The sequence below is a fragment of the Dicentrarchus labrax genome, unplaced genomic scaffold, assembly GCF_905237075.1.
Source record: "Dicentrarchus labrax unplaced genomic scaffold, dlabrax2021, whole genome shotgun sequence".
In the NCBI taxonomy this organism is placed as follows: domain Eukaryota; kingdom Metazoa; phylum Chordata; class Actinopteri; family Moronidae; genus Dicentrarchus; species Dicentrarchus labrax.
This window is the reverse complement of record NW_026136707.1, coordinates 819,293-939,796: the sequence shown is the minus strand read 5'-3', so window position 1 is coordinate 939,796 and position 120,504 is coordinate 819,293. Positions and strand designations below refer to the sequence as shown.

Below are 120,504 nucleotides of genomic sequence, written 5' to 3'. Positions count from 1 at the left end.
TTTCCTTTAGGGTTTTCATTGAGGAAGGCTGTGTTTGTGTGTATTTGTGCGTGCCTGGACTTGGCGACATCCCAGCCTCACTGACCTAAAAGCAGGCAAGCTAACAAAGCAGCACCGGGGGCCTGCACAAGCGAGCAGCCATCCCATGAGACTGCCAAGGAAAAAAGTACGAAAGAGGAAACAATGCGTGACCTCACCTCCCCTCCTTCCCACCGCCCTCCCAACTCCCTCCCCCTGTCGTTCGTCACTTTACTGAACAATGAAGGCTATTTTAGCAAGTGCTCGCCTCCTCGCTGCCCAAATCTGCCCAATGAGAGATTCAGTGAGGAAGGAAACCACAGACGCTCGTATTCACTGTGAGAAGGCTTGAGTGCTGGAATGGTATTACGGCAACTGTCTGGCATGCTCCTATTCTCTGCCTATCAATAGAGCTGTCCTACCCAAGACACCCACCATACAATCACTAACTGTGATAGGAACTGGAGAAGAGAGCAGTAACACATAAAAACAGAACAGAATTCATTTAATATTATAATTTCCAAAAGCAATTTTCAGTGGTTCTCTCAGAGGATCAATATGTCCTCCCTGTACTCTGCTAGTAATAATAAAATACTATGTTGTTTCATTTCTGAATGCATATTGAAATGTATTTCAAACTTAAATCCAAGTGTACAGAGTACATGTGCAGTGAGTTGAAGTTTTTCTTAAGGCTTTGAAGGACTTTTTAGTTTGTGTATATCGAAACTGTTTGCTTTTGTCTGGCCTTATGTCACATCCTCCCTTGGACAACAGCTCTGGTTCTTTACTATCTCATCAGGAATATTTTATAAATTGACATCTGTTTGCTAATAAAACAAACTGAATCAAATTACAAATTTACTACAGATTTAAAATCCTTATAGTGTGATTTTACAGCTTGTTTCAAAAAGCAAATCAGATAATTTCCTTCCTAAATCCCGCCCCTTTTTTCTCTGTGGTTTAATAACAGTTGAGCAACTCTTGGTCAGAAACTGTTAACTTTCTGCTTTCCTAGATGTGCTTGACTCTTTTGTGTTGAAAAGAATATTTTTATGTCACTTTTATCTTCAACCATCTTCAAAATGTAGTTGTCTTTTCAACATAAACTGGCCTAGCACATAGTATAAGTGCCTTTTAATATATTTAATTTAATAAATGAACAAAATCTGATTAGGAAAGGCAATTTTTTGCTTTTTTAAAACCTTTTTCTAACCTTTACCTGTGCACAATAGCACAAAAATGTTTTATGTTTCAGTCAAGAATTAATTAAAGGAGTTTGGCTTTAACTAATAAGACTACATTTAAAGCAGAGCCAATGAACACCAAGGGAATCTGCTATTCTTGAAATATTCAAGCATAGTTAAAAAGTTAAGTCTGGCACAGTGCTCAAATTTAAAGACATTTGGCACAAATTAGTGGTTACCATTAAATCATTCTAGAGGTGGGATGTATCTTTTAATGGCTGCATGAATCATGTTATTCCTTGGCAACCTAAAGCAGTAAAACCCTGTTACTGAGGGTCAAACCAACCGTCAACAACACGTGTTTGCTGTGTGCCAAGTTTTCACTAACAAGCTCCCTGGTTACCACAAAACTTGGCATAGCTGCAAATAAAGTATTGTTGTGTTCGAGGTAACTTATCAGCACAGTGAGATCATGTTTTGGCCCAATTACAACCAGTTAGGAACACTTAGAAATATCTAAACATGAGCACCAGACCAGACTTTGTTTTGTTCTGCCAGTTCAAATTATGTTCTAATTTCTTCCAAACTGCAACACTGGCACATCTTCAGGTCTTGGTGCCATAATTCTGTGCTACTAAAGGCATTAGTCTCACTCAAATAAACACAATTTCAGTTGAAAATGCTGCAAACGTTGACTTAAGACACGCTGGGTATCAACACGCTCGCTTGGTCCAGCGGCACCATGACCAATGGCCACTAGATTAACATGGGGGGAGGTGTGTTTGTACAAGTCCATTAGGAGAGACGTAAACCTCTTTTAGCTCTTTGTAGTGGTGTGTGTGTACATGTGTGCTCTGGTAGCCATCTGCCATCCGTCATCCCGTCTCCATTGATTTACTCTTGATGTTATTGGTGTCAGTGATGGAGGAGCTGTAGAGCTGGACTGAGGGGGTGTCTCCACTCGGTTCTCCCACTTTAGATCCCCATTGTATCAGGAAAGGCAAGAAAGCACATGTAAGCTGTGAGAGAATAGCACAACTGATCATATGGTGCCTAGAGGTTCACTTACTTCCAACAAACAATGTGTAGTTTTACTAGAAGCGGGACTAAAATATAGCTTTGCACCATTTGTTTTTGTAGAAGAAAAAACATTGTGTCAATAAAACCAAAGTATCCATCGCCTTGGGAACAAAGCAAATGTTACCAAATATGTATATCATCCTCTGGGGACCTTAAATATCCACAGTAAAATCTATTAAATGTGGCTAATTAGGATGTCTCTCTCTGTCTGTAGGTTCATCCTCAATAAATAATCACAATGTGGAAGCCATGGTTCTGTGCATAGCAGTCAAGACACTAACACTCTGACCTTTGACCTTTTCACTATTGCTTTATTTTTAACAGTAATGTAGGAACTGAAGCTTATATCCCTGCTATCTGTCAAAACATACTTAATGCATGCTCAATATGTAAATCCACGCACGTCTTTGACAACTTGTAAAGTGATGACAACTGAGCGAGCGCTAAAGTCATGAGACCATCTGGAGAGATCAGGTCCTACAAGAGCTGCCCGTGAATTAATTGTATGTCAATCAACATCACACGTTGAGTTAGACAGCGTGGAAGTAGAATAATATTTTATTAGTCTGTGGCTTTTATGTGATATCTTTGTTTTTTTTTTAGAAGCCTTGATCACAGTTTAATACCTCACCACATTTAGACTCACATCTGTTACAATGTACAAATGTTACTCTTCTCTATAAATAAATAATAACACAAACTGCCTGGTCATGCACCAGTAACCATACCCCACATTGAGGTTGCTGTACTGATACCCACACTTGTACATCACTGCATCCTGAGAAGTTGAACCACCTGAAATTAGGAAGAAAAACAAGATTTTCACTGGGTTTTCTAAAGTTAAATTGAAGATGTCAGACAAACGTTTCGCTGTGTCATAGCACCCCTCCGCCTCGCCTAAACACTAGTTTAGAGCTGACCAGTGTCTATCTCTGTGTGAACACAACTTAAGGCATGTGACAGTACCACAAATCTTGCCTATCAAGTCATCAGTCATCAGTGGCCTGTATCAAAATAGAGCAGAAGTTGCACTGTGACTTGCAATCTGCTGCTGACAGCTGCAGGTTGGGTTTGTGATCCAGGATGAGCGAGACTGACTCGTGAATAGAAACTCTAATCCTGCACAATATTCGCTAAAGGTTATGACCTGGATGTATGAGCTCACAGTCTGTTTTAATACTGACAAGCTGCTGTCTCACCCTTATTGATATGACTCGTTTACCCCCATTTACTTTCTACTCCTTGCATTTTAAAAACAGGCTCATTACTTTAATTCAATGCATTTGAGAGGAATTATCAATTCCCCCCTACCCAACATCAAAATAAACACAGATCATGCACAACAGATATAACGTGAAACCAACCATACAGGGAGACTAGACCCAGTTAGCTTTGCACAGCAACTTCTTTCATTACCGGAGTCTTTTTTCACACATACACACAGTATCTGTACTTGAGTAAAGAATTTGTGTACTTTGGCCACCTCTGATTGTGCTGTGGGAACAGTCTCTGACAAACACTGACTGCTGGTTTAAACATTGAGAAGGTTCTGGGAGATAAATAGAGCGTCCATTACATTTATTACTTTTAAATAAATAACTTCATTTAGAATTAGTCGTTTTCAGTGGTCAATAGAAAAGCTTAAAACAAGGGATGTAGTGTTGAGTTATTCCTACGAGGTTTTTAGTTTTATTACCTTGCATATGATCATGACATCATTCAAAGCGGACAGAAACAAAATAAAATGGCTGTTTCAGTCGTTCTCCTCAGTTGTACGCAGAGGGACTCACACATACTAACATGCATGTGTGGCCAGACCAGCTCTGTAAACAAACCCCAGAGAGGCTGCGATAGCAACACAAGCAGAGGGAGTGTGACGTTGTTCTCTGCTCAGCAGGCCACGACTCCACTATACACGAATCCAGAATGTGTTCCACCATCTAGCAGCACCACCATTATTGCAGTGGCAAGTCGTATTGACAGGAGCGTGCCTATGTTCCCACAGCCCTATGTTCCCACAGCCCTATGTTCCCACAGCCTAATGTTCCCACAGCCCTATGTTCCCACAGCCCTATGTGCCCACAGCCCTATGTTCCAACATTTCTAAGATTTTTTTCAAAATTAGGCCCTATGTTCCCACAGTTCCTTTTTCATAAATTTGGATTTTCTCCCCCTTTCTCCCCCTAACACTAACCCTAACCCTAACCCCTAACCCTAACCACATAGGGCTGTGGGAACATAGGGCCTAATTTTCAGTGAAAAAAAGAATTCTTAGAAATGTGGGAACATAGGGCTGTGGGAACATTAGGCTGTGGGAACATAGGTCTGTGGGAACATAGGGCTGACCCCGTACTGACTCTGTGACAGCAGCATGGGTAGTTGGACCCCCAGTTACTGATTGAGGTAAGTTATATGGATGGTTATTTTAGCCTTATTTAGATTTGACAGATTAGTGAGACATTTGTTACAACATTCGCCAGTCATTGTGTTACATTTAAGTTACATTTAATCACCAAAGACCGATTATACTATTATAAATGTTCATTAATCAATTAATCGCTTGGCATGTGAACATCTCGGTTCTCTACACGCGCAGTTAATCTGTGTAAAGTGTTTGATCTGAAATAGGGACACTCTTCATTAAGGGCTGCATGTTTCACATCCAGTTGAAGTTTACCACTAATGTTGGATCAGCGGATAACTGCAAAGGTTCTTCCTGATTTTCCTAGACATCGTTGTTAACGTAAATAAAGAGAAAAGTAGAAATTTGTTCTTTTCTTAGGACAGCTTGCATTCAAACGCATGCATATTGAGACACTACAGTAATGGCGACTTGTTTACTTCCAGTATCTTTATATAGCAAATAGTTGTTTGCTGCCATATTAATGTTTTAAATCTCACATATATAACCGTATAAACAGTTGTAAATTACATTACCTGAAACCCTCAGAGAGGTTTTCACCATCCTAAAACAGGAATTCAAAGAGCCTTTCTGGTATGATGATGACCCAGAAAAAAAAACCCCTGTGGAGAACCCTGGTGAGAATGGGTTCAACTTTAAAGACAAAGAGTTCCCATGAATTCTAATAACTAATAATATAATTACTGTCACTGAAGTCAGCAATGCATGACTCTCTCTCTCTCACCCCAACTGGTCGAGACAGACGACCACCCACCTAGAGCCGAAGGATCTGTCCTAGGTTTCTACCTTTTAACAGGCAGTTTTTCCTTGCCCTTGTCGCCAAGGTCTTGCTCATGGTGGTACTGTTGGGTCTCTGTAAATAATGTTATAAAGAGTTCGGTCTAGACCTGCTCTATTTGAAAAGTGTCCTGAGATAACTTCTGTTACGAATTGGCGCTATACAAATAAAATTGAATTGAATTGAATTGAATGACAAATTCTGTTTTTAAATGTGGTGTAGGCTGAGCCGAGGGGGAGTTAGTTCCTCTGTTGGTGTGTGTCTGGTAGCAGATGCCCACACAGTAATGTAATCAGTGTCTGGAAATGAAGTTAGATGTGCACTGGCAGACAAGCCACACCCATGAACACAGGAAAAGAGGAAGAGGATGACTCACACCCAGCCCACTTCTCTGTTTCTCAGCAACTACACACCATATTCACTAGAAATAAACTAATGTCAAAGCTACAAAATCTATTCAATCACATGTACGTTTCCTTTAGGTACATTCACACCAACCCTGCAACCTGAGGCCAATTCTAAACTTCTGAATAAATAATACACTTTGAGTCATTGTGCAGACATTTTAACCCCTGAAGTGCTGACATATAAGATCACCCTCTGACAAATGGCTGCCTTCATCGCTCTGTGGCAGGAAAAATGGGTGACTGTTGGACAGACAATGCCCGGACGGAGCCGCCTTAGATTGTGTGTGGTTTATTATTAGCGGCCTGTTGAGTGTGTGTGAGTGTGTATGTCTGTCTGAGACGTGAGTCCAACGGCTGCTGTGGACAAACCAGCTGACTGTGGCAGCTGACGGCCTGCGGTCAGCTCAGTCAGCCCCGGGTGGGTTGGGCTAAGAATTGCATGGATGTCCCTTCTTTGCCAACCAACTTTATTTCCTTCTCTGTCTTGTCTCTGAAGTTCAACCCTTTGGAATAGATAAATAAAAAGTCAAATGATGTGAGAACGTAAATCTCTCTGGAAACAACATTTTATATGTAATGTACTTTTGGTATTTTCTCTACCAATTAAAGGTCCAGTGTGTAACATTTAGGAGGAACTATTGGCAGAAATGGAATATAATATTCATACCCATGTTTTTATTTGTGTATAATCACCTGAATATAGAAAACATTATGTTTTTGTTACCTTAGGAGGAGCCTTTTATAAGGTGTGCCTTTCACTCCCACCATCTCTCCTTCCTGTTTGGTTAGCAGAGAGTGAAGTGAGGAAGTTGCAGCCTGCAGCTACACCGTCACTAAATCCTTTTAAAAAAAATCATTTAGCAGTATACGTTTTACTGACTCTTCCATTAGCGTGAATTATTTACAACTGAACATGGGAAGCTTCGCCCTTAGGTAGCCTACTCTGCTCTTATAGCTGTGAAATAAATGAAGTGTAAAAAGTACAACATTTCCCTCTGAAATGTAGAAATATAAAGTAGGTTCAATCTGAAAACTCCAGTACCTCAAAATTGTTTTAGTAGATTAAGTAGATTTACTCAGGGGCGTGTCCATAGGGGGGGCCTGGGATCGCACTGGCCACCCCTGAAATGTGATTATCCACCCCAATTGCCACCTCATTATCTTTCTGCTCTGTTTTAAAACTATAGTGAAAATATTCTATCATATGAAACATGCCAGCATGTTGGGAAGGGGCCCTCTGCCCTCAGGATATAGGAATGAAAACGATTCCATGGGTACCCAATAATCTCCCCTTTGCAGACACGCCCACTTTATGCCAATCCCACACAGTTTTTTACTTACAGTATAAATGTGTTTCCCCTAGTGTGTTTGAATATTTCTGCATCCTGGGGTCCATAAACAGTCTTGGACTTGCATAAACTGTGAATGACTAGAGAAGCTGCAGACACATACTTCATGCCACCCCTGCATAAGTCAGTGCCCCACTTGTGCCACGCCAGTCAAAAAAGTCTGGAAACGCCCCTGGATTTACTCAAGTACAAATCAAATAGATGAAACAGACTTTAACACACTGACACAGATAAAAAGCACTAGAATTATGTCTCCTGTTTCATTTGAAGAAGACCATTAACGTTGACGTACACCGTTTTTTCCTGTGATCACAATAAGTTGTCACTTACTGTAAAGCTGTTTATTATCACACAATAATTATTCTTTGATTTAGAGTTTTGACACCTTATGTTGAGATGAATTGCTTGTTATGTTGAGATAATAAGACAAACTGTTTTCTTGTGATTAATCTCAAGGAAATAATATATTCAAATGTTTTTTAAAAGATGCTATTTTAATCATACTTTTAAACCCTTTGTAACATTGTCTCTAGGTTTAGTGTGTGCACTGTATGTAGTCTCTCCAGCTTAATGATTGTGCCTTTGAAATCACTTTTGTCATAGCTTCTTTATTTTAGCTTCTTGGAGGCAGAGTGACTTCACGTCAACCACGCGACTCGTGCTCTGCAAGCTCCAAGCTAAAACTTCATTAATATATCCAAAAATCATCGATTTTGCTTCAAAACATTAACGAAATATCTCATCCTTAGACCTTTACCCGTTTCTGTCCCTGACCTTTGACCTCCTCTGTGGAAAAAACAGGGAGGAGGAGGGAAAGAACAGCTTATTTCTCTATTGGAGATCAATTAAGTATCACATTTCATTGATCTGCTCTTAAAGTGGCTCAATGAACGAGATTACACACACACACACACACACACACACAGTGTTCTGAATCATGACGTGTGGTTATTCTGCATGAGAATATGTTTTTTTTTTTTATCTGGGTCCTTTGAATGGGTTGCATTGTGCTCACCATTTGTAATCCAACTATAAATTGCACTATAGTTACATAAAATACTCAAATATCAAAATATAAAATTTAAAATAAAAGTACTATAAAGTTGAAAATAATGAACATACCGAGGAGAAGCTCTCCTTTTCTTTTAGTTTTGGGTCTTAAGAATGAAGCATTTACTACAAAACAAGTGATTTCACATCTTAAACAACATAAAGATACTTATAAAAAAAGCAGATTTCCTAAAAAAAAACGAGTCAACATTTTGGAAACATGAGCATCTTGACCCAGTAGCAGCTTCCTCTGCGTCTCTGCAGTTTGGGTCCTGCAATACCAAACATTAGACTGCCATCTAGTGGTGCCAACATGGTACTGCTGTCACACTCAGAATAACACACACTCACAAAGAAATGACACGAACTCAAACTTTTCTGTAGGTCAACTTGTCTATTTAATATATAAAATACGGTAAAACATACGCAAAAAGGGGAGGAGGGTAAGAGGGGACCAATGGATACTTTGGTACAATAACAAACACTTTTTTTTGTAAAAGCAGTATAGAATTTGTAATAACATATCAGTGCATACTTTATTTATGAAAATATACACAAATTGTATATCATTCTCCAAAAACAACAAAAAAATTATCTTTACAACAAAAAAGCAGACTAGCCGAACACAATATATTAGCTATAATTTATTTTAAACTTTTTTCTTCAATTTTTTTTTCTTAAATGTATTTCTGTGTGATGTATATTTGTGTCGATATTACATTTTATTTCCTATAACATGATTCACTCTTCGCTTGTTTTTAAAACGCCCATGCATTGACATCATTGTGTCTGGTCAGAAATAAGTTAGACGTGTCACGCTGCCCCCCCCCACCCACCCACCCACCCCATGTTAGCATGTGTGGACTGAGAGGTTTGTACATTGGACTCAAAGTTGCAGCATTGAAGCGGTTTGTCGCAGTCGACTCGTTCGGCGCCTCCGTCCACAGCCACGCGTGTACTAATATCACTACGCTTGTGTTGTTTGTTTCATGTCATAAAAATCGTGCAACATTAGTAACACCCTTTTTTTGAAGAAGAAAGGAAAACAAATCCCGAAAAAGAGAAAACAAAAAATATATTTATAGAATATTTTTCATATAATAAAATAAAATCAAATTCCAAATAAAACAAGATGCCTAACCTACACAAAAGAAAACGCAGATTTCTATATCATCACGACAGCTACCATCAGTGTAAGCTGTGGTAATGATGATAATAATAATAATATCAATTCTCAGAGAACAATTAAAAACAGACTGTCACCAGCACAAATTAACACTGGAAAGTGAGTGAGACTTCTAAACATCATTATACAGGAGCAAGTATCGCTTTTTTCTGTGTGTGGGAGGGGGGATGCAGGTTCTTTAAACTATTTCTCAGCACGATTGTCTTTCGGTTTTGTGATTACAGCGACCCCTAGTGTTGCTCTATAGAACGTGCCAGGGCTTCACGCGACCGCTGACGAAACTCCCGTCGCAAAAAGGAAGCCATTTTGTTTCGTTTTTTTGACAAACCTATGGCTTGCGGCCTCAATACGTGGGGTCGAGTTTTGTTTCTGTTTTTTTGTTCGGAGCTCAGAGTACAACAGTCTTAACAGTCAAAGTGTTTACACTCTTGGGGGGGGATTTATGTTCACTCTGCCACGCGCTCAGAAAAGCAATATTAACACTCAGACTTGTCACAGAGTGGATGAGTGTGTGTGAGTGACAGACGGAGAGAAAAAAACCAGAGATGAAGTGAGGAGAGGATGATGGGAGTAGTGTGTGATGAGGCTGGGGTGTCGGGTTGGGGTGGGGTGGGGGGGTTTGTGTTACTCATGGAAATGACCCCCCAAAATAATTTGACTTGTCATTTCAGCGCTGACACCCGCTGTCTGGACGGAGTAAACAGAAAAGTAGTGTGTGATGAAAACTGTATGTGTGTGTGTGTGTGTGTGTGGTTTTGAGATTAAACTTCCAGAGGGGAGAAAAAAAGCCCCGACTGAGTGAGTGAGTGAGTGAGTGACAGGGGTGAGAGGGAGGTGAAGAGGGCCTGCCCGTGAGAAGGATGTGGTGGCTGGATGTAGTAAAACCCAAAGTCGACAAGTCTGCGTTGGATTTGGGAGGTAGTCATTAAAAGATCAAGACTCGTTCTGAAACCTCCGGCTTAACGACGAAACGATACCCAGACTGCCTCCAAAGCTTTTAACAAGCAAATGGACGGAGGCTGAGAGTGCTTTTAGGAAAAAAAATAAATAGATGAATTTGCACTCTTGACCTCTAAATCTACCCACTAAACCCTAAATCACCCATTGCCACTTTTACGCAGTACAAAAATGACATCCTTCACATTTCTTTTACCTTCATAGTCGTTTTTACCTCTCCGTAATATAAAACCACAGCCAACCAGTGACAGGCGAAGGAGAGATCCTTTAAATATACACACATGGCTTCTAACAGGAGGAAATGGGGAAACCTCGAAAACAAAGGGCGGACAGGGGACATCCATCGCTTAATCGTACGCTGTCTGTGTGTCTGCTAGAGTTCGACTGATATGTTTGTGACAGATGATGCTGGCATGGACGCTGCAAATACTTTGATATGCCAAAACATTACTTAACAATAAGTAAGGATTATATCTGCAAACGTATTTTTTGGGAGGGAGTTTAGACCCTCATGGGACACTCAACTCTAAATGTAGGCAGAAAGGGGTTTTGTGCATGCTGCTGATGCCTTTAAAAGATGAAACTACTAAATTTAGGATTATTTTCTGTGGTTAATTAGTTGCTTAATTGATATTAAACTATCATGATTATTGGGTTTACAATTGCTGCAATTAGCAATAAACTAAATAAAATGAGCGTGCAAATTCTTTCTGCCGTTATTCATGTTTTAAATAAAATTGAAAAAATATATATAAATAAAAATATCTTTTAAATAGCCTTTTAGGTTGTACTTTGATATTTTTACTAATTTCTCTCCCCTCATATTGTCTTAAAGTGAATTCAATGAATGAATTATACTAACTGCAAACAGGCAGCCACTGATAAATATTTAAGGTGGTCCAGCTCAGAGTTGTAAAGGGAGCTCTGGTTCATTGATGTACAGTAATAAATTATTTAAATTAAATTACAACAAAACAGATTTTTTTTAGGATTAAATAAAAAGTGCACACATTTATTTGTATCTGCTGAATATTAGATTTTGAACAAACCAGCCAGTAATATCAGTCTAACCCTAGTGTGTATGTACAGGACGTGTGTGTGTGTGTGTGTGTGTGTGTGTGTGTGGATCAGGTGTGTTAAGGTGTCAGGGGCGGGGGTTAAAAGGTAAAGTGCGCTCCATCAGTCCTAACCATTGCTCACTCAAAACAGTCCGAGTCACCACGGCTACGTCTTCCCTTTCTGCCTCTACAGCACCCTCTCTTGGCTCGTCGACATATTACACTTTATATACACGCATAAATAATAATAAAAAAGAGACCGATCCACTGAGAATCAATGTGTTTGCTTTTTTTCTGTTTCGTTGAGGGATATCCTGCCGAATATATAGTTAATATATACAATCCCTGTCGTCTATCGTCGTCGCCCCAGATGCAGAGCTGCCCTCGCTACCGCCTGAAGCTGTTTAAATATATACTTGTATATGATTTTTTTTTTACCTTCAAAACACCTTATCCCTGTCACACAAAAGCCACAAAGGTTACAGATTGCTTATATACATGGTACCTCACGAATCTCCCCTTTGAACATCAGCTATCTATTCAAAACATGAGTCGCTTCACAAAAATAATTTCAGCTGTGTGCATTGCAGGTGTGTGTTCAAGGATGAAATTGAGAATGAACATTTGCCCAAATCACTTTGTTAAAAAACGACCAGTTGAGGTAACAAACCCGTATACACACACACACACACACACACACACACACACATCAAACACACACACACACACACATGCCTTTCTCAGCATCTGGAGTTGACAAGATGTGGGCAAAACTAGGAGTATCTGCGTCATGTGTCATTGAGCTCTTGCAGCTCGTCCCTGATTCAAAGAAAAGCAGTCTTTTACGTCGGCAACAAATCGTGTTCCTCGTTTGACAGCTAGTCTGCATGTTTCAGATTAAACGAAGACCCGGGGGTCGTCAGTCTTGTACAGGGCCAAAGTGCCGGGCCTGTTGTTGACGCGGCCACCGGCTCGGCTGGGGAGGGAGTTTTTCTTTTTAGTGTCTTCATATTCAAAAACTGAAGCGAATCCAAACTCTAAAGATCAACAGTCGAGACAGAAGGACAAAACTCCACGCTTTAAAAAGAGCAAAATGGCCCGAGGCTCTTAGAAAAGAAACAAGACTCTAGAGCGACAGCGATACAACCGTGGTCGGGCCGATGTGTACAAACATGTGGACTCATTTGGTGGCACTGGCTCAATGCAGTGCAGTTTGTGGTTGACCAAAACCTACTGATGAACAGTAAGGACGAGAAAGCGGGAGCATACCACCAGCCGCTAAGCTAATGCAGGGCATGCTGGGAAACCAGGTTTGTCTGCTCTGCCAGCGGCTCGGGTGAAATAGGCCTGATTAAAAACGTACTCATTCACTTCCACTCAAATACAGCTGAATAAAGTCCAACACTGGAACTGTTTTGAATAATCCCTGGTTTGGTGGCTCAACCCCTCGGGGTTCTGTGTATGTGTGTGAGTGAAAGTACATTAGAGTTCAAATGTGTATGCACATTGGCGTACAGGTGCGTGTCAGTGTCCATACGTGCGACATGAGTGTGTCAGCATGCTTGTTGTGTGTGTGTGTGTGTGTGTGTGTGTGTGTGTGTGTGTGTGTGTGAGGTCAGTGTTTCCTGTGTGGACAGCAGGTTACTGGGTCGATGGCGGGGATATATATTTATATGTTGTGTGTGTGTGTGTGTGTGTGTGTGTATGCATGGGGAAGGAGATCAGGGGCATCAGGGCTGGTGGGGGCATGTACACAAGCCACAAGTACACATCTCCATCTCCATCCTCCATCTGTCCGTCCGTCCATCCATCCCTCTCCGCTCATCTCTTCATGTGACCCAGGTATCCAGTCTCATTCTCTTGACGTTGGTCCCGTCCTGCTCCTGGGGCTCGGCCGAAGAGGGCCGCAGGAGGACCATGGTGGGCTGCTGGGCCCCGGCGCTGGCCTGGTGGTGGAAGTCCAGACCCCCGCCTCGTCCCTGGGTGCCGTCGTCCCGGTCGCTGCCCTCATATGAGCTGCCGTTGCTGCTGAGGCTGTCGACTGGCGAGCGGCCTTGACCTCCCGCTTCCAGGCGCAGGGTACCCGGGTAGGCGACCGTCACCAGACCTTGTCCCTGGACTTGACCCTGGCCTCCTCCGCCTCCACCGCCGCCGCAGGTGGAGCTGGGGGTGCTGCGGTCGCGGTTTGGTGAGACGGGTTCGGACTTGATGTTGACGTTGGGGTTTGTGTTGACTGTCAGTGCGGCGCCCTGAGTTATGTGGCTCACCGGCCTGGAGAGATGGAGAGGGGACAGAAAGAAGAGAACAGAAGACAAACAAAACAACGTGAGACTACAGACAGGATCAAGAACATAATTAAAGAACCACCTGAGTTATCCTTGAACATCACATGAGAGCAGACCTTCACCAGACAACAGTTTGCAGGGATGTCGCCGTCACTGATGCAGATAAACAGAAACTGGGCTTTTACGGATAAGCTAGCCATTTGCAAAGACAAACACCCAAGACATTCTGCAGCAATGCTAGAAACCGGGCACACGTAGGCTTGGTTGGACGTCAGCACATGGAGAACAAGGACACACGAAACAAAGAGGCCACATTAAAGCACAGTCCATAAGCCATGCAGCCCCGACATCCCTGCCTTTTAGATACGGTCCGTTATGGTTCACGCTGCACACCTGACCCTTCCAAAGCCCCGCCCCTTTTTTGCTCTGCGCTCCAATAACAGTTGAGCACACCACAACATTTTGTTGATGGTTAAAAGATAAAAGGCACCATAGATATGGTCACATTTTAAGTTAGCTAATGTTAGCAAAAAATCGAATGTTTTATTTACGATTAATGTAGATTAAATAGCTACTTAGCTTACGTTGTTACTAAATAAAGAACTTATGCATAAAGGCTTTTATGTTTTAACCATTTTCAAAATGTAGTGATCTTTTCAATATAGACGAGGCTGGCACAGGATATCGAAGTACACATCTGATCTGAGCTACAATACGTCATCAGGATCACAGGTAAGATGCCTTCCAGATGAGAGGTTTGTGTAGCATTCCTCATCAGAGCACAACTCTTTGCTGCAAGTCACATTCTCTGATATGAATTCCACAACAGATGTAGAAACAGTTGAATATGAGCATCAGTCCAGACTACATTTCTGTTCTGTTCGGCTTCCACAGCATGACAATCTGCAGGCTATCAGATATCAACATCTGTCCGTCCACCTGCAATAACCTTGTGCATCTGTGTATTCGGCACCACTGCTCGAACTGGAAGGGGATCAAAAGTCAGACCTTTAGGCAACTGTGGCAACATTTAGTGGCACCTTTTTTCTGCTGTGATTAAGAAGTCGAGGGATACAAGACACAATTAAAAAACATGTCTAATTAGTATCAGCCAGCTAATCTGAATATAAAAATGAGCATGAGAGTTAGTGATTCCTCTGCTTTTCCTCTCAAAGAGGACGGCCACTCTGAGGCAATGTGGATTTGATAATAGAAGATCCATGAACCAACTGTTGGATGCTGCTCTTCTCATATGTTTGTGATTCTGTCATTGTATTTCAGACGGACTATTGCGCAACACATCATCACCAGAACTGTCAGATTGTTCCGGGAGATTCAGAGGGTCCATGTTCCACCTATTGGCAGCGTTCAGACGTGATGTGGTTACAGATACCGGCCAGACTATGAAATACGAGACAGGAATGCCAGTTTGAGAAATACATCCATGGGTTTTAAGGATTAACAGACGCTGAAAGACTGCACAGAGGTTTATACTACGATGAGGAACTTAACTTCACAACAACAAAAAAATCATATCCCCTGACTCCACGATCGTAAACAGTAGAATTGACCCCTCCTATGTCCCGCCCCTTCAATCTTTGGCTAGATAGTTACAGCTCAAAGCTCCAAACGAGTCTAGAACATAGCATATCTACAGGAAAGGAAAGGAGAACGTTTGCTTGCTCAACTGTTATTGGAGCACAGAGCAAAAAGGGGCGGGGTTTAGGGTGGGTCAATTATGTTGTTCATGTTACAAATAATCTAGCTGGGATGTGTGCTTTCACCTGTTTGATTGCTCAAAGCAGTGCATTGCTGGATGAGATTTGGTTATGGCTAGCAGATACAATGTTTTAGCATTGTTTGGATGACTGTTCTGACTTTATGCCACGTAACCAGTCAGTCCCTCCAGCTGGTTCTGATGTTACAATCACAACAATTAATGTCAATTCTACCAATCACTGTGAATTCTCTGTGACCTTGCAATTTTCTCCAATCACTGCAACTTTTCTCCAAATTTGACTGATCATAGTTTCCTGCATGAAACGCTAATAATAATTTACAAATGTGAGACGTTTGCGTGACTCTGCCTGGAAAAAGTTCCCTTATATTTTTAATGAAATATACAAACATGCATTACAATTTTTTAGAAAAACTGCTGAGAAATCAGATATTTTAGGCTACAACAATCCTAAAAAAAGCCTGTAAAATCTTGGAGGGTCTGACCAGTGCGTCAACAGAGTAGTCTCATTGAAATGAATGAGTGGGCAGTGTCTGACATGGACTTACTCAGCCACCACCAACATCTAGACTTTCTAGTCACATCTTTCTAGTCATATCTGTCTTTTAATTTAAAGAAATAGCTTCACATTAATGGAGTTTAATCACCAAAGTCTGTTACTATCTCACAAAATAGTGTTAAACATGTCGAGTTGTTCACATCTCTCTCATTTTTAGTTTTAAAAGTATGATCATCGTCTGAAGAACACGCTCCAGCATTTCATTAGGCTGCACTAAACTTCTGTTCACGTGCCTTAAGATGCTCGGGACAAAGTGCCAAACAGCTGACATCTGTGTCAGTGTCTCTACCTGCCACGACTCTTTGATCAGCCCCCCCACCCTCACACTCAGCCTCCCTCCTCCTCCTCCTCCTCCTCCTCCGCTGGCTGGAGGCTGAGTCGAACCTGTCACCGGGTCTGACACCGGCTGTTGACGCTGCACTGTGGCTCGCTTCTTTGACGGTGTCGACAGGATTTTTCGGATGGTGCTCGTTTTCTCTCTCTCTCTCCCCCAGCTTGACACGGTCGATCTGAATTTGAGGCTCCCAATTACTGCGTTTCGCCCCTCGGGTGTGTTCTAATATGTCATATCATGAGCCATCTGCAGCTCTGTATCTCTAATATTCCCTCAATTACTGGCAGACTGAGAGGGGAATTTAAGATAGCACTCCTTCAGGCGATCTGGGTCTGCGGCACTCAAATGTGCTCGCTGTCTTGCTCCTCTACTTTAACTCATGCACTCTTGCTGTCTTACATACAAATGCTTCTTCCCTCCTACTCTCACACACACACACAAATCCCTCGGTGGTGGCGAGGCTCACTCCGTCTCTCGCCGTGCCCACTTCATCAAACCTGCGCGTCGTGGCTCAGGCCGGCACAGGTAGATGGATGGCGGTGCCACGGGGGGGCCGTTGCTATGGCGGGTGAAAACGGCAGAGTCAGCGGGCCGGTGACAGTGATGAAGGCGAGAGCGGCAGGCTACCCCCGAGCACTAACAACACAGCGAGCACAGCCAGAAGCAGACACTTGGTTACAGTGTGGTGTGATTAGATGCAGCCGTGTTTCCCAAAATGCTCTGCTTTTCTCAGGACCAACAAGCTGCAACATGACTCTTCTTTAATTAAATTCAAATCAGACAGATCAGTCATTTCCACAACTGTGTGTTGTGCATAATTAACAGTTTGTTACTTAGTTTGACAAATGACAGTCAGTGTAGCAGACTGTATTCTAGTTACATTAGTTTTTTATTTATATCGTTTGATATTTAAAGGGGAACTCATGGGGAGTGCTAGTCCCCATAACAAACCGGGTTATTAAGTTAAAAAATGTTTACCAGGGAGAGAGTGTAACAAAAAGATGCCATGACTGCATCGTAGGAAATGTAGGATTCAGTATGTTGCGATCTTGGCCCATACTAGGGACTATAAGGTGAAATATCTCAGCCTCTGCTTTGATTCTGACTATTTATTTAAAATCTGTCACTTGTGAGTCCCCCAACTTAAAATGGTAAGACTAAATTGCTAGAATACTTTAAATTATGTTTATTCCTTTTGTTCCTTATCAAAATACCTAGATTTAACCTTTCTTAAATGCTACTCTCACATAATAAATAAATTATGAAGAGTTCTCTAAATAGTCACTCAGTATTTTGGCCAGGACAGGATTAAGTACTGGAATTGATTGTAGGTGCCTTTTGACATTTAAATAGTTACTCTTCCACCCATAGGACACTAGCACTATGAAGCATTTTCAATGCTAATACTATGAAAAGGAATATGACAATGTCATACACGTACCAATAGATCAGAGCTGATTAGCCCTGTTGTTAAAGTAATCCAGGAATATTTCATGAAACTTATAAATGCTTGAAAGCTGTTGAAGAGATGTCAAAGTTTTGTTTTTAACTGGTTCTCAAACAGCCTAAATGTAACACTGATGCCTCTATATGAGCTACATACACAAAGGAGACCATCAGCGGGAAGACTGGCCGTTTCTATATCGTTATTCTTAATGTCTGAAACGAGGCAGTGGGAACGCTACCGATTTTGTCCACAGGGGCCGCCAGAATCAACACAAATTTTCCCAGTTGCTGCTTTACATTTAAAAGTAAATGTCGCCAAATATCACATTATTTAGCATATTCACTCAGTGCCGTGATACATTAGTACTTTCAGTCAATGCAGTTCACTATAACATATTTAGTTATGTTCTCTTTCAATTTATTCCTAAGTAAATTTTCGTTTGTTGTACATCCTACAACTAATTACTTCTGTGTTTGCCTCATAAGAACCCTTCCTGTGTTATCTGTTTTTACACAGTGACAGTCTCTCCATTGCAAACTGTGTAGTCTGTGCTGATGTCCCTTCATGCAGCAGATATTTTGGGAAAGTGGCATGCTGTAGCTGTGTGGCTGAAGTGTAAAGAGTACAGTACCAGCAGAGGCCGTCCTCCCTGCCAAAGAGCAAGTTGGACTGAGAGGCCAAGCTGTGGAGGGAGGTGGAAAAAAGAGACAAAGCAAGTTTAAAAAAGCTAAAACAGCAGGGAAACAGTGGGACGGAGGCCAGTCACGGTCAGTCACATGGTTACTACAAGAAAAAAAAAAGGCTCAACAGCTGCTTCAGTCACACTGAGATGATGTTAGAGGCAGAGCTGTACGGCAGGAAGTGTTAAAGCCTGCGCTGACACAAATTTGACAGTCGTCCACACGCAATGCATTTACAACAGTCAGCTCTAATAAACTTGAAATCATTGGCTTCTCCTGAGCTGGGATCAGGCCAATGGGAATCCTCAACGGAGACTGCAATTAAAGGAATATACGGTGAATTCTCAAACAGTGTATTTCTAGGGATGCACCGATACCAGTACTGGTGGCTCTGATACTGCACCTGATACCGCTTTACGGCAGTGTGATGTTGCGTAAGCTCTCATTAGTTGAGCAGGTAGACTGAGGTTATTTTAAGCATTAACAGCATTAGCAACATTTCATTATGTACTCATATTGGTATTTGGTTTCAGCAAGTACCCAAATATAAGTATTTTTACTTGTATTTGGTCTGAAATTTGGTGTTGGTGCATCCCTGAATATATTAGAAACATCCCTGTATTTTAATCTGCTGCCATTTTACTGGTCCCTTTGGGTTAAAAAAGGCTACATATGCTAAGGTTTTCCCACTTTTGTTTCCCTCTCAGCCTCTATTTTTCCAAACATTTAAATTCCTTTTAGTCTTTTATTTGAGAATTGATGGTAAATTTTGTAAGAACCCAACATGTTGGGAGCAGCTGATCTGAAGCCACCTCGGTACTGGTAAGTAGAGGTTTTTGATACACAGCTCAGATTGCTGTGGAACAAAGTAACCTGTGACCATCCTAACGACTAAACTAGACTATACTGTATGTTTGGTGCTAAATAAAACAGAAGCATTATCTTCCAGGTAGCAGGAAGCCAAATGAAGCCGCTGCTAGTTTTTACACTGTGGTCTGGGAAAACACTGATTCCTCTGGGGAGGTTTTGCTGAACAGCCTCTGATAGCATGTGTGCATTATGCCCGGCCGACAAACAGTGTGTCCTGTAAGCAATTTAGCAATGTGTGCACTGTCTGCAAGTGTTTTTTTTCTCTTCTAAACCTCAGCTGAGAGAGGGAGGGAAGAGACAGGGTGAAAGAGACAGACTGAGAAAGACAAAGTGTGTTTTTGTGGACGAAAAAAACAAGAACAAAGTGAGAAGAGCACCAGGCAGAAACTTCAGCCACTAATAAAACATTTTATCCACTGTGTTAGCTCCGTACATGGATGGATCAAATGGACAAAACAACACTGATGCACTAGCAGACAACGTCCCTACAAGCAGTTCTGTTTATTTCCTGCAAAAGTGTCCCAAATGGAAGCCCCGTCTGCCGATAACACATCGACTCAGTGAGGAAACAAACAACAAATGGCATCCGGAGAGCAATTCATAAACAGGCAAACCAGCTGAACGCCAGGCTCTGCAGGGAGGTGGATCAGGGGGCAGCCGTGACATTAACATTTAGATTGTGGAGTGAGGAGGAAGATGGGAGTCAACAGGTGTACGCCGAATTAAACCGAGTCCGACAAAAGAGCAGGAAATAAGCGGGAAGACGGAAGTAGCGGAAGCGGAATGATTAAAAAGAGGGATGGGAGAGGGCAAGATGACAGAAATCATTTCCTCGTGGAGCCTGTGGCGAGGAAAAGTGTGGACGACAGCGAAGGCGAGGCTCACAGCCAAACCGTCATTCACTGTTTGATTGGAAGGGCTTGTTTGCTCGCTGTGAGGCCGCGCTGTGATGAAACCAAAAACAAACCGGAGCGGTCTGGGCTGCAGAAGTGCACACGTCTGCCCATGCTGTCCTAGGACGGCACGATTTTTCCGTTCTGCCGAGAGAACAGTTTGGTGTGCTGGGAAAGCTTCCCACATTTCTGTGGCGCTCGCTTGTTTTCAGTGACAGTGAATCTGCCATTCGGAGCACACACACACACACACACACACACACACACACACACACACACACACACACACACAGACACGACTCACGACTACGCATACACAGACATCCGCATCACACACATACACCACACACACATACACACACAACACACACACACACACACACACACACACACACACACACACACACACACACACACACACACACACACACACACACACACACACACAGTAAACCTGCCTGGTGTTCACTCTATTGTCAAACCTGAGAGTGGATGAAATTCAAATGCTGCTTATTCAGTGAAATCATGACTATTGTTTCCAATGTTTTAAGGAATGTCTTGACTGCTTTAAAGCACACTGACACTCTGGAAGCAAAATATTTTAATACTTACAAACTAGGGCTGCAACTAACGATTTCTTTTAATCATTGACTGATTTCCTAAATATTTTCTTCAAACGTTTTTGGTCAATACAAATAAGGGAATAAGCTGATCACAAGTTCCCATAGACCAATGGGAAGTCTTCAGATGTTTTGTTTTATCCAATCAACAGTCCAAACCCCGAAGAGTTTACTATCACAGAGGACAAAGAAAAAAACAGAAATCATTCACATTTAGGAAGCTGGAAACAGTGAGTATTTGTTTAAATAAATTCCTATTAATATAGCTGCAGATTAACTTTGATAAATACATTCACCCATCCTTTCAGCTCTACATAGAACATATAAAAGAACCTGCAATCCTGCACACTTCTACTCACTTTTATGTGTGCAAGAACATTGTTTTATTACAACTGGGAATATGGAAAGGAAGGCTGTAATGAATATTGCACACTGACATTCTAGTCTGTAATATAAGTCTATTACCAAATGACTTAAAGTAGTAACTCAATTCCTTTTACAATAAAATTATCCTAAGAGTCTAACATCTTAATGCTAACATCCTCAGAATGACAATATTAACACGCTGATATTGAGCAGGTATCATTTTTACCATGTTCACCAATGTAGTTTAGTGTGTTAGCATGCTAATATTAGCTAATTAGTACCAAACACAAAGTACAGCTTGCAGGTATCTGGTCACAAACCAAAGTACTGCACAAAATCAAATGTTGACCTGAAGATGGCGCTAGAGGTGGTGTCACCATCACCGAAGTGGATTGAGTTCATCCTAAAAGGGGAACATCCGAACCATCCGATAGCTGTTCAAATATTTTAATCAAAACGGCAAATGTCAGACCAAAGTGGTGGAGCGACAGACGGACAGCATGGCTGAAAAATTCACTCGTTCCAGCTTCCTAAATTTAAAGATGAGTTTTTCTCAGTTCCATAAAGTTGTGAATGGAGTGTTGAGCTGCTGGTTGGAGAAAATGTTCAAAAGATGCTTTTTTTTCACTACTTTTGAAAGTTTATAGCTTAAATGATGAATAGATGAATTGATAATAATAAGACTAAGTCTAAGTAGTAGACAGTGGTAAATTAAAGATAGAGGTGACTCTTTATGGCCCTCGGCAGAGAAGCAGTAGTTGGATTGCTTCGGCTGATACTCTTTGGGGAAAGTGAGAGCTGGCTGTCTCTGAGAGGTTGGACAGATCTGTTTGCTGAACGATTTGATACAATCTGGACAGCCATTTGTTAACATTTGCGAGGCGATATGAAGAGCTCTGCTGTGTATGAGCTGGTGAGTGTTAACTATGTACTGCTTTTTCAAAGATGCTCAACCCCCTGGAGTCACAGCTGTTGTATACAATAACAAACAACCTATTATCATATTTTCATGGACAATTTTCAGCTTGTCAGACAGAGAAACAAATACCAGTCTCACTCCTGACAGCTGGCATTATTTTTACTGTCTCTTTTTAACACATTTCCGTTATCTTTAATTGTCTCCTTTGTGTTTGAGCTGCGCAGTCTCTTAAATTAACTTCATGACAAGATATGTGTCTAGCTGAGATTGCTCTGAACAAAGGGACTTCAACAGCGCTGTCGAATGCTAAATGCTTATTTTGTATACCAAAAACTACCAAACTAAGATCAGACCTAAGAGTGTTTCAGGATATTAACTGATTATCAAACTCCATCAAATTCCAAACGGCATCTAATTTAATGTTATCTGTAGAAATAACTGGCTTTGACAGCTAAGCTACATCTAAATTATTCTTTTTAGTCATGCTACTGTAGGCATTTGAGGACTACATGTATCTGAGGAATTGAAACTTATTTCTGACTGTCAGCTGACATTGACAGCTAAATGGTGGAAAAGTTAAATTTTAATGCAGTAAGCATGTCAGTGGCGCAGAGCTGTGCGCTGGGACAGTGTTTGGGACTGGAAGCAGCATCCAGAGACTCCTTTCATTCGAGAAGCTTGCGAGGCGCTGCTGCTGTCACACTGCAGCATCTTCCTCTTTGTTCATGACACTTCCAAAGAGCTTCAGATCTTAGCTTTAGGTGGCATGAGAACTCTTTTAACCACACTAGTAAAGTGATAATCTGGGGGAAAAGAAAGTGCCTTGACGGAAGTGAAAGAGCGATGAAGTACAGACAGAGCAAAGCAACAACAGGCATCACGTTCAACAAACAAATGGAGAGAAAAGATGGTTTAATATCAAGTTTGTCATGTAATTGCATCTCTTCTGTAATTTCTTTGGGTTATTTTGTTATTTTGGCTCATAACTGAGCCTGTGAGCAGTGTAATAACGTCACAGATAAAAAGGCATGGCAGAGCTGCGTAGCACTACGATGCTATCATGTCATTCACCTCAGGTTAGCAGCAAAATTGGAGATGCAGTTAACCATCTCCGCATTCTGTTTCTCTGCACCCCACATGCTGTGGAGAAAAAGGGGGGAGGGAGGACAAAACAAGAGGCAGTTATAAGCTGCTCCCCCATCCACAGGTTAGCCTAGCACAGCCAGACTGGTCACACAAAGACTTAGCACTAATGGCTAAACTGCTACAACATAAATGTGCCTGATGGGGCTCAGGCCAGGTTAGCTCTGAAGACACTGAAATCATTTGGAAACATTTCAACTTATACAGATGTGAGACTTTTACTGAAGACAGCTCCCACCGACCTGTAATGTGCTAACGGAGAGTAGACAAAATACTGTGAACACCTCAATGGCAAGGACTTAATCTCTGAAGTAACTTAATCACAAAAGCACAGATACAAGTCAGTCACATTAGCAATTATCAGAATTTCAGAAAGTTGTTTTAAAAGCAACCTGAGACGTCTAAACTGCAAACAAATCTCTTAAAAAACTGTCAAAGGAAACTCTCACAGATCATGAAGACATTTAACAGAAAATGTGCATTGATATAACGCAGTAAAGGAACCGTGGTCACAAATAAAGCTGTCAAATGCTGCTTAAATGACATCATTACTAACAAAAGTTTACATCATTTTTCATGTTTATTTCTGTTTATTATTTCATCTATTCCGTGTAGGTTATGGGCTGGTAAGATAAGATAAGAGAAGAGAAGATTGGTCGTTTCTATATCGTTATTCTTAAGCTTCTATTGTCTCTTAAAGACAAGAGAAGCTGTGCAGACTGACTCCAGTTTCATGTAAACAGATAATCAACAAAAAAAGCTGAGTCTTGAGGTGGAATTCAAAGCACTTCAAAAATCTTAACCATAGTGACTTCAGTTGTTGGATCCCCGCAGGCTAAACTGGGTGTTTATGGCCCTGCACAGCCACAGGTGGTTTCAGTTCTTATGAATCTTAAAAACACATCTAAAAACTCTCACTCTGCCTGTTTTATCAAGGATGCTTTGACAACTAACTTGGGATAGTATCCCAGCATGCATTCTGCATCAACTAGAGGTGACGACGTAGAGTTTGTGCCAGGCTCACATCTGTTGTTGTGATGAAGTTTTAACAAGGTTCACCATTAAGATTTCTAATATGTGATCAATTTATCAAAATTATGACTATTTGATTACATTTTCCATCATCACTCGAAGGAGAACAATCTTTTCTCAGAGAGCCCTTCAGTAATTTACTCTGGCTCTGATGTCTCCATACTGTTTCCAATGTTAAACGTAGATCTCAGAGTCTATATATCCAATATTTGTTAATGCCAACTTGGTTCTTCTGAAGGTTCACGTCATTCTATCATTATTTTTCATCATTTTAACATTGTGAAATATTGCCCTGCATCCTGAAGTTCGGAGGAGAGAACTAACCAGCCAAAACTACTGAAAACACCTGTGTGGGTGGGCCAAAGGAGCAGTAGTGTTCCCAGACTCTGAGTGGCAGGGGGGCGAAAAACTAAAAGGGACACGTATATCACAAGTAGGGGTTAGGCTTCATTTAGCTTTAAGGTAACAGTGGAAGAAGTGCACTTTGGGGGGGGCTCAGATCGACTAGAGGGATGGGAGTGAGTCCTGTAGGGTAAATTTGTTCTGACATCACATCATCTCCATTATTTACTAGCTGGCCAAACGAGAAGAGCGCTGAAGTTAGAACTTTGAGCCGGGCCAGCTTTTACAGTTTCAAACCCTGTGTGCCGGATAACACAGCTAGCAGCTTAGCCTCACTACCAGAAGCTAAATGAGAGTGGGACTCCAGTGGGAGTCGGAGCTGAGTGTGGGGTGGGTGGGGGGTGGGGGGGGGTATCTAGGTCACCACAAAGATGAATCAACCGCAGCTGGGGTGATGCTACAGCTTTGTACGGGAGAGGTGCTTCAAGTGTTTTATGCATTACGGTATACTGAATCAGCTGACATGCGTGACACTTGTAAAAAGTCTACCGGTCGGATGTTTAAGGGGAAGGTCAAAGGTCAGGAAACAGCGAATCCATCTCATTTACGAGTTGCTTAAATGAAGGAAAAGGGAGCTTACACCAAGTTACTGAGCGACGCCAAGCTCAGCTGCTGCGACTGTTGCTGTTGTTGCTGCTGCTGCTGTTGTTGCTGGGAGACTGCTGGTTGCTGTTGCCAGGCAGCCATGTTGCCAGGCACCAGCCCTGGTGGTGTGAACGTCTGGAGCGCTGTGAGATCTGCACTCGTCAGCTGGTACTCTGAGATTAAGGGATGGAGGGGGAGACGCACAGGGAGAAAGAAAGAGAAAGGAGGTGGAGAGGAGGGGTGAGGGGGGGATTGTTTTACATCATACAACTTTTCTGGTGCATCAATATTAATCAGGGCTAATCCATATTAATGGAGACCTTTGAAGTGGAATCATTCCAGAAGCCCTCACACAATGAACAAAGTGAATATTCATAGTGGTTTGTGGCATCACACTGCGAGGTTTTCACGTTTCTCTACATGACGCTCAAGATTTCCCATGACATAATGCAGACTATATCTCTTACTTGGCTTTATGTTTTATCTTTTTCCAATTTTTTAAAGTCTTTCCTGCGCTGATGTAAACAGACAGTTTCCGTGTGAGCTGCTAAAATGTCCCGTCTTGCTGTGAGGGGGGCAGTGGTGCCTTCACTGTCTTACCGGTGTTGTAGGCCGTCTGCATGCCGGAGAAGGGCGCTAGGAGACTGGGTGTTGCCACGGAGACCACTGGTGTGGTGAGCGACTGGGAGCCACCTAGCCGCTGAGCATTCTGGGAAGACAGAAAGATGGATGGAGGAAGTTAAGAGACTGGAGGCAGAAGAGGGGATTACTGCTACAGTGCTTCTAAAAATGGGGGTCTGGGGGTCCTTCAGGGGGCCAGATGGTGGTTCTACGGGATCTCCAGCTAAGTGAAGAGTAGTCTGATTTCTTAAAAATGTTATCTATAAAAACTTAATGTAATGATGAATAAAACTCTTAATCTGCATCTCCTCTGCATACAGTGTAGATAATTCCAGCAAAAACTCTTGTTTAGCAGTCTTCCAATGGAAGTCTGGCACCGGTGTGCTTGTATCTGAACATTTTGGTGTCAAAACTTTAAGGCATTGTGGTTTTACATATACCAAGAGTCATGTCAGAGATGCTTAAACATCAGCCTAAGATTTACAACCAAACACTTTCTTTCTCGGATCGGTTCCACAACGAATCGTGCCTTTTTCTCCTTATATGGGCTGAGTGTAGGAGTTCACGGCACATGACTTCATCCATTTTCAACAGCAATAATGATAATGGTTAGCATGTGCTTTCCACTGTACAGCAGAGTGGATGCAGAGACCTTGTAATGTGACTGAGAACAATTTAATTACACTGTTACTACTGAAATATTTCACTATAAACACAGCTTGTTCTACTTCTAGTTGAACTAAAAAACAAATGCATTATCCTGTGATTTATTTGTACTCTGTGCTTTACGAAGCTGAAGTGCAGCAACTCTAATTAACTTTCAATCCTCAGTTTCATTGGCAGACTAAATAAAGAAAAAAATTCTAAAACAAATCCAAACAGAGCACTAATAACTAAAGTCTGACATAATAAAGAGTTACATGACTGTGCAGGGCAGTGGAAGATGTTTTATTCATCGTGCCACAGACAGAAGCGTTTCTGCTCCCTGTGAGGAAATCCAAGGCCCTCAGTTCTCTCTGAGGCGTCTAACTTTTTCGGTGACAATTTAACATCTCCGTGGAAGATGAGAAGTGTCTCGCATCTCGAGGTGGCGTTGGCACGGCAACGCTGTCGCCAGGGCCGGGCCGCCCGTGTTATGTAGCGTCACGGTGGAAGGTGTTATGAGAGGCATCGCTGTGCTGGAGAATCATGCTGACAGGAACGCATGCATCGACAAGGCTGACAGAGGAGAGATGAACGGGGATGTAAGAATGTGTTTGTGTTGAAAAAGGATGTGTGTAAATGTGTGCGGGGAGGTATGCGAAGAATTAAAACACAACGTGAGGTGTGTGTGTGTGTGTCTATATTTAGGTAGAGAAATATGCATGAACACATGTTAGCATGCATGTGCGTGTAGGACTGAAGGGGTCAGCGAGTCGGACTCCAACATGTCCGTCTGTGTTCCAGGTGGGAGACTTTGTGATCTTTCTTCACTCTGATCCTCAGAGCATCGACACTCAGATGAAACCAAACATGCACATGCTGAGCAGCTTTCACACAGAGCGGAGAGTCAGCTGGTTGCTCCGGTTCCCTCAATACTCCCTCTATAGACTGTTTGTACAGAGCAAATGTCACTTTAAGCTTTACTGTACCATCACATTTAGCACAATATAAGCACACACGTTTTAGTTTTGCTGCTTTGCTTTTTATAAAAGTAATTTCTGAAATGTTTTATGTCACAAATTGCAACATTTTTATGTATATTTTGCTTCTTAAACAAGAAACTGGATGTTTGGGTCAGGATTATTATTTTTTGCTGATGTTGGGGGGTAAAAATAGGTACATTGTTTAAATTCAGTATACTCCAGTCTAACGGTAAGTTTGCAAAAGGAAACAATTTATCTGCCTACAGCACAAAGTCAGCACTGATTTGTACTATTATACAAATAAAACTACTGGAATTTAGATATAAAAACCAGCAGATTCAAATAAATACATATTGTTACATAAAAATGGAATATTGGCTAAACACAACATAAGTCATAGGTCTGGCTCTTCCGTTCATTCGCACTCATTACCACTCATGTATAAAATGTATTTCTGGTAAGAGCTGTTTTAAAGTTCCCCTCCACTGAAAAATCTGTTTCCCTACTTGTTCCTGCAGTTGGATGTTTGAGCTTCTCTGTGCAGAATGATCTCTGTGCAGAGTTTGACACTAGAAGGATGTTTTCACATTCATCTGCTGAAAGTGGAAAGTTTCTCTGAGCTCATTGAAAATCTGATTTTGATTATTTGTGACATCACAAATCATTTGGAAATCAATCCTGGTCCAGAATGCAACTTATGAGAATGGAAGTGAAGTAGGAGACATCTTGTGCCCAGCAGGAAAACTTTAAAACGTTATAGATTCTGTCATTTTTAATGAGGTAGAAAGAGAAGATGACTTTTTATGAGGAAATTATACTTTTTCTGCATCAGACAGACATTATCGCTCCAAGCAGACTAATGTATATACTGTATGTCTTAATACATGTCTGGAGGGAATCTGTAAGTAATTACATTTTGGGAAATGTGCTAATGTGCTTTCTTGCCAAGAGTTATATGAGAAGATCGATATCACTCATGTCTGTATGCTAAGTATGAAGCTTAGCCAAGAAACAGTTTGGCACCTAACCCGCCGTAAAAAGGCAAACTGTGGTTTTAACACTTGCACAGATTAAACAAACGAGACACAAAGTGTTAATTAGTGAGCTTTAGAGGTATTTTTAGGCAGATTTTGTTTCCGTCAGACGGAGCAAGGCTAGCTGTTCTCTCCTGTTTCCCGTCTCCATGCTACGCTTAGTTAGCCGGCTGCTGGTGGTAGCTTTATATTTACAGAGTGGAGTTTCTGTCTATCTGAGTTCTCATGTTTGTGACTTGACTCCGTGGGAAACCTAATAGAGCCCAGCCTGAAGTGAAGGCTGAGATGTTCGAGGAAGCAGTGCAACCAGCTGATCTGTCCACTGTGCGTCTGTTGCTCTGATGCTCTGAGTTCACCGGGTGCTCTGACGCTCTAACTGCTCTTCTTCTACTCTCGTCATTGCACCGGTGCCACTGAGTCAACCCCGATGGGATGCGTTTGCTGACGGTGTCACACTCATGCTCGGTGAGATCACACAGAGTTCGACACCACATCCACGAGGCTAGAAGTCTAGAAGTCTATTCACCTCACTCACCAACTCCAGCTCTTCCTCTGTCTGCACGGCGGGCGGAGGAGGAGGAGGGGGTAGAAAACAGAGGACGGTTACGTTTCTACAACAACTAACTGCAGTAAAATATGAACATATGAACTTAATCTCAAGTGTAGTCAGGACGCATTATAACAACTACCTACAGGGATACTTTTACATGTGTTCGACTGAAAGCAGGGCCTCTAGTCTTTAAGCAGTGTTGCAGAGTCGAGTCTGAAGTTGAACTTCTCAACCACAAACTGATCGATGGCTGACTGAAGGAGACCTCTGGATCCAGATGTTGAAATGCACAACAGGAAGGATGAATATTCACAACATCTAGATGTGTTTCTTAAAACATCTCCAAGAAGTCTGTCTTGGATTTTGTCTATGGTTGGTGGACTTTTAACTCAACATCCTTTTGTTTGAAAATGCTGTTGAAATCTAAGGAAGGAAACTATTGGAGAAAGATTTAGAGACACTGGAGAAAATGCTCATCTTTCATTCTTAAACATGAGCTCATTATATTCATTACTTCTAATGACCATTAGGTTGGATGAGTCGAGCCAAAAATAGGGAAACTAATGTAAATTCGACATGCAGTTTCTGACAATAAACAGCTTCTATGAGGCCCATTATCCTCACACAAAAACATTCACCAAACCCTACCTGCACAAACTCGTCTAACTTGCTCGTTTCAATGTGATGAATGCCAGCTGTTAATTAATAGGTGTGCTTTTGTGACATTTCATTTTTAGCGCAATCAACGCCCTTAAACTGCCACATAAGGTGAGCAGTTGTGGGCTCATTTTGTGGGAAAGTTTAATAAAAAAAAACGTACATGTTCTACATTAGACTCGGAATCATGTCAGTTGTTTCCAGCTTAGCAGTGTCAGTCTACCCAAAACGATTCGAAAATATTACTACAGCTGTCAACACTGTCATCACAATACTGTGACAGAAATAAAGAGGGAATGGCTTGGCATGAAGTTGGACACCAAAACCCATCTTGCAAAAGCAAAGATAGAAGCGAGGCTAAAATGGGAGGCGGCCAAAGGGACGAGACAGTAATGGGAAATAGATTCCATGATGTTGCACTGTCGGGTGCAACAGAGGATGTTCCCCTTGAAAACCACCTGCAAGACCCTGAGGCTGAGAATGATCAAACTACACAACGACTGAACTGTTTAAATAAAGCTGAATTTGGACCTCAAATTCGGTCAGATTGAGGCATTCAAATTCTCATGTCAAACAAGTGTTTCTCCCTGTGGAGAGATGTTCTTATTGGAGGTCTTACTTCACAACAAACCAAAACCAACAAGTCAATAATCATTTTCTTTGTTTTTTGTAATGATATTATAATTTACCTCAACTATTAATATGACTATCTGTACATTAGTGTAGTACAACAGGCCCGTAAAAATTCTACATATGAGACAATTCCCTTTAAAGCCACTCAAACATTTAAAAAGATCTCTTCGTATGAACGGTTCTTGCATGAGGCCCATTGTATTAATAGACAATGACAAGTCACCCTTACCATTACAGATTATTGGCTCTAGCCATAACTATCTATTACAGGCCGTGGTTTATAAAGAAGCTACCTGAATAGTTTGCCAGAAACGACCAAACCTTGATCCATTTTGAGCTAAAGTACGATTCATCAGCTCTGACTACATGTTTTGCCCCGTCCCATGTGAGTCTGGACTCATCATTTGTCCCTGTGTGGCTGCCATAGTTCCCCTCACCAGCTGCATGAGGCTCTTGCCGCTCTGCGAGGTGATGACCCTCAGGTCCGGCTTGCGGCTGTTGACCATCTGAGGGCTGGGCGGAGGCGGAGACTTAGCCGGGACTACTTTCCCCAGGCTGTTGCCGTTGGATACGGAGAGGAGGCCCGGGGAGGCCCTGGCACTGATGTAGCCATTAGCTGTAGAGACACAGAAAGAGAGAGGGAGAGATTTAGTGAAGAGGGAGGGATGGAGGAGGTTGTGTGTTTGTCTGTTTTGATGTTTTCAGTATCTGGATCTACCTGTGAACTCTGTCTGTGCTTGTCTGTCTGAGTGTGTATATTCAGCTCTTGTGCGTGTGTGTGTGTGTGTGTGTGTGTGTTGATGTCTGCCCGTGTGTTCTCATTAGCGAGTTGGATCACTCCGTCGCACCACATGCTCCTCATTGTTTCTGCAGCTCAAACAGTGTTTTTTTGGCGGCACTCTGATTTTTCTGCAGCTCCTCCACATCAAAACCATGTCACTCTCCTACAGAACTATTTCATTTCCACTCTCTCTCGACGTCTCTCCTCTTTTGTTTCAGTCGTTACGGCGCTCGGTGAAAAACACACACAAATGTCTCTGGACTCTTTCCATCTTACACTGCAAAAAATATCATCCATGACTTGTTTTCTTATTTCACTGTGCTTCCAATACATCCCAATTATTAGTGCTGTCTCTGTATTGTGGAGTGCATCTCCCATGTGGACCTGAGTAACTGCATGTTATTATAAGCTGTGAGATTAGCTTTTGTCAAACATTTTCCCTGATGAAACTTTAAAGGCTTCTTGAAGAAATACCTGAATTGAACCTACGTCTGCAGAGCCTCTTATTCGAGATTGGATGTTTCTGGCATTCTTGCTGCACTGTGTTTAAATTTAAAAATTAAATTTACCAGAAATGAATGCTGATATTTTGAAACAAGACACAATAGGGAAGAAAAATTACACTTGTTTCTTCAGGAATTCTTGAAACTGTAAATAATTTTAATATTTTTTCCAAGACCAAAACCAACAATGTGTTCTTCTGTCTCTCAATACTGTGTCTCTTTCCTACCCTGTCTGTGGCTCTCAGCCCTAATCCAAATGGTTTCTACTGAACACATACATCTTTAAAAACAGCTCAGAAATATATAATAACATTTCTTAAAAGGCTCAGTAATGTCCTGGAACAGCTGCTCACCGTAGTTTTCATCAAACGTTACTCAAATAGAAGGAAATAGTGCATTTGTTGGGGACTATTTTCACCGGCGGATTAATCCACATTTGGTGCTTTAGTAAGTGTTTGGTGCAGCAGGACAGTGAATGTGGGATTGAGACAGAATAAACTACAGCGTGTTTGTTCATGGTAGAGAAAGAACATGTCACCCAATGCAACAGTGTGGCTCATTGATGTGTTGTGTGTGTGTGTAGCTCTTTGGTACGCACACAATACTTGTTAGTAGGATACAGTCATTGTTGGTTTTGGTCTTTTCATGGGATTTGTAAAGAATATCATCAGACTTATCCTTTAATAATAGTTTTTAAAAAAATACTTTTTTTTGCAGTGTACAGTACTCTTGCTTTTCTGTTTCTTTCTCACGGGCGCATTCCAGCAACATGACAAAACGTCACGACTGTTGAACGCGCCCTCTTCTTAAACTGGTCACATTCCAAACTGCTGCTTTGCAACGCAACAGATTCTCTGAAAGCTGCGGAGCTGCACCTGTGTGTGTGTGTGTGTGTGTGTGTGTGTGTGTGTGTGCATACTTTAACGGTGCTTTTAAGTAATATTACGCAAAACTGTTAGTTTAGTTGTTAGTTTCTTTTTCATATTGATATCTTGTATACTTTTAAACACTAGATGTACTTCTGTATCATAGGTTTTAATTTTTCAGTGTATTGTTACTGATTTCTCAATTAAGCAGTTGGGGGTCCTGGGGGGGTCTGGGTGTCATGACAACAAGACTCCAGCAGACAGCAGCCTGTTCATGCTGCTGAGGTTAAAAGTAGAGCTCGACTCAAATAGTCACAGTCAGACACTGTGTGTATAAAAGGGGGACAGCAGGGACTTTCCCAGCCCTAACACACACACACACACACACACACACACACACACACACACACACACACACACACACACACACACACACACACACACACACACACACACACACACACACACACACACACACAGTATTCCCTTCGGACAGGCAGAGTCAGGGCGTGTGTGTGATAGCAGATAGCAGTTCGCCATGACGCCGCCTCCAGACGACAGCGGCATGTGACTCTGCTTCATCTCAGTCACACACACTCCAGGGAGGCACACGCACACACACGCACACACACACACACACACACACACACACACAACCCATGAGCTAAACCTGACAACAACAACAACAAATGAACACTACCTCTCTAACCGCTCAGTGGGAGGGAGAGAGGGAAGAAAGGCGGCAAGGAGAAAAAACAGTTACAGCGAAAAGAGGGGTGATGGAGGTAGCGGGAGAGAGAGGATGTGGGGGTGTGGCAATGGAGGGGAAAGAAGGGAAGATAAAGATGTAGAAAGGAAAGAGAAGAGAGTGGAGGAGCTCTGCTGAGGAAAGTTCAAGGGAAGGAAGGGTAAAGGGAGGTAGAAAACGGGAGACATGTAGAAAGAGAGAGAGAAAGGTAGGAGGTGGTGAATAACAAAAGGCAGGAATGATGTAGGGAAGGAAGCAGGGAGAGGTGAAGTAGGAGGAAAGAAAAAAGGAGGCAGATAATGAGTTGTGGCTGGAAAGAGGTAGAAAGAGAAGAAAAGAGGTATGACGGAGCTGTCGGATAAGGGAAAGAGAGAAAGGAGGTAGGGGAGGAAAGAGGAGGGAAAGATGGTAGGAAGAAATGAGGTAGAGAATGAAGAGGAGGTATGGAAGGAAGAAAAGGGAGTGAAGTACAGAAGAAGGAAAGACAAGGACAGAGGGGAAAGGAGGAAAGGACGTAGGGATGGAGAGGGGAAGTAAGAAAGGAGGCAAGAAATTAGGTAAAAAAGAAGGAGGGAAGAGGCTAGGAAGGAAGCAAGGAGGTAGGGATTGAGAGAGAATGTACAGAGAAAGTGAAATAGTCCTCAGCAGGCATCTGACCAAAGAGATCACCTGTGTCCTGTTGACGCACAGTGGACCCTCCCTGCACCCGGTGTTTCTGGGAAATCCTATGACCCCCTCTGTGTTTGTGTGTGTGTGTGTGTGTGTGTGTGTGTGTGTGTGTGTGTGTGTGTAATAAGCACATTTGTGCGTCACTGACTGATGGGAATCTGTTGCTGGTTGCGTCGTGTTCATGTTTGTGGGTAAAGGAGGAGGGTGGCGGCTCTATGGTGACCCTGAGTTATGAAAGTTATACACACACACACACACACACACACACACACACACACACACACACACACACACACACACACACACACACACACACACACACACACACACACACACACACACACAGCGTGAAAGGGAGTTAGAGTGTGTGAGTGTGCGACTGAAATGTGTGTTTTTGCAGGTGTCCTCAAGCCAACACCAAATCCCCATACAGACACAGCCCGGGTACTGGGCCTGTGTGTGTGTATGTGTGTGTGTGTGTTTACACTATACTGTACTACTGATAGTTTTACTGGCAGATTTTTTCCTGCATTTTTGTGTGTTTCTATGTTCCCTACAGTCATTTTAACTAGACCCCAGATGCATTCCTGTTTGAAAGTAAGTGAGCAGATTTAGGGGTGCAACTATAAATTGTGGAAAAACATATTGTGACATGAAAATGTGACAGACATGGAGCAAAATATCGTTGCCTAAAAGTGCTGACAGGCATAAAAAGAAGGGCCGGTGCACCAAAATTACAAGAAACCCACTTTCAGTTACCTTGAGTTGTATCTAACAATGTAGATGGTGTTATCTGCTGAGGTTTCTGCCTTCAAATACAATGGAAGTAAATTGATTTTAAATTTGAAAAACAACAACTTATCTGTGCTCACTGTGAACAATTTTCCCTGGAAAACCTTCCTACAGTACAAATAGTCCCTACAATAAACGCTGACAGTAAGTTCTGGGAATTATCTGGAGAAGCTGTTTTTCAGATGTGAGTCTTCATGCTGTGAATACCACAACCACAATCCTGTTTACCTCCAAGTGTGTTGACGTGTGACGACATTATATGAGTGACAAAAATATTGTTTATTCCAGTTATTCCTGGAACAATATATTGCATAATCAAAGAAGTTATCTCGACAGGCCTAATCTCAGAGACAAAATACCTCATATATACGTAATAAAACCATAAGTATCTGCATGGATGGATGCCACTAGTGTGTTTTTTCTGTTGTTGGCTGAACTGACCCTTTAAAAAGAAGGTTCAACCTCAGATATTAAAGACCTTTTTTATTGTAGTATTTGTATTTTACAGTAAAACTAAAAGAATAAGAAGTATTTAACTAAACTTCTAAAAGTAAGAATGGTGAAACTCTGTTTGCACATGTTATGCCTAAAGAGAATTAAAGAAAGTTTGTTTTTGTTGTTTTTTTGTTTATTAAGCTGTGGACCCTGTATTTTGTATCTTGTTGAACTGTGAGATGGCTGTATCATAATACTGTGTGTGTGTGTGTGTGAGTGTGTGTGTGTGTGTGTGTGTGTGTGTGTGTGTGTGTGTGTGTGTGTGTGTGTGTGTTGTGTGTGTGAGTCTGTTGAAGCTTGAATAAATACACTCCTATTCTGAGAGTGTGAGTCACAGAAACATGTTGATGTGTCTGTGGCTTTATCTATGTATGTCCACTGTTTTGTATGTACTTTTCGTTTATACCCTTTACATGTGCGTGAGTGTGTGTGTGTGTGTGTGTGTGTGTGTGTGTGTGTGTGTGTGTGTGAGTGAGAGAGATGTCTCCTATTACGCGAGGCCGGGCGTGGGAATGTGTGGAATGCCGGGTGACGTCAATGGTGACATTCCCGAGCCCCGAGTCCCTGGACAACAGCTGAGAACCTCAAATCCAAGAGAGGAGAACAGGGAGAAAAGAGAGGGGGAGAAGGGAGGAGATAGAGCGGAAGAGTGAAAAAGAGGTGAAGGGAGGGCAGAAGAGAAAAGCAGAAGATGAGAGAAAAAGGTTGAGAAAGAAGGGAAGTGGAAGAGATGAGGGACAGAGAGGAAGAAGAAGTGGGAAGGAGAAGAAAGGAAGGGATGAAAGGAGATAGCTAGAAAAGTGGGACGAACAGCAAAGAGGAGGAAGAATTATGGATCTGAAACTTGAGTGAAAGGAAAAATAGAAAGAAGAGGGGAGTTAGAGTAACGAAGAAAGGTTAGGTGAGAAGGAAAGGAACTGGTAGAAAACGAGAAAGGAAGAGGCAGAGGGAGTGGAGGGAGGAGGGGAGCAGGCTGTCGGGTGGATCGGGTCACCTGAGCTGCGTTCTGGGATGAAGAGGTTTCATGTTTCGACGCACGAAGGAGTCGTGACTTTGTTACAGCGAGTTGCAGGTGATAGTGACAGAAACGCTCAACCACAGCACGAAAAACCACGACAGCAGGGCCAAAGACCCCGCTGCTGACAGAGGATGGAGCAGAATATTAGGTATCAGATAATATTATAATTATATTATAAATATTATAATAACGGATTTGTCAGAGTGGATCTACAGATATATACTGAGATGGAACAAGTCACAAGACATCCCAATACAACACAATGTTTCCAAAAAGTTTGTTTCGACCGATGTGTGGATAGTCCGCAAGTTCACTAGCAACTAACATCATCACTTTTTTTCCACACCTCGGTTCTTTACAGATGTGATATTCAGGAGTTATGGGATTATTCCAGTGCAAAACTTCACAGTAAACTACCGTAACACTTTAAAAGCAGCGTCCCAGTTAGACACAGGTCTCCTTTGCTAGCCTGGTGTGGCTACTGACAACTAAACGTAGATCTCAATCAGAGGCCCGGTCTGGATTTTATAGAACTTCTTTGGATGCATAAAACCAGTCAGGTCGCCTGCTTGAGCGATTTCTAAGCTGCTTAGATCGCCTACACAAATATGAACATTTAAACTTCGACTTTGTCGATATGGATGATCATTAGATCGGTTAGATTCTCCACAATTCAAACGCTCAGTTCATTTTACGGAAACCACGAGCCCCAAAGTATCGAATGACTTGTGATTAATGTTATTCAGTAGCCTTATTTTATACAAGTAATATTCATACTGGTTTAAATTAATAATCTGATAGTATTTCCCATCTTTGCTGTGCAGAGTTTTATGCAAAAGGAATTGAAGGCCTGTCCCAAGGCAGGTTGAGTTCAGTGACTGAAACAAATAAAAGCCCGGGCTATCAATGGACGGTTTACGGTTCAAATTTTTTAAATCCACAAGAATAAATACCTGAACTGATATTTGTTGAATGGCTGCATTTGTTGGGAACATCTACTTGTTGAACACCTGCTGAGGACCTGCAGCAATGTGCCGGTTTAACCTATCAACTAATGCTGAGAGTACCAACTCAAAAGATTCATGATAAGGTTAGGAAACACTGACTCATTAATTAACTGCAGTCATGAATACAACCATTCACTTGCCAAAACGTCGTTAAAGTTTGATTTTAACGGTCTCAACCACAAACACGTCATTGATGCATTTTTCCAATCGTAGACAAGATCAACACAGAAAGCTGGACCACTACCAAGCAACTCTAACAAAACAAATAAACTCTATATTTACTCTTGTATTTATACTTGATTGTGAGGGATATCATGTTCCAAAAGTAGTTTGATGTTGCGATATCTGCACTTCCTCTTTTTGATGAATTATGTGAACACTTGTGCATTGATCGAGGACAACTTTTAAGAACGCTGTTTCATAGAACGTATGTACTCTTTCATCAATAGCCTTCAAACACTAATATCAATATTGAAACTTGGCATATTCCTCTGATACAGTGCATGGAAGTTAATATAAATGTATTGATTTCTTTTGGCCTACCTTACCCCTGAGACAATATGTTTATCAAGTGAATATAGAAAGAAGAAAAAAAAAAAAACACCTTCCCACCATATCTATTACTACGGGCTGGCTGGCAGTATCTGTCCCGGCTAATGGGATTTAAGGGGAGAGCTCTGGCCAGTGTCAAAGTCACCTCTGAGGAGAGTCCTGTGCCAAGACAAGGGACAGTTGGATGAGGGGTGGGGGTGGGGCGGTAGATAATTCCAGAGAGAAGACGAGGGGGAACAGCTGAGAGAGACAGGATGAAAGGGGGAGGGAGAGGGTGTAGATGGAGAGATGAGGGGGGAGGAGCAGTGGGTGAAGACAGGAAAGCTGAGGAGCGTTGAGCAGACTGCTGTCAGGATCCCAGGCGGTTTCAGCGTTAGAGTAAAACTCTCACATTACTGACTCTAATATTTGGCTTCTGGCACTACATCAACCTAAATCAGCTGGTTTCCAGTTCAAGGTGTGACTGTTAAAAGTTTCCAGCCTGCCTGGTTTCAAACCTCTGAATCACCACCCACATCTGTGGTTTCTTCATCGACTTCAATAGGTCCAGTGTTGTGCTCGCTGATGGCTGTTTCCCCTGGTTGGAGAAACAATCAACCGAGAACGGGGACGTCATCTTCCTACATAGACTGGTAGCTACATCCTTGAAAAATGGCAACAAAGATGGGAACAGCTGTACAGGTTGTCCATTTACAGACATAACAACTCTTATATTTCTTTTTTTGTTGTGAAAAATGTTAAAGGCCCAGAAGCGAAGCGATGACTTCCAACTTTTTGCAGTACTGGTTATTTCATGTCAGAGATTTCTGTGTTTTTGTTTTTCTTTGTGCTCTTCTGAAACCAGGTTTCAGATAACTGCTCCTACCAACCACTACTGCAGTACTGGTGTTGACTGAAGAAAGCACTGGGACTGATCCGTCACTCGCTACTGATTGGTTAGGGCAAAACTAAACCAAATAACCCCCTTCCAAAGCCCCCTTCCAATCAACGTGAACATGGAGTCAGCTGTTTGACTGCTGAAATCTGCTCCATTTTTCTCCAGTCTATTTTTCTTTTTCTTTATCTAGTCCCAATTAATGTTTGTCCACAGCGAGGTCTGCAAACATTTGGACAACACAACAATACTGGATGCTTTTCAACGTGTAGAGCAGAACAAATGAAATTCCAGAATAAAAAATGAATTTCTTAAAATCTCAGCACATTAAACCCAAACTGCATGGCTGCATACCAATACGAGTAAATAGGAAGATGTGTTTCTGTATGAGTGCGATTCGGTGGTTCCAACTTGCAGAACTTGTTTAGATTATAGAACTATAACAGAATACAGGAATGAAGTAGTGCTTTAGCAGTCATCTTAGATTCATATTAAAAATATTGGTTATTGAGTGCCACAAGAGTAAAGTCATTTTGACATTATAATTGGAGCCGAAAAGAAAATCGATGACAAATGCTTTAATCAGTCAAGCAAGTCTGGAACTGGGTTTTATGGGTTGGCAATACTGGTGACAGGAACGCAATGTTGAGCTCACATTCAGGCATTTGTACCAGCTGGCACACCGGACTAGGTCAGTAATATTTCCAAATTTTTATTCAACTTAGTTCTGGTTTCCAGGACACATTCATGAAAACAACCCCAAACACAAAAGCAGCTGAGGAGGTTCTTCTGTACTTTTCTATCACTTTCTGTTCCTCTTTTTCGAACCTCTCTCCTCCTCGTTTCTCTCGTACAACCTGAAACCCATTCTGTTCTTTGGACTGTTTACAAGCAGCTTGTGCTGTGACCTTCAGCTGTCGCCAGTCAACAGGTGTTTTCGTGCTTTGTGTGTGTGTGTGTGTGTGTGTGTGACTGTGTTTGAGTTGTAGCACACGTGACTGCCTGTTGCCACACATAAAATATTCTGCGTCGCTCTGCCTGTAAGTCAGACTCAAAAATCATTTCCCTTTTAAAGCTTCCAGTTAAAATACAGAAAGCAGAATGGGGCAGGGTGGATGACATATTAGTGTGTGTGTGTGTGTGTGTGTGTGTGTGTGTGTGTGTGTGCCAGTACAAACTCAACTGTTCTAAAAAGCGTAGCGAATAAAGATACTACTTACGGACTGGACTCGGGCACGCTCCGTTTGAATTCCCCAGATCTCCTCCTAACAGAGCACCTGGGACACAAGAACACACCACGACCATTAAATACAACACCGCTGAGATTATTTCATATTAAACAGTTAATCTGAACAGCACTAATCTAAAAGGCTGCATGTCCCATTCTGAAAAATATCATTAAATCAAGTATGTCATTAAAAAAGCGCTTCTGCTCTCGACACTCACTTCACTCGATGAAGGACCATAATTGGTTTCAATTCTGCATTTCTAGCTAATTTCTGAGTGGCAGTTTCATCCGTTCTGAATGGTACTTGTTTCATATTTGGTGACTCATTTTAAATAGTGAAAAAAAATAAAGATTAGGTTGCCACTTAATGTTATTAAGATACAAATACAAAAGATATTAAAAAAATACAAGATTGTTGAAAATGCATGATCATTATTGGAAGTCTTTTTAAGATCATCGAGATTAAATAATGTCACAGAATTCCCTCTATAATCAGGATTCCCACACATCCTGCAAAACTAAATTCTCATATCTCCCGGCACACAGCTCATTAATGATCACATTTCTTGTTGCTGTGATAAATACATGCACAGTGAGGGTAACTGTATGTTTAATGAACTTTAATCTTCTGTAAAATAATATAAGTTCTACTCAATTTAAACTGTTACTTATGGGCTGTGGCCAAATCAATGTACTCAGTTTGTCAAAAACTGCAGTTTAAATGACCCTCTGTAAGCAAGTGCTGTCCTAGATTGTCAAGAAAAACTCCTGGAAAGTGATAGTGAAAAGAGTGGGAACCCTGTATAATATATGGTGTGTTCTTTGTCGTGTTGGAATTGGTCTGGGTATCGTTTTAAAGATTTAGGTATCAGTGTCTATAGTAGCTGGAGTTGTGAGTATTGCAGTCTGGAGCAATGTGCTCGCTCTGGGGAACTGCCTTTAACCCACAACGCAGCTAACGTTAGTTACGTTACTTGCTGTGCCGTTGTTCGCACTAGATCGTGGTATTTGTCGTGATTTCTCTAGAATCACATACACCACCTTTAAATGTGTCTCAGAAGGCTCCACGCTTTAATAGAGCGCTCAAAGAATCGGAGCAACGGAGATCCTGCAGGGAAAACCAGTCCCACCCCAACACATTAAAGTACACATTCAAAGAAGGCTGTAAACCTTCACAACGCTAGGGCTTAGGAAGACACTGATACCAAAGTGGTGGAGGGAGCAAACGGCAAATGTCAGCTGGTAGCCAATGCTGCATTAATAAGCTGATGATACTGAGAATGAACGAGACAGCTGATGCTGAGCAGCTGACCTGGGTTCACTGGTCTGCCTGAACTAACACTATTCTTCTATCTTTTTATCATTTCAGTAAAACATAAAAAGGTATGAAGTCTAAAAAGTGTTACACTTTAAAGAGAATGAGATTAAAAAGGATTCCATGCCAACTTTACTTGACATTCTTCAATATTCGATGCTTTGGACACATTTAAATAAAAAAAAAAAATTAATGAACAGCCAGTCCGTTTGCAGCTACGGGTGCAAATTAGCTCATGAGCTAACCCCGCTTCATTTACACTGACGTTCTGTAAAGCTGTACTGATCAATATTTTTATAAAAAGAATGGATCACATGACTTTGTGTGATGTGAAAGGGACTGAATGTGGTGATTTATCACCCGACTCTACAGTTCATCTCAGTTCTATTCAGCTCTTCAGCGTCTTCTAGTTCATTGGCATTTTTCACTTTGGCCCACGACTTTACTGTTTTGGTTCAGTCAGTGTTGTGTTTACAGCTTGTTCCACTGAAAATAAAAATCAATTTACAATGTCAATGTAGATGAATGTGCCCTGCTCCTAAACAACAACAAAAAATATTTCTATGCAGTACAATATGTTTTTATACTTCTTTTATCTTCATTCTAGCAAACATTTTTCTTCCAAACAGCAGACAGCATTTTTCTGCTCTGACACTTATTTTCCCTGTTGCGATACAGATTCAGTTTTTGGCTCAAACGCTCTTCAGAAAGGCAGAAACTCGAGGTCATTAAGGGTGACTGAAAAATATCTGGCTGGACGGACGCATGGAAAAACACCAATAAGCAAACATGATGAACCCAATACATCTCTGGTAATGTGGGATGCATAGCAGGGTACAGCGGAGCATTTGCACGGCTGAGGTTATGAGGAGGAGGAGGAGGGGAGGGAGGGGAGGGGGACGCGTCCATTACTGCTATGTGAAACCCTCTTGCCTCGGAGAACGGCATGTTATGAAAGATGCTGTAATGCATTTGTTGCGCGTTACATCACCTAATTCTGACTTACAATGAGATTACGCTGGTCGGAACAAAGCTTGATAAGTAACCTTGTCTGAGACGCAAAAATGGGGCACAAATCCTTTTAGTCAGAGGGTGAAGGATTGGTTTGCCACACAGAGGCAGCGGGTGTACGCAGGAGTGTACCAGCTTCAGCCAAAGAAATGATGGATTTCTGTCATTATAAGGCGGTGTGCACTCACACAGACTGGACATCAATACACTGACACACACTTACTTGTTTGGTCATTTTGCTGTTTCTCAGCTCAGAAAACTCTCTATAAAACAGTTGTTACATAAACTCGACATGAAGAGGACAGCAAAATAACACCTATTACACGTTATGAAAAAAGGTCTTTAAGTAAACTTCATCACCATGACAACCGTGTCTACAAAGGTGGCTCAAATCATTCCAGCTATGAGACAGTCTGCATGTATGGAAGATGCTAAAAGACAATTATCTAATATGCCAAAGGGAACGGATTTGATAAACATGACCACAAACTGTACATAAAGGAAGCCGAACACAGGAAGACTGTACTCACTGAGCAGACACAACTTTAAACAGGGATATGAGTCACGCATATGAATGTGATATGCTATAATCCTCGTTTGCCAACAGTTAATAACTAGCTGATACTGGCTAGCAGGATTAGTAGCTTAATGTTACTGAGTTCTCTATGGAGGAGATGAGGAAAGGAAATCAACAGAGAAGCCAAATTCAAATTAAAGGCCTAACATTGTCCAGTAACACAATACTCACATGCCCATATGTGAATTAAAAGCATTAGTTGTAATTGTTCCTCCTGTCAATACTGGCCGTAAAGACATCTCAATGTAAGTGATTGGGGACAAACTCTTTGATCTCTCTGCGGCCAGTATGGACTGGAGGAACCCTCAGAGTCACAACACTGCGTTCAATATACATATAGGCATGTGAGCCTTGTTTTAAAAAATGATCCTTTAAACACTGAATTTAAATGGAACTCTGAGTTTCTTCATGTTTTGAATATTGTCTCCATTTTGCTGTTTCTCCACTGCAACAGAACACCTGTCAATCAAACAGTGTGGGTGGCACTCTGAAGTCTTTTTCCTTCAGTCTTCTTTTGTAGAAGTTTGGAGTTTTTGTCTTTTTTCTTCTTCAGTTTGTTTCAAACTGCTGTTGCTGCTTTTGCTCATCAGCTGCTGTGCATCAGGGGATTATTGAAGGAGAGAGCTACCAGATCACTTGGCATTTAAAACAAGAAATGGATAAAGCTGCACTTTATACTGGTCGGATCAATCAGCAGCTGAGAGTATTGAAACTGGACATTCATTTCTATGAAAAGCCCACAAATGATTGATTTACGTGACCTCCGGCATGCTGCGGAGCTGCACAGAAACAGTTTTAACCAAAGCAGTCCAGCTGTGTTTCACCCCGTCTCTTACCTGCGCTCGCAGGTCGCTGTGGTAACCCTGGCGACACGGTGTTCCTCTGCAGAGCTGGTTGCTGTGGCGACAGGAGGCGGGGGTCTGTGAGGGTGGAGGTGACAAAGGAGGTGGTGGTGACCAGGGCGCCGCCGGGGTTGTTACTGAACTGGAGGGCTGCCGCCGCTGCTGCGTTCTGATTGGATACTGGCACGGTGACTGGCATGGAGAAGGTGGGCTGTGGGACTGTAGACTGGTGGAGAGACAGGAAGAAGGCGGGGCTCAGATGTGTGCCTCCCCACACGCACATACATCATGTATACAGTAATGGACAGGCGATCAGTTAGTGATCTGCAGCAGCGCAAACGAGCCCGCAGGTGAGAGAAACACACAGTCACACCAACAAGAAGAGTCTTTCCAAAACAGATGAGACTTTATATCATTATATAAGACACCACCTGTCCAACTCCAATGTTCTAATATCATATCCTGTGTTACAACTGCAAAAATAGTAGTTAAAAAGGGAAAAATATGATTAGCACTGCCAAAATCTCCATCCTATCTGGTTAATTTAGTCTCTTAATGTGTCTCATTTTCTTAAAATAAGTGAATATTAAGGATTAAAATAAGTGAAGAAATGAATAGTAATTTCTAGAAAACAAATGTTTTTATTTGTTGGAAATACTGAGTCCAAAATGACTGTTAAAGGCAATTTCTCAGTTTTTTCAGTTATCATTATCAGGATGATATCGTGATATCGCCTCATGCCTAGAAGAGACTTTTTCATGCATACACACATTTTAAGTTTAATTAAAATAAGTGAAGAATTGTATTATTTTAAAATCATTTGAAAACACTAACTAACGCTCAATGACATGAAATCACACTCCCTAAATAAAATAGAATGACTTGAGATCAGTTACATCACATCACATCTGTCACCCTTTGTTTTCCTGTCAGGATTCACGATTGTAGCAGGAAATAAATTCAATCAACAAACAATATATAAGTATCATCATTTGTATTCCATTAATTAAACATATGCAAAAACATTGTAAACAATTAAAGTTATAAAGATTTTCTTCAAACTGTAGAAAGAGTGTTTTGGAAATTAACTCTTCAAGCAAACACACATTGAATGTCTCTCTAACACACACACACACACACACACACACACACACACACACACACACACACACACACACACACACACACACACACACACAGATGCTCAGTTTTAGCATGCAAGGTGGCTTGGTGGAGAGGCCAAAAAGCTGTGTCGCCTTTCACATCTCATGCCAGGTTAAAACTCTTGTCGCAGCAGCGGGTTATTGCATCGTGTTATTGGTGACATTTCATGGCGTGCATGTCACATTCCAGCTACATCCCACCACCCCCACTGAAATGTGCTCATCCACCGGGATCATGAGGACAGACCCTACAGTGTGTGAGATGTTGCTGAACATATTAAATCCGTATGCAGGAGTTTGCTTCATAAAAAAACATCTTGAAGCCTAATGCCTCATCTAACACACACGAGGTTCCTCAAGTAGACTACTTACTACTTTTTATTCTTTACTACTTTAATTTACTATTTTTATTTTAAATGGGCTACTTCGTCACCTGAGTTGACTTCCGAAAGTAGATGACCAGACAGTCCAGGGGCAAAGAAATCAAGGGCAAGGACCTCGGGTTGTCCAGCCATCCGACCCATTTCACCCTGTTCCAACTCAATCTGAGAGAAGGACTTCTATATATAGAATATGGGCCAGTGCTGCACTGTACTGTACTCAAACTGCCTGGGACCCAGTTTAACGCAGAGGAGGACGAGGGCACCTTCCTGCCCTCGATCTCTGCCTCTTTTCCCTCTGCAATGTTTTGTAACTTTTTTTTTTTTTTTGAGGGGGAGAGGAGGGGAAAGAGAACAAAAACATGAAAAGATGACTAAAGCTGAAGCGGATGCTATCTTGTCTTTGGTATCGATTTATTTTAAAGGGTGCAAAATGTCTTAACTGTTTAGTAATCATTTCATAGGAGTTTTATTGAAAGAACTACGCAATTTGAATCTAATTATAGGGAAAATAGGGATTTCCTTGAAAGAAAAGCTTAATTTCAACCCAAATACATATTTATTTATTATTGAACACTTCTCCTAGAATAGTATCCACAGTTACATAGAGCCAGAAAACCTTGTGGAAATTATAACAACACTTTTACTGCTGTAAAATGAAGCACTATACCCTATGTTTTATGATATTTTATTGCTGGAATCTATTCTAAAGTCTGTACTTTCAATCAGTTGCCAAAGAAACTCCTGATTCTTCCAGCTTTCTAGGATTCAAAAGAAAATTCACCCATCGGAGTGTTAAGAGGACGTTTGCAAAGGAGAGCGCACAGACAGAGCTGTAGAGTAAGTGGTGACCAGGGCAGGTGAAGATAGCAGCTAACAGCACTGCACCACTGCACACCGGCCAAGCAGAGAGTAAAGGGAGGGGATGGATAAATGGAGGGATGGATGAGGGGGGTGAAGGGTTAGTGCAGAGGGGACGGAGGTGTGTAAACACGGAGCATACAGCACTAGAGAAGATTTATCCTCACGGGGCTGAGGGGGGACGGGGTTTGTCTACAGCCTGACACATTTCACTATTTAGGTCTTTAGTTCTAAACCAGAGTGGCTTACAAACAGGACGGGCCTCAGTGTCTTTGCTGAACACGAGGGAATCGAACCTGTACATTTACGGTTACATTTAAGACTATCTAAGACTTTTTTAAAGACCATTATGAATGCAATGTAAGACCTATTTTATGACCATACATGAATGATATGAAGGAAAATCAGTATTGGTTCCATGTCAGTTTTGTACACATTTTTTCCAAAAACGAATTTATTGCAATTTAAAATGCATCTTTATACAAGTGATGTAAACTTCATTAATCCAATTATGTTAAAATTATATTAAGGACATTTTTATGGCCTAAAATTCAGATTATTGGACTTCTTAAGACCTTGCAGACTGAATGGTTATGTTGTACAAAATTAAAGAATATTTTGAAAGAAATAAAGACTGTACATCCGCAGATATGTTGGTTATTTGAAATTCAGAATGAATAAAGCATCCAGGCGATAGGGCGATAGCTAAGACAGTGAAGTCATGTGGTTTGTAATTTCTCTGAAATTTAAAAGGTTTATAATGAAAGTTTAAATTTTACAATTATACACAGAATTCAAAGTTTGGGTTTTTCTTAGGGCCAATTCCAACATTATTTAAACTAAATGTGTCTGTTTATAGGAAAAAAACTAGGTTGATAAAATATACCTTAATTATTAGCGTCAGATCATAAAGACTGCATTTACAGAAAGTATATTTGAACGATTAAATTAATGATTTTAAATATTTTAATAGTTTGGTTGGGTGTATTTCCTTGGAGGGACTTGGATTTATGACCTCTATTATTTCTATTTCTGGCCCTGTTAGCATCAGTCTAACTGTATCAGGAATCTAATCATTCTCCCTCTTACCAACTCATTTCTGCATAAGTTTGTATTTGTATGTAAATATTCAGCAGTCATCAGCCAGCATAGATGCTTGTTGATTTGAAAGATATTTCCTGCTGGCTAGTTAGTTACGTAAAGCTTTCTCAAGGCTCGCTGTGCTGACAAGTTCTGATTTAGAGACTCTTTATAGAACTGAAACTGCAGCCATACAGTCCTCTTTAGATACCTCTCTTTTCATCGCCAGTCTGTAATGGTCATAACAAGACCTCCATGATGGTGCCAGCTCCTGGTTGCTAGGAGATTGGTGACATAACTACAAAACCTCTTCACTTCTTCTCTAAATATGAATGTTAAACGTGTCCTCCTCACCCTGCTCTGCACTGTGCTCCACTGAGCATTAATCCCTGTTTTTGGCAAATTACAAGTGAATTTACATCTACCCACTCCAACTTCATTTAACACCCGATGCTCCTAATAGCAGACAGGAGGGTTAATTGGGCCCTGCCCGTCATCCTGCAGGTTTAACACAGGCACAGAACCTGTTAGGTAAATAATTGACTGGGAGCTTTCCCAGAGGCTCGTGTGAGGAAGCTGAAGGCCTCTTCTGTGTGGAGAGAACAAAAAGAGGGGAGAGAAAGCTAACCTATTTTCCCTCAGAGGAGCTCGCTCAACAAGGGTGTGTTTCCTGGATGCAAGGGTAAATCAGAATGAATTTAACTCATGGCCTAGTTTCCCTTTTCCTCCCTCTTGTCCTGGAAGCCTTTGAAAGTTTTTTTTTCAAACTTTAGTATTGTCACATCGGATTTGTTAGCAGCTGTGGATCTGAACACAGAGGCAACATTAGAGAAGTGTTTGGGCGACCTTTAGACGTCACAGCAGATGACCAGTAAATTGGGCTTTTGTTGCGTTCCCTCATGTGTCTCCATCACTTTTATTGCCTTCCAACTGTCCCAATATTTGAATATTTGAAAGAAATTGCCTTCTGAGTCTGATTCAAAACTGTTTCATCTGCAGCTCCGAACACAAATGATTAAACGGTGTGAAATTACAAAATGAGCCTCGCAACACATAAATGCAACGCCTTAGAGAATCAGCTCGATAAATTGTAATATACTGAAGGTTGTTAATGTTTCTAGATGAAAACATATTCCTATACGGCTGCTTTATTCTCCTCACAGGAAAGCACTAAGAGTCTATTAAGACAAATGGTCTCTATATTCTACTGAGGTAACTCACATATACTGTATAGGTATAATGATTATGAATTACATTAATAATGATTCATACATTAATCTCTACAAATTAGGGAATTATTTAAGAAGTTAATTTAACCACAGTTTATATAACAGCTGTTGGGTGGTTAAAATGTCATTTTGTCTCTAACAACTTGACCTGCTGTCAATTAGAATGGACATTTTTATATAGCTATTATTTTACCAAACGTCTTAAATTTGAGAGTATTTTCGAGTATTTTAAATGACATTAAATGCAACAGCACAGAAAATGCCAGAATCTATTGATTATTCAATGTGGAAGCCAAAAATCTGATGTGATTAACTGTGCAGCTCAAGCAGCATTTTTAGTTCCATGTTTCACATTCATACCGAGCCTCTACAGGAGACATACAAGACGTTCGGCTCTTTGCTCAAGGGCACCACGGCGCTAGTTGTTAAAGGAAGAAATCTATTTCTTATTTAATTTCCCGGGCACAGAATCTCAGAGCCAGAAACAGATCAAACAAGAGACCCTCCGGTAAAAAAAAACCTCGCCAACCACAGTGCCAGTGTAACAGGAACAGATACGTTTGCTCGGGGCTCGTCTAGCCAAGTGTCCCTCGCCACTTTCTCCCTACCTCAGGAGGTATTTTAGTACAAGTGGGATTAGGCTTGTATATCCCGGCCCCTAGCTGTCATGCTGGGGATTATGATGCTGAGGGGAGGAGTGGTGGGTGGTGATGTATGCTTCCGTTTGCTGGTGCCCTGTGAAAGGTGTGCTGGGCAAACTGGGCAGGCTGAGATGGCTGAAGGGCATTGTGGTGGTGGGGGTGGGGATGCTACCCGCTAGCGGCGTTCGGCTAGCATCCAAATGTTGGCGCCAAGAGCTGTGGCTCTCCAGGGGCGGTAGATTGAATTCTACTCTTCTGTCGTGGCAGATGACAGAGGGGCTCGTTTTCTCTGTTAGGCCTGCTCTGACGAATGTGAGATGACGGCAATTACTAATAGTAGGAAAATAGGAAAAGTCCAGTTTTGTATTATTATTTATTATTTATGTAGTTTTGGTCCTGATTGATTGACAGTTCTATCCGATGGATGTCTTTAATGGGTGTTCTGGGTGGGTTTACCTCAGTTTCACTGAATAATTATATTTTAACACATTAACACTAATGCCCCCTCGCTCAAAGAGGATTAAGGATCCGGTTGTATGCTCTCTGCCATGTATTGTACTTATTATAATGTTCTTTTAAAATGAGAGTCTAATCTATCAATGCATTTATATGTTCACATTTATATATGTTTTATAGAAGTCACTGAAAGTTGTAGTGCTCGTGTCCCGCAGGCAGAAGAGTGGCCGCCAAAGGTTTTTTTACAACCTGTCTGTCTGACTGTTTCTCCAGATTACAACAATTACATAAAAAAAAACGAATTATCAAAAAAGATGACCAGAACTATGAAAATAAGTAGTATTGTTAAAAAAAGTAGTATTTTTTAAAAAAAAAATGTTTCCGTAACACCCCATGTATGATTTAAAGAATAACCGCTGTCCAACTCTCCTCCAGCGCCTCAACATGACTGTGTCCCATCCCAAGTGACCAATCAGAGGAGCAGGCAGACAGGAAGAGGGGCTGTAAATTGAGTGCTACTCATTAAAGTGACATTAATGGCATTATTGAGCACGGAGGAAAAATGAATCACAGTGAAATTGGCACAGGAGTGGAGCGGTAAAAGGGGTTTGGCAGAGTGCCAGTCAGGAGGCAGAACCTGGATAATGTCAGGAGCACATCCAGTCGCAGGAGCAGGACTACACTGGGACCAAAGTGACCTCAGCAATACTGTGAATGACGAGCAGTTAGCAACTGTACCCTGGCTTTCTTTCTGTTACCTGCCTAATGTCAGGAATAAACTCGGCCCTGGTGCGTACAGCGTGTCTGCAATTGCACACTTGTTTCTTTAGTGTTGCTAAGTATTACACAATTGGTACTTTCAGCCAAGCAATCCGACCGCTCAAAGGCATGCTCCAAACGTGTTGATTATTGCCATAAAGCATTTCCCCCTGTGATATCGGTTGCTATGCCAACTTTTGTGAAAACTGGGGACCTAGTTAGCACTCCTCTCCTTCTGTTGTTTATTCTTGTACATTACTGAACTTGCAGAGGCACCAGAAACAGTGTATTAAAGCCATAATACTCCTGAGGATGCTCTTCACTGTGATGACTGTAACTTCAGATGAATAATCACAGTAAAGCATGCCCTATTTGGTGTTATACTGCTTTTTCTAAGGTTTTCCAACTCACACAAAGTTATATCTGCAGCACTGCAAAAAAATGTTCTTTGTCTTTTTCATTAAACAAGATATGAAATCTGTCAGCACAGCTGGAATGTGTCACCAATGTGCATTTCAAAAATAGCGTAGGAATGGTCTTGAAATAAGACAACCTGTGCCATAAAAATCAAAAATTGACTTTTGAAACTTCTTAAAGAAAGGTAATTTATAGTGAAACTGACAAGGGTTTTAATTAAAGCTTAAACGACTAAACTGACTAATCTGCAACTCTTTTGATATTTGTCATTTTTACACATCACTTAGTTCCAGCTTTTAAAATGTGAGGCTGCTCGTATTTGTCCTGTATGATAGTAAACAGAATATCTTTGGGTTTTGGATTGTTGTTTATAAAAGAATTTAATCTTGGGCTCAGATTTTTTTTTTTAATTTCCTGACATTTTATAGACCAAACTATTAACAAATCAAACAAGAAAATAATGCAGGCTAACTGGTTTTTAAAGTTTGCCCTCAGGTCAGTCAGGCCGGCCTCTCTGCCCTACCTCTCTTGCTCGGGCACACACCATCAGAGGGGGTTGTGGGTAGTGATTTGGTGGGTGGGGGGGAGGTGCTGTTGGTGAGAGGTGAAGTGAAGGAGGTAAAAAGGGTGGGGAATGGTGAAGGCGAGTGCTCTGTGAGTAGTCAGGCCGCCATCAGCAGCCGGAAAAACCTCCGGCAGCGGGGTACCAGCATGAGGAGGGGGCGGGGTTACACAGAGGGGGTGGAGGGGGGCACGGTACTCACTGACAGCCTATAGTTCTGCATCATTTTATCAAACTCCTCGTCAATTTTTTTGTATTTCTCCTCAGTGCGGGGGGTGAGGGAGAAGGGCTCCTCGGGGTCTGGGCTCTCAGAGTCCCGGTGCTCTTTCTTGTTCAGAGCCTTCGTTCCCCAAACAAAAGGAGAAGAGGGCAGACACGGAGAGAAAGAGAGGTAGATAGAGAAAGAGAAGAAGAGAAAGGGTAGGTTAAATAAGGTGACAAAAGTGTGACGGTACTCACGCCGTAGCGTTTGAAGAGGCTGTCCAGGTCCTCGGTCTTGCGGTACTTGTCTTCGTTTAGCGGGCTTTGGTCGATGGAGTCGTCCCCGTCGGGCTCGGGGCTGTTGCAGCCGTTAAAGCCTTTCTTTCGCAACGTCTGAAGCGTTCAGAGAGGGGTAGAGGAGGAGAAGGAGGAGGCACATTTACATTTCATTGTTCATGCACATTTTTGGGGTCACCACTTAGATTTTTAAGACACACTTTGATTTCACACAAACACAAATGACCATCTTAAATTGCACATGTCTGCTGACTCCCACACTGTTCATTGTATGAAAATGAAGCAGTGAAAATCAGATGGAAGTGTTTGACCCTGGTGATAACATGCAAGGATGTTGTGGTTTTTTTTTTCTAGACGCGTCTTCAAGAAGTAGAGAAAGGGCCTCGCAGAAAACACATTCTCAACCTCTGATAATCCTTGATTGATTTGTGAGGTCAATGTTCATAACATCTGCCGCCCACGTGAAAGCAAGTTATTACCACTGAATCCGAACTTGCTCACCCAGCAGGTGCTCTCGGGAAGTCATGGATTAAAAGGGTGAAGAAACTACTGACTAAAATTTCAAATAGAGAAAGCTTTGAAATCAAAGGATGTGGCTTTAGAAAACAAGCACCCCCATCTTTACCGAATGCAGAAGATCTGCTGTAGCTGCCCGAGGCACTTTTACAGGGCGAGAAACTATGTATAAACCCGAGCTGCATGTCAGAAGACATACTGAGGCATCACACCTCTACACACCGGCTAATCAACAGTGTTACTAATTGGTGTGAAGCTTTGCGCTGAGGAAAGTGGTTGAACGAAGCAAAAGGGTAAAGGATGTGTTAGGAAGCACGCGGTGGTGTTAGCGCCATGGCTAACGGCAGTCAGGTTGTGTCAGTGTTAGCACACTTTGGAAAGGGCGAGAGGAGAAAGAGGGAGAGCGGGGGATAGAGCGAGAGAGAGAGATAGAGGCTCTTATTTTGAGAGGATTCTGCTAAACGAGATTTGCCGTTAAGTAGCTTTGCCTGGTGGGCCCTTGACCACACAGCCAAACAGACGGATCCTCGCAGCAAAATGGATCTTAAACTGGAGCTGGAGAGCCGTCTGTGGTCCAAATACAAGCTTTAGCCCTGAGTGGCATAAGATGAAGAAGAAGAAGAAGAAAATCCCTCGGCTTGAAATCTATCAGCAGAAGGAAATAAAGACTGTAGTACGATCAAATCATTTCCATCTGTATTTGAGTCCTGAAAACCTTATTTCCTTAAAACACTTAAAAAATCTGTCAGTGCAGAAGAAGAATATTGCATCAGGACAGACTTCCTCAGCTTTTTTCAAGAATTTTAAACTTGATTTCGAAACAAGTTGATTTGTACTGGAAACAAATTAAAATAATGAGTTTTAGTTATTAATTAACAAAATAAGACTTTCAATGCAAAGTGATTTTACATGTTTAAGCTACAAATCATGTGTTCTTTATATCATGGTTAACCATGTTGTTGCATTTAAAGGACCAGTGTGTAGGTGCAGATCTCCCTCCACATGTGTAGGAGGAACTATGATGGCCCTTTCTGGAGCCAGTGTTTGGTATGCGCTCTGGACTACTGTGGAAACGGCTGTTCAACATGGCTCATTCTAAGTTACCAAAAACATAACGCTTCATATTTTCAGGTGATTATACACTAATGAAAACATAACTATGAATATTATATTCCATTTCCGCCAATAGATCCTCCTAAATGTTACAACCTGGAGCTTTAAGAATTGGCTTTTTTCCTGCTTTTCTTGGCATCCATTGGTTTCTACTCAGTTATGTACATTATGTTAAGCTATTAGCAGACTCTTAACTTAGAGCAGCAAGAATTGATTTTTTTTTTTGGGGGGGGGGGGGACTTAGGGACAATGGAACCAGCTGTAAACCCAATATTGACATATTATGACCTTATGAAGGTGTTATGGCGAACTTGTTGGCAAACAGCTACCTATACTCAATTCATAGTTAAAACTAACAAACTAACACAAAAACACTGGTTTGGTTCTTTAAGGGCTCGATTACAGACAAATACTATACGAATGAGATGTATTAAATCATAGATTATCCATTAGAAACAAAGTACTCTAAGACCATATGCAATACTTCACACACCCTATATTTTCTTTAATTAATTATGCTGTGTCAAGTCTGACTGCAGTCTAGTGGTGGTCTGATTAAAACATAAGCACATGTTCCACGACTCCCACCGCGCACAATCAATGCTAAGTGAGGATGATTCAACTGCATGCAATTCAGCCTCGGAAGTAGAGCTGGCGGTAACGCGTACCTGCAAGAGCGCCCGACAAAACCCAGAGGAGGCAGAGACAGAGATTCTTTTAATTTCGCATGAATTAGTCTTAAATCCTCAAAACAGGTGAGGGCAAGAGGGTAATGATGCCATGTGGATGTCGGGGTAAAGAGACTTGCAGTTTTAATAACAATAGCACTCTTTGATATGAATCTCATTAAAACTCGAAGCCATTATTATTATCGCAGTGTCAAAGCTGCGTTTTATCTACCCACAGAAACGGGTTATTAGACAGATTTGTTCCAACACGGAGACAGTCGCCTGATTCAGCTGTTCAGTCTCCCCAGAACAAGTCAGCGCTCTGATCTGCAACTTAATGCAAATTTAACGCACGGCAGCCGCCACCACATGCTTTGTTGTCCACAGTTCATAGAAAACACACTCTGCAGTGATAGTTGGTGTGCAGATATGTGCGTGTTCTGACCTAAAAACCGAGGGAACAAAAGAACCATAGGGAAAATAAAATAAATATGACTAAAACCACTTCAACATGACAATGACGGCATGTGACACAGGACTGCGTGGAGGATGTGATCGGGGCGTGGACCTCCTGCCCCCGACTGTCAGGACACAAAGAGATAAAGAGCCTGCAAACAAAACTGTGATGACACTGGAGCCATGTTGGTGCATCGTTCACATGTACTGACACACACATGCACACACATTTGTACTTCAAAACTTGTGAGGACATGATGATACAGTGACATAATTCTGGTCTTCTGTAACCCTAATGTTGACCATCGCAACCACATGTCTTACCCCAACCACAACCCAAACCATAACCTAAAAGGATAGTTCCTCTTTATTACTACTCTTCTATTTATGTTTGTCACACTGTGCTCAACAAAAAAGATTGCTGAGACTCTGGAACATGGGAACAATATTGCGAGTCTGATACGGCAAGAAACACGAGCAATCTGATGATCAACAATTTTCCAAAAACACTTTTTTGGAGGTGAATCTGAACGTGAGCACCTCTAAAATGTTGCTAATAATTTTTCATTGAGCTGGAACTCAATGATAAGTATCGTACATCAAAGGGTGTGTCAGGTGTTGTTGGTATAATGGCCACAACCGGTACTGCAGGTCACATGATGCAAACTGCCGCAAAAACACTTCTTACCCATCCACAATCATTATGGAAGAAAATGCTAAGAAATTATGAGTAACGCCTTCCGAGCACAAATTGACTCTTAGGGAGATTTTAACCATTTGGTCCAACAAAATATAAAAATTCATGAAGACTGAAGGGATTCGTGTATGCAGGGAGTCATCAGGAAGTCAATCTCAAAGAAGTTTTCCTAATACATCCATAGTAAACTGTGTTGGATGTGCAAATTGACCTTTTTCCCACACTCTGTCTTCTAAATAAGTTTGTGTAACCTGGTAGGTTCTGATCGTCTGAGTGCTTCTTGACTGGTTAACTGCATTTTAGAAAGGTCGCACTGTTCCCAGAGCTTAGAAATTAACTTGAGTACGATGTTATATTAATCATAAATCCAAGTCTTCTCTCAACTCTATCCCCAGACAAGAACATCAATATTGGATGTTCCTGCAAACCCCCGGATTATGTTCAGTGATGTTTGTTTCATCAAATGCCAGCTTTTTTCAGATTCTTACTTTGTACAATACCCGCACATGGCAACTACTGTATGGTTAAGGCAAGGGAAAATTTGTGGTTATGGCAAACAAACTACGGTTATGGTAGAATTAGGCAACTAAAAACACATGGCTGAGGCCAGGGAAAGATCGTTGTTATGGTTCTTAAATAGGCAAATTAATCATACACCTCTGACTGGAAATGAAGTTGCCCATCTGCCAATCCCGAACTCCACACTTTTACTTTCCACCCACATCCTGCACTGGCACTAGAAGTGGTTACTGGACATAAATCGGTACTGAATCATCCAATATGGACCGAACTCTCCTGGAGACACTGGGCTGACCCTCATGCAGCCTTTCGACGAGGTGAGGACCAGACAAAAAGTCTTCGCATTACGATAATGTCCTCACTCTCAAGGTCTACAGCTGAAATTGCTGTTCCTGTAAACACAGCGCACTTCCTTTTTCGTCTCTATATTCCTTCATTGCACAAACACACACTGGATGTATTTCTTTATCTTCTCTCTTTCTCTCTCTCTCTCTCTCCCTTTTTCTCACGTAAACACAACTGATATTTTGTGAACATTACGGTGCAAACATGGGCATCTTTCCCTTTCTTTCTCTCTCTGTTTCTCTTTGTTTCTCTGCTTGCTCTCTCACACAGTGAACATTTGTGTTACAGTACATTCACATGCTCTCTTTCTCTCGCTCTCTCTCACACACACACACACACACACACACACACACACACACACACACACACACACACACACACACACACACACACACTCTGTAGTCCACTGATCAGCTTGTCTCTCACTCAGTCAGCCATCTGTTCACCTGTCCGTCGTCTCTCTCTCCCTCTCTCTCTCTCTCTCCCTCTATTGTGTTGCCAGGGTAAGATTCACCCTGCAGAGCACCACGCCGGCCTGTGACTGGCTGCGGCTGCTGACAAGCCCCGCCCCCCACCTCCCTCCCTTCCTTCCCCTCTGGCTGGCTTGCTCGCTCGCCCACCCGCCTGTCCGCCCGACCTCTGTTTCCAGCTCTCCATGAAACGCTGCTGCTCTCTCCCTCTTTTTGTCTCTCTCTCTCTCTCGCCTTCTCATCTCTCGGCCTACCACCTTTAACGCAGCTCTCGCTCTCTCACAGAAAAGTGCAAAGTCTCACACTCATCCTTCTGTGTTTTTTGCCCTTAACATCGCTCCCTCTTTCTTGTTATGTCTCCATATGCAAGGCTCCCTGGTCGCCCATTTCCTCTTTCTCCTTCTCTCTCTCTCATCGTCTCTTTCCCACCAGCCTCTCTCTCTCTGTCCTCTTTTGCCCTGCTCTCTCGCTCTCTCTCGACCTGTTCCCAGAGCTTTCCCATCATATTTTCTCTCCCTCTTTCATTCTCGTCCCTGCTCTTGCTGTTCATTCCTAACTCTCTTACTCTTCCTCTTCTTCTTTCTATGGCTGGTTATCAAACCCTATTACATCCTTTTAGTAATGACCGAAATGTGCCTGTAGCACCAAATATCAAACACATTTCAAGAAATGGAAACATATGGAATCTTCTGTTGTCTTTCCAAGCGTTTGTGGTACAGGAGCTGTTTTGTGCACCAAGTTCGACAAAGTGCTTGGCAGCACCTGGAAGTAGCACAATGTCTTCCCTGATTCATATTCTTAATCACTTGATGCACCTTATTTAGTCATTCTGGTTCTCTATATCCAAATGTCCCTTTTGTTTTTTCTGTCTACTCTGAACACACACAAGAGGGACCCTTTCTTTCTTTCTCTTCTTGAGGTTTCTCCTCCACTTTTTCCCCCCAGTTAAAGGGTTTTTTGGTGTTTTTTCTTGATCTAAATCGATGATGTAAGGATAGAGGATGACCTATAATGTTCAGACTGCAAAGCTCTCTGAGGCAGATGTGTGAGTTTGGGCTGTATAAATAAAACTGACATAACTTACTGAAAGTTGGTTCTTATTCTTTGACGAAATAGTTCTTGATTTAAATTAAACTTTCTGACTAATCACACGAGAAATCCATCTTGCCAGGCTTCAAGCTATGCGCTTGTGTCCAACCACAGTTGTTTAGACCAATCAGCCTCCTTTGAGGAACTACTGGCAGCTATGGCATCAGCTACAGACGTGGTTTAATGCTAGGTGTGCGTAAGACGTGACTGCTCGAAGACAACAATGACGGTTGCTAAAGAGGTTCATCAGTTATATCAGAACTGTGGAGTATTTCTTCATTGAAAGAAGAGCAAAGAACAAGACTGAAGGATTTTCTAGATGGAAAAGATCTTGGCTTCGGTAAGAGTTTCACTGCGATATATGGTTTATTGATCTGATTGGCGGAAGTTCGCCCGTAATAGATGGTGATAGACAGATGGTTCATCCAGTCACCTGCCAAGTACTTTTTAAAAGCGCCTGCCCTTTTCCAAAACGTTTCCAACGACAACTTCCAAGACGGTTCCATCTGGTGCAGTCATGTTACCAGTAGGTTCAAACCGTTGCCTTTTTTCAGTCCAATAAAGTTTGGGGAGATTTAATCCAGCGTGTGGATACTCCATTTTTCCCTAAATATGAAAGTTAAACTAAGAGTGTTTGAATCTTTGTGTGTTTGAGTGTTATTGTGGACCCAGAAGAACTGAGGTAGCCGACACTGCCTCTGCTGCCCAGCTCTGGTCGGCACAAAGCACAAAGTAATGTCACGTCCCATTGTAGCGTGTTGCATACAGAACACGCACACATACACACACACACACACAGCTCCCTCCAGTCAGTCATATGGGACACCATGTCCACAGTCTCTCCACAGCGCCGGCTGCTCAGATGTTGTATTATAGATCAGCAGTTGTTGTTTCTTCTGTCGCTAACCTACCGAGCTGTGAGACGAGAGGAAACGGACATTTACTGCTCACTGAACACCGACTCGCTTTGTGAAAAGTCCTAAATATACTTTTTAGGGCACCTTTTGGTTTGCTGCCTATTTTTCAATAAATTAGTCACACTCCCTGTTTTTCATGTACAGAATCAATGATACATTCATTTAAGATATTTAAATACTACATTGAAAAAAAACCCACATTATATCAACATTATATCATCTTTTGTCTATTATTGACTTCTGAAAAGTAAAAACAATCTCCCTTTACGATGAGATTATTTCTTTTCTTTTTTTATATAAACTAATCAGGTCGTCCAGTTAGATTTCAGATACAAACTGTTTTGTGTTGTGTACTTCGGCCCTTTTTTTCTTTAAATTCTGACACTTTCTGTTTGGTAAGCCATCACTACCCAAACAGCCATTACCCCTCCAGCAGCTCTGACTGGAATTACTTATCCATGAGGTTAATGGGCCTCTGCTCTCACTGGCTCCTGGGAGGCTTTGGGACGACTTGCTTGGTTACAGAGGAAGCCGACCGTGTGGGACGTCCCTCCTCGGCTGCAGACGGCCTGTCAGCCAAAACAGATAATGTCTTGGCCCTGATCGGTGTACTCTTGCCTGCACTAATGGAGGCTGAACAAAGGGGTGGGGAGGGGGTTGTTCTGGATAGAAACCAGATTTATTAATGCTCAGAAATGCTATATGTTTGTTTTTGTTAGACTTTTTTGGGGGGGTGGGTGTTTGGTGTTCATTCAGTATCTTTACAATATGTGAGTGAGTCTGGAAATGAATCACTAATTCATCTATCAAGGACTTCCAGTACTTAATATCTTTTTAATGGAGTCTTGGCCCTTTTTCATTGTAGAGCTATTAATCATTTTGCAAAGAGGATCAAGATTTCAGTTCTGAACAGAATATAGTGTGGCACAATGACATCGCTGTAGAAGGTGGTGAATTCATTGACCTTGAAATGCTGCAGAAATGCTGTTGTAATAATGAGATATGACTTCCAATTAACCCTTCATCTCGCTCTGTTTTCAGGCAATGACAAAATATGTTTCAGCTTTGTACCTTGCCTTATAATCAATGTAATGCAGCTAAGAGCAGAAATAAAAACATTTAAAGAATATAGACAGTATATTTTATACATTAATGGAATTGGAATTTCAAAAGGACTACTTAAGACTAATACAGAAACCAGATTGTATTTGATGCCAGATTCTGTGAATTATTTTGTTAATCACAAATAAATTGTTTTATTCTTTAAATGGAATTTTTCAGTTATGTATTTGTAAATGTAATCTCTCTAGATCCTGGTCCTATAAATCCCTTTAATAGTGATTTATATAGTTTTTTTCCCCCTGAAAACAGTCAACATGTACATTATGTGTCTAATTGTAGAATGTAAACCCCTTACAATATAGTTTGTAGCTATGGGCCTGGCTTCATCAACAGTTAGACCTTGTCAGGCTTGTACAGTATTTGTTAAGTTCTGTGATAAAGTGCCGTTAAAATGAAGCTAACTTCATTCAAACGAGTCCCGGTGAAAGTGATCAGCTGATTTAGGCTGACAAATCATGTTTGTATAAGAACGGGCCTTCCAGTGACCTCGTCTCGTCTAGATTAGGATATGACAGGTGTTAGGAGGAGGTCGTTAGAGTTTGGATAGCAAAGCAGGATTAGCATCGCCAGCCAAAGGGAGGCAACACCTCCAACTTGTGTGTGTATGTGTTCAGGGGGGCACGGGGGGGCTCGGGGAATTAATGGGTGTACAAGTCTGGAGAGAGATGAAAACACCCTTTGATTATTTTGGGGTTGTATAGTTTTTGTTTGAAGCATTGAGTCCATTATGGCAGCTAATAGAATCAGTTACTTAAGGAGCGAATCCTGTCAAGTGGTGTTTTGTGATACGTGAGGCTCCCCTGGCCGCGACCCAGGAGGATCGGGGCGGTGCCCGAAGTGCTTAAGCCCCTCCAGCGAGGCTCGTCGGTGAGATCTGCCTTCCTTGAGCTGCTTAAAGAAAAAAGGGCATCCCCCTTCTCCGCCCATCTTGCTTTCTCTCCTCGCCTCTTCATCGGCGCTCTTTTAGCATTTCGCTCGCTCGTGTTCCCTCTGTCCCTCGCTCTCTTCCTTCCCTTGCCCTGATTGGGATCTGCAGTCAAGCGGATTAACACATTCTGGCAGGAGAGGCAGGCTGCCCACACACACTCACACACTCACACTCACACACACACACACACACACACACACAAAAACTCTTTCAAGCAGCACGTGCATCACAGAGAGAGGCTGTGTCTGCATATGCATTGCCCCTCAGCCTTGCATTGGACTGAAGGAATGTCTACCCGTGTGATGAAGTCCATGCTCTCACACACACACACACACACACACACACACACACACACACACACACACACACACACACACACACACACACACACACACACACACACACACAGATGTGAACTTAAGTGCTTCTAAGCATTGCCCCGTGCATGTACAGTACATGCTGGGTGAACAGACACAAGCTATAATCGCAAGAGTGTGTATGTGTGTGCATGTAAGAGTGTGTGTGTGCCTGCGTGACTATATCCACACTTCATAATTTATACTCAAAAGCACTTGCTTGGAGAGACTCATGGAGGCAGAGCGGCAAATGGGCACATTTTGTGACTATCCAATTATTCCTCTCTCTCTCTCTCTCTCTCTCTCTCTCTGTCACTCGGTACATCTTAGCTCCGTCCTCGACCAGCGATGTTACACCATGCGCCAGTGCAGATAATCTTGCGACTTTAATAATTATTGTATAATTCATCCATACTGTCACACTGGCTGTTCTACTCTGAATTCCCTGCGTGGTATGTCAAGTGTTTCTGATACATGTGACCAGTCGTGGCCTTTGAATGTACAACGTGCTTCCATGTGACCCACGCAACAGATGGCGAGGCTGATAGAGAAACCTTATGAAAAGATAAGACTGCTGCTACATTAAAACAAACACGATGATGAAAAAGGTGTTAAATCAAATAAAAGCCAATGATCTGGTCTCATATAACAGCTTGTTTGTTCAAGCAGATAAAGGTTTGGAGAAAAAATAGAACAAATTCATTCAAATTGATTTTCTTTGCTTTTGTCACTTTCTTTCTCAATGTTAAGCAAACATTAATGAAACTCAACACTTCCTGCCAATGTTTCACAGTATAAACCTTCCAGGGAAGTAAAGGTATTATACCGTCCTTAAACCTGTGAAAGGCTTTTAATGTGAAACTGAAGCAGGCAAACAACAAAATCTCAAATAGAGGCCAGTCTGAAATAAAAGCCTGGCTCTGTTTTTACTTGAGGTGAATAAAGGGACTACTTAATTAAGTATTATATTAAAGGATAAGTCTAGTGATACTCTTTATTTTTCTCAAAGTCAACAAATCCCATGAAAATCTCCACACCAACAATGAATGTATCCTACTAACAAGTTGTGTGAAGATCGAAAAGCTGATATTTCTACTTCCTCTTTGCCATAGAGCTCCATTGTTGTCAGACACATCAATGAGCCACACTGTCAAATGTGGATTAATCCGCCACTGAAAATAGTCCAGTAAATGCACGATTCCCTTCTGTTTGAGTAACGTTAAAATCTAGAGGCCAGTTGCTTTTAGAAATTACTGAGCCTTCTCTGTTCTACACATTTAAACTAGATACACTATACATTTGTGAGATTGTGTGACATTTTTTATTGGATTTTATTTTTTAAATGAAAAAACATTTAGAATAACTGTATCCTTTAAATAGTGTCGCCTAAATGTTTCCTTTTTGCTGAATTTTCTCCACTAGATTTAAGAGCTAAATAAAGTATTTTCTAGTTTCCTTACAGGTTTATCATGTCAGGTTTAACATCATCATATTGTTTGGTTAGCATTTAGTTATAGCTATTTTTCTCCAATGTAGACTTTTTCCAGTTTCAATGACGCAAAATGCCACTGCAAATGCAAAATAATATGGATTAATGGGAAATGACGCTAACACCCGCTTAAAAAGGAGGCGTGTGCCGCAGCATATCTGGCAAAGGGGATAGCTGAGGACAAACGCTGGCGAAAGTTACTAAATGCCTCCTGGCCTACAGTGAAGACGTGTGAGGGCGGAGGGCGGTATACAGGCCGGTATAGGAAGGAAGCGCCCATGTAGGACACACACACACACACACACACACACACACACACACACACACACACACACACACACACACACAGACAGACAGAGGCCGACACACAACCAAGAGGCTCACCAGGCCTGAATATTGTATGAGGCGTTCTCATGGGCCACTGCAGAGCGTGCAAACAGAGAGAGAGAGAGAGGTGGATTTATGCACACACACACACACACACACACACATAAAGAGAGTGAAAGAGACAGAGTGACACACTTGAAAACACAAACACATGTACGCACACAAACAGGGCCAGTGGAGCTTGAGCTGATGTGGCCCGAAGCAGCCCAACGCCCTGTCACACACACACACACACACGTCACACACACACATACTTGCATACACTTAAGAGCCATCTGCAGCTGGAGATACAGCCTAGAGAAAGGCTTTACTGCTGACACTCTGAGACAGACAGAGAGAGAAGGATAAGAAAAGAAGGGAGAAATGGTCGTGAACGAGTGAATCAGGAGATTAGGAGGAAGGAAAGACAGGAAGAGAGGAAGGGGAGGTGAAAAATATGGCACCAAACTCTGCTCCCTCACTCGTACCTTCTGCCCACTCACATCCAAAATTGCTTCATCGACACTTTCACTGAGATTTCAGCCCTTATTGGACTTTTTCCATTATTGGATTCAATCTCATTGGATGTATTCTGCTTTGGGCCCACAAAATTCAAGCCCGCTTTTCGACCCAGAATCTAAAAGTCCCATTCACCCCCTTCTTGTTTCCATTTCCACCACAACTGAAGAATTGTGAAGATTAGGCCAATTAGTCCAAAAAGGGAATGTAAAAACAGCACACTACACAAAACATCATCAAACTTGTCTGTCTGGGGGTCAGGTACTACACTAACTACAGAGAGCTTCTACTATTACCATTCTTTTCTTGACATTAAAAACAATTTAATACCATTGACCAAAAGCCTTAGACCATCTTGTTAACATCATGGCTTGAAAAAAGAGCCGTGGGTGAATCGAGGGGCTGCAATTAGTTCAGATATGTCCTTGTAACTGGACACAGAGAACCAAACTTTGTAGATATTTTTTAGCAAATATTAAACCTAAAAAGGTTATACAGCTGGTTGATAACGACATACAATGTAATCAAGTCATTTCTTGAATGCTACAAATTAATCGCTTAACTTTTTCGTTGAAGTCACGAAGCAAAAGTTTTAGGGAGAGGGGGCTATTAGCTATTCAAAACACCTCCAGCACACCAGTTAGCTAGCGATTGGTTTAGATGCTTGTGGATAACTTCAGACAACTTGGAAAAGAGTGATGCCTTGAAGCAGTAGTTAGAGGTCGGAGGAGCCTCCCAGGGGTTTCCAGATGAATCAAACAATCTTTGAAGCCTATGGGCTTCTTCCAATAACTTGTTTGATAAAACAGCCTGAAAAAGGGGGAAATAAAATTCCTAATTTCGTGTCAAAGACCACCACTCCTGAGACTCAGGTAGGTATTGTTTCGTTCATAAGGCTGTAAATAAAAAAACTGGCAGGAATTCTGTTGGAATATTCTGTTTTTTATCATGGCGATGATGTGGGAGTTTAGGAGCAGCTGATGAAAGCAGTCCTAGGGATTCACTCCCACTAAAATCATTATTTTTCCTCTGTTCTCATTTTAGATTATTACCAACAGAAAATATTACTTAATCCAATCAGACCCTAGCTTCAGATGTGGAAATAATGGTTTTATTCCAAAATAATGTGGCCAATTTGACAAAATGTCCCGGTAATTCAAAAATACACATGATTCTCATATTGAAACAGATTAAAGACTTTGTAGTCTTTTAACTTTCTCACCAGAACTCATTTTATTGGCCTAAATCTATCACAAGCAGACCGTCTATTTTAATAACTTTTTCTGCCCTGCTGTGTGTTGTTGTTGCTGGAATATGACTTTAACCTGAGCTTTCAACATGACAATAAATAAGTGGTGGTGACTTCATGTTGACAGTGTTTGTGGTTGACCGATCGTGAACTCCTGCAGCAATTCTTGTAACATCAAGTGAGAAAAATATTCAAAGCCAAGCGAGATCCAGCTTTAAGTCCAGGCTCCATATGAAGCCTAAGTGCTGTAGTGCAGTGTACACGGCTCGCTGAATCATACCTAACCATCTCGTGTTCAATTCATGAGAGGGCCATTATGTATAAAAGGGTCAGCAAGGCATGTGAATGTGCTCCGCGTTCGCCTGACGAGCTCCAGCGAAGCCTTTTCCCACAGGGAGGAAAGACGTTAGGAAAGAAAATGTATTCCTATTACAAAACATAAAAACTGAACTAAATGATTGCCCTCACACCTTCTCTCCTAACCTCATCACTGACCTCTCTTCTAGTCAATATGCAAATGAACAGGCACTATTTTTTTCAGCCGCTCGACAGGCCTTTCTTCTACCCGGTGGCCATTTTGTGTCGAGGTGGTTTCCAATTGGTTGCAGGAGTCATCCTTTGGCCTGTCGTTGTAGTTGTAGTTGTTGTTGTTGTTGTTGTTGTTGGGAGAGGTCTGTGGGTAACAACCGTGCCGATGCCAGAGGGGTAAGGCGGGGAGGAGGGGTGAGGCCCAGCTGTCCCTACCTCTGCCCTCCCTGCAAGCTAGCAGGCAATACGCCAGCCAAAGTACAGCCATAAACAACACTGGGATAGACTGGATTCAACAGCTCAGAGCTGGACCAGACTGGACTGGACCAGACTAAACTGGAATGGACCGGTCTACACTAAATTACAGTGTACAACAGCAGTTTGGTCCAGACCGGACTCAAGGGGAGTGCCGTGGGTTATAAATAGGGGTCAACACTTTCAGTCTTGAAAGGGACTCTGGTGTATAATCTGCATCTTATTCACTTCTTGCCGAGAGTTAGAAGAGAGGACTGATTCCACCCTCATGACAGCCAGGAGACGGTTAGCTTAGCCTAATGATTAATGCTTTTTCTACTGATTAAAAATATTAGATAAAACATGTAGGTAGTAGAACATTTGGCTGCTTCCAGTCTTTAATAAAGTATTTCTGATTCTGTTGTGATATGCTAAGCTAAGCTAAGCTAAGCTAAGCTTTGCTAATCAACTCCTGGCTCCTGGAAGAGTGACATCGACTCTCAGGAAGAAAGCCAATGAGCGTATTTCCCAAAATGTCAAACTATACCTTTAAAGTGACCTCATTCATTGTAAACTATGGTAACTTTGGTTTCCTTTTTGCTCAAACAACAACTTTTGGGCATGTGGGGATGAATCCTGGTAAAAATCAGTTTCAACAGAGTTTAAAAAAAAAAAGCCATCACAAAACAAGACCAAGCTGGATTTAAGGCTAGACTTCAGATCATCCTGCACCAAAGGCATGGGGAAGCAGTTCATACTCAGTTAAACAGACTGGATTGCAATGAACTGGACTGGCATTGATAGACTGGACTAGACTTAATTAAGTCTGAATGAGTCTGGAGAGGACGAGATTAGATTAGTTGAGGTTCAATCTTAATGATCCCATTGGGGGAAAATAAACTCGTAGTGGGTTGAACCAACAGAGACCAGGATAAACAGAAGAACACAGCAAATTGATTTTCAAACTTTCATAAACATGACAAGGACTGGACTTGACTCGAGGACTTCATTTATCATCAATGTCACTGCGTTATATTTAGGCAAATTCAACCTTTTGGGAAATGTAATGACAGTGTATTCCCAGTTGTTTGACCCACCACACACCCCCCCCACGCTTTACCTCGATGATGTCCGCATTGGTCCGGCTCTCGTGCGGCTCGTTGTACTCGGTGTACTTGAGCAGGACCTTGTCCATGTCGGTGCTGGCGTACTGGAACAGCTTGTTGGAGTGGTTGAAGATGATGAGGGCGATCTCGCAGTCGCACAGGACGCTCAGCTCGTACGCTTTCTTCATCAGACCGAACTTCCGCTTGGTGAACGTCACCTGGTGCAGAGAAAGACAGGTGGAGAGGAGAAGAAAGACAATTGGATGTTGTTAAATCTTGCATTTTTAAGCAGTAATATACAGGAAATGCAAAATATTAAAAATTAAAATGTAATTTTCTAGTGCAGCAGTCTGCCTTACCCTGTTCCATGATACTGACACTTATTTCAAGTGGAATTATCTCACCCTTTTGATGTTTTTTTTCTTGTGTTAAGAAAAATATGCCTTGCAGAGGCCCCCTTTTCCGTAAATGTTTGATGATGAGGGCCCAGAGCTGGGCCGGAGCCCCGGGGACATGCAAAGGATTACAGATATTGTACATTTACAAAAAGTACAGACTGATAACCATCTTCCTTTCCCTCAAAGTTCAACCTAAACCACATAAACTCACTTAGACCAGACATTAAGCCTTTTGCCAAACAAGTCTGGCTTACTTGCACCAACAAAGAACTTTTTCTGTTGCCCCTGATTCGCTCTGTGATAGCTGACTTTGTGTTTCACTAAAGCTGCTCACACCCTGCATGTGTTCTCAGTGATAAATCTCTCTGCTCCCGTTGTCAGATGACCACAATACCATAAAAATGTCATGATACATAATAAAAACAGTTTTATTAATGGTCTCAAAGGCAGCAAGCCCAGTCAGCTTCAGTGAAGTTCCTGATGTTTTCCAAGACTGACGCTGACAGCAGGGTGGACAGTCGACATGCCTCTAATAATACACTGGGTGTCTGCATAGGCGGATACGCTCACATATGTACTTCATACATTTTTGCAGAAATGTGCCTCACAGATGACATAGCCATAGTTTTCCAACAACAGGCTGGATTTTAAGGAATAGTTAGACATTTGGGGAAACAATTATGAGAAAATTGACCCCACTCTCATGTCTATTAAAAATGGAGATGCAGCCCAGCTATAGTTAGCTTAGCTTAGCATAAAGACTAGAAACAGGGGGAAACAGCTAGCCTGGCTCTGTCCAAAGGATACCTACCACAGCCTCTAAAGCTCACTTATTACTTTGTTATATCTTGTTTTAGAGGAGAGGAAAAGGAAGAGGAAGAGGAAGAGGAAGAGGAAAAACTGCATTTTTTACTGTGAAATATGTCGCACTATTTCTTGACTGGTAGCAGTGACTTACTGTGTTGCTGTATAGGTGATATGTGTATGTATGTATGTGTGTTTTTCATTATGTCACGGTGTAAAATGTATTTATGTGATGAGGAAGGACAATAAAGATATTTTGCAGTGTCTCTCAATCTCAATTTTGGCAAGAAAGTGAAAATTCCTAAAATGGTGAACTATTCCTTAAAGGCGCAACTTGTCATCCTGGACCACTAAATCACTGTTTCATTGTTGTGCATCGAGGCTGCAGCAGAGGGTACTTGGCACAAAAACCGGATTGATTGTATGAAAGTACTGTGTGCTTTAGGAAACAGACTTCTAGACAGTGTCTAAACATGTTCTCTTTCAGTACTCAGTTTGTATTTTGCACATCACACGCACAAGCTTTTTCTTCCCTCCACTCACTCTTTCTCTCCCGTCACAGTCATTCTCCTCGTCGTTTTCACACTCTGTTATGCTCTTTTCCATGCTCTCTTTCTATGTCACACACTCTCTCCCGCTCTGTTTTCCACCCTCTCCTTCTGTCACACGTTAGTTCTCTCTTTTCACACACACACACACACACACACACACACACACACACACACACTTGTACGAGCCCCCTCAGTTGTGAACAAGCAGAACAGAACTGGGAGTGTTGCTGAAGCACAGGGTCCCTTGTTGTCTGCTAGTTGGCTTTAGAAGCACTTCCCTGCTATAACCAACTGGTATTTACAATCCGGGGAGATTTGGCTTTGTTTGGATTAAACACACAGGATTGCACAAACACAAACACACACAGGGAGAGAAAAGATTAAGACAAGAGGAAGAAGGAAAAGCTCCAGGTACCGCTACAATATCTCATGTTTGATGTGGGAGAAATGCAAATAAATAAAAAGTGTGTACACACATGGGATGATAGAATTAATTGAAGGTATTTAAAGGGCCAGAAACTCTTCAGGCCACGCCCACCAGTGACATCAACACACTTACCATCAGACGTAAAGGCTAAAGCACCTGCACTGATTGCGGGGGATGTGACCTGAAGTGCAGCATTCTTGGAAGTTTCAGCAGTTTTCTGCACTACGGTGTGTCATCCGAGACCCATGCATACCCTGCTAGTCCACATTTTCCTTTAATACGTAAAGCCCCCCTCCAGTCAAAAATGTTTGTCTTCTTGTTCCTGCTGTTGGATGTTTGAGCTTCTCTGTGCAGAATGATGTCTGTGCAGAGTTTCACACTAGAAGGATGTTTTCACATTCATCTGCTTAAAGTGGAAAGTTTCTCTGTGCGCACGGTAAATCTGATTTTAAGGTGGGGCCTAGCAGCATGATTTGTGACATCACAAATAGTTTGTAAGTCCACCCTGGTCCAGAATGCAACTTATACAAGTATAATGTAGAAATATGAAGCCACCAGTGAAAACTTTAGAAAATAACAAAACTTTCATATTGAAATATTCTGTATATTTTAGTGAGTTAGAAGGAATAAATGCCCTTTTAAGGATTTTAATGTGGACATTATACGTTTTTTGTGATCAGATGCACATTATTGTTCCAAGTCGACTATGTTTATATGTTGTAATATATGTCTGGAGGGGAGCTTTAATACTAGAACAAGCAAACAGCAGGTTTCATTTCAAGTAAAATAGTCTTTTCTGTTTGTGGTAATTATACCGTACTGTATTAATGCTTTCTGCAAACCGATGTCCTAATGATATATTGATATTAAAATGATGAATCCACAGCCGCTGTGGTTTACCTGCACTGTTACGGACTGTATTTGTTTGGCTGCAGGGTGCTCTGCCAGCAGCGCAGGTTTCAACTGAATGTAATTGAAATGAATTGATTAAAGAAAGAAAGCGAGGAAAAGATAGAGAGGTAGAGATAAGATAAAGACAGACACTGAGGATGAAAGCTAGAATAGAAACCATGTGAGACCTTCAATCTCTCCATCTTTCTCTCTCACAATCACTCCATCTCTCATATCTCTTGCTCCTTTTTCCTTCAGCGCCCGACATGTTTTAAGCCTCTCTCATCCCTCCTTCCTCGCTCTTTCTCTATCTCCCTCCTCCGTCTCTGATTTTCTCGCCCTCGTTTTCTCTTCCTCTCTTCTCTCTCGCTTTTTTTCCACATCCTCCCTCCCTCCCGTCTCACCCCCCCATCGCCCACCCCCTCCCTCCTTTCGCGCTCGCTCACTCATTGCTTCCTGCTGCCACAAATCAAATTATATCGGGGTCGTATCCATGGGCAACCGACTCCCCTCTTGCCTCCCCTCCGCCCCCCATTTCCCACCTCATCACACACTGCTACCATCATCTTACCTCCCTCGCTTTCTCTCTCTCTACCCCCCCCATCTTTATCTCACTGCCTATCTACATACCTCCCCCCTCCTCTCCTTCTCTCTCCCTCTCTCACACGCAGAATGAGCAGATAAATTATGTGGCGATGTTGGAAAGGGAGGAAATTACGGCTGTGCAGGATGATGAGAGTGGTTGGTGATGAAGAGACAAGCCACTGCAAACACAACAACTCCTCTGCTAACAAATTATAAGGTCATCCGCCAGCACTGAAAACAAACAAAATGACTGCAAACATCCCAATAAAACCCCTGTTTTCCTTTCTTCTTCTTCTCTTAGAAAAAGTGGGCGGTGGGGTAGTGACTTTGGGTCTGAGTTTCGATCCTGGTGTTTGCCACAAAGGATAAACAAGCTGGAGGTAATTGACATTAAGAACAGAATTGCCAGGTAACCAATGGCAACTGAAGAATAAGACATCCTCAGTGAGGAGAGAAAGAAAGAAAGAAAGAAAGGGGGCGAGTGGTTTCATTTGAGTGTGTGTGTGCATGTGTATGACTGTGTGTGTGTGTGTGTGTGTGTGTGTGTGTGTGTGTCTTGGCGAGGTTGTGGTTGTGTGGCAGATGGATGAGGAAACCACCACTGACAACCGCAACCTCCTCTCGCTGTTTCCTGTAGCTAAAACCTCTCTTTCATTTGCTAGCTTACAGTCTGGCTCACACAATCAGGCCTGAACAGTTAAAACTAGATACTGATCAGTACATGACGCTTTTGTATCAGTCTGAAGGCTTTAGCGGTGAAGAAAGCACGTATCATGGATGAAACTTTTCATCTTGAAAAATTGATCAATGAACTCTGCTCTCTAATCTTTCTAACAGGCTGCCTGCTGTTTTCAGCCTTATTCTTCTGTGTAATGTGACACAGGTAAGTCTTTGTAACGCACACGTTGTTTCAGGCATACAGGTTTTTAGAATTAAAATCCTGTCTGTTTTCTCATAGACAAAGTTAGATGACAGTGGAATCTGAATTATCAGTACAAAAAAAATTAAGGAAATATCTGTTTTTTGATAAAAAAGTCCAAAAGGTCCAAGCCTGTGGATATACAAATGTAGATCAACTATAACTTCCAATGTGCATAAACATCCAGTCACAGAGCTTAAAATGATGTTACCTGTGTCGCTAACTTACTAAAAATGTTAATTTTGGATGAATTCAGACAAAACATGTTGAGTTTGCTACAGCTCTAAATGGCTCTGAGGCTCATGGGTATCCTGGTATTTGGAGCCACCAAACTCAAAATGTGTGTTTTTATGTAAAACTGGTGGCCACAACACAAACACTGTAACATTTTCCTGGAGACAAATTCTAGATTGATTATTCAGAGAAGGGAAATGTACAACCAGAACCAGCAGCTCCTCCAGCTGCACACCTCCATGTTTCTCAAGATAGAAACACAGGAGTCTTCTGGATCGTTTAACATTATAGGGTTTATGTTGTGACCATCCGTTGTAATCATTTAAACATTACTGAGAAGTTTGGTATGGTGGTCTGGTTTGGATGGCTCTAAACACTACGGTACCCATGAGCCTCAGCTTAGCAAAACAGAGCTGCAGCAAATTAGACCTTTTTCACAGCAAACCTTTTGACATGAAATAGTAAAGTAAACACGGGGAACTATCATTGGGAACACCTGTGTATTTCATGTCAAAATGGCTGCTGTGAAAAAGGTCTACTGGAATCAATGCACTGCTCCAGAGATGCTGAATTCATCCAAAACTGACCTGGAATCTGACAGCAAACTGATTTAAATTGCTCAATGTATAATCAGGTTGCTAAAGTTCAAAGTTTAAACTTTAACTTTTGTTCCATGTCCGCGAACAAAAAATATTTCAAGCTGTGTGATTTGATGTTTTTAACCCAAATGCTCCCTGGGAGTCATAATTGACTTCTCTTTTGAAGTTTTTATGTACCAAGTCCTGTACCTTTGACTTTTTATGAAAGAACCAGATATTTTCTGATATTTTCTTTGCAGAAAATGAACAAGACTTTAAATGCTCAAACCCTGAATGATTGAAATAACTCTGTATTTCATGTACTTTCATTCTTCACCCCTTCCAGCCAGAGGGGTCACGCTGTCAACCCTTTCTCTCAAACAGACGCTAACACTACCCAAAAATAAAAATCCGTCAGATGAATCCAAACATTTCCAGTCCTGTGCACTTGTTCTTTCTCGTGTGTCTTTGTCTCCATAAGAAATGTGGTATTTGAGATGCTGTCATGTTTCCAGCCGGGGCCCACACTCTGAACGCTGTTTATTTTGCGGAGCTTATGGCAGCATCTCTGAATCAACACGTAGGAGGGTGACGGGCTGCATGTACTCCAAAATTCATTTGATTTCCTTTCAGTAGCTGCACTGTTCATTAGCTGAAGCAACAGCAAGCAAGCGTGTAAAAACCATTTACTTCTTTACCAGCTTAATACTGTTCCACTTCAAACACAGCAGACTTGTTTCTTAATGTTGCTGATAGAAGAACTGAATCCTCTTTCACTGTTTAAATGCTTCTGGATAACAGTATCAGATAAACAGTATGTGAAATGTAAATGCTGAGTGCAGTTTTGGTTCAATGCTGGCATCAAAAAGTCATCACCCCGATGGGTTCGCCGCAGTGATTAAGAAACCATTTGCTGCTCATTAATCGCCTGATCGCGGTCAATGAGTAATCTTTGATTCTGACACTATGACCATGTATTACCACAGAGTGCATCACCTTATTGACAAACTGTTCGACACCTGATACAAAGCTGGCTCCATTAACTAGAGCCTGCCCGACCAGAAACAGTTGCACCCCCCTCCTCCATTATGTCCAATTGTGTACTGATGAATAACTAGCCATCATACTCCGCTGACCCCCTGCAGGCGCCGTTTGTTCTGCTTTATGGAAATGCGACCTGCTCAGATTGATGAGGAAAAAACTGAGGATGATTTTCCAAACCCTACGGCCAGCTCAGGTCTTACACAGCCAGGCACCTTGTTTCTCTCCCTCTGCCTCTCTCTGTCTTGTTTTCCTTCTCTCTCTGCTTTTGAAGGTGGGCACGTCAAATCCATTACTCAATCTGCTCAATGGAGCGAAGCCCATTTACCAGTTGACTCATTTTAGATGGATCATTTACCCTTTCATCCTCTCTGACAATGCTGCTGATGTAACCGGAGGGGCTGAGGCATTTTTTAAGGGGGAATATCATACTTTCTTGCTCTTTTTTCCCTGTAGGGAGGAAGAAGGGTGGGAGAGGGGGGGCGGTCTGAGAAACCCCATGATTGCTCTGCAGAGTCATGTGAGCCTCATAAAACATGATGCTATTATATTGTTCTGTTGTGGCACTGCTGAGAGAACAGCGACTATGTTGTTCATGCTACATGGGACATGTGAAAACAGCAAGGATCCCTGTGGGAATTTGTTATCGCATGAGTTACAGTTTTCTGTCACCACGATGGAATTCAGTTGTGGGGGAGTGGAAATTATCCTTCCTTAGATCTGAGCAAGACGGATGAAAGGATATTTACTTATACAGGGAGTTCAAGTCAGTCAAATGTTTGATTTATTGGATAACCATGTCATAGCAAGCTTGACAATGGACGCCATCACAACTCAACCTGTAGTTTTATCAAATAAATTGACTAAATGAACAAAATGTTGTGCTTCTGCATGGTACCAAACTAGGCTTTGCAAATGTTGTGTGCCATCTCAAAGGTTTAACAACTCGTTGGGGCTACAGAGGCTCCACAAAGGAGGTGGAGACAGCTGTATGTGTTCTCTCTGATACCGGTGGAGATAAAACTGAAGCCAACATAAGGCAAGCTGAAGAAACTAATTATTCAGTAATGACACGCGGCAAAGCTTCCCATCGTTGCTCTTTATCATTAAGTGAATATAATACAAGCGCAGCCAGATCACATAAGATACAGCGGTCTCATGTTACGGTGGTGGTATCAACAGAGGAAATTCAAACTCAAATGATACATTTAAACCTATGCTGTTGTTATCTACTGCAGTTAACCCCAGCTGTACACCCAGAGATGCTAACTTGAGCATTGTGAGTGATGGTCTTTAACTGCAGCACTCAACAATTTGTCCAATAAGTACTGTAATATTGCAAATGTGTATGAAAATCACACAGATATTTATAGAATGCATGACAGCTATTTCTTTTAGGAATTCCTTAAAATGTTCCCCAGTACTGTAAGATTATCACAGAACTGTTTAAATTAAATTTAACCTTTTGTATACATCCTCATCACATTAGGAGTAATTTAAAGTTCAGCATGTTAACAAGCTTGATATCGAACCACAAACCCTACGGTTAATAGCTGACCTGCTCTACCACCCGAGCTGTACCCACCCATCCGCCCCTTATTAATACAAGATTATTCCCAACCATCATTTGCTAGTTTAATTTATTCAGGTTTTTCCCTTTAATTTGTCACCTGTCTGTGTTATTGATGCTCTAATCAGGTTGCTCGTCACAGACGCAGCTGCTAACTCAAGTGAGTTCAATCAGGAAGTTATTATACATTCAGATATTGTACGCTCACTTAATCGGTGCTAACCTGTCTGTTGCGTTCGTCAGTGATCCTCTGAATCTGGATCTTTTTCCTCCCCATGTTTCCGGTGTTGCGGTGGGAGGGGCAAGGGGGAGTGGCAAGGTCAGAGGTCAGAGATGGCTGTTGTTGTTTTTCTTCCTCCTTAAAATGTCTTGTCTCTGTCCTCTCCGTGCACACAGACACTGTTGGAAGCAGCCGGGCAGTGATGCTGTCACACCGTAAATAAAAAAATAAAAAAAAGAAATAAAGAAAAAAGATAGGGAGAAGGAGGAGAGGAAGAACAGGGTTCAGTGTGCGGCGCCCTCTTCAGATCATGGTCCTGTTTCTGGGGGCTGGTCATCCACACTCAGGCTGAACTGGGGTCCTCTGCCCTCCCCTTCACCTCAGCTGGGCAGCTCCTGAAAAACAACACAGAGACATTCATCAGACTGAGAGAGAGAGACTGTGAAAGGGGAGAGAGGCTTTGTTTGTATACCGTGACCCACTTTAGCTACTACAAACACTGTATTTGCCTTCACCCCTTATATACAACAAGAGAATAAATGATGCAGCAATGCATTTGAGGCGCCATCAAATCAGAAGCACATTGAGCTGAAACATGAAGGCGTGCGGGGGGGGTTGTGGTGCTCCATGCAGAGCAGGAGGCCCTCAGGGGCCCGCGAGGAGGGAGGCTGTGCTGTGTCAGCTTCATTAGAGGCATCACCGCCACATCACTGATCTGCTGGTCGCCCGCGGCAACCGGCTGCCCGGTCGGGGCCGCCTGACATGCCGAATGTGATTCCCCAATCGAAGGCAGAGCAGAGGAGGAGCAGAGTCTGTGGATTCTACATATTTTACGTTTCCAAACGCCATCCTGGTCTGTGCTAATTTCTTGACAGGAAGCAGGTGTTTAACATAACCTGTGCCGACAGTGGCCGGGGCGTTACGACAGTTAACACCACATGGATGGAAATGCTTCTACACTCAACTGCACATTATTCTCCAATTAACTACTCAAAACACATGATAGTTAGGACTGAAAAGTCATTTTCCATACTTTTTTCTATGTTCCACACTCTCAGGATAGATTCCTGACATGTCCACAGGTATGAGGGGGGAGGTTCACACTGATGACACTCAGCATTTAACGTCAAGCTGGCCAATGCCGTTTTATGTCCAGTAATAACATTATGCCTTATTACCTAAGCTGAATGCTGACCTAATTTCATGCGACAATGAGAAAGATGAAGAGTGTAAAAATGTGTGTCTAATTCAGCCGTTCATCTAACTAACCATGAAATAAGGGTGGTCTGCGATACGCTACGATGGCTGATCAAAAAAAGAGGATGGGTACATTATAAGTTTCAAATTTCAAAAGGGCAAGGCAGAGAGAAACCCCAGAGTATTTCTGCAAATTCATGCAAAGTCATGAATGAATGAGAAGGCGGCAGCAGCCCAGGAATGGCAACAGAGACGAGGACCGTTTTAGGCCCCGTTTCTACTATTTGTGGATCAGCTTTAAAAATAGCACTCTATATATACATACAGACTGTGTGTACACACAGTACAGTGCACACACACACACACACGACAGTGGGAGCCAAGTGGCAGCATCACAGAGCTGAAGCATCTGGAAAGCCGTGAGTACAGACACCACACCAGCTTTCCAGCATTGTTTGCATTCCCTCTACCTGGGAGAGCAAGAGAAGAAGAACGCCCTCTATTTACATCCATTCTTATGAAACAAAGAATGTGAAATAGTCCGTCATGAGACTGACAGTCCTTTTGTGCTGCTGTGGGCGCTGCACTGCACGCTCGTTTAGAGTGGATGCAATTGGCTTTGCTTTGGTGATGAGTTGCTCATGAATTATGCACTGATGGGAGAGATTGGGGGGGGAGGGGGGGTTGAAGAAAGAGGGTGTAATGAGTGTCATAATTGTTTTGTAAAAAGGCTTGATGAAGAACTGGAGGCTGCCAGGGCCTGTTTCTACATAGAAAATCTACAGCAAGCAGCAGGAACCGAATGTACAAACTATTGGCAACATCTTTTTAGTATTTAGTTCCAAACCCTTCGGCACAATAATTTCCTAAAATCCATGTCATCTGCTTCTCTTTATCTTCGTCTCCTCTCATTTGACCAGCCCAGATTTAATAAGCCAGATCAGTAAAGCAAAATGAATTCTACCTGGATCACCTCATTAGTGTACTTCTTGAAAAGTAGGTGTCCCTATTATGTTGCACATTCACTCTTTTCATTCATTTAATTTCAAATTACATAGAGTAGAGGTGTTGGTAACATGATTTAGCTAAATAATGAAGAGGTGTGTGTTCATGCTCTCTTACAGCCTTCGTTAGTCACTGAGCAAGCCGGGGACTCGCTCCAGTAGCGGTGAAGTTCAAAGACAGCACACTGAGGGATTTGTCTTTAGGCTGTGGGCTGATCACACATGAAAAGGCTGCTTTATCTGCCCGGGGTGGTCAAGTCTCGACCTTTTACCCTTCATGCTGCCGGAGCTCGCTTCCCATGTCTGATGTCAGGCAGAATCTCTGCTCTCACATGGGAAGCGGAGGGCCTGGAGTGTGTCTGCTGCCTCGCTGAGCAGGCGAGAGCGACAGAGAGGCTCTGGACAATGAAAAGATTACCGCTGATAATTAGGAATCTACAGCAGGCCAAGATTAGAACCCTGGGGAACGCCTAAGAACGTTCAGACGGTTTATTTCACAAGGGTCTAATGACAAGCTCATCTTTTACATTTCATAACAGTTGGACTCTGGGAATATGGACATAAAAGCACACATTGGAGTGAAGTAATTCAGCCGCTGCAACCACTACATTCCTAAAGTTTTTAAGTACAGATGCTAGAATATTACAGCTGTCAAGACTTGATGAAAATGTTGATCATCCCTGTGGATAAACTGGGCAAATCTTTCTTGATAAAGCTCTGTGATGCTACTGATGTGAGATGTTTTCATGCACTTTTGCATCCAGGTAGTAAAAACATTAAACCCTCAGCACACTTGCCAAGTATTTTACATAATTTCAGTCCATTTCTGTAAAGTGCCTTTTTGAAAATTGGTTCTATTGTGTTTGGTTGCCTAGACACTATTAGCTTGAGAAAAAAAAATAAGACAAATACAAAGTAACAATAAATATTTGATATGAAAGAGATATAAAAGATTATACAGACTGTTTTAGAAAGATTATTTAAATGGACAACAACATAAACTCAGGATGTGGGAAACAAAGTGTCTCAACCGAGGATTAGAAATGGTATAAAAAAGGAATACAAACACTATCACTGTACGAATGTGTCCACTAAGCTTTAGAGAGGTCACATCATGTCGTAACCTCGGGGCAGCCTGCAACGAAGATTAGTCCATAAAAGAACAGTTAGAAAATGTTGCATCGCATCATTATCCCTGACATCTGTTGCTATGGCCGTTAAGCATTTCAAAGCTTCAATCTCCTATTCCAACGATGTGGGTGGAAAGCCACAAGCTACAAGGGCAATATTATGATTCTGACATTTATTCATGAAGAGAAAGTTGACATAGGGATGGTCTTTTTCAGCAACACCATGCTTCATTCACAGTTTCGCAGTTGAAGCTTCCCAATACAACCACAGTCTTCTACAATTGGACGAATAATAATCTTTCCTTGGGCAATCAGGGGTTAAGTGACTTGCTAAAGGGCACGTCACCCAGATTTTCCCAGCCGGTCGTGGTTTGTGAACTGGTGACCTTCCTCCTGACAACCTGCCTTGCTGTCCTCTAGGCTAATGCTGCCCTCAATTTTACTGATACATCGCCACCAATGTTTCTGCCATGGGCTGAATGTGTCAGGACCTGCAGGGAAGGAGCGCAGGGCTGTGACTGAGTCATGACACAAAAAACAAACCACTTACATGCCACAAAATGCAGCAGGAGACCGGTGTGTTTGGCCTAGATGTGATTTGCGTCTACACGGCATTCTGTTGGCTTTTACAAGGAAAGATTTGATGTAATCAGATAATGACGTGGCTGTGTGTGCACTCCAAGTTCTGCGTGATACAGTACAATATTTGGGTCAAACACAAGTGATAATTAGAGCAGAACAAAATCTGTAATATACTAAAATTTACTTGGACAAAATTAAGACAATTGTGCCCCATATTTTGATCTCTATGAAAAATATGCAGAATAACCTATTAGCAGCATATGGAAGTACAGACAACTTTCACTGGATTACTTTAATACTTAAAAAAATTAAAACATGATAATCTCAGGCAAGTCTCTCTCAAGTCTCTTTTCTATGATTTCTATGTGGATTTATGGACATGTGTGTCCAGATCTGACTGAGTTATCACTCTGAGAAGCAGTGCACTCTCCTGCGTCCCCCTAGGGAGGAGAGCCTCGCAGACCTCTGGTCTTGGGCACAGAAATGCCAAAAAAGTCAGTCATCAGGCTAAAATCCTTTTCAGTCATTTTAGATGAGCATTATCAGTATGCCCACACGATAAGTCTCTAATACAACACTGACGCAATATATTGGTCAAGCCCAAGCGTTTGTTATCAGTTTTTGCCATTACGGTGTGTGTGTGTGTGTGTGTATGTATGTGTGTGTGTGTGAGTGTCTTATTATTATGTCCATCCTTTACTGCCTTGGTGTGTTAAGTGGCAGCAGGGCAGCCTGGAGCAGAGAGATAACAGTCAGCGGTAGAGGGCTGGTAGTTGAGGGTGGTGGTGAAGATGGTTCTCGGCTGCTGGAGCCGGGCCAGAGGACCGCTGAGAAAGCCATCACTTTTCCCACTCAGCAGCAACATCTGCCGAGGCCGACTGTGACCTGCTCCACTGCAGACCCCCACTGCACCGTCCAGTGATTACTACAATTCAGACTAAGCTGGTGGATGGATGGAGCTTGGTGCAAATGCTGCAGATGTCATGGGACCTGTCTGAAACATTATCTACATAATATGTGCTTATACCAACTGTGATCAATGCAAGTGAATTTAAATACCTAGCAGGGATGTAGATAAATAGATTCTTTATTGTCCTTTTCAAGATATTTGTTGCCACAGTCTGTACATAAAATTTAGGGAAAGTAGCATTAAGGCAGTCAAACTAAAGACACACTAGCAACGACTTCTAAATCCTACTTTGTGAACTGGTTGGTGAAAGGATATAACTGAAGCACTAAACTTTTATTTACAAGTAAATTCACCCCTTCAGTGTGGTTGATAAAGTTAGATTCTTGAAAGGGACCCTGAACCTAACTACACAATTACCAGACAACACCTTTAACTTTTGTTTTTGCCGCTTCTTGAAGGCAAAGAAAGAAGAAGTGCTCATATAGGCAACACATCTGTTTTACTAAAGGCAAACGGGGTGAACCTTCACTTAAATCAAGCGGCAGCTTAGTCCAAGCAAACGTCTTGCAACTGAATAGAAATGGCAGCCACATCAGTCACTAACTAAAAATATACATGGTACTCTCTCTGGTGGTACTCTAAGGCATGCTGGATGAAAGTGACCAACAAATAGCACAGCTTGTATGTCGCGATATATCTTTACAAATCCTGTTGACGAAATGGATGAAAAATGCTCATATCAGTTAGCAGGCCGAGCTAGCAAAATGTCACGGGAGTCACTTTGAGATCTGCAGAGGACTTCGGGGCTTCAGGTTTCAAGAAGAGGGCGACTTGCCTGCATGTAGCTGCTGGAGTCATGACCTCTGCAGTAGGCTATCAAAATGAGTGATCTGTCCCTCAGTTTGAAGTCTCAAGGATCAATATTTCACCAATATTCATTCATCACTCAGTGTTCACTCAAACCGGCCTGACGAAACATGAGATGACAAATGATACCGTCAGAAGCTCCATACAACTGGGAATCACACGAAATCAAATCAGAAAGTGTTTGAGGCTGCAGCGTGCTGAACGCTCACAATCTGAGGCTTTCTTGAGAAAAGATGGCCGAGCTGGAGCACAGAGGAACAAGTGATGGACAAGAACGTACACTCCTGTAACAAGTTCAGTAAGTTCTATTAATCTAGCAAATATCTATGTGGAGTTTGAAAGACGTGGGCATTTACCAGGGTGAAACGAAAATATGTTCTTGAGGTGCATCATGAGTTTTGGTATATGATAACCTTTAAAACTCATAGATCTGTTACTAAAACAATTCAGTCTGAATGTCCATTAAAAATCACAATCTCTCCACCTCGACTGCTTCGGTTTCAACCATTCTCATTCCGTCTCTTTTGAGCCCCCCAACTTTAAGAAAGTGCAAAACTAAATTGTTGGAATACCCCTCTGAGCTGCAAATATATGGCACCGTCACCATTAAGGTATTAATCCCAAGGTTCATACACAGCTCGCCAGCGTCAAAACACACTGTATGAATCAGGTTTTAGAAGGGTTCCTCATTGGGGCACAGACAGAACGGCCGATGGGGTTGAGATTGGAGGGCTGGGGGGAGTTGGCTTCTAACTGGGCCGCTGAATTCCCTCATCTGACCCAGCGAGGCTCAGTTTGCGGCCCAACCTTGAGGGTGTTCTGCCAGCACCAGCTGTGTGATATTTACAGCCTGTTGCCGCATGTTCCCGGGCAACCATTGGACACGGCTCCCGCCACACTCGGGCTTTAGTCACCCAGCATGCGTCTTCGGTATATCAACAAAACTCTATGGCAGGTATTTGTGGAGGAAGCATCCGCAGGTGGAGTGAAGGGGGGAACATTGTGACAAATAGCGGAGGAGGGGAAGGAGATAGAGGAGGGAGCTGCTGGCCTTATATCTGACGCCTGGCTTGTGACTGTGATTGTGCCTGTGAGTCTACGCTGCCAACCCTGGCAGTGGAATATGATCTCCCCTTCCCCCTCCTCCTCTTAACCAATCATGAGTGAGTCTTTGGAGAGGTGGGGGAGAGAGATGCAGTGCAAGGGCAGCACTTCTAAGGTGGTGGTGGTGTTGGTGTTGGTTTGGGGGATGGGATGGGATGGGAGGGGCTGCGAGGAGATCTGTGCCTCTCGGCTCGTGAATCACACCCACGCTGCCGGGCCGCTGTCAATACCGCAGTCTCCCCGAGCACGTACACACACATAAAAACAAACAACCACACACACTCACACACACAAAGAAAAACACACACCCACACATTTAACACAGGGCGCCCTAACTGTCACTGATCTACTGTTTATGCTCAGAGCCTCTGGCATGAATACAGCAAAACTTCCCTGATAATACCCATAATACACCCATGCACACAGTACATTTGAGCACACACAAACACACAAAGATGCCTTTTGTCCAGCAGCTCAGAAAGCATGTGGAGGAGAGAGGACTTGTTGGCAGGTCACACAATACTTTAGTGTGGTTTGATTCTGAGACTTGCCCCTGTCACTGCATGAGCAGCGTGGACTATGCGGTTTGACCTGTCAGGTTACATCACTGCCAAAAGTAAACGCAGTTAACAAACTGAGAGGCACGCCCGTCCCTGAAAGATGTGAAATAATTGGCTGAATCTCACAGTTAAGATTTTTTCTGTTTACAAGTTATTGTTGGTACACCTGCCGAGGGTTCAGATTCAAGCGGGCCAACCCGGGCTAAAACATTAACAAACTGATGGTTCTGTAAAAATATTAGCTTTGGAGAAATGCATCAGATGAGCTCATTAGGGCTAATTAATTCATCTTTGGAGTACGTCTTCCAAGCAGCCATTGGTTCCCATTCATTTCAGCACAGTTTAAAAAATCTGAGCACTTGCAACTTGCTTTTAGAGTAGGAAAGCAACTAATTCTGTCACTAATTGTTTTGATTGATCAATCATTTTGTTCATAAATAAAAAAGTTCTCAATGCCCAGGACGACATCTTTAAAATGTCTGGTTTTGGTCTGTTGGTCGGACATGTCAGAATCCTCACATTTAAGAAGTTAGACAATGTTTGGTATTTTTGCTTGACAAATGAGTCAAATTGTGATTTCTGTTGATCAGTCTTCTCAGCGCCATGGTTCATAGCGGAATAGAGTGAAATATAAGCAAAAATGACCAGGGAAAAGACAGAAAACAAACAAAAATTCTTCTGAAAGTTGAGTAGCTCATTTTGATTGACACTTATTTCCATTCTTTTAAACCCAAGCACTCAACTTTTGTTTAATAGAAAAGTTCACTAATACCAGAATCTAGTTGGGGGTCAGGCTGATTTCTTTCCATGTACATGTACAGCTGTTGGTACTTGAGGTTGGCCTTGTCTTTTGACAGACTGTCCTGTAAAAGGCCACAGGTTCAATCCCAGTAACAGCTGCTTGTTCGGTCTCAGTGTAGGGCTGCAACTATGTGTCTATGATTATTTGACCGATTAATTAAATGATTTTACCGCCAGAGCACAAAAAGATTCAAATTGCTTATTTGACCAAGACTTGAGAACAAAATCATTCACCCAATCTAATGTTGGAACGATTAGTCAATTCAAAACTACAAAACTAGACTTCTAAAGATGCTCCCTCGGTCTCTAGGAACTCTTTTTCACTATTTTATGACATGTTATAGACTAAATGATTATACCACAAATCAAAAAGATCAATCAACCAATAAATTAATAATAGCTGCAGTCTTAAACTAATCATTTAACTGACAAATCAGCTGTCAGCTCTACCTCAGTGTCATTGAGTTAGCTCCAAGTAACTGTTATCTGATTATTGTAAATTATATATCCACAGTCACTTACTAATTATTGTATTTAATTAAGTTACTTTTCAGGAAGAACTACTGATTACGTAGGCCCTTGTTTGTCTTTACAGATAAGATCATTTATAATCTAAAACTATCTTTTCAAGCCGGACAAACACAGACACAGACACACACACACACACACACACACACACACACACACACACACACACACACACACACACACACACACACACACACACATATATTTTGGAATGTACCTCTTAGATAGTAAAGTGAGCTCTTTGTTTACAGGTTTCCTCCCTCCTCTGTCACAGGTTTTCCCATCGCTTTAAATCTGCTGCAGCGCAACAACAAAAGCTCTGTGACAGATAAAAATGCCCTCTAGACAAAACATTGATGACATCAATGTGACACTCATGGAGAGAGGGTGTGCACGCCGGAGTCTGCATACGTACGAAGGGTTGCCTTCACCAGTCGAACACGTTCTCATCAATGTGGCCTCAGACTGACACTTCAATATAGCCGTTTATCAGAAAGCACTATCAGGTTTATTTTCATGAATGCAGGTGAGTGGGAGGTGGAATGCTGTTGTTTTAGGCACGATAATACCTGTCTATTTAAAGCATTCACCACAAACTGTTTTGTGAGATTTATCCGTCATTAACTGCAAAATGTGGGCAGTCTCAAGTATGCTGAAGGCACTCAATAATAATAAACACTCAGCAGAGACTTTGGCGCGCACACCGCTTGCTTTGAGAAGTGAACTGCAATCCTTTCAACAGATTAACTCTCCCTGAAGAAAACAGGTCTTTTGCTGGGACACAGAATAAACCAACTCTGTCATGATTGTTTATACGTGCGGTCACTTAGAAGCACAAGGTCCCTCAGCTCAGAGAGGCATCTTTCAATCCGGCCGCAGGAGATCGAGCCAGAGCAGGCTTTGTTGTCAAGATACCCTTCAAAACAAGTGTCAAGCAGCTGCTCTGAGCCCCGTGAGTCCATGCACTCTTCGCCTGAGCGGCTGAAGTGAGACGAGCAACAAGGCAAGTCAATAAACTTGTTAAAACACGCACATGTAACAATATTATTAACACGCTGAGTGATTAACTCGCCCCAGGAAAACTCATTTTCTGTCATCGTCTCAAAATGAAATGCCGGTGTCTTGTGAGCACCCAGCCGCATTGAGCCAGTCAGAAGATTCATCTAACCATCTCTCACATATCGTTCGTTTGTGAGAGTTATCCGTTACACTACTTAGATTTGTTATATTTGATATAAAGGCAGACAGACCATTTTTTGTGTAAGAAAATGAAGATAAGGCTGCTATCTTCTGAGCTCTAAAACAATATCTCTAGGCTACTGAACATGCTTTTTACCATCAGTTTAACTGACTTGGCTTTGAAATATCAAGATATAAGCAGAACAAACAAGGGAAAAGAAAGTACCATTACATACCTTAAAAACATTATATTTGTGTGTCATTTTGAAATACACAACATGGTCTAAACAAGCGTCAAGGGCACGAGGATTACGAAACTCCCTCGACACACAAGTGGCCGTGTAAGCCTTCAATTCAAGAAAGAAAAAGAACAGGTGTGATGTTATGAGCTGCACGACAACACAAGCTATCAACCATAAATCTTCGCAACAGACCCCCCCCTCTGCTCTCGTTCCTCTCTCAGCAGATTTCGGAGCTGGGGAAGGTGTCAGCTCTGCGGCTGATGATGGAGAACAGGCCACACAGTAAGTCACCTCGCACTCCTCGCTATCTACCTCGTAAAGTCCTCAGAGGCGCCAGCAGTGCACCCCACACCGATGGCTTCCTGGTCTGATTAGAGAACTCAGAGAGCCTTTCTGAGGCCGTCTCTTGCACTTCAGCTTAAATCAAGCATGTGAAGGTTGAAAAATGTTAGTTTTAGCCAGAGGAGAAGTAATGTGAACACTTAAAAACAACCATCAAAAAATGACATTTTCTCTTTAAGCAATTACGGTTTTAAGCGAAGCGGTCTTCATGTCAATTCAAACCAATTACATGAGAGGAAAAACACACACACACACACACACACACACACACACACACACACACACACACACACACACACACACTTAGAGCAGCAATGTCTGGATTGGTCGCTCTTACCGTCAAAGATTAAAGATGCCAAAAGGCGGAATGGAAGTGCTCTGACACAAACAGAGAAAAAAAAAAACTGTGTGGATTCTGGATTGAGGCCAGTTAATTTTAAAAAGAGCTCCAAGTACGAGATAGTCCAAGTCAAAGATCTCAGAGGGATACAGTCCTGACGAGAAAGAGAGTCCAACTCAGAGCAGCACATGTGCCATCGACTGCTGAAGTGACAACTGCTGGTGGAACGCCTCACTCTGGACGCCCCAAATTACCCCTCTCACTGGACACCCCCAGCCCCCACCATAACCCCCTCCTCTGCTGTTGCTGCTTCTTCTTGTCACCCCCCCTTAACAGTCCACTCTTCTTCCCCCCTCCCCACCCAGAAACCTCTCCCAGGTCACCCTTTGCCCTAATATGCCTTCAGCAACTGCCACCAATTCATCAGTGTCCATGTTGGCAATGAGGTGCTTGTTGTTCAGCTCTTTAAAGGGACGTTTTGCACGTTTCAGCCTGGGGACTACAAATGACGTATACTTTAGGACTGCAACAATAGTTTCCATCATTGATTGATCTGTAAATATTTTTACTGATTGATTGGTGTCAATTGAAATGTTGAAAATGGTCATAAAGGTCCATAAGGTGACATCTTGGAATTGCTCGTCTTGTCTGAGCAACAGTATAAAAGCATTATTACATTTTAAAGTATGTGAAATGGCAGAAAAAGTTAAATGGACACCTCCTTTCACTATTGATTAATCAACTAATCCATTAATTGTTTCAGCTTTACATCGCACTTTACATTCATTAAAAATCTATTAACAGACAAATGCTCTGTATGTGTGGATCACAGTGAGCACGTATGCATCTGTTTTTGTCAAAGTGAAAATTTAATGAAGCAATTAAATGCAGACTTTTCTCGTCAATCTGCACTTAAGCTGCATTACCTCAAAACATCGCCAAAAATTAATGAAACTTGATTTTCTCTCTGGTGTAGGGCTGTAATGATCAGTTGATTAATCAATGGGAAAATTAATTGCCAACTATTTAAAACAAACAAACACACAATATCGACAGATTAACTAGGTGCTGCCTTACTGTGGTGGCTGCCTGGAATATTGGGAAAAATACACCCAAATACCTAAAACTCTTCTGGATTCATTTGAAGATAGCCGACAAAACTGTTGTGTGTACCAGTGAGCAGCTGAAGCGTGCACGACACTGCTGTGTACGTGCGTATGTGTGTGTATGTGCGTCTATGTGTGTGTATGTGTGTGTGAGGGGAGTCACTAGCTGCCTAGCTGAGTGTGTCAGATCCTCGTTGCACACCGATCTGTCCCTCGTGCACATGTGTGTGTACATCCTCCATTTGGATCATGAGCTACTGGCAGTGGGACGGCAGCTGTCTACATACCTTTTGTTCCACTGGACCCTTCGAGGCCCCCCCACCCCCGTAATCTACACACACACACGCACGCACACACACACACAGCACTACCACACACATACACCCGCATGCTCAGCTGTCGGAGAGTTCAACACACCGGTAATGTCTCGTGCCACTCAGCCCAAACTCTCTACACTCGATTCTAAAATGACTCCTCTGCTGTCAGACTTCGCCGGCTGCACCGCCACATCTCCACTCCCTGTTAACTCTGATGATGGCCGCCGCTGACGGCTATGATCTGACGCTATGTCCAAAGCTGTGGAAATCAAATCCTCACTGATCCGAACTTGGTGAGGTATAGTAAGATGACCGCAGAGAGGACTGTAAAAGGAGAGATTCGCAGTCTGTGAACATTTGCGACAGTGGCTCTGCTTCCCAAGGAATGAATCTCAGCCTCTGCCCTTTCCTGACCTTGAAATCTCCGAGGGGGCCCGGAGGGTGTGGGAAATGGGAGGCCAGGAGTCTGCTAAACAGTTGTGTCATTGAGTTTCCACACAACACAGCTCATGTATGTATGGATGCAGGCACGTCTGTGCCCAGAGCCCAATGGGTTAAACAAGGGGCAAAAATTCCGAGGGCTCATTTCGTCTTGAAGCAGCAACTTATATGGATAAATCTGAGAGGGGAGGCCAGAAAGAAATGAACTCCCCTCGGCTATCAGGAGCAGGAAATCTGCCCATGGATGGGAAAAATATACACCACCGCTAAACACAACAATCCTAATGTCACAGCATTGAGGACACAATTACTTCCACAACAAACACAAGAGCTGGGCTTGTGTTAGGGCCTTATCTCGCTGCCTCCTTTTCCAGGTTCTTCCCCTGCTTGCCATCCACATTTGTCGTCCATGTGCACGGCTGCCTGGGGGCCCTCCATGTTGAACACAGGGTTTTGGCCCGAAGCCTAAAATGGGGATCTATGAGCCTACCTCCGCTCTTCCTGAGACAAACGCGAGCGTTGGCCAAGACTGTGTGGTGCTGGTTACCGGTGGTGGGGATCCGGCTCTGAGGAGAGGTGGGGGAGGCACAAACACTGAGAGAAAGGATATCTATTCTCTCTCCTTTAAGAGCGGTGAGAGGAAGCAGCTTCTTTGCCCAGAGGCAAGTGTATTTATGTTGAAAGGAAACACAAAAGCGTATAAGCTAGAGCTCCTGCAATGATAAACATCCATCCATGTAGCTGCAAATACTTGGGAACAGTTGTAGAAAAGGTGAAAGATTTGTTTTTGTGTTTCTGTTCCATGTGAAAGGTGTGCTACCTGAGTGATGTGCCACCACAAAGAAAAACTCAAGAGGTTTTGTTGGAGACAAGCTTATTTGGTACTTTGTCTTTGTACCAAATGACTAATAGCTTTGTGAATAAACATGATATGCTTTCAAGGGTTTGACAGTGAATACCCTGATTATGCAAATCTGCCTCCCTCCTGAGGATGGGGTAAATTAAAAAAATGACAAAGCTTTTCTCTGGTGTGGCTCCACTGTGAGCTTTTCTCTTGTGTGTGACCTACATTATTGAGGAATTCTCCGCATTTTTGTCACACTCTTGACAAATCTCGCAGCATAATACAGCTCACAAGATGGAACATTTTCAAGAGAAAACACACATCCACACACTGATACAGATCAAACTCGAGCCCTGAAACAGTGTTAAAATCAGCCCGCGCGTCTCGTAAATCAACACATCACAGCACAAATCTGACGGAACGGTGATACAATGACTGTCTTACTTGCACTTCATGTTAGTCTACGGATTCCAAACCATTTAGATTATCGGCCCTCTGTGGTAACAGCTGCCCCAAAGCGTCTTTAGTGGATCAAACCAATTCACAGTCCATTTTCACCCACTGACTTCCATTTAAATCTGAATCATCAAAAATTACATAATGATCTAATATCAACACACTGTTTCCTGCAGTGTCTTAAAGCTTGGTGACCACCTACACTAATGTCATAGAAAATTAACTCACCTTAATGAAATAAAACGAGTAGAGGCGTCATTTCACCATTGCGGCTAAATTGGACCAAAGCGACTTTGGAAAGTCTTTATACACACTTTTTTTGCTTTTTGCTTCTTTCTCTTCATCTCAATACACTTGAATGGCTTTGCAAAATGAATAAAAAACAACAACTTTTCCTTAAATATAAAGTCCTCTGTGGTACATTGAAATTATGCAACAGGCTCTACTTTGCAGACCTTGATTGTACACTGTGACCTTTTCAAAGCGCAGATCACTTCCGTGTCCAATTATAAGATCTGTCTTTCATAAATAATAGCCAGCAATCAGATTTTATGATGCATGCACGGCGGTTTTCCATCCAACAAGATTACATGGTAAAAACCGCTCAAACGTCCACTGTACCTGTAAATTATCATCGCTCATACACAAATCTATGCATGCTGTGCATACTGTATACACTGCCACACCCACCTGCTGCATAAATCGTATTTATTCCAGCATCCTTTGCACTCTGCATCATTACACTATTGCCTTTCTGTCTACAAATGTTGCTTTTTATATTAATATATTATATGTAAATAGTATTTTAAAGTTTATGTTTCCCATGACAACCTTGTTTTGTTTGTTTTTTTGCTTGCATATTTCTGTGCATGTACACTGAGGGCAACATGAAACTGCAGTCAAACTCCTTGCATGTGTGCACACACCTGTCCAATAAAAAGTGATTCTGATTCTCTAGATAATGTGTGTCCAATCCAACATTTAATACTTTGATGATAATTACGTTTCAACTTCACAGTAAACTTGGAACCAGTCAATTGTGATCTGGCGCTTTGGTGTCCTGGTATATTGTACTTTTGTTGTTTTCTAGTATTTTGCAGTGTTGCTACTTTTTTTGTGTTGTGCTGTGTTTGGTTTTCTGTTGTAATTCTGCCACTGACACTTCTGTCTACTGTGTACATATGGCCCCTACTGCATGAAGAATGGTTCCTTTGCCTGTTGTTCTTCAACAAGTTTTTGTTTGTGGAGTTTTCTTTGTCCAAACAGAGTCTGAGGATATATTGTGCCGTATGCTGTGCAGATTATAAAGCCCTTTGGGTCAAACTTGTGATTCTGGGTGTAAAAATAAACGTTTGTATTGATAGAAGAAGAAAATTCTCTGCAGCTACTTTTTTTAGCCTTTGATTTCTACTTTTTCGCTCTCTACGTACTGGCTGTGAAGCTATGTTGTTTTAGAGGGGAGCCAAAGACGATTCTGCATGTTGGCGAATCAAAATGGCAACAAGAAGTCAAATCCTTAACTTTATTAACCTGAAATCCTGTAAGGTGATGTCAGTAAATTGCATTCTGCCCCTGCTGGGTTTTTTTTGTACCAAAAAATGCCAGACAGACAGCCAATAGATCTTATGCTTGGAACAAACTTGCTGGACAAGGCGGCTGTTGTTTTTTAGGACACAAGTTTGCGTGTCATGCTTTTAGTTTCTATTCATCACCACATCCTCTGGGTAGAAAGTGTCCACATTGATCATCAAAGTCTAATAAAGAGGGGATGCTCTTGTTTGCTGTTGATAAGACTCAAGTGTTTTTTCAACAAAAGTCATTCAGTGTTGTAATGTTCACAAAATAGTGGCATTAATGCAGCTTTTTAATGTCTAAATTCACAGTTCTCTTTAAAAGAGTCATTTAAAAAGCATGTATTAGGCCAGTTTGGTTTTTGTACCATTCATAAAATCCAAGGGAAAATGCTTAAGTAAGCTTATAACACTTGTTATATAATATATTATAGTGAGAATGATCTTGTGTAACTACCCAGAATGCACTTATGTTTTATACAACAGTACTGACCAGTATCGTGCATCTCTGTGTCTCATCTAACCCGGCCTGGCTCTTCCAATCCGGAGAAATTTGCTATCTCCCAGCCCCAGGAGCTGTCACAGCTAAAGGTTAAAGGTCAAGAGCAGCGAGACGAGCCCTAACAGACGCAGCAACCTGTTCCCTTCAACTGTCTGCCTCACTCAGCTGCCACCACAGAGGCTCCAACCCCCGCTAAAGCCAGTCTCTGCAGCTCCAAGCCTTCTGCTTTTCCAGCCCGCCGCTGTCCACTCGGACACAGGAACAGTTTCAGGGACAAACTGCTAATGTCTAGGTGGTTTTTTTCATCTTATTTGGGAGGGGGGGAGCTAAATCTTTGTCTCACATGTCTCAAAATACCCTTCTGTTCTACTGTTCTTCTACTGGAAATGTAAAGGTCACTTTAAGGTGAAATCAATAAAGTCTCGTTGGTTTCTTTATTTCATATTAAGGAAACAAATCTCTTTAGACCCAACACGTCTCCCTGTGTCTACACATTTAAATGTGTTAAATGTTGTAGTAAGCTTTTTCTGTCTCCCCGCCAACCGACTTAAGGGAAACAAGATCTTGCTGTGTTATCCTAATTAATGCTTTATGCTTGTTGCTATATTATATTTTAATCTATCAAGTAAATTAAAGCCATAAATCACTCAACACCTGTGACTCCCACGCCAGCACGACCGGCTGGAGAGCGGAGAGACGTTTAGCTTACGCCCAGGAAAATAAGAGCCGACGTCTGGAGTTAAAGATTCATCAATGTTAATTTCTAAGAGTTGTTTGGATTAAGAGCTTTTGTGGAGGAAAAATTCTCTTTTAAATTGTCATTCTTGTTTGAAGTGCTGTTGGAAAAATCATCCCATGGCCAAAATCGACTCTTATTTCTCTGAATATAAACACACTGTGCAAGTTTGTTGGAGCTAAATACTACCAGAGCAGAAAAGGTCATGTGCTTGTTGAAAGACTCTTCCATGTTGTCATGATAGGCTTGCATTGGACTGGTGAAGTTTTTGAGGTATTCACATCCTATTTGGGTATCAAACCGTTTTTCTTTGATCAGATAGTTCCTGATTGAAATGTTTCTGCTTCCAGACCTCTAAATCATCACCCATGAACTTCTGCATAGCTAGATCGCTACATTAATGTAAAACAGTGACAGAAAAATGATGAGAGCTGCTTAAGACTGTCTTTTGTTAGTTTTTGTGTTTCTTTCGAGAAACTTACAAAAAAGTCCCTCAAGAATATGTTTCTGTTGATGAGGACTCCTGTAGGTATTATGCAGGATTTGTGCAGGATAAATGAATTAGCTTTGGTTCAACAAAATAAAAGTTTTGTAAAAAAAACAAGTTAATATTCCTGAAAGTAAGGCAACAAAAAAAGTATTGTTTGGTATGGGGCTGGAATGAATATTTTGACAGATACTGCAATTGCAATATGATTTGTGAGTGTGTGGGAATGATCATTTCTGCATCACAAATTTCATTTTTACTGAAAAAAACTGTTGTGAATTGAAAAATGATGTGAATTCTTTTTTAGGTCTGTATCAAACATGTTTTTCTTAAATCTGGAGAACAGGATTTGTAGGCCAGGGTATCTCTTCAGAACTATAGTACTTAATTATAGAGCTGGTCTGTCACACATTTTACCTTCATCAAAAAAAAAATTCAGGTTTGCAAATTGCACGCTATTTGGATAATGGTTTGGCTCACTGTGCAGCCCTATGTTGGTACCAACCTGCCTACATATTACAGGAAAAAGAGCTGTTTCCAAACTGTCGTGCATTTTTCAAAGTTTGTTTGTCGTCAGTTTAACCTTTGGTTAGGTTAATTTTACAAATGAGAGTCAACTGGCAAAGCAGAGGCTGTGTTGCTATGGTTACTCACAGCTTTGTATATTGTGAGCTCTGAGTTAGAACGGCACTTAATTAAATGACTGGAACTATATTTGAGGTGTCTTGTTAGCACCAAGGACCCCTACGGAGCCCTTCGATACATCCGAGAGGTCACAGGATGATTTCAGGCATAAGACAGAAGTTTTCTTTGCATTTTTCTTGCATTTCTTTGCTCTTCATCCTTCTAAAACCTCTTTAAATGAAACAAGTAAAAATCTATAGTTGCTCATATGCTACGTTTGGAGTTGGCCATAACCATGAAGGATTAGAAGCAGACATTACTTCATTTTAATGGATCACCAGTCAAAAAGGTTGGGAACCACTCTTTTGAACGGTTTACACGGACACCAGTCAGTCAGTCAGAAATCAACGCGGTTTTATTTGATCCTGACATAAAATAATGCCAATTGGTAAACTGAGAAATAATCAGCAACAACTTTTATAATCTAAGCATTTTTCTAACAAAAATAAAAGTAAATTGAATATCTTTGGGTTTTGGACTGTTGGTCGGATAAAACAAGACATCTGAAAGAGCACCTTAAGCACCAGGAAATTATAAAGGGCATTTCACACGTTTTTATTGTTTTTTTAAGTTTGAGGGAAAAAACTTGCAGATGAATTGATAATGAAAATATTTGTTAGCTGTAGAGTGTAAAATAATTTAAAGAAGAGGAAATTAGTTAATACTGAACAATGTGGCTTATGGCAGGAGATTACAAAGGTCAAAACCAAACAGCTGAAAATACGAATACTGCATCAAAGAGTCTTACAAGCCTCCAAATGAATCACAGTCCACTTAGCTTGTTGACAAAAGTGGTGCCATGAACCAAATGTGGAACTATTTTTCTTAAATTTGCATAAGTTGCTGCCAAGATGTCCAGCTGTTTTTTTTTTTTTTTTTTCTTGTTTCCAGATCTACAGCAGGCTTTTTACCAATCAAAAAGTTTCTGCTCTGTACTTTGAGAACTAAAGGTTGGCCCTGAATACAGCACTTGGTCCTGTTTTCTAAGTCTTTGATCAGATATTTCCTGATGTAAATCCTGATTTTGCTCATTTTTACTGCATTTTATATCAGCAGATCTGTGTACAGCTGCTTTTTGTTACATTGAACATGGATGGATTTGAAAAGATTAGCTTCTTTATTCAATGAAGAAATGTTTCAAGTTTTGTAGATTAACATGTTTATAATCCTCAAAGCTACTTAGAATCAGATATCGTATTGGCACAGGTATTGCAAAATTTCAAATGATAGCCAGCCCTCATCATACTCACAAGATATTTAACTTATTTTCTGGGATAAAACCTTCTGACATTGTTGTTGCAACTTTTGAGGTTCTGTCTTTTCTTAGTTTTTTTGCAGTTTGACTACATAATCAGGAAAGGAGGCGAGAGCGGACCATAATGGCGCTCGTCGCAGGCACGAGGCGCTGTGTTCTGCACAAACAAATCCCCAAAGGCGACGGGGCGTTTGATGTGCAATGGGGCGTTGAGGGCCACACGGAGCCAGCCCTCCCTCCAGCCCCCACCTCCACGAGCTCCCTGACATTGACTAACACACACCCTCTCTCACACACACGCACACACACACACAGACACACACACACACACACTTCTCCTCAGAAACAGCTGACGTTTTAACAGGCTTACAACAGCTGACAGGCTACAGGTGGGGCAGAGGGGACCCTTCATAAGCCCTCCACCCCTCCTCCTCCTTTTAGTGCCTGGCTCATAATTCCCTTCAGCAATCACACACACACACACACACAGACACACACCTGTTGTGACTCCAGAGGAATTGTCCTCTGTGAAAAGCCTTCCTTCATACTGTATCACCCACCTACTCACACACACACACACTCTCTCCGTATCAGTGCATTAAAACAGGGCTTTATGACCCTCCAGCATGTGTTGGAGTGGCTCGGGAGTGTGTATGCTGTGTCCGACTGTAACAACAGATGCTACCATAGACCAGAACTACAGGCTAAAAGCACTAAGCTCCTTTGCTTTGCTTCACTGGAGCCGGTGAAGCATTACGGCGGAGAGAAAACCACGCTGTCATGTTAATCCATAATCATTTTAACCCACAATACCTAGGTTTTCACTTCAATCACCACTGTGTACAATCACAGTGACAGTCTGACCATATGATGTGGATCTTATAATCCAGAGGTCACGCTTGAGTCAGGAAATAATCGACCTTTAAGTCCACTCGTTTTATCATCACGGGGTATGGATGTTTCCTCGACTGTTGAGCGTGAAACTTTTTGCCGTACGGATACTGCAGCAACACAGCGAGATGCTTCCTTTGATGGAGACTGAAAGGCTCCATCAGGGAAGTCTTATTCAGGAGATAGGAAGGAGATACCACCCCTTATGAACAATCTCTGAACGCTTCTGTCAGACAAAGTTCCCTGAGAAGTGAATTGTGGTGGAGCGCAGGCAGGATATTTAGGATGACGAGCATCGGTTTGTAAAAAGGAGCAAAGCTGGGAAGAAGAGAGGGGATTTGAAAGCACAGCAGTTCTTTGGATTGGATGAGAAAACCATGGGGTGAAAGAAAAAAAAACACATCTTTGGATTATGTATTCTTGCTGGGTGTGCAAAACAGAGCAAAAAAGAAGTTTCCATAACTTCTAGTGCAGACTTCTCAACCACCAAATCTGTTCTTTCTTCTCTTCTCTCATCATTCACACAGAACCACTAACCTACTGTGACAAAGAATATGATTTATCAACATTCATACATTTTGTAGTATAACTCAAGGTAGAACAGGCAGGGAAACCTAGAGCTCAGGTACAACTGCTGCTTGAGTCAGGGGTTGTATTCTCTGTGTAACTCAAAAGGTACAAAAGTTCCAGCAATGCACTATAAAGCTAGTGATGCTAAAAAGCTATTGATGCTAAAATGTCCATGGTCCAACCATGGCTGTAATAACCATTGGAGGAAGGCCTCCGTTCATTCTTGCAGAAGTTGCTCAGTGGCACATCAAGCAAAAAAAAGTTTGTTTTCCTCCTCCAACTGCCCTCCACTGGTGCTCCAACTGTCAGGACGACCGTTGGAAATCACCTCAGCAAGAATAAAAGCATCTCCTGATCCAACACTGCAGTGGTTAAGCTTTGGTTACCTTTAGGCACATTGAGTTGAATTGGTTGCTTGTTAGGAGCATTTTGAACCCGGATGATGCTCTTCTAACAAACAAGTCCAACCAGCGGATTTCTAAGTGTAGCTCTTTATTTTGCGATATAAATGTAGTCCTAACACCTTGGATGGATCCAAAAAAAGAGTTAGACTGACCTACTTTCCAACCAGAGCCCGTCCACATGAGAAGATAGAACAGCATTGGGTTGTTCAAACACTTTAGGCGACATGTGTTTACATTTTTCTGACACTGTTTTAGCTCTGCAACCTCTTAGGGAGGAGGTCGGCTAGGTGATGGGTTAACAAAGCCTGTGACCGCTGTTCAAATCCGGTGTCCTACAGCCAAAATTGGTTATGGTTAGAAAAGACTGTGGTCATGTTTAAAAGAAACTAAGTAGATTTGGTTGCCTAAACTAAACCAAATGTCAACCATAGCGGTGGCAGATGAGAAAACAGTTACATGAAACATTTTTAAACAATGTGCTTTGGAAGGCACTGATAAACAATTTCTTGAAGCAGAAAGAGGCGCCAGATGAAAAATGTTCACATTTTTGGAAAAGCGAACGACCTAGTTTGTGATTCAGCGTAGAGGACTTATTTAACCACCAGTAAATGTGGTTAAAACTGCTCTGTAAAGATCACATTCTGTGCTGTAATGTTCAAACAAAATAACCAAAGAGCCCTGATGATGCTGATGAGTACAGTGTAAAAACCTTTTTAACATATTCTTATCTAGTCGTCCCTCTGCTCTTGTTTTTCCTCCTCGCACTCTCTTTGACTTTCTTGAGAAAGCGGGAGGACTCTTTCTCTCTGAGCCTGGTGGTGTTCCAGCTGTAATGTGATAACCAGTTCAATAACATAAACAACTGCCAGAATCCTCCAGAGGAAGGATGCAGAGAGAGAACGGGAGTGTGTGTGTGTGTGTGTGTGTGTGTGAACATGAGTCAGTGGGTGGATGTCTGTGTGCGTTTGGTTTTACATGGGAGCGCGTGTGGGCTGGAGAGCAGTAGAGGCCTGGGCGAGAGGTGAGGACGAGTCAGCCATTGAACACCATCAAATAAAGCGTTATCTAATGCCTGCACTGACACGGCCCGCCAGAAACAAGTACACTCTCTATCGACTGAAAGCAGGGCTGTGCTTTTGCCCGCGAAAACACTCCTCGCTGACGCCGTAAGCTGGGTTTGTACATTGGAGCAGAGAAATGGATTTCAGCTGTGCTTTTAAGAGCCATCAGGGTATCTGTACACTTTCTGAGCACACATTTAATCACTTCTAAGACCTTTTTAATAGCTCCAAAAGAAAGAAAAATACAATTTTCATGAAGCAAAAGGTACTTCTGCCTCTGTGTTAAAGTGTGATTACAGCAATACAAGGTCTACAGCTACCTCTTGAGCAGCAGCTCAATTATTTTGTCATTTTGACATATAAAATAAAATATAAAGACGGAACAAAAAGGGAAAGACACACAGTACACAATCATTCCAAGAGAAAATTGAATCCCACCCACTCCACAAGTCCACACATTTTAAGACGGTTTTAAGATATGGAATTTAGGGTCTTTATCAGTGGGCGGACGGTCAGGATGAAGACCACGAGATGCATTGTTGAGATACATGACTGAACGCTCCTGAAAAAAGCCAGTCAGAGGACTACTAAGATATTTTTGTCGAACTTCTGTTTTCAAGATCAAATACAAACCTTTTTAGGCTAAACAACGAAGGTGTTTTATAACTTTTTGAGGATCCCTGGGAACCGTGTGGTATTTGGGCATCAAATCTGAACACAGAAACAAGATATTAACCATTGTTAATCAGTGCTTTAGAGGTGCTGGTGGGTGGATTTTTTTACCTCTGGACAGAGCCAGGCTAGCTGTTTCCCCCTGCTTCCTGAATTGTTTTGCTCAAAGTGATGACAAATGGACCTGAAACTCGAGTATCAGTGCCAATATCCGTATTTCAAATGATAACCAGCACTAGAGTTTGGACTTTATAATGAACTTATTTTACTGTATTACTTTTTGGCATTAAGTAAACCTTCTACTGAAAATCATCTTTTAATATGAAACTGAATACTTTAAGCAGAAATAGCACATTTTGTAGCTCCATAATACTCGCACACATGAACAGATACAGTGTATGTATTCATGCATGAACTCACATACACACGCCTGGAGCCATAGCAACATCACACGCACAAACATAAGGAAGTGTGTGACTTTGGAAGGGTGGAAAGGGGATTTCTCTAGCTCCTCCTCCCTCTACTTCTTCCTCTTCTTTCCATGGAACCATTCCCAACTCTGGGTAACGGCTATTCTACAACAGAGGAAGAATGAAGAGGAATAAGCTGCTTCCTTCTCCTGTAACCCCCTCTCCCTCCCTCCACCTCTCCACACTCTCTTCACTTTAGCTCGTGGCTAACTCAATGAGCCCTGCGCAGATGGTCCCATAACACCACCACAGCTGTGAGACCGTAAAACGACACCACGCCCCAGCGAGGAGGAGGTTGATATACATTCAGATATTCAAATGAGGCCATAACCTCTCCGCCGCGCTCCGCTGGAAGTGGAAGAGAGGTGTGGGAGGAATTCGATGGGAGGCGGGACCAGAGAGGCTAGATGATGATGATGAAGAGCAAGAAAATGCCAAGACCTCAGATAAAAGAGAGACAGGGTGAGGAAGAGAGGTGAGAAAGCAAGAGAGAGAGAGAGAGAGAGAGAGAGAGGGAGGGGGGAGTGTGAGAAGCCGGGGTGTAGTGTTTCAGCTCCTGGCTCTGCTGCTTGCTATTTCAGCTGTGCTGGAGCACTGGCCAGCAGCCCCTGCTCTCACGCCATCGTAACCCCGTCAGTATGGTGGCACGGCACTTGGGCTGCGTTCACACTGCAGCTGAAAGTCTCCCAATTCTTTTTTCCCCCAATCTTGCACAGATTTCCTCCTCAGTGTGACTGGCAATTAAAAGCTGATGGAAGTCGCAGCTTTTTCCTCCAATTCCAATCTGGACCACATGGATCCGTGGCACCGGAGCAGATCCTAATGCACTATGAGCTGCATGAGATTTCTATCTGAATGCTCAGAAAGCACTGCGGTGAAGTGAAGTTAATCTCACGTCATTCATATGAAACAGTCGTCATAAGTTTGGCACTGAGGCAGTGTGGCTGAGCCAACGTTAGCTAGCTCGGAGGAAACAAGACAGGAAAGAAAGCCAAAGAGCGATTTGGTTGGTATTTAGGGAGACGCCTCGATTCAGACAAAACCTGAAGGAATGTGGTGCAACAAAAACCACAATGCAGAAGAACAGGTACAAACAGTGAAGTGATATTTCTGATTACTCATGTGTGCCTTTTCAGAATTTCTGGCAGCATTATGGGCTTTCCAACTATAATAGATAAACCTAAACAGCAATTTAGAACACAACATAAAAGGCCAGCAAATTGAGCATCCTTCACGCATTTCTTCTGCCTACTTCCGCATAGCAAAAGGGTTGAACATTTTGGCACCCGCTGTAACAAAACGATATCTGGCAAAAGCAACTTACAGTATGAGTTACAATTCAAGTTTTGAGTCAGCAAAAGACCTTTGATTATGAAACATTTCTGCTTCTGGAGGCAGAATGAGCCGTGTTTTCTGAATACTGAATGATGCATCCAAGGTAGAAACACTTTCCTAAAACAGATGTATGGCATTTCAGGCAGAAAAAAACCCTCTCTGCTATATTTCTTTTCTCTCGCAGCTTCCTCCGGTTTTGTAGGTGTGCAGCGCTCCTTGATCCTCATCCCAACTTCTTCACTTCTTCCTTTATAATCTTTTGTGATGCATTGTTCTCGGAGCCTCCCTGGCAACAATACCAGATCAACCTCCAGTGAACCCTCAGCGCGCATAGTGGAGACTACAGCTTCAGTCATTGGACACAGAAACCTTAATCCAAGCCGAATATAATGCAGTCGATCGCTGGTCGGTTCTGATTCTCGATAATCCTCCTGGGTTGTGCGGCTCTTACAGGATCTCTGGCAACATCAGTAACCTTTGATTCCAGCTGTGTTATGAAATATTGAGTTAGGAGTTATGAAATGTTTCACATGTGATGCAATGTTAAAAAGGTCACTATGATGACACTGATATTAAAACTAGGACAGGTTCTGAATTTCTCTCAAACATCAGTAGGACAATGTAGTGAGAAGAACAGCTATAGGCCAGCATGCACGATGCTTTATGGCCCTTAAGCAAGACACTAAATCCCCTTGACCTCCAACCTAGCAGCTCTGTAGCTAAGCTAAGATAACCTTGACCTCTGACCTTCATATGGATGAGGGCAAGCAAAGGTTTCCTGGGGCAAATCAATAAGTCTCAAAGACTGAAAGCATTGTAGGTTGTGTATTTCAATCAAATATATATGTATGTATTCATGAAGGTGTAGCTATTTATATCAAATGTCTGTATACCTGCAGTATAAATAAACACTGTAAATACAACAGGAATTAGAGAAATATCCAAAAAGACCAGTCTGATTATTCCTGCTTTTACTTTCAGCGCTGTTCATTTGGTTTATCACTTTTCTTCCCTTCACTCTTTTTAAAAGCTCCAAGACTATTGAGAACGTAATGGAATTTTAAATAAAAGGCCGTATTGCTGAAGGTTGCCAGAAGCTGAACTAAATGGATTCAAATTGAATTTAAGTGGATTTTGACACCATGGCCCACTCAAGGTCAAGCCAGGCCTGGTTTTTGAGCGGCACTGCAACCCTGAGAAGGCTGTGGCTCCCCGCTCAAGCTCCTGTTATTTAAGGTTAATCCTGTAAATTGTGTTGGGTTTAAGTTGCATTTAACCCACATAGATGCCGTAGGTTGTGTCTTGATTCTGGACCACTGTCCTCTGATCCCCACACACACACACACACACACACACACACACACCCCTGATACAATGTGCATTTGGGTAGCTTTGCATCAGATGACTCTCTGGTTGGTAAGGAGTTTATTAAAAAGAAGGAAAATACAACTTAATCTGGATAAAGTGCTGCAGCGGAAACGGACTGCTGCAAAAAGGAGGAGAATGAGATCACAAAACAGCACAGACACCCGGAGATGAAATGTAATGAGAGGGCCAGAGTCCTACAGATTCCATAATCCCTGATCAAAATAAATGTTACGTGCATTCACTGTTTTCATTTGCTTGTTTCTAACTTGTAGCCAAAATGAGGTCAGCGCTGATTTCCATTTTGGCTCCAAAGCTGGTTATTTCCAGCAATTTCTTCCGAGGCGGACAGGATAAATTTAGTGCCCTGAACAGGGTATTTTTAGCAAAAATCAACAACTGAGTAGGGATTTACCACACAGGTCTTTTTTTTTTTATTTGAGTTTATATTTTATGTAACAGATCTTCATAGAAGGATTGCAGTGAACAGTGTGAACAGACCTGGTGAGCTGTGTGACTAATGTTGCTCAACAAACAAAATGGAAATTATTCCACGATTAAATCATCACTGAAATCAGAGTAGTATATTTTTTTCAGTGCGGGTAGGAGCTCGGCATCCAGCTCAAGGCCACATTGGCCGAACACTCAGATACAATCCTGTGACCTTTCAGATTACAAGACAGTCTCTTTAAAGTCCAGGCCACCCTGCTGCCCTACTTCCCCAGAATCCATCATCTGTGGACATCGCGGAGGAATTCTCTGCTGCTCTGTTGATCTGGGAGATGAATGGAAAGCCTGTGGTAAACCACAGAAGGTTGATTATAATTTAGGCCAGGGTGACAGTGAGGGCAAACTCCAGCAAACAGGAATTTGGGATCCAACTTTCCCTTTAAGCTCAGAGGCTGTGTGTGCCCTTCGTGCTGAAAGTTGAGACCCACAGTCGCTGCTCGTCCAGTAAAGCCACAACATATCAGGTTGTTTTCATAGCAACACAACTTCCTGACGTTTCATATCATATTTCACTGATTAAAACAAATAAATACGGGTCGAGTCCCAGTTTACGAGCAAACTGTTAAAAGGAAGGACTAGGAAATAAACAGCCCCAGCAACCACTTCAGGATACTTTAATTGCGTTACCACCCCAGTTTAGGACTTTTAACAATTAGGCAAATTAGATCCATAATGGATTAAAAAGCAACAAAACAATGGAGCCAATGAATTGTTCTTTGTAATTTAGTGCTGTTTGAATGGCAAATGGAAAGGAGATATGCAGCAGTGAAAGGAAAGACGAAATTCCCCAGAAAAGCAAGATGTCTCCACGCTGTTTGTTAGTTAGTTAGTTAGTTAGTTAGCGTTAGAGTAGCCACAATTAAATATTTCGCAAATCACTAAAAGAGACACCTTTCACACGGTTGTTGACAAATTATCATTATAAAAGTATTAATTAAAGCCACTTTAAATGAAAGGTTTTCATTAAAGAATCCTTCATGTATGGCTGAATGTGTTGACACACTATTTAACATTTCAGAACTTCTAAGCTTTTTGCGTTTAATGAGAACAGTCAATTTTGTTAAGAGCTGCAAAGTCTAGTAGTTCCATACATTAGTGAAGTCCAAGCTCTGGAGCAAGGACTGTTTGAGGGGTAGGAACTATGGCCCAGGAACTAATGTCACCTAGGTTCCCCATCTTGAAATTTAAGTAAGATCTCTGACTTCCTAAAAAAGGTATCTGGTGTTACTGTTGTTCCCCACAGCCAATGGTGAAAGGGGGTTTCTTGCTTTGCTAAACCAAACTCTGACATAACCTGGAGACACTCCTATTTCTTTTTATAGCACTTGCCTTTTCCTCACTAGTCTCCAAATACCAGGTGATCAGAGATCTCAGTGCCTACCAATCATCTGGGGATTTCTAAATGCAAAGTAGTTACTGTGAGAACGGCCCTTACTTCAAGCAAAGGCCTGACCTGAAACAGTGCTCTCACCCCATTCTCCTCCGTAGTGGAACTAACTGGAGATAAAACCAATCACTTTGTAACACGGAGATAACTTTTTAAAGCATTGAAAATCGATGTCCCGAGCAACGTTTTAGGGTCACCGCCCTAAAGACTTTGGATTGGTTCTTCTATGCAGGTTTTTTTTTTTAAGCTCTCTAATTTATTCCACCCAGTTTTAGCAACGAAAGGTGGGAGAAAGTCCTCAGTCTCTTGTGGGTGAATTGTTTAGAGACTGGCTTGTGAGTCGATTTGGTCAGTATTCTGTTGAGGAACAAAGGCTGACAAAGAAAACAGGCTTAAAACTGATTGAAGTATTTGTCATTAAATGTATATTTTACAATTTGTAAGGCCAAATGTCTCATCAATCAAATCACATCTCAGAAAAAGATCCAATCTATAATTGACATGCGATGTTGCAGTCAGAGATAAAACTTCAAAGTTTCATTCAAAAATGAAATATTGCTGCTGTTTGAACGACTTGATGAAGGGCAATAAAAAATGACTGCTGACATGAAAGTGAACCACATTTTGGGATTCTATTAAATCTATGAGTCATCTTAAGAGCTCTGCTTATAAAATACTTATGCATTTAAAGATTGAATCATCTGTGTTTGTTAAATATTGAATGATGAATTTAACATGGCAAAAGTGTTCCAAATGGATTCATACACACGTTTGACTTTTTATTGACCCCTTTAGATACTGATACAATATTTGCTCTGGATTCACTACAGTCAAATGGAGGCAGGCAGACAAATTGCAGTATATTGCAGCATGAAAACCCAAAGGAGTATCCCTAATGATCAACTCAAATACTTAGGTTTGATAGTTTGATATTATCAAATGGTGGCTTCTGCCATCACAACAAAAACATACCTGAGGCTGTCTGACGATTCCCTCCCCGACCGCGCTGACTGTTAAATAAACCAACTTAGTAACACTCTCAGGGGACAGATGACATTCTTGAACACATCCCTCCTTAAAGACAAATGTGATTTGTTTGCACCAAAGGCTTTTAAGGCTTAATCGTTAATTTCCTCAAAAGCTTTCGGCAAGGACGAACATGCTTAAAAATCTAATTTTAAGCGTCAATCTACAAGATTGTCTTTTAATTTTTGTCTCCATCTTTGTTGCTCGGTGCTCACTGCTGCTGCTGCGGCACTTCCAGAGATCAGCTGTCAATCAAACAGTGTGGGTGGATTTAGGATTTTCTTTTGATGAAGTTTGGGTTTCTGTAATTGGTGCTGCCTGCCTTTTCTGTTTGTTTCAAACATAAAACACATCATTTCTTTACAAAGTTCCCCAAAGAAAAAAAAACACCAACCAGACGAAATGAATAGGACAAGAATCCTCAGGAAGTACAGATACTGATATGACAATAAGCTCAGAAAATCCTGTTAAATAGTCAGGTTCCTATTATTGTCATCTCCTGGAAATGTTATGCAGCAGAATAAAATCAATTTTCAAACTTATAAATTTCCTAAATTCAGTTATCAACAGATAACAGGATTTTGATTAGAACAGACATGTGCATTAAGACAACTCTGAAATAATTACATATCATCACTATCTTGAAATTCTAATAAATACATCTAAAAAATACGGTAAATCTTTTTCACGGGAGCCATTTTGACATGAAATAGTAGGGTAAACAGAGGTGTTACCAATGATACTAAGGTTCCATTCCATTTAGTGTAGCAGAGCTTTTGCATAACATACACAATAGCAGCAACCTGACTCTGTTTGACCCAAATGGAACAAAACTCAATTAGTATCATTGTTAACACCTGAGTCTACCCTACTATTTCATGTCCAAATTGCTGCTGTGAAAAAGGTCTATGATTGAATCATTGCCCAGCCCATGTACAGGCTGAATGAGTGCTGAAACAAATCAAACGAGATTGACAGCAAATTAATCTACAACATTTTTATAAATGATTAATCATTTGGCATCAAACATTCTCAGCCTAGAGGGTAAGTTGTTTTTCTATGCTTTATATCTTTGAAGATTGATTTCTGGGGGATTTGGACTGTGGTTTAGAAAAAACAAGACATTTGAAGAAGTCATTTTGTGCTCTGGGAACTCATTCTGTGCATTTCTTTCATTTTTTCTATTGACAATTAAACAATTACGGAAAAACTAGCAGTTTATAGAAAACTAATAGTTGATGTGTTTGATAAAATTTAGGGCTGCACAATTAATCAACATGATCAAGTGCAATATCCACATCGCAGAAGCTGCCAGTGTTTTGATAAAGGTAAAATGTGTGACAGATTATAAAGGAATACTGTAGTGCTGCAGAGATTCCTCAGCCTCCAAATCTTTTACTCAACATGTTTGTTTGGTACAGACCCCAACAAATGTCATCATGATTTGACTAGTACTAAATGATCATTCCCAATAATCATGAGTCAAAGTATCACAACAACTTTTTTTTAGCTCAACACAAATTCCCAAAACAGATTCATGTATATTTACGTATAATATGTCACAGACCTTGTTACTTTCCTCTTACCATATTTCTCTGATAATATAATAAGTAAACGACCAGAAGAAGGTATAACAGCAATGATAACACTTGTAAAGTTTCAGCTAAAAATGGATTTGTCTGATAGAAAACCCAGTGAGCATCCTGACTGTCCAGCAGCAGCTGAGGAGCTCACCCAGACTGCAGCCTGTCCAACACAAACACAGCTAAACCAACAACAAACCACCATCAGGCTGTTTGAAGTAGCACCACCATAATCAACACTCCACTCACTAAGCTACCACTTCACAGAAACACACACACTTCAGTCCTTCTCATCCTCCTCCTCCTCCTCCTCCTCCTCGGGGTGGGTCTGCATCACCTCCCTGCCCTCCGGACTGAAGACCCCCCCTCTCTCTCTATGTGCTCATTATCTTAATTGATGTTTAACCCGTAGATCAGCAGCTGATGATGGCTCAATTAAGAGCTTGCTGGAGGACAGGGATTAGTCCTGTGTAAGTAAGGCGGTTTGTTGCCCTGCAGCCATGGTTCCTCTGGACCCTAATCCTTCACTTTGGGCCCCAAGGGTCAGAGCAGGGAGGACATGTTGGCAAATAGCTCCAAACAGGCTACAATGAGGAAACAATTACACTATGCATGTACAGCTGGGTACCTAGAAGTTTGTCTGGGCTGCAGCTAATAATTACTTTAATTAGCAATTAATCTGCAGATGGTTTTCTTGAGACTTTGCATCAATTATTCATTAATCAATACAAAGAATCGAGTGTTTGGTCTATAACATGTCACCAAAGAGTGAAAAATGTCCAACACACACTCCAAACTGCTTGTTTTTTTCCCCCAAATTAAAATGCAAACAATCCATTTACAACTAAAACAAGCAGCACCTGTACAGATTTTAGAAACTTTGGCACGATGATCAAAACTTTCTGACGATTGAGTTATCGAATAAACAACTAATCACTTCAGGGTTTTTTTTTACAAATACATTTTTACAAAACAATTAAATCTAATATCTCTAATATTAGGAAGACTGTCCACAATGTGCACCAAATCTGAGCAAAAAAATCCTGTAACATACAGCATCGTCAGCTCTCTAGCAGTTATGGGTTCAATCTCAGAAATCGATACAGTGTTTTTGAGGATTGATATAATGTTACAAAACCAAATATTGCGATACAATATTTTTCTATATTGTCTTACACCCATGCTACATTAGGAAATATCCTAAGTAATGAATAAACAGTTAGAAATCTGATCAAGCATTCAATGAGAGCTGTTGGTACTTTTTGGTATTTCGTGTTGATGAATCATTGTGGTCAGAATTTCTGAGGTGAGCCTCGCATGCATGTACGTAGTGGTTTATTCAAACTCTGGAGCGTGTCATACCTTTGGTTTGGAGCTTTTAGGAAAGCGAGACTGATGGCGTTCGAGGCTGGGTGAGACCAAATGACTTCACTGAGACACCTGATAATATGATAATAAGATTCTGTCCTCTCCCAAGCAATGTGATACACCAACAGGAAACAACCCCAAACCAAGGAGCTTCACCAGTATGTTGTTTCATACAGTTTCATGGTAGATATTGATCCACTGGAGCAGGTTCTTACGCTCTGAAAGCTTAGCACACAAAAATGGGCCGAGAGCTAACCACAGACTGGGCAGGATGGACGCTTAGACTCAGTTTTATTCTTCAAGTGTTCCCAGCTGGTGTGAAGATAAAAGCTGGAGAATTACAGCAGAGCAACGCAGGTTCATGCTCAGCCAAAAGTACAGAAATCTAATGCATTTTAGCTCTCCCTAATTTCTTACAATGCCAGACGTTCTAGCCTGGCGAGACACTTTATTAAGGGTGTTGAAAGTGAAAATATTTCTTTGACAGTGTTTCTTTTATTAAGCTTCCTTCCAGTAATTAGGAACATTTGCTCCTGTTTGGTGAGTGTGATGTAGCTAAATACAATTACATCCTTTCTCGCAACTAATTAATATTGTCATTATCTATAGATTATTTCTTTCATTAAATTAATGTACCGTGTATCCTCTAAAATATCAGAAACTGCATGTTCCCAGAGCACGTCATCTTCTAATTGTTTATTGTGTATGAATTAAAACTCTTAAGAGGGATTCAGTTTATAATCATAAGAATTCAGTTTTAATTACAAATATTAATCTTAAAAGTGAATTCTTGATCTTGGAAATAGCAGTAGTTGTTTAAAGCTATATAAACCTGTATGATCTATATAATCCCAGTGTTTCAAACAGCCATCAACTTGTCAGGTAGGGCTGCAGCTAACGATTATTTTCATTATTGTTAAATTTGTAGATCATTTTCTTGATTAATTGACTAGTTGTTTGGGCCATAAAATGCTGATATTCAGTTTACTGTCAAAAAGAAAGAAACCAAAAAATATTCACATCTGAGAAGCTGAAATCAGAGAATTTATTTTTCTTTTAAAAAATGACTCAAAATTAATTAACTAATCATTGAAGCTCTTAAATTAGGAAACCACATTTTTCCACATTAAAAATATATTTAAATCCTTGCTGTCAATTCACTTTGAGAATTACTTGAAGAGAACAAGTTCATTCATGGCTCAAGCAGCATTCAGCACCAGTCCACCCACACTGTCATTAAAACAATGTTTTAGAACATTTTTGCAGTGCTGAGCGAGTCATGTGACTGTTGTCGACGTGCCCTGCGTTGCTTTGCTGCTAATTTGGGCACGTGTAACTAAAATGATTCAAATCCAAAAAACTGTAACACACTGAACTTTTCCACTCTGGTTCAGGCCAAAGAAAACAAACAGTAGGTGTGATGAGCAGCACCAGGAGAGGCAAATCTCGCCCGGTCTGGTTCCTCCACTCTGCGTGGTGCTTCTCTGGCTGCAAGCACAGAAGGGAGGCCATTTTGAAAGCACAGTAGGGGGAGAGTGGATTGTGAGGTGAGGCTTGCTGCTGCTACTTCCCACATTAAGTGGCTGATGGTCTCCTCTTTGCACAAAAACACCTTTGGCTTTAAGTTCCATTAACGGAGAGGTAGTGAGGACGTTTCTCTCCCTCTTTCAGTGTGCTGGGGTAAAGCGCTGCCCTGCGATGATTGAATCATAGCCATAATAGCAGAAGGCAGAGGCCTGCTGCGCGGCTGAGTTCTTCCTGTTCTCCTCGCTCAGCGTGGGAACAGCCGCGGACAAAATCTGCCCTGGAATCAGCACACAAAAGAGGCCATGAAAGCAACACGACCAGAGCAGGTAGTAATTGCTCCTTTCTGCTGAAACGCTCCGTCCATTTGAAAAGGACCACGTCTTGCGGTGCGAGGCTTTCAGTTTGACAGCAGCGAAGGGGGCATGCTCGTCTAACCCGGCTTACAAGAAGGGTTTTTCTGCCGTAGTGCTTTGAGAACACGGGTCAGCTGCAGGCGAGCACACGGAAAACACATGTCCACTAAGGCTGCTTTATTGTACAAGGCTGAGTTGAAAAGGTAAACAGCCCAATCAATGAGGTGGCAGGTGACTCACCCTGCAGAACCGGTGGATACAGTAGCTCAGCTCACCTCTATTCGGCCCTAACACTCACCACTTTTCTTCCTTCCTTACTGTCCGCTTTCCTCGGTGTTAGAATAGAAAACTAAGCGCGCTGATGTCATTTTCAGCTTTCACTGGCTAATGCAGCCGGGGCTTCAGCAGTGATTAAATCCCATCAATACTCGGCCCGGCCAACAAACAAATTGATTGGTGAAAATTAGACCCCAGTTAAAATTACAGTGCACGCCAAAGTACCCGGTTCCACTGTGAAAGTCTGGAGGGTCTGGGCTAATGGAGAGCTCTGAAAAATCTGTCAGGGAATTAATGTGTCACTGCTCACTGGCTCTTTAGTTTATTTCAAACGAATGGTTTGGACCTTATTCTACTCTCTGCAGACCATCTCTACTCGAGTGTGTCAGCTTTCACACAACCAACAGCCATATTTAGGGTTGGTGTTCTGCTGCGCTTCATCATTTAATCTATAAATGTCAGAAAACAGTGAAAATGTCTATCACATGCTCCCAGTGATGTCTTAAAAATCCCTTGTTTTGTCCAAAAAAACAAAGAGGTTTAATTCCAAATAATATTAAAAGCAGCAAATCCTCATGTCAAAGATGCTGGAGTCAGAGAATATTTTCTTCCTTTTCACTTGATAAATAACTTTAAAGATAAATTTTCTGTTTTTCAACTAATCAATCAAAGGACTAATCAAGTAATGGACCAATCCAATTTGAAACCGGTGTCAAAACTGCATATAATTCTCTTTACAGTGAGTTTAGTAACAAAACCCATAACTTAAACCAAAAGCAAGAATGAAGAGATTGAATCCTTTTTACCAGATAGATAACATTTTCTCTAACTGACAACCTGGATTTAACATCTGGCCACATGGTCCATTAGTAGCTGTTCTTTAGCTTTCAGTCTTACATGATCTTCCTCAGCAGATAGAGTTTTTTGTTTTTTTGTTTTGGAGTTGGATCTAGTACTTTGAGGCCAACATCGATGAATACTCCTTAAAAAGCTAAAAAAAAGAGAGAGGAGATGACAAATAAGTCTTAGTGATCAAAACAGGAACTGGCTGGAACCCAATAGTACCAATATAACAGTCAAAATCAAGGTCAGTGAGTGATATACTGTATATATTTTGATATTCAATTAATTGTTTCAGTCATTTATCAAGCAAAAGTGCCAGTCACTGCTTCTCCAAAGAGAAGATTTGTGGCCGTCCTCTGTCATATTACAGTAAATCAAATATATAAATGGGTTTTCTGCTGTTGGCCAAACAAAACAAGACAATTGAAGACGTCACCTTGGACTGAGAGACGGAAAAGATGAGAAATTGATTAAGTAAGACAAACAATCAGAAGATTCATCGGTGATTGTTAGTTGCAGTCTGAACGCTGGTGCGATCAGAGCCTTTAGTACACATGCTGAAAAACCTCAAACTGAACTTTTACATGTTGTTACACAGAAGAGACTACACGGCCGTGCACTCAGTCATCATGCCTCTGACAGACACTGACGCTCTCTGTAATGTCTGTAGAGCACGACGGCTCACTGCCTGTGTTTGCAATTCAGCAGGAAGCTTGTGGCAGGAGAGAATGATTGTACTTCCTCAAATTAACAGAAGCAAGGAGGGAGAGGAGGGGTTGGGGTTTTTTTTTCCCCCCACTGTGTTTTGACTGTAGCCAACAGAGCACACGATGAAGCACATGGCTGAGGGAACCAAAACCCGGTCCCGTTTCCTCACAAACTCTGTGAATGCGGATGGATGTTCGGAAGAATTAATTCCGAGATTACTTTCGCTATTAAAAAAAAACCTGTCTCCTTAAGTTTTGTCCTGGCGTGGAGCTTTACTCTGTCGATGAGTGTGGCGTACAGCTTCGCCTGCAGTCACGGTTCTCAGGGACACAAAAGCCCATTACTGGAGCTGAGCCCATAAGTTATCTGCAGCTTAAGCCCCTTTTCACTGAACAAGTCCAGCTACAATATTTTGTTCAATTTATGGATTGTGTTCCTGTGTGAGTACACGAGGGAAAGGGAGAGCCCTCCAGAGACGGCTGCATGAATGTAACGTAAGGAGAGAGATATCAGATCTTAAAGCGCGCTATCAGATGCTCAGCGGTCCAACAACCAGCTGATGGAGATGATGGCGGTGATACGGGCCTTCAATAACGCTACAATTGAGGCCACGATACAAGAGAGTCGGCATGGTCACACTCACAGTGGGAGGGAGGATAAGATAAGGTGATGTGTGTGTAGGGGGAGGGGGGGCAGAGCTCCCATTAGCTCTGACATCTTGACAACGTCAGGAACAACAGAGCGTTTATTTTTGTTTGTCAGTGCAAAACCCACGCTCGCTCACAACTCAGACACACACAAAAAAAAAAAAGGTGCTGACATAAACCTGTCTCCATGGTGAAATTTGACAAAAACATTGCGTGTATTTTATGTGAATTTAACCGGTGCTGCTACGTGCCGGGCCTCTTCAAACGGCGGCAAACTTTCAAACAGGCGTCAGATTGAAGATTTTGAGCTTTAAACCAAAGGGAAGCGGTGAGACGAGGGGAGGAAAAGATCTGATGTTGGCAAGTCTGGTTTTCTCTCTGGACGACGTTCTGATTCTAGGAGACAGCTCTGATTTCACTTCAGACCTCTAATTTGTTACTTCCTCGGATGCAACCTCACTTTGCGATTCAGCCTGGCGAGACAGCCAACACAGGAATCTTTAAAATCGCAATTCCTCAATGAATATTTACAGTTTGGGTATTTGTAGCTGTCCTATCTGATGCTGCTTGAACTGAGAGATTCAGGAGCCTTTCTGCAGGACACATTCGTCTGTTAGGGTTGCAAACTCCTCCTGCACGCTGCAACCACCCTCTCCGGTTTATTGTCCACCTCACCATTACATTACCCGTCTTATCTGGACAAACTCATCTGTGGTTACACTGAGCCGCACAGCTAAATACTCCCATATAGAATCGCTAATCTGCTCTCCTCTGACTGCTGGGACGCTCAGCAGCACCCTTATCTGGACTGTCTCCCTCGGGATCCTGTGACACCTTTTTGGCAACCTGGACTTTACCTGCAGGCGCTGCTGAAACGCTCATCTGTCCACGTTGCAGTACATCCCTCGCTGCACTAGATAATGATGTAATAGATAACAGTTCCTCCTGCCTCCTGACAAGACAGACTCATCTCCAGAGACATATTCTCATTGTCTTGTTGCCCTTTGATCCCAGGCACCTGCCTCCCTGAGATGCTGCCAAAACCAATGCTGGATGTGGAGGGAGGAGGGGGGGGGGGGGACCTGACGGAAAGGACATTTATCATTCCAAAAAAAATCTCAGAGCTAACTTGACGGGAGTTTTATTCGGGTTTATTGATGCCATCATTACAGGGCTGCTTCCAACGAGCAAAATGGTTTCCGGGTTGGAGGAGGAAATTAGAAGTTTGATGGCACTCTCTCTCCCGGGAGAAAAGCAATTACGCACAGCAATGAGAGCACAATTGTCGGAAATGGGCTCATGAAAGAGACATAAAATGATTCGACAGACACAATAGCTTAAAGGATATGAGGAAAAGCCTCCAATGTGTTATTTTATAAATGAACACAATTTCACCAATCACTTCAGTTTTCCCTCTCTCTCTCTCTCTCTCTCTCTCTCTCTCTCTCTCTGCCCACTTTTAAACCTGTCATTTAACGCGTCAGCCAAATTGATGGCGCGATAAAAGTTGCCCATAAACCAGACGTGCTTTTCTCTGAGATGAAATCCATTTACAGAAATGAAGAGAAATCGCGTCAAAAGCAGGCTGACACTTGTCGTAAATCGTTAGTGACAGCTCCTAATGGAGTGTTATTACTGTTGCGCACAACGCTCAGACCCACCGGCTGCGGGCTGTTCCTTTACCGGGAGGTCTGAGCGGCGGAAACGCGCACGCAGACCGCGGGAATAAAGCTTTAACTGCGATGCTGATGTGAACTTAACAAACTACATGAAGCACCGCGTGTCCTTGACACAGAACAGTGGGGGGGGGCTTTTTCAGGGAGCACCGTGCAGAGCCTCCTCAGAGTTACCACAACCACAACCACACTGTGCCGGGTAACAACTCCGAGCGAAACATGCAAATACATCCCGACAACAGCACCACGGCGTCCGGACGCACAGTTGTCAGAAGTGCCCGAACACAGGAAGAGGCAAAAACAATGTGGCAAACGTGAAATGCGGACACAAGGCTGGTGAAGAGTGACTTACCCGAGCAGTGTATCCACATCTGTTTGATGAGACGGGAGATTCAAACGTCACACTTTGTTGCATTCACAACGCACGGAAGCTTTTCAGCGAAGAACGAACTGTAACTCTCCGCCGACCGCGGTGGGCTACCAATTAAAAAAAATCCTCCTACTTGATGTACAAGGTAACTATTTAGTTATGGCAAATGGTGCCTAATCTATCCTGTGGCATTGCTTTATGATTGACGGGAGCGCGGGCCAATGAGGGCGAGCTGTGCGCGCCGCTTCGACCAATCAAATAGTCCGTGCGGAGTTGGTGGAAGGTGAGCTGTGAAGTAGGAAGGGCTGATGGCGACATCATGTGTTAAGAGTTTATATCCCTCCGCTTGTCATGTTTCCAGAGCAGCGACTCACTTCAAACTGCTTTTTGTTTTTTAAATGTTCACAGTCAGAGCTCACAGTGAGCGCGGAGGTAGTTTCATTTCTGTAAAGGTACGCAATAACCTACTTTAAAAAAATATATAAAATCTTGTATAGTACAATTATACAAATACAACACACTTATATTATATAAAAGACTTAATGTAATCGTGTAGACCCCCTGGCAGAGATATTAAGCGTTAAGTTTACCCAGCAGGGCAGATAGTAGCCACTATACAGTATCTATTGTTTGCTCTATTCGGGCAGTTATGAGCTTAAATATAACATAATTCCTTTATTTGTTTATATACATGTTGTAATTATTAATATGATGTGCTGATGGTGCTTCAGTCGCACTTTCACCGGGTGTCAAATGAGCGATGAGGCCCCGCCCGCCCCCCGCCGCCGCCCTACTTTATGTGCTCACGGCGGAGGAACACGATGTTTACAGTGAGGGGAGGAGTGACGTACAGTGACAGCTACAGTCGGTGTGGCGCGCGAGGCACGGTAGCAGCACACGCACAGAAATTTACTTTCGCACGAGCGCACGTTGAGAGTTTGGAGAAGGGTTTTACGCAGAGGACGTACAAACTGTTTTCTCCCCCGTTCACTATTTTCAGTTTCCACTGTACGTGCGTTAGGCTACGTCACGTTACGTCAGCGCGGAGCAAATGGCTCGGCTGGGATATTTAAAGTAATACTGGTTTTATTCTGGGTCAGGAGCGGAGGAGTGAGGGAGTTGGTTCACTATTATTAGACAGAAACATCAGTGGACTAATTCAATATTGTTTCATTGTATCACCGCTTATACAAGAAAGGCATTTAAAGTGCTGCACCTTAACAAAATACAACAATGGAGGTAAAGATAAGAACATTTAAAGCCATGCTAATAAGAGGGAGTTCAAATTAAAATAAAAGTAAAGTAGGCGACTTTATTTTATCATTAAAATGTATTTGTATGGTTTAGTATTATATATTATATATATTATATATATACATTTGACTTTAAAGCCGCTCAAGGTGGAGCTATACTTTTAGCCAAGTGGTTCCCAATCTAGGGGGTCAGACCCCTCTAAAAGGCCCCCAGTTAACTCGGAGTGGTCATGAGATGATTAATGAGAGAGGAGAGAAGAAAAAACAAAGCTCTGACACAAAAATCTGCATTTAACTTTGTACATTTCCCTTATATTTTCTTGTTGTGAAATATGGGACAATTTGAACAGCTATTTAAATGAAATATGAGAACTGTCACTTTGGTGGAACCAACAATTCGTGGATATCTGAACTCTGAAGGAGGAGGAGATAGTGTGGTAAAAAGTACCATACGTGCCTTTGAAATGTGGTAGAGTAAGTAAGTACAAAGCAGCAGAAAAAGAAAATATACTAAAGTACAGTACTGGAGTAAACTACGCCCATGCAGGGCCGGCCTCAGCTGTGCAGAATTTAACCTCAGGTCAAACCTAATAGGGAAATGAAAGATAACACTAGTGACATCGGGGATGTGGTGTATGTACTAAAAAGTAATACAGCAAACCAGAACACATGGTACTTGAAACAGAAAACCAATTCCAACTCCAAAACATTTGATTAACAGTTTAATCTAATAAAGGGTTTAAAGTCGGGTCAAGAATCCTTATAAAATGTAAAACAGACTTTAAGACAATAAAAACCAGAACACAATACTGACAGTGGATAAACAAACAGTGGTGGAAGGAGTACATATCCATTACTTCAGTAAAAGTGCATCAACAAAAAGTAGTCCCTCTGCAGTAAAATGTCTGTGACTGATATCTGATTCTATCATGTGACATAACTAGATTGTTAATATTTATGCATCAATGTTCGAGCAGCTTTTTACTGTTGTAGCTGCCTCAGATGGAGCTCGTTTGAACTACTCGATATACAGGTTCATTTAACCCAGAGGTTCCCAATCCATGGGTCCAAAGGCTCCAAAGGGTCTCAGGGATTGGTTGTAAGACGATTAATGGAGAAGGAAAGAAGGAAAAACTAAATTTGGATACAGAAATCAGTTTGTATTTTCTGGACTTTTCTCTAATCTTTGATTTATTATGTGAAATAACAGATAATATTACCTCTTTGGGCCTCAGACAGTTACTGAAATGAAACCATGTGAGACTGATAGAGGGGAAATGTCTCTTCGGTGAAACTGCTAACAACTCCCAGACATCCGAAACATGATAAAGGGCCCAAATGAGACAGTCAAAAAGGTTGAAAACAAATGGTTTAATATTTAACAATGTATTGTATTCTATACAATATAATCTTTTATTTTTTATGTAAAATCTTAATCTGAAAAGTTGCAGTCAGCTTCTCCCGGTTAGGATTAAGTTAGGTTAGCCCAATTATCTAAGTATCATCCTCTCCAAAACAAACAGACCCAGGGATTAAAAGCAGTAAAAACACAGAATAAACCAGTTTCACCTTAAAAATCAGTGTTTCTCTGATGCTGTCCGGTGCACAGAGGGCGTCCTGGGGGGCCATCAACGTTAGCTCAGCTTGTTTCTCTGATAACTTAAGATCCAGTCCTCTGATGACTGAAATCTGTCATCTGGTTAAAATATATAGTTAGAAACCACCTTAGGAACAACAAGGAACTTTAATTTTTTGGTGGTTCTGGCATCCCCTGTGGTCTACCACATAGTTAATTGATTTCAAGGGGAACCCTACCTGGTAGCAGGCATTATACAGAAATAGCTTCTTCTCGCTGAGGCTCTCATGTGCTCACAAGTCGTATAGAGGCATCAGTATTAAAATTAGACTGCTTCATAACCACCTAAAAACTACATGAGTAAATGTTCTTTCCACCACCGCGAACAAAGTTTATGAAGAGTTAAAAATACCCGGCAGACGCGTGCCTGTGATGTGTGGCCGTCTCACAGAGGGAATGTGGCACACAGTCTGGACTCCTCTGTCACAGTCTGAAGTGATACAACATATGGAAGAAGCAGCACACAGCAGGGAATGGAGAGCTGACTCGACACTCAAACATTTTACATCTGCAAAATGCAACTTTTTATACGCAAGACTCTGCATATCCAGACTTAAACCCTTTTGTTTGCCTGAAATCAGCTTTTTAAAATGTTTTATTTCGGGTGTCCTGTTACGTGTGGGTGTCTCCATCAAGGTGAGGCAGGGAGCTTTATCTCACTCTTATCAATATGATAATATTGGAACCTGCCCTGATGAGGGAGAGAAGCTTTAAGGGGGATTTAAGATAAATACTGTATTACTAAACCTAATATTGAAAGTCTTATTTGTTAGTGAAGTAGATGAAGAATGAGGGAGGACTACGAGTAATGGAGTAACTAGTAGTAGTAGTAGTAGTGTTGACACCAGCTCAGACACAGAGAGAGGGAGCGACACAGAGGGAGATTACACAGTGTTTTCTGCTTTGCATAAGGAGCTTATGTGATGGGTTTTCAGAGGAGAATTGCAGCAGTCAGATGGACGTCCCGCTGCCTTCCTCTCACGCTGTCCTGTTCGTACAGCTGGGTAGTCCAGTGGTCAGCAGCTTGGCCCCCGGGGTCAGGGAAATGCCACGGGAAAAATGACAACAAAAAGCCAGGCCAGAGTTTGGATTTAAAAAAAAAAAAACCAGGAAACTCATACTCACAGCTACTGATCCTGCTGTTATTCAAGTTATTGCTTGGATAATATAACTTTGTCATTATTATAGAGCACAGATCCCTCTGCAATGACATAAAGAGTTGTTTTTTTTTGCTGAAATCAATGTCAACCAGCAGTACTTTTCATTCAGCCCAATCAATATCTACAGTTTGGCGCCCCCTGTTGGAGCATTGCTGAATTATTAAGCTTTATGACCAGCAGTTCACTGGGTGCAAGACTTTGTTTTTATGTCATAATTAATTTTTCAAGATGAAGAGTCACTTTGCTGCTCTGCTGAGTAAATGTTCTGATCATCTGCTCTTTCACATATGTCACACACTACGGTGAAAGGTCAGACCAAGAGCCTGAGGGCTGAATATGTTCACAATAAAAAGCTGGTTGGAGCATTTTTAGAGTGCTGGTTCAGTGCAACCTATCATACTACTTCTTACTGCTACAGCATACACTGATATTTAGTGTTCTTACAACTATTTGTGTTGTGTCCTTTTTCTGTTTCAACACGACAATGCCCCCCTGCACAAAGCCAGCTCCACAAAGAAATGTTTTTTCCAGTTTGGTGTGGAAGAAGTGGAGTGGCCTGCACAGAAGCCCTGACCTCTACCCGAGCCAGACTCGAATAGTGAAAAAAATAGGTCCTTTTCTAACCACTTTTCCTTGAGCATGATGCAAAATGTCCTGAGGTCAAGTAAAGATGTGAAGGAGGATTCATGAGGACTTAGGAAAAGACAACAGTGGTGCTAAGAGAATGTGACTGCTCTAATGCCAGGCTTTCTTTTAAAAACAACTTTATTTGTAACGCATTAAAGATTACAGTACAGTGACAGACTCAGTGCTGTAGGTTTCCTGTCCCAGATAGAATCACACCTTCTCAGAAAGGATGTTTGCTTGTGACATTTTTATACGTTTTTTAAGAAGAGAAAATGATTTTTTTACATGATTTAGCAAAACCTTTATGTATATAGTACTTTGTTGTGATGATAATATTATTAAATAGAAATTCAATATTCTTGTTCTTCACAACTAGATTTTAAAAGAGAAGAAATCTATATTTACTGATCTTGATTTCCATAAGTTTTAGATGGTGTCACAAGCATAAAAAAGATTCTCTGTTGTTTCTACATTTACGTGGGTCTGCTGTGGTGAACTACAATGGTCCATCACTTTAAATGTTGCAGCAGCAAATAGTTGTGGGATGGAATTGTATCTGGTCCAGTGTGTCCTATGCTAAAGGAGATAAGAAAGCGAGCACTGGAGCACCTTTCCTTAGCATTTAGAGTATTCACACAGCTCTTATCACGGCTGCCAGTGAAAAACCTCGGGGTCATTTCATTCAATTAGAAACCTTCCTGAGCAAAAAAGACTTTTCGAATGCACCCAACATCAGTGCTGGACCTCATTAATGCTCTTGTGTCTGAATGGGAGCAAATCTCTGCAGCAGGTTCAACATCTGAGAAGACTGAAACCAGACAAGTGGAGGCTGTTTGCAGCAGATTAATAAACATTTGGTTCACTTTTTACACATTTTAAACTATCACATGGTGTAATGTTCAGATGCCCTCGTACCTTTGACCACGTAGTGAATCAAATCATTAAAAGAAATGAGGGTCTTAAGAGTGCTGATAATAATCTTACTCTCACTAAACACAATATTTGTATTTGTATTTTCATTATTTGAGCTCATGTTTGTGCATGCTGCAGCTCTGGGATGAGCAACAGGCTCCGCTGGTCACATTTAGCAGAGAGTTCACACACATAAACAGGAACTCAGTGACCCCACTGTTGTCTTTCAGCCTGAATATTCAGCTCACAACACTCTGGAAGATTGCTAATGTGTCCAAGAGGGCGTGAGGTCACGATGGCTGGAGAGAGCACTGCAGAAATTACCCGTTGTTATGCAATCAAGAGGAAGTGCCTTTTGAATGAACTGTTGATGTGAAGAACACTGAGAGCTGCTCTGTGTTTGTGCAGCAACTCCAAATGTGCAACCTTAGAGTTAACAGGCTGCGTGACATCGAAAAAGTATGATAAATGATCAGCTAAACTCTTCTGATGTTGTTGAGTTTAGATAATATATCTTTAGAAACCACAATACATACTATGCTGTATAAAATATACAGAAAGGAGGTAGATGTATATTATTAAACTGTAATTTTAATCCATGCTAGCAGCGAGGCTATATGGATGGGAACGGTCTGTTTAGGTCCAGACTAAAATATCTCTATTGTTGAATTTCCATGAACTCTTCTACAGACATTTATAGTTCCCAGATGATGTAACCTAATGACTTTGGTGATCCTCTAGCACTGGTTCCCAACCTTTTTCCTTAAGGGACCCCTCCTTCTATCATTGAGTAAACTCATTTAGTGATATATTTCATGGATATTTCATATTTTATTCAATGTATGACATTAACAGTAGAGAACAACTGATAAACTGCAATGAACCCAAATACTGAACACAGTAACTGCAGGAAGTTTGTGTAAAATGAGCGATTTGGATGAATTTTGTGCAGATTATTTCCTGTGAATATTGTGTAGAGATCAGTTTTTATATAATTCCCTGTCTGTATTATATATTTCTTTTCATTTTTAACAATCACACATACATAATAAGCTATTTTATGTGACAATTTCTGTGTTTTCAGGACCTGTGTGGACCCCCATGTAAATCTTTGGAAACACCTAGAGCCAGGACCTCCAGATTGGGAACTAGTGCTCAATCAAGTTGACAACTGTGGTTGTGAGTGAAATATCTTGACAAATATGGGATGGATTGGTCCAAACAGTTGATCCCCGTAGGGAAATTCTCTGCATTTGACCCATCTTAAGTGTTAGCAGCAGTGGGCAGCCACCGGGGGACCGACTCCAGGTCTAAGCCAGAGCCTTGGTCAAGGGTACAGACAGGAGGAGTAACCTAACATACAGACGATGGTAGTAGTAATATATTTTCAACCAAAAAAATCACCATTACCTATTAAAGCAAAAAAAAAAAAAAAAAAAAGAGCTGACAAGGGCTTTAGACTCAAATAATGTTATAGCCAAATTTTTTCAGTCAGCTCAGAAAGCTGCTCCAAGACAGGCTGAGTGGGCGGCTAACAAGGGTAGCTGGCTCAGTGGAGATCCACCACCAGCTGTTTTGCCAATGTGCCCCGTTGCTGAATACGTGTCTCTCGTTTAGGGGGGAGATATGGGTAATGTTAAAGCAAACTGAGACAGGGCCCATTCATTGAACCTTTCAGGGCCTGTGGGTGTTCGATATAGTATATATATAGTTTCAATAGAAATACGCACACCAAGGGTTGTAATGAGGTGCTGATCACTGAATGTATATATTTGCTTCCAAGGTCACAGTATCAGTGCCACAACAGTGCCACCAAACACAGAAACACAGTATTACCTGCTATAACCTGCTACCTACTGTGAACCAAACATTTGAAGAATAGCAGGCAGGCTTACTCAAATAAATGTAATGAAGTAGACAAAGTGAAATGTGGTCTGCAAAGGTATGCATGTTCTGGTTGAGAATGCACGTGGAGTTA

The 120,504-nt window shown here is 41.8% G+C and overlaps 1 protein-coding gene across 10 annotated transcripts; it reads right to left on the bottom strand.

Annotated features, from left to right (window-relative positions):
* Positions 1–8,662: 8,662 nt before the first annotated feature.
* Positions 8,663–113,160, bottom strand: mef2d (myocyte enhancer factor 2d). 10 transcript variants are annotated; one of them, XM_051405703.1, is made up of 13 exons: positions 112,921–113,160; positions 74,715–75,106; positions 66,508–66,711; positions 51,511–51,648; positions 43,755–43,986; positions 40,008–40,064; positions 30,920–31,098; positions 29,169–29,198; positions 25,963–26,071; positions 25,358–25,535; positions 23,272–23,340; positions 18,484–18,534; positions 8,663–13,760 (listed from the first exon to the last, which is right to left on the bottom strand). In XM_051405703.1, the coding sequence occupies exons 2-13, from the start codon at positions 74,766–74,768 to the stop codon at positions 13,319–13,321; spliced, it is 1,743 nt and encodes a 580-aa protein (XP_051261663.1). In that variant the 5' UTR covers positions 74,769–75,106; positions 112,921–113,160; the 3' UTR covers positions 8,663–13,318. The 10 variants fall into 10 exon arrangements, with proteins under 10 accessions (XP_051261663.1, XP_051261666.1, XP_051261665.1 ...); XM_051405706.1 differs by having other exon boundaries at positions 29,178–29,198; XM_051405705.1 differs by lacking the exon at positions 51,511–51,648 and adding an exon at positions 51,768–51,902 and having other exon boundaries at positions 112,921–113,154.
* Positions 113,161–120,504: the final 7,344 nt, after the last annotated feature.

Coding starts and splice junctions, on each gene's coding strand:
- mef2d (XM_051405703.1), bottom strand. CDS start 74,768: ATGGGGAGGAAAAAGATCCAGATTCAGAGGATCACTGACGAACGCAAC. Junction 66,712..74,714: donor CTGACGAACGCAACAGACAG/GTTAGCACCGAT, acceptor TCTCTGCACCAG/GTGACGTTCACCAAGCGGAA. Junction 40,065..43,754: donor ACAGCGACCTGCGAGCGCAG/GTAAGAGACGGG, acceptor CTTGTGTCCCAG/GTGCTCTGTTAGGAGGAGAT.